At 40.7% G+C, this 112680-nt stretch overlaps 2 protein-coding genes, 1 long non-coding RNA gene and 3 other non-coding genes across 8 annotated transcripts; 1 reads left to right on the plus strand and 5 right to left on the minus strand.

The window, feature by feature from the left end:
• Positions 1 to 8840: 8840 nt before the first annotated feature.
• Positions 8841 to 16312, minus strand: LOC140495830 (uncharacterized). Its single transcript, XR_011964109.1, has 3 exons — positions 16198 to 16312; positions 11905 to 12031; positions 8841 to 9187 (listed from the first exon to the last, which is right to left on the minus strand). It is a non-coding gene; the product is annotated as an uncharacterized lncRNA (long non-coding RNA).
• A 33-nt stretch (positions 16313 to 16345) lies between these two features.
• mpp1 (MAGUK p55 scaffold protein 1) lies at positions 16346 to 86716 on the plus strand. Of its 2 annotated transcripts, XM_072594975.1 has the most exons (13): positions 16346 to 16660; positions 58988 to 59062; positions 68202 to 68357; positions 70629 to 70707; positions 71828 to 71913; positions 72954 to 73022; positions 75761 to 75954; positions 77946 to 78055; positions 79927 to 80007; positions 80355 to 80435; positions 81719 to 81924; positions 83611 to 83694; positions 85428 to 86716. In XM_072594975.1, exons 1-13 carry the CDS (start codon positions 16532 to 16534, stop codon positions 85602 to 85604), a joined length of 1527 nt encoding a protein of 508 aa, XP_072451076.1. In that variant the 5' UTR covers positions 16346 to 16531; the 3' UTR covers positions 85605 to 86716. The 2 variants fall into 2 exon arrangements, with proteins under 2 accessions (XP_072451076.1, XP_072451077.1); XM_072594976.1 differs by lacking the exon at positions 58988 to 59062.
• A 1441-nt stretch (positions 86717 to 88157) lies between these two features.
• dkc1 (dyskeratosis congenita 1, dyskerin) lies at positions 88158 to 107403 on the minus strand. Of its 2 annotated transcripts, none has more exons than XM_072594974.1 (16): positions 107314 to 107403; positions 106437 to 106489; positions 102460 to 102546; positions 101907 to 101998; positions 101528 to 101712; positions 101083 to 101147; positions 99992 to 100118; positions 99139 to 99269; positions 98644 to 98787; positions 97693 to 97813; positions 97328 to 97446; positions 95445 to 95548; positions 94464 to 94515; positions 90729 to 90872; positions 89892 to 89993; positions 88158 to 89192 (listed from the first exon to the last, which is right to left on the minus strand). In XM_072594974.1, the coding sequence occupies exons 1-16, from the start codon at positions 107327 to 107329 to the stop codon at positions 89133 to 89135; spliced, it is 1602 nt and encodes a 533-aa protein (XP_072451075.1). In that variant the 5' UTR covers positions 107330 to 107403; the 3' UTR covers positions 88158 to 89132. The 2 variants fall into 2 exon arrangements, with proteins under 2 accessions (XP_072451075.1, XP_072451074.1); XM_072594973.1 differs by having other exon boundaries at positions 107308 to 107344.
• Positions 98856 to 98989, minus strand: LOC140496133 (small nucleolar RNA SNORA36 family). The gene has a single exon (XR_011964178.1). It is a non-coding gene; the product is annotated as a small nucleolar RNA SNORA36 family (small nucleolar RNA).
• On the minus strand, positions 99411 to 99486 carry LOC140496131 (small nucleolar RNA SNORD83). Its single transcript, XR_011964176.1, has one exon. It is a non-coding gene; the product is annotated as a small nucleolar RNA SNORD83 (small nucleolar RNA).
• LOC140496134 (small nucleolar RNA SNORD17) lies at positions 100356 to 100596 on the minus strand. The gene has a single exon (XR_011964179.1). It is a non-coding gene; the product is annotated as a small nucleolar RNA SNORD17 (small nucleolar RNA).
• Positions 107404 to 112680: the final 5277 nt, after the last annotated feature.

A 112680-nucleotide genomic window follows, 5' to 3' on the forward strand; every position in this document is an offset into this window, starting at 1 on the left:
TAAGGTATTGCACCATTGAACTTTGGCCAGTTCCTCCCTCATAGTTCCATAGTCTCCTTTATTCAACTGAAATATTGTCACTACCGATTGTACCCTCTCCCTTTCAAATTGCAGATTGAAGCTTATTGTATTATGGTCACCACCTCCTAATGGCTCCTTCACTTCGAGGTCCCTGATCAATTCTGGTTCGTTGCACAATACCAGATCCAGAATTGCCTTCTCCCTGGTAGGCTCCAGCACCAGCTGTTCTAAGAATCCATCTTGGAGGCACTCCACAAAGTCTCTTTCTTGAGGTCCAAAACCACCCTGATTCTCCCAGTCTACCTGCATGTTGAAATCCCCCATAACAACTGTAGTAACATCTTTGTGACAGGCCAATTTCAGCTCCTTATTCAACTTACACCCTACATCCATACTACTGTTTGGGGGCCTGTAGATAACTCCCAAAAGGGTCTTTCTACACTTAGAATTTCTCATTTCTATCCATACTGACTCTACATCCCCTGATTCTAGGTCTCCCCGCACAAGGGACTGAATATCATCCCTTACCAACAGGGCCATCCCACCCCCTCTGCCTGTCAGTCTGTCCTTACGATAGCACGTATAGCCTTGAATATTCATTTCCCAGGCCTGTCCTCTTGAAGCCACGTCTCAGTTATCCCCACAATGTCTTAGCTGCCAATTTCCAAAAGAGCCTCAAGCTCATCCATCTTATCTCTAATACTTCGTGCATTCATATATAGTATTTTTAATTTGTTACTGCCCTCACCCTTCCTATCAACCCCTATTTCACTCAACCTTATGGCATGATCCCTATTTGAGTTTTCTGCTTCATTGATACCGTTGTCTTTCTTGACTTCCCTTGTTCTAACTTTCCCTTCAATTTCCTTTTTAAACATTCAGTTTGTCCCCTCCCCCCATTACTTAGTTTAAACGTAGCTGTGTTGCAGTAGCAAACCTGCCTGCCAGAATGCTGCTCCCTAACCTATTAAGTTGCAAACCATCTCTCTTGTAGAATTTATACTTACCACAAAACATACCCCAGTGATCCAAGAATTTAAATCCTTGCTTCCTGCACCAGTTCCCCAACCACACATTCAAGTCCATTATCTCCCTGTTCCTGGCCTCACCAGCCCGAGGAACTGGAACCAAACTAGAGATAACCATACTGGACGTCCTGCTTTTCAGCCTTCTTCCTCGTTCTCCAAAGTCCCGCTGTAGTATGTTCCTCCTCTTCTTCCCGACATCATTTGTGCCGACATATACCACCACCTCTGGCTCTTCACCTTTGCCCTTGAGGATTTCCTGCACTCTGTCTGCGATGTCCTTAATCTTGTCACCAGGAAGGCAACACACCATCCTTAAATCCCACCTGTTGCCACAGAAACCCCGTTCAGTTCCTCTCACTATGGAGTCCCCTATCACCACGGCTCTGTGCAATGTCTGACTCCTCAGCTCTGTCTCCACACTAACGTTTGATTGACAGACCTGGCCGCCTCACGGACTGGCAGTGTCATCTGTCTCTACTGTTTCCAAAAGATTCAACTTGTTCCTGACAGGTACTTCCCCCGCGGTCTCTTGCATCTGTCTCCTCTCTGCTTTCCTCATTGTCTTCTCTCTTGTGCTCTCTTCTGGTATGGTCGGTGTAATAACCTCGCTGAAGGTCCTGTCCAGAAAGATCTTGTTCTCTCGGATGAGCCTAAGGTCCTCGAGTTCTTACTTCAGCGCTGCGATATGCTCTGTCAGTAGCTGAATGTGCACACACTTTCCACAGATATATGAGCCGTTGACCTCCCACATCATGCACGTAGCACACTGAACCAGCTGGGCAGTCATGTCTTCACCCTCTTCAACTGTGGTGTAATCACTTCACTCAATCTCCTTGTCGAAGACTCCTGAACTAAAGACTCTCTCTTCTCTTAACAGGAACTTCCCTGGACTCTCTTTTTGGGGCAAGTCTGTGGACTTTAAAGTTAGGTTAGAGGAGGAGGGTGGGAGGGAGACCCTAATTTGTAGGACCTGGGGTCTAGAACACAAAAATCCTGGGAACTCATCTATTAAAGCTATGGGTGGCCCTATATCCCTTGCAAAATGCAAGGGTTCAAGAAGGTAGTTCATTACCAACTTTTGAAGAGCAATTAGGGATCAACAATAAAGGCTGGCCTTGCCAGCTACGGTCACATCAACGAATAACAAAAAAGTACATAATGTTGAGGTCCTATTCATCAAGTTGACACTAAGCTACAACAGAATGCTACACTCAGCCACGGCCAGAGAGTTTTGCATGAGATCAAGAAAATTAAAATGAAAATCAACTGGATACTCAGATCATGGTTTTCGACTGAATGAAGGTATTCTGCAAAGTGGCCACACAGTCTCTGTGTGATGCCACAGTGTAAAGCAGATCATATTGTGAGAAGCAGATATAGTGTACTAACTTGAAAAAAGAAAACATAAATTGTTTTTGAATCTCCACAGTGGGTTTGGGGTTTTGGACGATGTGGAGAGAAATGATAAATGTGTTGAATTGCCTAAGTCTCTTTCAAAATGTGCTGTAAGAGTGTGACGGTGTTTTGGGGCTGACTCAGGAGTGAACCAGAGTGATAGCAAGGTCCCACTTTAAATCTGAAAGGGGAGGAAAGGGCAATGGGAATGGCAACCCATTGGAGATGATGGCAATGACAGATGATGACTTGTGAAATATAAAAACTGCTGGAGTGGATGGTGAGGGCAATATAAACCCTATTGTGGTTGGTTCTCAAAGAAAGTGAAATTGTTAAGAGCAGAAGTGAAGCCCTGGCAAACATGATGAGAGGAGATCATAGAGGTCTACCACATAGAAAAAAGTCTTTTGGTCTATCAAGTCTATATCAGTCAAAAACAACAACCTAACTATTCCATTCCCATTTTCCAGCACTTAGCCTTTAATGCTTTGGCATTGCAAGTGCATATCTAAAAACGTCTTAAATATTATGAAGGTTTCTGCCTTTACCACTCCTATAGGCAGTGAGTTCCAGATTCCTTTTACACTTTGTGAGAAAAAATGTTTCCACACATCCTATTTAAACCTCCTGCCCTTTACTGTAAATCTATGCCCCAAGTTATTGATCTCTCCCCCAAAGGCAAACTTTCCTTCCTGTCGACTCTGTCCATGGGCTTCGTAATTTTATATCTCAGTCATAACCTCTGCTCAAAGGAAAACAACCCCAGTTTGTCCAGTCTCTTTTCATAACTAAAACTCTCCAGCCCAGGCAACATCCTGGTAAATCTCCTCTGTACCCTCACTAATGCAATCACATCCCTCTTATATTGTGGATTCCAGAACTTCAAGCAATAACCTAGCTGTGGCCTAACCAACTTTTTATGCAATTCCAGTGTAACTCCCTGCTGATAATCTCAAATCTAACTCTCAGTTAGTAAGACATATTGGCTTTCTTAACCACTTTATCTACCTGTCCAGCTACTCTAAGGGATCATGGACATACACAGCAAGGTCCCTCTGATCCTCAGTGCTTCACAGGGTCCTACCTTTCAAGGTGTATTCCTTTGCCTTGTTTGTCCTGCCCAAATGCATCGCCTCAAACTTAACCAAACTGAATTCCATTTGTCACTGATCAGCCATCAGACCAGATCATCTATATACTCCTTTAATCTAAAGTTTTCCTTCTGTAACCTAAAGTTTACCATCTCATCAATTTTCATATCATCCACAAACTTACTGATCATCCCTCCTACATTTATACAACATAGAACAGGATAGCCCAGGAACAGGCCCTTAGACCAGTCATATCTGTGCCAAGCATCATGCTATTCTAAAGTAATCCTATCTGCCTGCACATGGTCCATATCCCTGTTCATGTCTCTGTCCAAGTGCCCCTTAAACATTGATATCAGATCTGTTTCTACCGCATCCCTTGGCAGTGCGTTCCAGGCACTTCTGCGTTAAAAAACTTGTTTGCACATCTTTAAACTTCCTTCCTCTTACGTTAAATCTATGTTCCCTGGTATTTGACATTTCCACCCTGGGAAATAAGATTCCCAATATCCACACAATCCACATCTGTCATAATTTTTTTACTTCTATTAGGTCACCCCTCAGCCTTGGCTGCTCTAATGAGAACAATTCAGGTTTGTCCAAGATCATCTTAGTGGGGTATAGAAAGTGCAGAAGGATTTCATAAAAGCAATTACAAGAGCAAAGAGGGGGCATTAAGAAATACCAGTGGGTAATGTTAGGTAGAATGATGATATTCCATAAAAAGATCAAGGGAAAGAGTATAAAGACGGAGATGATGGTCTAGTGGCATTATCACAAGACTACTAATCCAGAAATTCAGCTAATGTTCTATGGACTCGGGGTTTGAATCCCAAAATGTCAGATGGCGGAATTCGCCAATCAATAACAAAATTTGGGATTAAGAATCTACTGAGCATGAAACGATAGTCAATTGTGAGGAAAAAAACTCATCTGGTTCTTCAGGGCAGGAAATCTGTCATCTTGAGAGAAGTGAAGACCGCAGATGCTGGAGATCAGAGTCAAGAGTGTGGTGCTGGAAAAGCACAGCAGGTCAGGCAGCATCTGAGGAGCAGAAGAATCGACATTTTGGGCACATCCTGATGAAGGGCTTATGCCCGAAGCATCGATTCTTCTGCTCAGATGCTGCCTGACCAGCTGTGTTTTTCCAGCAACGTACTCTCGACATCTTCCTCACCTGGTCTGTCTTATATGTGACTCCAGACCCATGGCAACATTGCTGACTCTCAAGTGTTCTCTGAAATGGCTTAGCAAGCTTCCCTGTTGTATCAATCACTATGAAGTTTCAACAAAAAAAATGAAACTGGATGGACCACGTGGCATTGACGTAGGCATCAAAACGATGGCAGAAACAGGAATGTAAGACCCTGCAAAAGTTCTCCTTATTAACATCTGGGGACTACTTTATGTCACAGACTAGTCAAGCAACAACCTAACCAACCTTGCCCACCAATACAACCTCACCTATGTACCCAATATCACCCATCTATCCAACGTCACCTGTCCAGCCTTATTCACCTATCTAACCTTGCCACTTACTCCAAATCCAACTGATGATCATTGCCACTTTCTGGAGAGACTGGGATTTCTTTTCATATGTTGAGGATGTTGTTGAGTGTGAAGCTTTTCAGGGCTCTGTCAGATTTTGGTTTTAAACTATTGGGAACCTCCTGCTAGTTTTCAAGCATCTCACGTGTTGAATCCTACGTCCAGTGCTTGAAGGTCAGTCTGAACTCTGTGTTCAGGTGCAGGACTGAGTTTTGAACATTGGGTTCAGTGCTACCAATAGGCCAAACTGGAACTCACCAAATATGTTCATAAGTTTCAGTCTGGAGTGACTTGCACACTCTAATGTCAAATCGGGGTTAATTTTGTCTTGATGTTTGACAAAAGAAACTGTTGGCTGATTTATGCTGTGTTTCAGTGATGTAGTGACAGAAAGCCATGGCACAGTGTTAGATTAGCTGGGCATGCGCAGAGCTGTGTCAACTGCAGTAGAGGAAGGAGCCTGTTTATGAGAGAAGGGAGCAGTTTGCTGTATGTGAATCTTCAGCAGTTTTTAATCAGCTCAGAAAATGTATCCGTCCCCAACAATATCAACAGCTCCCACCCCCAACCCTGTTCCATTAGGTTATGCCATAGATCAGCTTGCTGATCGATGAGAGCGTTCAGAGATATTGAGAGGCTGTGTTGAAAACTCCTGGGAGAGGGGAACGGAGAGGTCATTCAGATACTGGATAAATAACATTGTCAAAGGAGATGCTGAATAGCTTGTGAGCTACACTTTACAGAACAGCTGTGGGCTACACTTTGTTCTCAATTATCCAAATTAAAATGTCTCATGTAAGTAGCTTTTTTAAAATACGTAAGTAATGTTTCCTACCTCATTCGTAGAAATTATTTTCCTTAATGTATCCACCCCTGCTCACTGACCTACATTGACTCCCGGTCCAGCAACACCACAATTCTGAATTAATTTTAGAATTGTTTTCAAATTCCTCCCTGGCCGCTACCTTCCCGATATCTGTCACTTCCTCCAATCTTACAATCCTCTTTAAGATCTTTGAAATTCTAATTTCTGGTGCAGCCCTGATTTTCTTATCTTTATCATTGGTGGCCAGTTGCCAACAGTGTATGTTTTGGAATTCTCTCACTCAGCCTCTCGGCTTTTCCTCTATCTCTCTCTCCTCCTTGTTTTTTTTAAACCCACCTCTTCAATCAAGCTTTTGACCATCTGTCGTAACATCTCCATATGGCTCAATGTTAAATTTTGTTTGCTACTTTATAGGGGGTATTTCAATGCAAGTCGTTGATTATGTAGGCATTTGTCTCACTCCTGGTAAGCCTTCATCATTGTACATTTCTGGTGCATGAGAGGTTGTTTCCCCCTAAGGGAGAGATGTGGACCAGAGGGCATAATCTCAAGATTAAGGGATCGCCCATTTCAAATTGAGATGAGGAGGAACTTCCTCTCTCAGAGGGTAGTAAATCTGTGGAATGCTTTACCACAGAGGGTCATAGAGGCTGAGTTGTTACATAAATTCGAGGCTGAGATAGACAGATTTTTAATCAGCAAGGGAATCAAAGATTATGGGGAAAAGGTAGGAAAGTAGAGTTGAGGATTATCAGATCAGCCATGATCTAATTAAATGGCAGAGCGGACTAAATGCATTGAATGGCCTACATCTTATGATCTCTCATGCCATAAATCACAGAATCACTGGTTTCTTTAATCTAGTGAAAGATTTTTAATGCTGCTCAATGTATCGTACAATATACTGCTCAGCAGATTCCATGGCCGTAAAAGGATAGAGAAGGAACCACACTGCATAGGTTGTGACAAAGCTGTGATTCACTAGTTCTGTTTTCTGCTTGTCAGATCCTTACTGGGGTATAGTTCAATGTGCTTGGACAGCAAAGTTGTGGGCTTAAATATTAAGATTATAAGGATACAAGACAGAAAAGAACTGCATTACCTCATTTACCCAACAGTACTGTAAGAGACTAGGCATTTCCTCCAATGGACTGCAGTGTATGTAAATACAACATAATGCTCCAAACTAAGAAAGAAACTTCTTGTTTCCTCGTCTTTCTTTTCCTCTCTATGGGTTTGACCACTGAGTCTTCCAATAATAGGCAGCCTTGTGACCAGGAGGCTTGCACTTGGGGAGAAATACGTGGTGTTTCAGCTTAAACATATTCCATTATAAGGAATGTCTCTGTTTATAATCACCTCTGTGGTACCATTTAAATATATCTTGGTTAGCTTGCATGGCTGGTTTGCAATGCAGAGTGATACTAAAAGTACAAGTTCAACACCCAAACTGGCTGTGGTTACCATGAAGGACTCTCCTTCACTATGTCAGTCCTCGCCTGAGGTATGATGACCCTCAGGTTAAACCACCATCAGACAACTCTTTCTAATTACAGAGCAGTTGTATGGTCCACTAGGACTATGGCATCTTTACTTCCAATTATTTCAAGTGGATGGAAGCACGGGGCTTCTTTGTATTCTGAGAACTTTCAATGGAGAAGATAATTTCAACCCAGGCCTAAAGTTCATAGCTCTTGAGGTTTTATTATGATCCTCCTGCTCTAACTGCCCTTCCCAGCCTAATATCCTTATCCTCCAATACTTTTACAATGAATAAATGAAGTATTTAAAGAAATAGAACAAAACATTCTTTTATTTTGCAACATTTGTGCCTACATTATTGCAGCAGAGTCCAGATCAATCTGATAATTTTTGGCAACTCCACATCATTCCAGGACTGTGAGCACAGGTCAGAGTTCACCGTAATTCACCCAACACAAAAGGTATTGCTGCATCACCATCCCAATGTCACGTTACCACTCCCCGCCTCCTTTGGCAAAATGCCAGGCTGGTTACAATTCAAGTGTGACAGGTTGAAAGTAACTCGGCGACTAATTCACTTAAGAGAGTGATTCATGATGGAAATGCATGTGTCACTTAACTGCCTGATATATTGCAGCTATTTACAGGATTAGATGCTCTAATTCCAGAGTGGAAAATAACCGTGGGTCTTGTGAGCTCAGTGCTTTGGTTTTATACAGGACGACGGGCAGGGATCGCGACAGTTGCTGTCCTCGACAGGAATGTGCCCTGTGTCAGGAACTGAATATCACTCCTTGGAGTCGAGAGAGTGTTGATGTCAGCAATATTGCTCCATGTTTGTTGGTTCTCAGGTCATTCTACTGTGTGATGCAGCGACTTGATTAATTAAATTAATGTAATCATTAACCAAATGGGTCTATTACGCAGGAGGATGATAGGAGAATGAACAAACACACAGCAAAACCGCTGACATTTACTTTACCTGAGGAGTGAATTGCTGTATTTCTCCTTATGTAGATATTTTTCAAAAATGGCTACTAAAAAAGGTTTTCCCTGGGCAGCTTACAACAACTTTGGCCTTCTGTCCTGTCCAATATGTTGCATTATCACCTCTAGGCATATTTCAGGAGATGCGCTCTCAGGCCATGGTCATTAGTTTATTGATTTGATCATAAGAGCTCTGACTGAGAGTAGCCATTTGGCCACGCAAACTCCCCTACTTAATAAAATCATGGCTGATCTGATGTCCACCTTCTCCCCTGCATCCACCTCCACCAGCTTCACCACCCTCAGCCTTTAACTGCCTTTTCAATCAAAAAGCTGTCTAACTCAGCTTTGAATACATTCAAAAACCTAGCCACCACTACTCACTGTGGGAGTGAATTATATCATCCCCTCCCCCACTCACCTATTGTACTCTATGCTACTTTCTCCCCACCCCACCCTCCTTTCACTTATCTCTCCACGCTTCAGGCTCTCTGCCCGTATTCCTGATGAAGGGCTTTTGCCTGAAACGTCGATTTTACTGCTCCTCAAATGCTGTCTGAACTGCTGTGCTCTTCCAGCACCACTAATCCAGAATCTGGTTTCCAGCATCTGCAGTCATTGTTTTTACCTCACTTGGCTAAGCATATTGAAGCTTATCCTTGATTGTATAACCATTGAGATCTTGCAGTTGGTAGGTCCATAGTTCCTTATTCACAATGATGAGAAATTCAGAAAGCTGATTGACCAGTCACCAGGGCATAGCCTGGCTCCACGTCGAAGGATGCAGGACATCCCAGTGAGTTTTAAGGCTGAAGGGGCAAGATTAGAAAATGATTATATCAGCTATGCCCTTATTAGATGTCAGAACTAGTTCAATCAGCCAAATATCCTTCTCAAATTTCTATTTCTTACAGTATTATTAAGAGAATCATTTAACAAATAAATATACAAACTGGAAAGTAGAATCTTTCTGCATGAATGAATGCAATTCTGGATTAGTGGCGCTGGAAGAGCCCAGCAGTTCAGGCAGGATCCAAGGAGCTTCTAAATCGACGTTTCTGGCAAAATCCCTTCTGCCCGAAACATCGATTTCGCTGCTGCTTGGATGCTGCCTGAACTGCTGTGCTCTTCCAGCACCACTAATCCAGAATCTGGGTTCCAGCATCTGCAGTCATTGTTTTTACCATGTCGGTTCATCCAGCCATGTTTTACAGACCTTGGTCTGTATAATACTGTTCCATCAATTAATGACTAACAAAACCTCCCACAATTATGGTTATGAGTTACTATTAATTAAACTCTTGGAACTGATTTTAAAACTGCACATGCCTGTATTCACTAAGAACCAGTTAATACAATTTTGGTACAAACTAAATTCATATAAATACAATGCATATAAATTTTTCACCTTTGTAGATTTTGAGAATTTCAGTGGCCGGATGATGTTTTTGAAAAAAATATGTGTTGTGAATATCAACTATTGAATTGTCTCCAGTTTTGGGCCTTTGAGGAGAGTCCAATCATGGGGCTGGAGTTTGCTGATCCCTGGACGAAGGTTCTTTCTGTGCCACTGGGGAACCAATTGTAGGCAGAGAAGCAAGTGAACATGTGGAGCCAGCATAAGGCAGTCCTGTGGCTCCAGCACATGCAGTGCTGAGAAGTTACTTACCTGCTTGACCCGACTGTTTTGGCCTTCCTCCAGTTTTTAGCTGTCCCAAGACCAGGGAAACTCAGCCAGGAGCACTTACGTTTAAACCTGTTAAAACTTTAAATTATAATCTCACCTCTGGACAGCAGGTTTGATGCCTAACCCCGTATTATTGCCACTAAAACTGGAAGTAACTGGAGGCAGGTTGGCATCAGATTTCCAATTGTGATATTTTAAAATCCCTGTCCCTCCCTTTGCCTTTTAATAGATTAAAATTGTCCCCCCATAATTCAAATAATCTTGTTATTTTGTTTTTAAAAATGTAGAAGATGTTAAATGCTATTGTCTGCCATTTATTTTTGCCCCTTATATATCTACTTTCAATAAAGTTTATTTCATTTTTTGCCTGAAATTTATATTGCAGCAGCTAATATTTTGAGATTATGAGTGGACATATGGACCACTACAAGTCTATATCCCAGGGATTCAGGGTAGATTGTTACCTTGAAGCACACTATTCCATATACATGGTTAATTTTTACTTCATCAAAGTGTGACTTGCGTTTGAAAGCAGTGAGGTGATTAGAGGGAAAACTGAATTTGAAACAATTGATTCTAGATCTATTTTAGATAATTTCCTTTATGAAAAATGCAGGAAGAAGTGAAATTTAAAGGCCCCTTCCTACTATCTACTGAATAATCCTAAAATCAGCCATTTGTAGAGTGACTAATAAGCCAATACAGTTTATGCTGTGACTTTACCTCAAATAAGAAAGTTTTCTCTCAGTCATAAGATTAAATTCCAAACACACATTTTTCAAAATAAACAATTTGCTATCATTTTAAACTGGTCATTGTCATCTGTTATTATTCAAAAGTTTTGCAATTAGTCGATGCTAGTCAATAGAAGACTCTGCTCAGGATAAGCCTTGTTCCTCTAATGGTAAGAAATCTTTCTGTGACTCATTAAAACCTGACTTGGGCAGTCTGTTTACGAAGTTTCATTTCTGCAAAAGCAATCACCAGCTGCACTGTTTTTACTTAACAAATTAACAGTGTTTTCTTCTCAAGACACAATCTTCTCTGAACATGTTGGAAGGAATTCTCACCCACGCTCCTAGAAACTGAAATAGTTGTATGAATTAGACCTACTGCATGTTCCCATTTAGTTCTTGCCTTCCTCTCTCTTAACTAAGTTATTGTTTTATGCATCTAGGATGCCTGTCTGATGCAGATGGGAGACTAATTAATACATATAGATTGGGGTTCTACCATGTTACAAACATAGGAACATACATATTGTTAAGTCTCGATGGCATCTTAACAACTTAATGACCATAGAAAGCATGACAGGTACAAATCAGACAAAGAGTAAAAGGAGACTCTCAAAGGGTAAGTCAAAATAAATCATCAAAGCACCCAGGAGAAGTAGGACTAACCCAAAAGAGGAGTCTGAGACTCGTGTGAACTTAAACTTCTATTTCATTCCCTCTGACATAAACAATCCTGATTCCCCAACTCTGAGTGCTGGCTGGCTGCCTCCAATCTTAAGAGTGCTCATATAGACCAAGACTCAAACTGATAATGTTGGACTCATTTCTCATCTGTCACAAACTCATGCCCATTTAAAATTATCACTGCCTTTTCCATGGATTACTAGAGGAATCCCAACTCCCAAGTGGATAGCCTGACCAGCTTATCTTATGTAACAACCATAAGGAAAAGGCCTAGAAGAAAATGCTCACTTGACCGACAAGAAGGGAATAAGAAAATCTTCAGAATTTTTAATATCTATTACTATATTAATTTAATTATCCATGCCAGAAATATAGGATAAACTGCAAAATGCTTTGTCAGAAGCTATGAATAAATATATACCATCCAAATGTTTGTCCAACCAGAGAAAGCTTCCATAGTTCTGAAGAGCTCACTGTGGGCTATGCAAAATGAAAGTGTCTTTAGAATAAAGACTTGGGAATAAGGATGACTGGAAGTATTTTGAAACCTGCAACAGAAAAGCAAAGATTATCTTTCTGAGTATCTTATACCATCTATTAATGAGAATCTTAAAAGATCTGGTCATTTGCAATTTTTGTGAAGATTTGTAGCTCAGGTTGTGGTTCTGGTTATAAGTTTGCTCGCTGAACTAGAAGGTTTGTTCTCTAGGCAACATCATCAGTGAGCCTCTATTGAAGCACTGCAAAAATGAATAAACGACATCTTACTGGTATAAAGTACACCAAAGAGGAAGAGAACACCAACAGACTCCTCTTCCTAGATGTCACAGTAGAATGAAAGGCCAGTGGAAAGCTGCAGATCAGCGTCTACAGGAAAGCGACACACGTAGACCAGATACTCAACAACAAGCAATTATCCCAACACCCACAAACAGAGCTGCACCAGGACATCATTTAAATGAACCACAACACACTGCAGCATCCAAGAACTATGAGTTGCCAAAGAAAAACACTACACAACGTATTCAAGAACAACAGATACCTGATAGGGACAGTCCATTGATTATTACACAACAAACCTAAACAAGAAACCACAACACGCCCAGTGACTGTAACCACATTACCATTCATTAAAGACATCTCGGAGATGACAACCAGACTATTCTGGCCATTGGCATCATGGTAGCCCACAAACCTAACAACTGAACCTGAAACCTAACCTGAAAAAGCTCTGGATGAATCTAAAGGACCCTGTACCAACAACCAGCAGAACGAATGTCATAAACAAAATACTCTGCAAGGACTGCAACAAATACTACATTGGACAGACAGGCAGGAAACTAGCCACCAGGATACATGAGCCACCAAAAGACATGACCAACTATCACTGGCATCCTTACTCACAGGCAATGAGGAACACCAGTTCAACTGGGACAATACATCCATCCTGGGACCAGCTAAACAAAACACACATTGGAATTCCTAGAGGACTGGCATTCAAACCGGAACTCGACCAACAAACACATTGATTTAGACCCCATTTGCCAACCTCTCAAAAAAGAACTGGAAGTCATATCACCCACCACAACAGACCAAGACACATAAATAGCAAGCGGGACAGAACACCAGCACTTCACTGGAGACTTACTGATGATGTTATCTAACATGGTGACGAAACATCTGAGAATAAACCTTCCAGCTCAGCAAGCAAACTTACAACCAGTTCTGATCATTTATTTAAAAGCTAAAAAAAGGTGTTCAGATATCACAACTTACAAAGTTATATGTAATCTCAAGGTTACCTTAGATGCAGCAAGAGATCAATTTTCCAGTTTACTTACCAACACACAACCTCTGTTAAGATGGTTACCATATACCATGAATACTAAATCTCATCATAAGTAAACTGGTATTTGAAATTATTGCAAGGAATAAATCCAAATAAAACTCTATGTCCAGATACTTTAGTGGATTTCAACATTATCCGCCAGTCTATGGACTCCAATATTGGCCAAGTGATTTCAAGAATAAATCAACACCAGCTATTTGCCAGACAATGAAGACAAGCTAACACTGATGTCATATTCAAAAAAAGGGAACGTAAAATCTGGCAGAAAACTGTATTGTAGACCAATATCTGCAAATGCTCGAACATATATAACATTCTCATATCATGAAGCATCTTGAAGCTCACAATATCCTGGTAGATAGTCACCAGCTGAAGCATAAAGACTGTTCATGACCTAGTTTTCAAGTCCTAAATTACTCACATGAAATATTATTTCACAAAAACCTTTGACAAAGTTTCTCATGAAAAGCTCCTATTTAAACTTCACTACTGTGGAATCAGGGAATATTATTAAATTGCATTTAGCATTTCTTTTCCAACAGGAGACAAAGAGTGGTGTGTGATTGGGAATTATCCTCTCCTGGAGATAGCCTCTTCAGAGTCCCCTAGACAACTGTGTCAGGATGTTTACTCTTCTTTACACCCATAAATAGCCTTCTCAACAAGATATAAAAAATAAGGTATGTCTGTTTGCAGGTGACTGCATAGTTTGCAGATCAGTGAAAACTCAAGATCGAATTAATTTATGGCGAGATAATTTTCTGGAATTACAAGAATGACAATGCAATGTGAGATACAATGCTAGATCATGTGCATTACTGACAAAATGATCCACCAGCAGACAGATAGATTCACAAACTTCATTTCACTAACAGTCTTCAGCAGGGATTCCATATTCACAACATTCAAAAGCAGACAGAGGATTTCTTTTTTAGATTAGATTAGATTAGATTACTTACAGTGTGGAAACAGGCCCTTCGGCCCAACAAGTCCACACCGCCCCGCCGAAGCGCAACCCACCCATACCCCTACATTTACCCCTTACCTAACACTACGGGCAATTTAGCATGGCCAATTCACCTGACCTGCACATCTTTGGACTGTGGGAGGAAACCGGAGCACCCGGAGGAAACCCACGCAGACACAGGGAGAACGTGCAAACTCCACACAGTTAGTCGCCTGAGGCGGGAATTGAACCCAGATCTCTGGTGCTGTGAGGCAACAGTGCTAACCACTGTGCCACCGTGGCAAATCTCAGCATCATAGCTTACCATACATTTGCTCATCCTTTCATGAGTACGCAGCATGGACATGGGACCCTTATATAATATCCTTTGCAAGATTTATAAACAAGATTCGAGTGGTCCACAGACATGCAGTATGGGAGAAATGCCAATGTCACATCCTTAAAGATTTGGAATGGGATAGTGGGGAGTGGGGGGAAGCGTGTGGTGGAATAGCCTGATCATGTTTAAATGGTGGGGGGAAACAGGAATAATTACCTGGTGCCCTCCAATAAGGCAATCATCCAAACTGCAAAGATTCTGAGCATTTATTTCCAGCACGGTGTATCAACAATCTCTCTTCCCATGACAATCCCATAAAGGGACTAGCTGCCAATTACAGGAATCGGTCATGGCTCCATACTTAAAATCATCATGGCACACCTTTAGATCATTTACATGTACAGTATGGGTTTTCATTCCTGGTTTAGCAAGTGTTATCCAAGGAAATGTTAGGGGGACATGGATATTGTTGCGCTGACAGAACTAAAACAGAAACAGAATGCATGGGTTGTCTCTCTAGCTTTGCATAGGCCCACTACATCAGTTGACACTCATTCACATTGTACAATATAGCCGCTTGCTTTAAATGGCAATGCATGGACCCCTTCTCTGTGAAACTCTGGCAACCTAGAGCCAGGAGAGTGTGTTTTGTGTATGGGTGACGAGGAAGTCGATTGAAAGCAGTGATTTGAACTTTCTTTGTGTGTACTGGGGGAAGCCCTTCTACTTTGACTGAATAGATCAGCCATGAACACACCCTGAACACACCCATTAACATTGTCCTGGGATTCAAGCTAAAAGGTTAAGATTCTGACTTTCATGGTGATATGAGTCTGCTGCCTGAGGAAAATTGTCTGAGGCAGGAATCTAACAGAGTGCACAGCTTTAGTTTGAATTCACATTCCTTCATCCAGCTGATTGGAGGAAAGCAAAGCTTCCCCTGATCTGTACTCAGCACATGACCTCTTACCCTGGCTATTGATGCTATCACTGGCCTTGTTTACAACTGTCAGGAGTGAAATTCAGTGTGAGGGACAACAAAATCAGTGGTAGCACATTGCCCGTCCAATATTGGAATTTATGTTCCTATCACTTTATTGTCATAGTCATAGATTATTGTCTTTAAACATTACTGCTATCCTCTATCAGGGCACTGTCCTTTCTCTCAGGGCATGGCTGCAGTCTTTAACTGGGCTATTATTGCTCACTCTGGACATTGTTGGAGAATCTGTGAACTTTCAATTTTGTAAAAGCAATCGCTGTCCTCATTGGGGAGAATCATCAGCATTCATTTTTGGGATTGTCACTTGAAATGCTCACCATCCATTCGGTCACCTTCCTATTTCCTTACTATTTAGTAAGACCCTAGTGCCAGTGTTTGTACTCCTTATGAAAGCCCATTATTGTTGTTCCCTGTTCTGGTTTCAGCTGCATCTTGCTTTATATATAAAAAAAGTGACGTGATATTTCAAAGATGTCAGCTGTACTTTAAAGAATTTGGCTGATTCCACCATCTGACGCTGTCCAAAATAAGTTCTTGCAGGGGTGTATCACAATTTCCCTCAAATCAATTCCGTACCTGCTCTTGTTTTGAGAGAATGTTCCCCTGTTCGGGAGATTGGTGCAGTCCAGGCGCGCTGTGACTCTGTGACTGAGAGGAAACTGGAAAACCGCTCACTTATAACTGCATCAGGCGTGACTGAGGATTTGTTGTACCTATCACATTCCTTGCAATCTGTCATCTGAGCTGTACTTTAGACTCTTGTGTATCCAGGAAGGGATATATCTTCCAGTTCCGCACAGCCAGCTCTCTTTCTTGCTTCCAGTCTGTCAGAGTAACAGGCTGCATTGCTACTGCAGCCTTCCAGGGGGACTCTTGAAAACACTGCAGGAGAACTGACAGCTACTTCACCATGACTCTGAAGTCCAACAAGAGCGAGCCCCTTGGCCCTTTCGCTGCCTTCGAAAGTATCAATAGTTGCCGGACCCCGCTGTCTGATCTGTACTTGGAGCAGCTACTGCAGAGCAAAGGCAAGGCTGAGGTGAGTAGTCTTCGCGTTCAGGCCATTTCCCAACAGCTCCCTGTGCTACAAACTGTCTTCCTTTATTGTTTCCAGCCACCCAGAATCAATCCTTTTCCTGTCCTCATCTCCAGCCCGAGCCGCTGCTTGTGTTTGTGATGGTGGAAACAGAGCGTGTGTATCCAGCCAAGTGCTGCTGTGTGTTGCTCGCCTTTCCCAACCGGTTGGGTAATTCCCTGCTCAGCTGCTCCATTGGTCAGGGTTAAGAATAGCCTGCATCATTAAATTACTTTGCAAGCGTGCTGTTGTGGGCTGCTCAGTGGGAAGCTGTTAGTGTCTCGGTTGAGACCTGTAGGTAGGTGATTTGTCAGAACTGGCGTTCTTTCTGGTTGACAAACAGTAAATCTCTACCAACAGGAACCGGCAAATACAGTGGCCATCTCACTTTATTGTAGACTACAGAATATGGACATTCACTTCCCTAAGAATGGTGTCAATGCGTAGACTGAGAAATAATCAGGGCTTGCACCCCTCATCTTGAGCTGTCTGGATAAATCAGAACTGATTTGGCTGAACGCCTGTCCCGGACAGAAGTAACATTGTAATATTGCTTATAATTCAAAGGTCAGAAAGTTCTTGATCTTGGCTGAGTGGTCGCGCAGCCTCCTTTGTATCAAACAATGTGGTCCCTGTGTCCGATACTATAGGCAAGAAAAAAAGATTTACATGATAATTTATCTACTGCTTTTCACGAATCAGAAATCTCAAAGAGCTTCTCGGTTGTTGAATGCTTTGAATGTGGTCACTGTTTTATTTGGAGGAATAGCACATAATCTAGGGGCTTGAATCTTTAGTACAGTACCGGGTTCTCTTTTTTTTTCGGATGATTCGTGCTGATCACAGCCTCCACTCTCTCCAGTGGTTGTAAACAATCCCATGGCATTACGCAAGGAGAATTCTCCCAGTGTTCCAGTCAAAATTTGTGTCTGAACCAACATCACTGAAAAAACGGATTATTTAATGTTCTGCTGTTTGTGGAATACCAATGTGCACGAATTAGCAGCAACATTTTCACACATCACAATTGTAATTACATTTACAAAACCTTTCATTGGCAGTGAGGCACTTTGGGATATCCAAAGGTTATGAAGGATGCTCTACAAATGGAGGATCTTGGAATGCTTCAAACTGAAGTTATCATGGTCACAGAAGTAACAAAGAATATTTATAAGTGGTGAATTTATGCAAATATAAGCCTAGTTGAAATGGAATATTGTCATCAAAATGATAGCAGAAACAACTGAGCAGGGTATAAAAATAATAGAGAAGCTGGTGAGTAAGAATAGTTTTGGGATTATGTACATCATGGAGTTGCACTGAGGAACTTGCAGCAAACTCTATTTGAGGACTACTCATCCTTTGATTGTGGTCTGTCCCAGGGTTTTTGCAAATTAAGGCCAAATTGCTAGGAAACATTAAGATTTATGGAAATTTAGGGTTCAGAATCTTAATCTTAAAGAATTGAGGATATACATCTGAATTATAAATGAACAGTGCGAAAAGTAAGAAAATATCAGGAATGATATGAATTTTCATGAAGAAGGATCTCTATGAGGGATATTCAGAATCCAATGATTTAATAGTTCAATGTGATCCTGGATAAAAGCTGACCAGGAGGGGCTCAGGTTTGATCCTTGGAAGTACTTATTAAGTTGTCATAGCCACAGTTGGCCTTGTATCATTGGACTAAGTTTTGGGGAGAGCAGGTTTGAAAATCAATTAGAATTCTTGCTTTGGGTCAGCTAAATGGCTGAAAAGTCTGCTGTGTGGATGCCAGGTGAGAGAAAGGGTGATCGGAATGGGATGATATCCAAGGAAAATGGCCCACTGACACCAAGTTGACCCCACAAGAACATTTAGATGTGAAAAATAAGGGTTGGGTAAACAAAAAGCAACAGACATCAAAATGGGTCTCATTGTAAAAATAATGTGATCACTCCTTATTGGTGTTAGTGGCCAGATTTGTTTAGTGTCTCTATCATGTATTGTAGTAGATCAAAGCATTACGATATTATGTAATAGTACAGCTAAATTGTACAAGATGCTGTATTTTTCGTACTTTAATTTTAAATGGAAGAAACATCAGCAGTGTTCTAATACAGTTATGTGTTTCTCCTCATCCAAGGACTGGTTGATATTTAAAGCTGAAGATCTATCCACAATTGTTCTCCTGTGTAGTTGGAAAGTGCCAGGAATGAATTGAAGTTGCTATTTCTTTAAATTTGTTTTGCCCTAGACACAAACATAAATCTGATATAACTTGCACAAAAGAATTAGGATGAGAAATTGGGAACATTGGGAACCATTTTAGGGTACTGCAATTGACCTTCATGTTTCAAATTGTAGATGCTGCTCATCATAAAATCATAGAAATGTTGTGGTGCAGAAGGAGGCCATTCAGCCCTTTGTGTTTGCACCAGCTCTCTCAGTATGCATTATGACTTAGTGCCATTTCCTCCCTTTTCCCTATACTTTTTCACATTTTCTCTGTTAAAATAATCATTTAACGCCCTCCTGAATATCTTAATTGAAGCTGTCTCCATCGTGTTTCCTGGTACTGCAGTCCAGTCTGAAAACACTCACTCAAAATATTTTTCTCACATTTTTTCATAATACTTCACTAATGGGAGTAATCTATCACAATCTAATTTATTAAATTTTTCCTGATTTTGAAAACTCCTACATGGAGATTTACAAGGATGTCGTCAGGGTTGCAGGATTTGAGGTATAGGGTTAGGCTAAATAGGTTGGGGCTGTTTTCCCTGGAGCATCAGAGGCTGAGGAGTGACCTTATAAAAGTTTATAAAATCATGAGGGAAATGGATTAGGTAAATAGACATGGTCTTTTCTCTGGGGTGGGGGATTCCAGAACTGGACGGCATAGGTTTTATGGTGAGAGGGAAAAAATTTAAATGTGACCTAAGGAGCAACTCTTTTACTCAGAGGGTGGTGCATGTATGGAATGAGCTGCCAGAGGAAGTGGTGAAGGCTGGTACATTTACAATATTTAAAAGGCATCTGGATGGGTATATGAATAGGAAGAGTTTAGAGCAATATGGGCCAAGTACTGGTAAATGAAACTAGATTAGGTTAGGATATCTGGTCGGCATGGACGCGTTGGATGAAAGGGTCTACTTCCGTGCTGTACATCTCTATAATTCTGTAACTACACTGTCTCCAAGGAGGACAGTCCCAACTGCTCCAATCTATTCACATAACAGAAGTTGCTAATTCCTGGAAACTTTTGTTGTAAACCTCTTCTGCACTTTGACCTCTTATGCTCACATAATACTCCAACTGAGGTTTAACCAGAGTTTTGTATGAGATCAGCATAATTTCCTAACTCTTGTATCCACACTCCTAGTAATAAAGTCCAGGATACTATATACTTTACAAACTTCCCTATCTACCTGCCCTGCCACCTTCAAAGATCCATGGACATATGCACCCAGAGCCCTCTGTTCTGCACTTCCTTAAGACTTGTACTCTTATTTTGTATTGTTTGTCCACTTTGTTCCTACCAAAATGCATCACGTCACACTTTATTACATTAAATGTCATCTACCACCTATCTGCCCACTTCACCAAATTTTCTATGTTCTTCTGCAACTCTCTATTCTACTCTTCACAGTTTACAATGCTTCCGCAGTTCACATCATCTGCAAATTTGGAATTTTCCACAAGCATATCAAGATCTAGATAATTAATAAAAGTAAAGTCATCAAATTCTTGCCAGACCATTGGGCCCCCTTTCATTAGACAGAGAGGGAAAGATAATAGGTGATGATTTACCCAGAGGGTCACCACATCTCAGGTGAGAGAAGTTGAGAAAGAAAGTCTTTCATGGTAACCTTAGCCAGTATAGGAATTGAACCTATGCTGTTGGGAGCACTCTTGATTCTACAAGCGTTTGCTTCATGTGGTTGATAAAAATTGGGAACATCTACAGGGAGTTGTGTGTCAGATGCTGAAGAGTATTTTGCTGACTGCAAGGCTCCTAGGCAAACTAGATGCTCCACAACATTGCAGTATTAAGTAGCCATTCCTCTTGGAATAGAGCACGACTTAGAGAATGAACAGAGGTATAAAGTGCAAGATAACTGGAAGAGGACAGAACATGGAGAAGATGTCTCAATAGGAGGGTCATATCTATCAAATCATTAGGAGAGCAATTTGCCTTCCTGAATCACAGCCACTAACATCAAATACATTGTTTTCACTTCAGGAAGAGAAATCTCATTAAAATCTACACCAAGGACTCCAACCTCAGCGTAGGTCAAGGACCGCTTTACCAATGACTGTGAAGGAGACCACAATTAACTTTTATATGCCTAGCTCCATGCAGGCTGAAGCTGGAAATATTTTGGTTGTGGATTCTCTTGCCAGAGAGAAACAGGCAGAGTCAGCACGCAGCTTTGCTGAGATTGTTAATTCACCCACAGTGCAATGTACCTTTGAACTGCACATTGCTTTGTGGACACCATTGTCAACACTCACACTGTACAAGAACCAATAGGGATTCCACTCTGTCAGTGGCTGGTTGGTTTTATGACCATTGGCAGTGAATGATGCAGGTCAATGACTGGGATAGTTCATTCTCATACTGTGCCAATTGCATTTGAGTCACCATGACAAACAAGATGGTGGCAACTGGCAACACAATGTTAAGTTCCTTTCCCGATGTTTCACACACAAGATGCAATTCGCACAGACCAGCTCCTGCAACCAGTTAAAGTTTATTAAACCCTGTACAAGCTAGGTGACCCCCTTTTACCCTCTTTGCAAGTGTGTGAAGCCGAGTCAAAGTGAGGCCCTGAACAAAGAAAACACATCCCCTTTATACAGGTCAGTTGGTCATGCTCACGGATATTCTGGCCACTTTCCCATAGTCACATGCCACTCAAAACTACCCCCAGCCTTACAGTCGTATGTTACCCCAGATACAACGGTAGGATGACGTTATCCTCGGAGATAATGCAAATGCTAATGCCCTAATCCTGCGGACTCGTTATGCAGATGATTTCCTGACTCAGTTTTCACCAAGACAATGCAAGTATGACATACCTAGCTTCAGGGGATGGCTAGAAAGCATTTCTGAATGGAAGATTGAATGATAATTTAATTTGATAATAGTAGGGGAGTAGTAGCAGATGACTGTCTAATTGGGGTGTAGGTGATTTGCGTTCCTGCATGACTGTCATCCCCAACAACTTCCAGTATGTTCAGTCATTGCTGTTTAACACTTTAATATTACATCAATGTCCAGAGAGATATTCCAATTTAATCTTTTAACATTACACAATCACATTGCTGATGTCTCCAGTGTGCTACCTGTGCAGACATGTGCCATGTGCATTCAAAGTAAAACTGTGGTCATGCAGCCCATAACCATGTTGGAAATCTGCTTCTGCTGTCTGGACCAAGCTGGATAAGCCCTGGGTTACTGAGCAAATGGCTTGTCAAGACCCATGGTGGTCTGTTGCATGCCTTGTCACCAACTATACGCTAGACTGAGAAGCTCAAGGACCGTGAAAGCCCCTTTCTGGCCAGGTCTTCCCATGGAGAATTCATCTGAATCAACCAATACACACAACTCCAATTCCAGTTCTCCAACAGCCTCATACCTTACCTTCTTTCTGTCACTGACCATCACAGTATTTATTGACAACAATGTAAAACCAAAACCCACCACAAAATAAGCATTCCAAATTAGATTTATAAATAAAACCATGCACATTGCATCTCAAAATGAATGATTTAATTTTATGCATTTTCTTGCCTGATGGTCTGATGCAGTACCGCACTGGTGTCTATTAGCAGGACTGGTAGAAAGCTGCTGATTCTCAGTGGGAGAGCCTGTAGAAAGGCTTACAGGATAATCTTGAGTAGCTGTAGACCAAGAACGCTCAGCTTTAGACAGGGACAACAAAGTGGCAGTAGCGGGGATTACAAATGCTGTTTGCCTGAGAGGGGAGCAGGTGTGAGCTGGATGGAGCCACTGCCACTTTCCTGGGGCAATTGCCTCAATCAGCAATGTGCTGGAGTACAGACTGCTGGCTCTGCTGTGAGACCCTGCACACCCTATGGGCAGCATAATCTCTGGCCCTAATGACAGCTATTGGAACTTGTACAGCAAAAAGCTGAGCTTCCACTGCAGCAATTGGACATTGGAGGCTGCTGTTTCTGCTGTAATAAAAGCAGAGATATCTGTCATCAGATGCTGCTTTGTAGTTGGATCCACATGTGTGTGAATGTAGTGGACCACCACTTCCACAATGGAAAGGATAGATTCCAACTCCCCTCAAAGCTCTGTGTAAAGTTAGTGCCAGACACATTGTGGTCATTGACATTAAGCACAGTATTTCAGGTAAGTTTCCTTATGCATCAAATACTTCACTATGAATACACATCACACCTATTCTGTGTGAAGTCAACTGACTGTTATCTTCAGCCTCTCCGTCATCTTCCCGTCCACCCGATGCCTGGCTAGGTTGCAGTTCTTAGGCATCCGAAATGAGAAAGATGCAAGTTAAAATTGTTGTGCAGAAGAGGAGGAGGAGGGAAGGAAGAAGTGAGCTCTTATATTATCTGCAATTCATAAATCAGAAGAGTCTGTGGAATGAGGGTGAAGTGGAATGGGAGGAATTGGGTATGAGGATTCTGTCATCTTTGATAGTTCCAGTCCTGCCACTGGCCACAATTATGAGTAGTCAAGCAAGAGGCTGGAAGAACACAGCAAACCAGGCAGCATCAGGAGGTGGAGAAGTCAACATTTTGGATATAACCCTTCTTCAGGCCTGGGGGTGGGTGTGGGCAGAGCTGTAGCGAAAGAGGGGGAAGGGGGGAAGGTTATGGATAGGGAGGGGGCGGAGTGGTGAGTGGTGAATACAGGTGATGGGTACAACTTGGTTGGTCGATGGGAAGGATGAATCTGCATGGTAGCTGCAAGGAAGGGTCGGTCAGAGGAATGGAAGGGAGGGGGAGGGGCTGGAAAGGGAATCGGGGAATGGGTGGGAAGGTTATTTGAAATTAGAGAATTCACTGTTGAGCCCTCCAGGCTATAGGCTGCCGAGGAGGAAGATAAGGTGTTGTTCCTCCAACTTGTGGTCTGATTCACTATGGCAATGGAAGAGGCTGAGGATAGTCATGTCAGAGAGGGAGTGGGAAGGGGAATTGAAATGGGCGGTGACTGGCCGGTCAGGCTGGCCCTTATGGGCCCAGCTGATATGCTCAGCGAAATATGCCCTTAATTGACATTTGGTCTCCCCAGTGTAGAGAAGACCACATCGGGAGCACCAGGTGCAGTAAACAAGGTTGGAGGAGAGGCAGGTGATCTTCTGTCTGGAGGTGAGGGAGTTGGTGTACCGGCAAGTTTTGCATTTTTTATAGTTGCAGGGGAAGGTTCCTGGGTGGGGTGGGGGGGGAGCGGGGGGTGATGTTTGGAGGGGTTCCTTGGGAGAGTGGTATGAACTAAAGAGTGATGAAGGGAATGGTCCTTGCGGAAGGCAGAGAGGGATGGGAAGGGTAAGATGTTCTTGGTAGTGGGATCTGGGTGGAGTTGGCGGAAGTGTTTGAGGATGATCTGTTGGATGGGAGAGACTAGTGGGGTGGCAAGTGAGGACAAGGGAGACCCTGTCTTTGTTATGTTTGGAAGGGGTGGGGTTTAGAGCAGTGGAGCGGGTAATGGAGGTGGTATGGTGGAGGGCTGTCTGGATGATAGAGGAGAGAAAAGCACATTGTTCAAAACAGGTGGACATCTGGGATGCTTGGGAGTGGAATGTCCCCTCGTCAGGCGCAGTCGGAGGAATTGGGAAAACGGAGTGGAGTTTTTGCAGGATACAGGGTGGAGGAGGTGTAATCTAGGAAGTTATGGGAGTCTGTGGGTTTATATGTGGACTGCCATTTACTGTCGCTGGAGGTGGAAATAGATGATCACAGCAGTGGGTGTCTGATATTGGCCTGCATGGTTTGTCCATGGGAGTTAGGAGATGTCACCTTCTGGTTACCTCTTGTACCTTCAATTGTGTGCCACTTTGTCCTACATAAGAGGGAGAGATGGTGCCACGCAAACTGTTTGGTTGGTGTACTTGTCACACTTGAGTAGCTGGACGCATATGCTATTTATGAGGTGAGTGTGAACTTTATAGCAGTGTTAACTGAAGGTGAGGTGAGGCGTATGAATGCCCAGTATGCAACCTGAATAGTAGAAACTGCTGGCGTATGAGTGAGGAATGCACGGTGAATACAGCAGTATGTGAAGCTAGTGGTCTCGTGAGCAGCGTATGGGTTTTGAAGATGCATTCATTAACCTAGACCACTCCTACAAGGTTATTGAGATCCCTTTCAGGGCTTATATCCTGGCATTTTCCCTGAGGGAGAACCCCTGTGTGGACATTCAGCCATTTGTCTGAAAGCTATTGGAGGCTAAAGTTAATATTGGGACTAAATTTTGATAGAACCCAAAAATGGTCTCTATCGCTAGTACGTCAAACATTTAGACCCAGGTCACTTTAGGCTGTGTGTTTAGTTTGAGTTCTCAAACTACTCTGAACTATGGTATCAAAATAGTCAGTATGAAGAAGCCAAAGCTTTGTGGATACTGGAAAAAAAATTAAGTGTAGTTGTGAAATGCTGATGTATGTGGATTTGATGCAGGAACTACCATGCAACCCTCCCTTCCTGCATTGGCTCCAACTGCAACATAAACATCACTTTCACACTTGCCACTTTTTTTAACTTGGGCTGGCCCCTAGTATTGCAAAAATTGACTTCCTTGTGCTGAAAATGTTTGCCAGCAGGATGAGGAATGAATTCTGTAGACATTACCAGCGGCAGATAAACCTTAGTCTTCTATGTCCTGAACTAATAGAACATTACAGGTAAATCTTCTTTAAATTTTGGTATGGTGGCTGCTTTCCATTTCTCAATTTCTGCTTGTTATAAGACATTGAGGTTTGAGATTGAGTTCAGACGATATCCCTAATGTGCTCCACAATTTATGGAAATTCAATATCATATTTGGCACCATAAGCTCCTTGATTTAGATTCTGTTTCAGAATCTAAATTTAGATTACTGTAAATTAGCCAGATAGATCTCATACATGTGTCAACTTAGAAAGAAATGGGGGATGGTTTGGTACTGGTGGCATTCTTAGCTGTAGTATTTTTCACGCATGTTGTGCATTTGTGTTTCTAGATGGTTCCACGTGACTCAGGTGTCAATGACTTGAGAATAGTCCTGATATCTTCTTAAGAAGCATGGTCTAAGATCCACATCCTGATTTGTAATGTTTTGTTCTGATTTCTTAGTGTTTTCTCCAGATCCACTTGTTCAATGCAATGAAAACTAGGAATCAGAAAATCAAACACTTTATGCTGTTAGTAATAATCATAAGTAATTATAATTAATCATTACTCAAGTCATAGAATCATAGAATAGTGTAAGACAAAAGTTCATCACTGAACCCATCAAATTTGCAATGGTTCTTTTACAGAACAATCCAGTTAGCCCATTTCTGCATACATGTAATGGTTTCTCCTTTTAAATATTTATCCAATTCCATTTGAAAGGCTATTATTGAACTTGTAGCTTTCTAAGCTGTAATTTCCAAATTATAACTGCTTGCTGCCTGACAAAGGTTTGTCCTTATATCACCTCTGATTTAGTTGTGTTTCACTTTTAATCTATGCCCTTCAACCATTGGAAATAGTTCCTCTTAATTTCCTCTGTCTGAACCTTTGATGACTTGAAACACCTTTACCAAGTCTCATTTTAATCTTATCTGCAAGTAACCTCAGTTTCTTCAGTCCATCACAAACCTGTAATGTGATACCCTTATACCCTCACAAAAGACTTCATAACCATGTCAAGATGAAGAGCCCAGGTTTATAAATAGTTGGAGATTTTCCAATGCACTTATTACGTATTACATATTCTATCTTTTGATATCAGCTAACAAGAACAATGGGTCACATTGAATAAAGTTTAGATTGTTGGAAATGCCTTAATTTATGCAACCCAGGAAGCTAGGTTCTTTCTCAAAATATATTTTTGCATTTTCCTCACCCACGTGCATATAGAATGACTGTTGGTAGGTTGAATTAAACGTGCCACAAACGTCTGAGGTTACGCTGACAGTGCATGCTATGAGTCAATTTAATCATAGAGTTATATTTGATTATATTATTTGTAATTATACCTTCTGCAGGCCCATGTAACAGACAAGCAAAAGGAGCAGTAGTTAAGTTTGTTTTCAGGTTATCCCTGCAAAGAATGGGCATGCTAGAGTTGCAATGTCTCGTGAATTTATCAAGTGAGTCTTTAAACGATACAGTTCAGAGTTAGGTTATTTTCATTGTGATAATGGTACCCTATGTGCTCGAGAAGAGATTGTAGTACATGTTCCAGTGATACTTACCCAACGAATGTGTATGTGGATAGCAGGTAGGGAGAATCAGACATGTTTCTGATGTAAGAGTGTGTTGCTGGAAAAGCACAGCAGGTCAGGCAGCATACGAGGAGCAGGAAAATTGATGTTTCGGCCGGAGCCCTTCATCAAGAATTCCTGATGAAGGGCTCGAGCCCGAAATGTCGATTTTCCTGCTCCTCGGATGTTGCCTGACCTGCTGTGCTTTTCCAGCAACAAACTGTCAACTCTGATCTCCAGCATCTGCAGACCTCACTGTCTCCATGTTTCTGATGTAGATAGTGAGAACTGCAGATACTGAGAGTCAGAGTGGGGCTGGAAAAAACAAAAGTCAAATAGCATCAGAGGAGAAAGGAGTTGACATTTCAGGTTGGAGCGTCCTGATGAGCTTATCTCCAGATGGAGAACAAGAGAGTTTCTAAAACAAATCCTTGGGATGCGTCATTATTTATATCAAGGCAATCCACTAAATGTACTTTTACTCCTAGTGATTTATTTTTAAGGTTTCAGCAACACTGCCAGGTTACTTTTAAGACCATCTTTACAAGCATCTGGAATAGTGCCCTGTTGGGAGGACTGTTTACAGCTGATTAATCATTCCTTGTGAAGAATCAACCCAAGGAAAGGAAACATATTCACAAGAGAAGCACCTCAAACCATAAAAAAAAGAAACACGCCCAATTTGATATGTATTCGCGCATTGTTAATTTTATTACAGCAGATAGATTTTCATGTAAAGTATCCACCCCTTTATTATCTTCGAAATCAGCATTCTTTTGGTGGAGAGGTAATATCACGAGACCAGAAATCCAGAGGCTCAGGCTAAACTTTGGGGAAATGGGATCAAATCCCGCTATGGAAGCTGATGAAATTTAAATTCATTTAATAAATCTGGAATTGCAAGCTGATCTCAGTAATGATTACCATGAAATTATTATTGTTTGTCATAAAATTCCATCTGCCTCACTAATCTGCCATTCTTACCTGGTCTGGCTGGCATGTGACATCAGATCCACATTAATGTGTTTGATGGGGCGGCATGGTGGCTCAGTGGTTAGCACTGCTGCCTCACAGTGTCAGGGTCCCAGGTTCGATTCCAGCCTCAGACGACTGTCGGTGTGGAGTTTGCACATTTTCCCCGTGTCTGCATGGGTTTCCTCCGGGTGCTCCGGTTTCCTCCCACAGTCACAAAGATGTGCAGCTCAGGTGAATTGGCCATGCTAAATTGCCCATAGTGTTATGTGCATTAGTCAGAGGAAAATGGATCTGGGTGGGTTGCTCTTCAGAGGATCGGTGTGGACTGGTTGGGCCGAAGGGCCTGTTTCCACACTGTAGGGAATCTAATCCAATCTAATCTAATTTGGTAGATCACGTGGGATTCAGGAACAGCTAGCCAATTGGATACAAAATTGGCCAAACAGAGGGTGATGGTAGAGGGTTGCTATTCAGACTAGAGGAGGATTTGTGCTGGGTCCACTGTTGTTTATCATTTATATAAACAATTTCGATGGGACTATAGGAGGCATAGTTAGAATGTTTGTAGATGACATCAAAATTCATGGTATAGTGGACAGTGAAGAAGCTTATCTGAGAGTACAATAGGATATTGATCAACTGGGCCATTGGGCTGGGGACTGGTAGATATAGTTTAATTTAGATAAATGAAAAGGGTTGCATTTTGGTAAGACGAATCAGAATAAGACTTACACAGTCAATGGTAGTGCCTTGGGGAGTCTTGTCAAACAGAGAGACTTAGGGGTGTGGGTACATAGTTCCTTGAAAGTGGTGTCACAGGTAGCCAAGGTGGTGAAGAAGGCTTATCTTCATCAGTCAGAGCATTGAATATAGGAGTTGGGACGTCTTGTTACAGCTGTACAAGACATTGGTAAGGCCAAATTGGGAGTTCTATGTACAATCCGGTTGCCCTGCCATAGGAAGGATGTTGTTAAACAGGAAAGGGTGCAAAAAAAGATTTACAAGGATGTTAGCACAACTGGAGGGTTTGAGTTAAAGGAGAGGCTTGGATAGGCTGGGATGTTTATCCCTGTCATGTAAGATGCCGAGAGGTGACTTTGTAAAGGTTTATAAAATTGTGAGGGGCATGGATAAGGTGAACAGCCGAGATTCTTCCCCCGGGTAGGGGAGTCTAAACCAAGAGGCCATACGTTTAAAGTGAGAGGGGCAATTTTTTCCACGCAGAGAGTGGTGTTTAAATGGAATGAGCTGCCAGAAGAAATAGTCAAGGTGAATACAATTACAACATTTTAAAAATATTTGGGCAGGCATGGTTTAGAGGGATACAGGCCAAATGCAAACAAATGGGATTAGTTCACCTGGTCGACGTGGGCGAGTTGGGCTGAAGGGTCTGCTTCCGAACTGTTAAGACTCTCTGACTTTTAACTGCTATCTGAAAGCCTAGCCAGCCATTCATTTCGAGGGCAATTAGAGTGGACAAAATATACTGGCTCAGAGAACCCCACAGTGAAATGGAGACAGGAGCTATTAACTACAAAAAGGTAAGAGCATTTTAAGTGTTCCTCCCACTTCCTCAAGTTAATATTCAGCTTGTGTTTCTATTCTGATCACTGGCTTTTTCTTCCCTCATCCTCAATTAGCAATCTCCGCCAACAGCTCAAGTTTATATCTGCCTCATAATCTCCCAGCTATCCCATGATGGTCTTAGTTGGGGACCCTCTCAAAGGGAGCTTGCCTGTGGTATCTTGCTAGGAGAAAGTGAGGACTGCAGATGCTGGAGATCAGAGTTGGCGGTGTGATGCTGGAAAAGCACAGCAGTTCAGGCAGCATCTGAGGAGCAGGAGAATCATCAGGAATGATGCTTGTGGGCCAGGGGGGGCTGAGGGATAAATGGGAGGGGTTGGGGCTGGGAGGAAGGTAGCTGAGAGTATGATAGGTAGATGAAGGTCATTGGTCGAGAGGAGAGTTCACCAGATAAGTGGGAAGGAAGATGGACAGGTAATAGCTTGCTGCCAGTCTTCCAACTCACCATTGGCTGGCTGTTCATTTGGCCAGAAAGCAGATGAACACATCTGTATCCCGTATCTTTTTGAGCTTCCTCACATCTTCCGTGCAACCACATATTTCTAAGTTTAATATTGTGGCCAATATATTCAGCCTTGATGGGTGTGCTGATATTGCTAAAATGTATGTATTTTATGGTGTCTATTGCAGTTATACAGTTGCTGATTACATGGGATTTACAAGTACAATGGAATGGTATTGTTGGGCAGGCAATACTTTATTGAGTTGTATCCTTATGTGCCAGAGCAATAACTCCAGATATTTTCATGAATGTGTGCACTGTGCCTTATGTAGAAAGTAGTGAAGGACCTTCAGACACCAGTTATATTTTTAGTTTAGGAGGAGCAAAGTCGGAAATGGAATTTCAAGTTCACATTCCTGCCTCTAAGGTCTAAGATTCCTAAGATCTCCCTGGGTTACATAAATAAGTATCACACTAAGCAGATACAGTTGGCTGGATTTTCCATGGATTTAGGGATATTGAATTCAGGACCAAATGATAGGTCAAACTCACACTTGCCAGTAGTGTCATTGGCCCATCGATGTTCTGGGAGGTGACCTCCTAATTGCTCACTTCCTTGCTCTTCAGCCAATTAAAGACAACAGGAAGATTCTTAATGCTTTAGTCCCAGTCAGAAGGCTGGCAGTACTGGACCCTCAGGAACCCCAACAGAAGAGGTGACCACTACTGAGTAGGTTAGGACTGCAAAGAGTACCTCAATTTATAGGCACCCTTTTTAGTCTGCACAATAATCATAGAAACCCACAGCGTGGAAGCAGGCCATTCAGCCCATGGAATCTGCACTGACCCTCCAAAGGGCATTCTACCCAGACTCACCCCATCCTGTAACCCTGCGTTTCCCATGGCCAATCCACCCAAACTGCACATCTTTGGACTGTGGGAGGAAATCTGAGCACCCAGAGGAAAGCTAAGCAGACACTGGGAGAGTTTGCAAACTCCACACAGACAGTCACCTGGGGCTGGAATCAAACCCAGGTGCTTGGTGCTGTGAGACAGCAGTGCTAACCCCTGAGCCACTGCACCGCCCAGCTGAATGATGAAATTGTTACAACTCCTGTGGGAGATCCAGAAACCAAAGTAAACCAGGTTTACTGACTGAATCCCAAATGAAGAACTTGACAACAAGTATTTTCTTTTTGTACCCTTTTACTTAATTAAGAACTCTTTACTGTAATATTAATGTAAATTAAATATCAATTAACATCAAGTGGTCTTTTAAAAACGGTAAACCTCATTTAAATTTCACTACAACAAAGATATATGTTGCACAACCTCAAACATTCCACACTATCCCTGTGCAAATGCAGCACAATTTAGCTCTGCAGCTCTGTTCTTCATTCATGTAGGACTGGTCTTGAGACCTTTCTAACAGCAGTTTTGCTTGTACTATTCAAAGGTGATTACCATCAACCAGGCACTCTTCTACAAACCCTCCCGACGTTTGGCTCACAACAATTTAATGATGTAGCTTTGCAGAATTCCTTTTCAACTGATGACTCAAAAATGCCCTGGTTCATAGTTTGCCCACTTCTAGGAAAGCAACTAACTGTTTAACATCATTGAGCTATTCGTACAGATTTCCAGATTTTGATCATTTTTAGCTAGCTCACACAATCCCGGCAAGAATTCCTGTCTCTTTTTTAACAAACAAAAAAATTCACTACTTCCTGATTTGCTCCTTTTACTTATAAATATTGTGCATTTCTCTTACTGCCTCAGTCTGCTTCTTCTTTGTTTGCATTTGTATGTTGATCACCTTCGCCCTCCAGGTCCTCTGTGTGCACCTCTCCTTTGTGTCTACAGGACACCATATCTTAACATTTCCTTTTAATGGTATTGTATCCAGGCCAAATGGTGCTAGCTCACAAGCACCAAGAAATTGATCTCTTTTAAAATTAATGTAAACGCTTGCACATCCTTTTCAAACATCCTTAAAAGCTAAAGGTTCATAGCAAAATTAATGAAAAAAACTAGGCTGATAAGATTATTTTGGGTGAAGGGGAAACCCCTCCTTTTGGATAAGGATTAGTTGCAATTAATGACTTTATGCCCATGGCCTTTTCGTTGGGACATAAGACCCTTGGCGACCTCCATTGTGCTAGAAATCTCACAAGCAGTGTGCTGGTTGCCAAATGTGAGTGAAGACACAAAATCACCTCTAATTGGTACCTTAACTATTTTAATTGACTGCTCGTTTCAGTGAAGACAGTAGCCAGTTAGATTCCCAAGCTGCTCCTGGAAAACATCCCAATGATGGGGAATGCATTGGATGGCCCTCTCAACATGGCTCCTCCATAATTTTTCCAACTCTCCCACCACTAAGCCTACTTCAGGGCCAGGAAAATTATGCATATTGTTCCTGGGTTCAGTCCTGCTGAATAGAGCTTGTATAATCAATTGATGAAGAAGAAAGGATGTGATATAAGACAATATACACTGATCAACCTATCTCTTAATTTGCTTTTTATGCAAGGTCAATCTTTTAAGCTTGTGGGCACATTAAGATTTTCTTTCTAAGTGTATACAATCAATCAACATACAGGGTTGCACGTTTCACATTCCAGTTGATTCTTTAATTTGACTGACACAAGAAGTTATCATTCTGGTGAAGGGCTGAAAGGCATTTGATGCCTTTTGAAACTATAAACACAGTACAAGTTATGACATTCAGGACTTTGGGAGTGGTAGGGAGAGAGGGTGAGTAATAGCGTTGTATTGCCCCTAGAAGAAAACAAAATGGGGTTTGTCTAAGTTTTGGTTCCCTTAACTGTCCTGCCCTGTATAGACCTTAAGCCAAGTTGCCTTTCTCCTATGTTCGATAAATAGCAATAATCAACTGCTCCCTGACCGGCTGTGCTTTTCCAGCACCACATTTTTTGACTCTAGTTTCTGATTCACCAGCAGGTTGATTAATTCAGGCTGTGAATACATGACAATGATAACAAAAGTAATTTAAGATTTTAATGTCACCACAGATTAGAAGGAACCACAGTTGGAATGTCATAGAGATGTACAGCATGGAAACAGATCCTTCCATCCAACTCGTCCATGCCGCCCAGATATCCCAATCCAATCTAGAGCCACCTGCTAGCAACTGGCCCATATCCCTCCAAATCTTTCCTATTCATATACCTATCCAGATGCCTTTTAAATATTGCAATTGTACTAGCCTCCACCACTTCCTCTGGCAGCTCATTCCATACATTTACCACCCTCTGAGTGAAAACTTTGCCCGTAAGATCTCTTTTATATCTTTCCTCTCTCACCCTAAACCTATGCTCTCTAGTTCTGGACTCCTCCATACCAGGGAAAGACTTTGTCTATTTACCTATCCATGCTCCTCATGATTTTATAAACCTCTATAAGGTCACCCCTCAGCTTCCGACGGTCCAGGGAAAACAGCCTTAGCCTATTCAAACTCTGCCAGTATATTAGTCCCCTTCCAATTTAGGTGCAATCCTTCCTTCTTGTACTAGTCACTTCTACCCCGAAACAGCTTCCAGTGATCCAAGAATATGAGTCCTTCTCCCATACACCAGCTCCTCAGCCGTGCATTCATCTGCTCTATCCTCCTATTCCTGCCCTCACATAGCACCGGTAATAATCCAGACATTACTATTCTTGAGGACTTCCTTTTTAAATTCCTGCCTAACTCTATGTAATCTCGCTTCAGAATCTCGACCTTTTCCCTTCCTATGTCATTGGTTCCAATGTGTACGTTGACCTCCTGCTGGTCCCTCTCCCTGTTGAGAACATCCTGCACCCTCTCTGAGACATCCTTGATCCTGGCACCAGGGAAGCAATACACCATTCTGATTTTTCCTGCTGGCCACAGCAACGTCTGTCTGTATCTTGGACTAGAGAGTCCCCTAATACAATCGATCGCTTGGAACTTGGCGTACCTCTCATTACATTACAGCCAGTCTTAATATCAAAAACTTGGCTGTTCGTGCTACGTTTCCCTGAGAATCCATCACTCCCTACATTTCCAAAACAGCATAATTGTTTGAAATGGGGATAGCCACAGAAGACTTCTGCACTACCTGCCTACCTCTCTTACCTTTCCTGTAGTTAATCCATCTATGTGACTGTATGTGAGATACCCCCCCTCCTTTCTATAACTGCCATCCATCACAATACCTTGCTCTTGTGTTGATAGATGCTTAAAAACTTTAGTTATTTGAATTGACTACCAGAAATAACTCAACACATCTCAGCAGAGGGGTCTTATGGCACAGTTTTAGTATCTGTACTGTGAGCCAAAGGGTTTTGTTTCAGGTCCCACCTTCTCTAGAGTTGTGCCAGAGTATGTTCAAACAAGTTGATTAAAATAACTGCACACCAATTGTCTGTGTTTGAAGTAGGCACAAATGGTTTAATTGTGCATGGTGCAGAATCAATGAGGACCATTTGGAAAGCACCAACCTGGTGCTTATTGGTGTTGCACTTAATTGGATCTGGCTGGATAATAGTGGGAATTCCTATAACATCAGAATTCCCAAGTACATTGTACAGCAGCATTCATCGCTTGGAACTCAGCGTACCTCTCATTACATTACAGCCAGTCTTAATATCAAAAACTTGGCTGTTCATGCTCTGTTTTCCTGAGAATCCATCACTCCCTACATTTCCAAAACAGCATACTTGTTTGAAATGGGGATAGCCACAGAAGACTCCTGCACTACCTGCCTACCTCTCTTACCTTTCCTGTAGTTATCTATGTGACTATCTGAGACTTCAGTTTGATGATGGATTCTCACATAATTTTCACAGCTGAGTGCTCAATAGAAAAATAAACACTGATTCGCAGTCTAAGTTAATGTTGTTTCATGTGTGATTTGAGGCTGTCTCAATTTGCATAATTGTTTGCACATTCCACATATAAAGTCATTTGCCCTGAAAGCACTTGACTCTGTTCTCCTTAAATGTTGCAGACCCTTGATCACAGAGATTTCTCAATGTGGGTCTGTCCAAAGTTGGTTTTTTTTTCCATTTTTGGGATTCAAACTCTGAGATTGGTTTTCAGATAGTCTTCGGTTTGCTCTGGTTTAGTTTTCAGATTGGTGCTATTCCATACTGCTGCAAACTGCAGCAATCAGAGTGAATTCTGAAGTTCAACTTAATTTGTGAAGCTGAATCAATTTGCAGAGATTTCTAATCTTCAAGAATTCACATATGGCTATTTGCATGTTTTGTTTTGCGTATCTCTTTAATATCGTGCAATCCTGCAACAGCCCAAGAATTGTGCTTTTTTAACCATATCCTCTGGGGAATCCTCCAATTCTTTTCCTCCATCACTGGAGATCATAACTTTGACTACAAAGGCCTTGAGCTCAGGATTTCCCTTCCTAAATTTAGTCTCTTCACTCTCTCCTCCTTTAAACCTATGCCTCCAGTCAAACTTTAGGTCACTTGTTCTTCTCTCCCTTTCTTTGCCTCTGTCTTAATTTTTTAACTGATTACATTTCTGTTAAGTGCCATAAGATGAATTACTCTATGTTAAAGGTGCTGTAAAAATACAAGTTGTTTTTGTTGTATAAATCGAAGATTATCTGGGAAGTAACAACAAGTTATGCAGAGCCTGTTGGCTGAATTGAGGTTGATGCAAAAAGCCCTTCTTGACTTGTTGTTATGAAAAGGCCAGTTGTACTGTCTGGTATGAATGGTGATCAGTCAGCTCATTTGTAAGTGATTGGTTAGCCTTTGTGTGAAAATATATCTCATTGCATTTCTCTTTTACTTCTGATTGGTACCGTGAAAAAGCTCAGTTTTTTTTTCTATGTACTGAATTTTGCTCAATTATTTCAAATTCCTACATACACAATTTTATCCAATATATGATTACTGATTCCATGACCTGAAAGATCTACTAACTCCTCTTTTCACTCATTTATGGATAGAATACAATAAAAAGCTTATCACCCGTAAACTGCTTTCTGTTTCAAGCTTTATTCTCTGTTTAATGATATTATTTGGGTCTGTGTTGCTCTCTCCCCTCCTTTCAAGTCAGAAACAATTCATCCTGTACATTTTTTGCTTTTGTTTGGAGGTTATGAATCTTATTTATTGCCTGCGCTGGTGTCATGACTGGGTTGACACAGCACTCAAGGGACATTTTAAGACTTTAAAGGCAATTGCTAAATTGGCTATAAATAGCATGCTCCCTTCATTGAAGAACGTGAATGAGTATGTTTATGATGATTTCGTGACTTCCACAGTTACCATTTTACAGCCAACCCCAAAATTATAAGATCTGTTGAAGTAACCACAGTTGACCATAGTGGGATTGCTAACCTTAGCTTCACATGTCTAGACACCATCATCACCAGCAGTCTGGAAAACCAACAAGTAAATCACAAAAGCTGCAGCTGTTAAGTACAGGCTGAGAAAGAGTGTGTGAAGTATCAGCAAAGCTAACTGTGAATACCACATACACTAAGCTTACATTATCTGTACATTCCTTTCTACAATGCTGAGACCTGGGCAACATATATTTTGCAGGAGAAAAAGCTGAATAATTTTCACCTCTGCTGTTTCAGGCCTGTGCTTGCTATGTCTTGACAGAACAAACATAAAAATCACACAACACCAGGTTGGACTATAACCTGGTGTTGTGATTTTTAACTTGGTCCACCCCAGTCCAACACTGCACATCTTGACAAGGATAAGCTCACCATTTTAGTGATCCTGGTGTATCTTAATTCCATCAGCATACATTCATCAAAATGATGACATTTGCATGCAGAGTCATGCTCTATAATGGATGACCACTTTATACCAAACAACTTCTGTACAGTACTGGATTATAACCTCCTGGGTGTTGTTCTCTCTGTTCAAGAATGCCTGCAGGCAAGTTATGGTGAACCTTGATACAGCCAACTAGGAAACACAAACTAATGAAAGGTTGACTAAAAGGGCTTTGGGAATGGTCAGGAGGAATGAACAGTTCAACTGGCTGTGAAGAGGGCCCAGAGAAAACAGAGGTCAGTTAATCCTGGGCCTTCTCAGCCTAATGACTTGATCTGTGTCAAGTGCAGCAGGAGACTGCCATGGTATTCCTGAGCCACACAAGGAACGTTCAGCATGAAGTTAGACTACCCCATGGTGATTATCATCTCACATGATGAAAGGCTGCCAAAAAATGACTCCACTGCAAGTCCAACACTAGACTACTAAATGCAGCTCTTCCTCTTTGCATCCCAACTGAATATTCTTTATCTAGTTTTCTACTCTTAATTTATTTTCCTCAGTACTTCAAAACAGTGGATTTCCTCATCTCTCTGCCTTTCCCATAAACTTTTAAATCTCAAGTTTAGTGACATTTAATCACTACATTCTGATTTATCTTTTTTTCTTTCTTGCATTTTTTTCCAGCTTAGTGTCATGGCTTGCATATTCCCTTTAGTTCGTCAATAAGAGAAATTTTTCACCTTTGCACATTTCTTCATTTGTTATGCCAGTCAGCTGATCTACAATCCATCAGCTCATGCATTACTCAATCCCAATCATTAAATGATCCAGTCATTTGTCTATGTGATCTTCCACTACTTTGACATGGCTAGCGATGAACGTCTTATGATTCTTTTCAGAAAAGCTGTTTTCCACATAGTTATTGATGATCAAGGAAGATGGTCTGTCTAGTTCTGGATTAATCACAGTTTACAAATAATGGATCAATAGCTTTCAAAAAGCCGTATATATCTTCAAGTGAGGGTAGCTTTAAAATTGCTGGGGACTGTTGTGTATTTCTTTTGGCAATATTTCAAAATGCAATGAGCCTTGTCAGGATTGAATAGCTGAGCCACCTGTTTACTGGGACAACTAACATTAGAAGTTATGTAACTCCTGCTATGGCCTTTTGTTGTGTTGCGAATACAGAAATGTCGAGTGTAGTAAAGAACTTGCAAGAGCAAAGACAAGGCTGGAAATTGTAATATGTGCATTTGAGGTAGAGGAAGATGCCATGGGAAAGAGGTAAGGGCACTACAGGTGCTGGGGCCACTTTGTTGACGAGTAATCACTTGGATGAGGAAATTGAATCTAAATGAACCACATGTGTGGATGGCACAAAAATAGGTGGAAAGGCAAGTGGTGCTGATGACACAGGGTTTGCAGAGGGATATAGACAGGTTAAGCCATTGGATACAAAAATTGCAGATGTAATATAACATCAGAAAATGTGATATTATGCACTTTGAGATGGAGAATAGTGGAGCTGATTATTATTTAAGTGGACTAATTCTACAGAACAGAGGGATTTGGGAATTCTCATGCATGAATTACAAAAATCTTGTATTCAACTGCAGTAGGTCATAGGGAAGGCAAATGGAATGTTGGCTTTTATGTCACAGGGAATGGAGTAAAACAGGGAAATTTTGCTTAAACTATACAAGGGTACTAGTCAGACCTAAAATGGTTTTGGGCCTCTTATCGAAGGAAAGCCAAATTAACATTGGAGGGAGACCATAGACTAAATGGATCCTTGGTATGGAGGTATTTTCTTATGGAATTTAGAAGAATGAGAGGTGACATTATTGAAACATACACAATCCTTAGCAGACTTGGCAGGATGTTTTCCCCTTTGTGGGGGAAAGGCTTGAACCAAAGGGGAAAATGTCAGATTGAGGGGTTGCCCACTTAGCACAGCAATGAGGAGGAACAACTTCTCTGACGGTAGAGAATCTGTGGAATTCTTTCCCACCGAGGGCTGTCAAGGCTGGGTCATTAACTATGTTCAATGCAGAGACAGACATTTTTAAATTGTTAATGGAGTCAAGGGTTGTAGTGTTCAGGCAGGAAAGGGGGGTTGATTATCAGATTAATCATGGTCTCAATGAATGGCGAAGCAGACTTGATGGGCTGATTATCCTACTTCTACATATTATTGGTTTGTTCTTTTATCAGTGATAGATCTTGTCTCTAAATGTTTCATGTGACATTGGGGATAACATAAGCACTGCTGCACCAGATAAACAGCATGTTGGAAGCAAAATCACATAATGGCTAAACGTCGTGGCCGAGCATAAAAATAATACAGCAATACTTACTGGTAGATATATGGAAAACCAATTGAAGAACAACGGGATAATATCAAAGACAGATGAGCAGGTCCCTAAACAGGGTACTAACCAGGATGAAAACAGTTTGATTAGAATATATATTATTACAAGATGCAATAAATTTTGAACAGTGTCTTATTTTAAAAATAAAAAGACAAAACAAATACAAGTATACTTATTACTACAGACCTGTATGGAAGCAGAGTATATGCTATACCTCTCTTTCTTAAAAAAGACTACTGACCCAATTTTTAAACAGGCAATTAAGTGGTCCTGAAATCAAGCTCCAAAGCTTTTGTAAAATTAAATGCAGCTTTAAAATGTGAGATTCTACACCAAGAATATTTACCTGTGATCAGACCTCAATCAGTTCTTCCATTTTTTTTTCCAAATTGGAATGAAAATGAAAAGAAACCCACTCATCATCCTCACTTGTTTTTTGGTGTGAATTCTGTTGACAAGCAGAAATCTGCAACTCTTAAAGTACAAGCCTACAGTTCTTTAAAAGAGCATTAATAGGGAAAAACACTCAGAAACAGAAGCAAAATAAATGGAAAAGTAAAAACAGACAAGCAAAAGGAATAAAAGAAATAAACTCTTCATTGCATTCTACTTTTTAAAAAAATGCAAAGACCAACAAAGAGAAATGGAAGACAAACACTTAATTATGGACTGGACATCCAGTAATACCCTTACTGAATTATAACTGTGCAAACAAGATGCATTGTTCTGTTTTCAGATCTTATGACAGATAATCTTAAGAAAAGAGGTCTGGAAGTTCTGTGTGCCATTTGTATGGAGGTGTTTCACTGAATCAAGACATCGGAGTTCAGCTTCACAAAATCCAGAATAAACCCAAAAGTTCTCCAAGAGCAGCTGAAGATCAGACTCCACTTCAGGATTAAGTGTTGCATCTTAAGGATGATCCATTCCCATTTACTGACCCTTCAAAGAAGTGTATGGAACACTTACTCAGGTGAAATTTCAAGCAGAACTGAAGCACTGAAGTAAAGTGGTATGATTTGGAAGATCAACCACTACACAGATTGATGTAGCTCCATCAACTACACTTTAAAAAAAGATGGCATCATAAGAGTATGCTTAGATCAAAGATACCCCAATCCTTCAATTTAGTGTCCACATAAAGTACCAATGCTGGAAGAATTAAATCCTAAATTTTCTGGAGAAAAGTATTTTTCCAATCTACATGCAAAGCACAACAGCTCCTAGTTTGTTCATTTAGTAGCAGAATCCCAATTACTCATAACATTAGGATGTGATTTGAACCAAACTGTACCTAATGTTTACCATTGGCATTTTTAGTTATCCAAGACTACATTCCAGCAGCACATGGATAGGATTGTTGAGAATTTACTTAATTATACTTGCGTTATTGATGATATTGCAGTCATGGATAAGAACAAAGGCAGCATTTGGCTACGACCTTCATCTGCTCATGAAAGCAGGGCAATAATAAGTACTGGCCTTTAACAACATGAAGTTCCAAGTCAATGTTAGCCAGATAAACCACCTTTCATACATTTACTCTATCTGTAGAACTGATCTTAATCCAGTTGAGATAGAGGGTTCCTAATGAAGGGCTTATGTCCGAAACGTCAATTTTCCTGCTCCTTGGATACTGCCTGACCTGCTGTGCTTTTCCAGTGCCATACTTTTTGATTCGGTCTTAGATAATTGCCAACCCATCTGGACAATTTGCAACATTGCTTTGGATTTTCAAATTTCTTCCTGAAATATGTTCCCAGCTTTTGTGGACAAAGTGCAGGTCCCTAGACAGGACATTAATCAGCATGAAAATGGTTTGATTAGAATATAAATTATTATAAGATGCAAGAAATATTGAACAGTGTCTTATTTTAAATACAAAAGGTTAAAACAAGTACAAGCATACTTGAGAGATTTGCTCAAGGTGGACATCCCCTAAATATGGCAAAACAGTCACCAAAACAAGTCTATTTCTCTCAGGTTCGATCAGCAAAATATTGGTTACTACAACACCACCATCCCAGGACAGTAATAATTGTTGAAATGGATGCATCACAGAAAGGTGCAGGTGGGTCTTGTTAAGACAATACCCTATTGATTTCATTTTGAAATCCCTGTCATCTGCACAAGCCAACTATTCCAATATAAAGCATGAGGCATTATTACTTTGGCATTGTGGTTTCACAATGCTTATTTGGCAAGAAGTTCACTGTTGAAATAGATCATAAGCTACTGGGAATGCATTGGAACAAACCATTAATTCATACACTGCCGCGTTTGCAGCATATACTTGTCAAGGCACAAGGATTTGACATCGAAGGGAGATGTAAACCAATTACCAGGAAGATTTTGTCTGACACTCTGAGCAAATTACCCAACCTACACTATGATCAAGTCATTCCTCTGGATCTCTCTCGATGCTGATGCTCTCAACTAAGAAATTGAAGATGTTCTCAAGTTCAATCTGTTATGATTTGTCCAAAACCACTGAACGGTTGCAATCAGCAACTGCCAAAGATCAGTAACTAAGAGTTGTCAAAGATCCTAATCCAGTAAAGCTGACCGTATGGAAGAAGTACTGAAGAAGATTGGTTCCCTTTAGCAATACTGAGATGAATTCATTGTCGCACAACAAACCATTTCAAAGGCAAACAAGTTCAAATATCAAAATCATTATGGTAAGACATCAAGTCCATGTTACACCACAGACATAGAGATTTTAGACTCTCAAGAGGGCTAGCACATGAATTTGTGTACTGGCCAGGGATTAATTGGGATGTTCAGTGATTCATGAATCACATTAGTCTCAACAGTGGAAGGAACCTCCACAAACTGTTCCATCCACTCCTTGGACAAAAGCGGTAACAGCCCTATTCACAGAACACAGGGAAGTTTACATCATTGTGAAATTGTCAAATGTACATTTGTAGATTTTACATATTTTGATGTAGCAATACAATGGGCATGACCTTAGGGCATAAAGATCTCATGCCCATTTAACTGAGATCACTTGAAACATGACACACCACTTGAGGCCTGTTGCTCTTTGTCACTCCTAATGGTAGCCCAGAAACCTTTTCTATACAAACATTACATTCATAAGTATATAATAGCTGGCTGTAATAAATAGAGTCACAGATGTACAGTATGGAAACAGACCCTTCAGACCAACTCATCCATGCCAACCAGATATCTTAAACTAATTTAGTACCATTTGCAAGCACTTGGCCCATATTCCTCTAAACCCTTTCTATTCATACACCCATCCAGATATCTTTTAAATGTTGTAATTGTACCAGTCTCCACCTCTGGCAGCTCAGCCCAAAAACGCACCACCCTCTCTATGAAAAGGTTGGCCCTTAGATCCCTCTTAACTTTCTTCCCTCTCACCCTAAACCTATGCCCTTTAGTTCTGGAGTCCCCCACACCAGGAAAAAGACTTTGTCTATTTATCCTATCCATGCCCCTCATGATTTCATAAACCCCTATAAGGTCATCCCTCAGCCTCTGACCCTTCAGGGAAAATGGTCCCAGCCTATTCAATCTCTCCCTACAGCTCAAATCCTCCAACCCTGGCAACATCCTAAATACCTGTTGAATTCTTCACTATCATGATATCCACATTCCGCTTTGTAAATTATAAGGGATAACGTAAGCATTGCCACTTCAGTAAAAACACTCTGCTGGAGGTGAAAGCACATTGACCAAGCTGTTCAAGACAGATGTTTCTTTAAGATATAACTTTATAATTTTGTATAGTGTACTAAAACTGTGAGCCAAAGAATTACAATGACTCAGTCAATAAATGTAAAATGTGAGCCAGTGTTTAAATAAGGAACAAAATCAGACACTTACAGTTCATTAAATAACCAATACTTCAGGTTCCATTATTGCACTGTGATTGAACCTGGCCTTTTTGCATGCCTAATTAAAATGTTTGTTCATTGTTATCATAAACTGTAATCAATTCTGGGGTGAGCTTTGGGACATGTTCTGACCATTTTGATATCTGAACTGTGTTGTGTAAGATTAACATGTTTGCAGGAGTTGCCCTCACTGACCCTGTCTTTTAAGGAAGGAAGCTTGGTTAGAACTCTTGTTATTTGTTGTTTCCAGTGACCTTCCGTAGCAAAAGCTTTTGTGTGGACAAAGAATGAAGAAACCATTGAACTCCGCTACGATGTGATGCCTCTCAATTAATCATTCTGTCTTTACATAAAGACGGACATCTAGGTATTTTCTAAATCAACCTGTTCAGGGATATTATTACACACTGTTGGGGAAGGTGGAACTTGAACCTGGGCCTCCTGGCTCAGAGAGAAAGATGCTACCGCTGCGTCACAAGAACTTTTAAAGTCTGTCACTTAATTGTTAACGTTTTTTTTAAAAATTTTCGATTTTTTTTTTTCTCTCTCTGTTTAGAAATGTTATACTAAAGCAGGTGGGATTTCAACTTGGGTGTCTCAGTCCAGGGGTAGGAATATTACCACTGCAACTCTAGAGGACCAAATAGTGGACTGTTAGACAAAGTAATAGAATAACCTATGCCTGCAGACCAGTCATTTTTAGTTGTTATCTTCACAAAAGGAAAGATTACCTGAATAATGCGTGAGTTTAACAAAACGACAGAGATGTCACTATGATGAAAATTCCTATTGTTTGAGGAACTAAGGGATATTTATCTGGTTAATAGCATGCAATCACACTTTCTGCAGCTCTAAAGATTCTTTACCCCAAATCCTGCCAGTTTGCTGCACACTGGGTTGCAGTTCATTTAGTGCGTAGTTCAGATAGTGTATGTCCTTGCACTGTGATTGCATCTCGCCTTTTTGCCTAATTAAAATGTTTGTTCGTTTTAATCAGGTAACACAATCAAGTCTAAGGCGAACTTTGTTATTTGGAGTTAAAATGTACTGACCTTTGACATCTAAGAATAATTCAAATAGGCTGGGTCCTCTGAACTTTACACTGCTGTGAAGTACCTTCCTAACTGTCTGCCAATTTCTCAGAAGTAATCTTGTCGTCAGCAGCTACTAGGTATTTACAACAGTGAGATAAGGGCCTAATGTGGAGTCAGCAACTGAATGTGTACTTAACATTGTTCCAGCTCAATAACACTCAACGCACAAGACTTCAGCAGGTCTGAGCAGTTTCATATTTGAGTGGAAGCACAACTATCAATATTGCAAGGCAGACAAAGCACTGCAGAAACCTATTTCATGTACAGGGTGGGTTACTTACTGTTCAGTCTACGTTATAAAGTGTCAGTTTCATTCCGTTCAATTGATTGGTATTGTTATGGAGGGGGCTGTTGTATTTACAACAAACTGAAAATCATTCCAGAATAAATGCCTTAGGGCAATGTTTAAGGGCAATTGAAGAAGATTAAATTGTTTTTCATTTTAGCATTGGATTTTAATAGCTTTTTGGGAACACATTCTACAATTGAGTTTGTTTTCTGTGAAATATAGCTTTTCCTCCACCATTCTGTGTCAATATTACTTGCTATGTAAATTTGGATAGACGGTGAGTTGAATTTGAATCCCAGAGGACAAGGGAGAGTGACTATTCTTGACATTAAGGCAATATTCAGCTTATACTGAGCCCTAGCAAAACACTGATGTCATTGCTGGTACACAGCAAGGTGGAGTGGCTGGCAAAGTTCTATCATGTAGCCCCAAAATGATTCTAAGGGCTATATTTATGCTAACCATCTATATTAAGGGCTAACCATCTTCAGTTATTTTATCTTAATGGCAGGTTTGGGTTGCTTGGTCATAGTTCCATAGTGTAACAAAGCAGCTACAAAAGCTTAATCTGATCTGGGTTTTGATTGATTTTGATTTATTGTCATGTGTACAGCATTACCTGGATGAGAGGGGTCTTTGATGTTATAATTTGGTGGTGCTGGTGTTGGACTGGGGTGTACAAAGTAAAAATCACACAGCTCTAGGTTATAGTCAAACAGGTTTATTTGGAAGCACAAGCTTTCGAAGCGCTGCTCCTTCACAGGTTAGCTAGTGGAGCAGGATTATAGGACACAGAATTTATAATAAAAGTCTAGGTTATATGTTTGCTCACTGAGCTGGCAAGTTTGTTTTCAGATTTTTTGTCACCATGCTAGGCAACATCATCAGTGAGCCTCTGGTGAAGCACCTGTGTTCTGTCCTGCTCTCCACCTATGTGCCTTGGTCCCTCAAGGTGATTGACATCCTCTCTGGTTCCTCCTCTCAGAGGCTGGCAAATGGGGTCCAAATCAATGTGTTCACCAATGGAGATCCACCCTGAATGCCGTGCTCCCAGGTATTCCCATGTGTGTCTCCACCCAGCCTGTTCCAGGATGGATGTGTCACACCCATCGAAATGGCAACCCCCTTCATCCTCATGCAAGGACACCAGTGATAATGGGTCATCTCCCCCGGTGGCCAGCTGGTGCCTGTGCATCCTGATGGCTACCCCTTGCCTGTCTGTCCGATGTAGCGTTTGCTACAGGCAGAAAACTAGCCACCAGAATACACAAACACCAACCAGCCACCAAACGAAATGACCCACTATCACCAGCATCTGCACACACAGACAATGAAGAACACTCATCCATCCCAGGACATGCCAAATGGAGACACACACGGGATGATGTCACCCACCTTGAGGGACCAAGACACACAAGTGGAGGGTGGGACTGAGCACCGGCACTTCACAGGAGGCTCACTGGTGATGTTTCCTAGCATGGTGATGAAACATCTGAAAACAAACCTGCCAGCTCGGAGAGCAAACGTTTTTACAACCTGATCTTTTATTATAAATTCTGTGTCCTATGATCCTGCCCCACTAGCTACCTGATGAAGGAGCAGTGCTCTGAAAGCTTGTCTTAATGTTGGCAGCCTTTCCACAGCAACGAGATTTATGAATTCACTCCATGGATAGGAGTTAGACTTCAGTGGTGATCTGGACTGTGCATACCACCTACTGTAGTTTCTTACAGTCCTGGGCAGAGCAGAGCAGTTACCATACCAGGCTGTTATGCACCTGGACAGTATGCTTTCTATGAAGATTTCTGAAGATACTGGGTATAAAAGCTTATCCTAAACAATTATAAAACACTAGTTTGACCCCAGCTGGAGCACTGTAGCACCATGGTGTGGGAAAGACAAGAACTTGACTTATTGTTCCTGATTTTAGATAGAGAGTCATACAGCACAAACCAGACCCTTTGGTCCAATTTGTCCAGGCCAACCAATCTTCTCAAACTAACTTGGTCCTATTTACTTGTGTTTGGAGCGTATCCCTCAAACCTTTTCCAATTCATTGATCTTTCAATTGTCTTTTAAATATTGCGACAATGCACTACATCTACCACTTCCTCTGGCAATTCGTTCCACATACAAACCACCTTCTGTGTGGAAAAGGTTGCCCTTCAGGTCCCTTTTAAATCTTTCTCATCTTAAAATTAAGCCCTCTAGTTTTGAACTCCCCAACCCTAGGGAAAAAATCTTTACTATTCACCTTATCTATGCCTCTCAAGATTTTATAAACCTCTATAAGGTCACCAATCCCTTCTGCTCCAGTGAACAAAGTCCCAGCTTATTCAACCGATTTTACCTCAAATCCTCCAATCCCCAGTAGCATCCTGGTAAGTCTTTTCTGCACCCTCTCTGAAATAACTCCGCAGGACAAGGTCTTTTCTCTGGAGTGGAGGAGGCCAAAACTAGAGGGCATAGGTTTAAGGTGAGAAGGGAAAGATTTAAAGGGGACCTAAGGGACAACTCTTTCATGCAGTCGGTGGTGAATGTATGGAATCAGCTGCCAGGGGAAGTGGTGGAGGCTGGGACAATTACAACATTTAAAAGTATCTAGATGGGTACATGAATAGGAACAGTTTAGAAGGATATGGGGCCAAATGCTAGCAAATGGGACTAGATATATTTAGGATACCTAGTCAGCATAGACAAGTAGGGCTGAAGGGTCTGTTTCCATGCTGTGTATCTCTATGACTCTAGATATACAGCACTGAAATAGATCCTTTGGTCCAACTCATCCATGCTGGCCAGATATCCTAACCTAGTCCCATTTGCCAGCATTTGACCCATATCCCTACAAACCCTTCCTACTCATATACCCATCCAAATGCCTTTTAAATGCTGTAATTGTACCAGCCTGCACCACTTCCTCTGACAGCTCATTCCATACACGCATAGCAGTATGGCTCTATGATTGATTGATTTTCCTCTCTTTTTGTTGTAAATTGACTTTCTATTTAAAACTTGGACTTCCACTTTCAGCTTTGGCATTCATTTCCTCATGTCTTCGTATGACAAATTCATCTTCAGTTGCATGAAATAACCTAACTATAGTTAAATGCAGAAAAGCAGTGAAGTAAGGCAAGGAGAGTATTGTTTCTTTCGTTCCAGAATAATGTGTTCTGAAAGCATCAGTCTGTAATGTTACCTAATGTCAAAATGCAGTTATACTGAATTCTGAGAACCAGACAGGCTGCAACTAGAGAGATTGGATAGCTTCGGAGCATTCACAGAAGAGATCTGTGAAAATGCTTCTAGAGATGATGGATTACAGTAATGTGGAGAAGCTGGTGTTGTTCCCAGCAGTGAAAGCAAAAGGACTTTTTTTATAGAAGTGTTTAAACAATGAAGGATTTAGAGAGAGCAAGTAGAGAACCTTTTCCAATGGTGGCATACCACAGAACACACTTGAAATGATTAGCAAAATAACAAAAGGGATTGTGACAGAAAAAGCTACCTTTATGCAATCGTTGATAGTATTAGAAATGCTTTCCCTGATAAGGGGTTGAATACAAATTAGCAGAAACCCTCAAAATAGTGTTGGATAAAAATTTAAATTAAACAAATACAGGGCAGTGGAATCCGAGTCAGTGAGTGAGACTAATTGGATTACTCTTCAAAACAGCCAGCACAGATTCCATGGGTTGGGTGGCCCCCTTCTGTGCTCTACCTTTTAATCAATCTATGATGTGCATCATCTCCCATCATGAAGTACCCAGTCTGGTGCCTTGAGCAATATTTTGCATTAGGTTAACAACTAGCATGCAATGTTTTCTTCGGTTAAATATCAGGTAATGACCATCTTCAAAAAAGAGACTAATCATTTTCCCCCCACTCACCGATTTTAATGAGATTTTCCCTATTGTCATCCTGCAATGACTAACTCATATCCTGATTTCTCAAAGCCTTTTAAACCACTTACAGGGATCATATCAGGAGGCTGATGGAGGATTCACTATTTGTCTCTTGTTTGGATAAGTGCAGCCATAAAGACATTCAAGAAGATCAATGCTACCGCAAAGTGTTTTTTTAGTTGGTGTCGTGATCAAAGGACTCTATAACATTTCACTTCACCATCACCTCACTCTCTAGTTGTAATATCCTTCATCTACAGGAATCATTGTAGCTCATTTTCACAATACATAATGTTATACATTGGTATTTTCAGACCACATTATTCTATAATGACATGAATGATATGCTCCTTGTCTGTTGCCACTGTCTTTCTGCTATTAACTGTAGTTAAATGGGTTATTTCATGCAACTGAAAATGGATTCATTGTTTGAACATGCATGAGGTAAATGAGTGCCAAGGGTGAAACTGAAATCCACTGAAAGTTCATTGACAACAAAGGAGGAAGGAAGAATACTGTTGTAATGTATCTAAATCTAGAAGTAAATCTATATTAAACTAATAATTTCATGCATTAACCTAATGTAAATTCAGTCTATTCTTCCAATACACACTAAGAAATTGATTGGAAGAATTCTTTTTTTATGTTTATATAATAGTCCAACATGCTCAGCCTTAAAACACTAAAAAGTTCCTAATTTATCTGGATATCATGTTTCTATCCACTGAATATTGGCTGCCAAGTTATTAATTAATATAATACATGAAAAAGACAATGCTGAAAAAAAACCATGCTTTGAACAGAACTTTTGTCAAATAATTCTGAAGTGAAGCTTCAATTTAACATTTCAAACCTAAAGTCGCAGGCTTTTATTGTGTTGAATGCTATTGGAATTAGGGATGGTTTGAGATCTTTGTTTACTGAAGCAAGTTGTATAATTTTGAGCTTTAATTGTAGCAAACAATTCCTTAAGAGTGAAAGGTGAAAACGTACAAATACTCAATAGGTCTAACAGCATCTGTGGAGAAAGAGGAGAGAGTTAAGGTTTTGAAGAAAAGCCTGGATGACTAAAGAAACTGAGGGTTTGGATAAGGAACAGAAGGAAGCATATGTAAGACATACACAGGATAGATCGAGTGAATCCTTAGAAAAGTATAAAGGAAATAGGAGTATACTTAACAGGGAAATCAGGAGGGCAAAAAGGAGACATGAGATAGCTTTGCAAATAGAATTAAGGAGAATCCAAAGAGTTTTTAGAAATACATAAAGGACAAAAGGATAACTAGGGAGAGAATACGGCCCTTTAAAGATCAGCAAGGCAGCCTTTGTGTGGAGCCGCTGAAAATGGGGGAGATACTAAATGAGTATTTTCCATCAGTATTCATTGTAGAAAAAGCTATGGGAGATATAGATGGTAGGAAAATAGATGGTGATATCTTGCAAAATGTCCATATTGCAGAAGAGGAAGTGCTGGACGCCTTGAAATGGGTAAAGGTGGATAAATCCCCAGGACCTGATCAGGTGTACCCTAGGACTCTGTGGGAAGCTAGAGAAGTGATTGCTGGGCCTCTTGCTGAGATTTTTGTATCATCAATAGTCACAGTTGAGGTGCTGGAAGACTGGAAGTTGGCTAACGTGGTGACACTGTTTAAGAAGGGTGGTAAGGACAAGCTAGGGAACTATAGACCAGTGAGCCTGATGTCAGTTGTTGGAGGGAATCCTGAGGGACAGGATGTACATGTATTTGGAAGGCGAGGACTTATTAGGGATAATCAACATGGCTTTTGTGCATGAGAAATCATGTCTCACAAACTTGATTGAGTTTTGTGAGGAAGTAACAAAGAGGATTGATGAGGGCAGAGCGGTAATTGTGATCTATATGGACTTCAGTAAGGCGTTTGACAAGGTTCCCCATGGGAGACTGATTAGCAAGGTTCGATCTCACAGAATACAGGGAGAACTAGCCATTCAGATACAGAACTGGCTCAAAGATAGAAGACAGAGGGTGGTGGTGGAGGGTTGTTTTTCAGACTGGAGGCCTGTGACCAATGGAGTGCCACCAGGATCGGGGCTGGGTCCACTGCTTTTTGTCATTTACATAAATGATTTGGATGCGAGCATAAGAGGTACAGTTAGTAAATTTGCAGATGGCACCAAAATTGGAGGTGTAGTGGACAGCTAAGAGGATTACCTCAGATTACAACAGGACCTGGACCAGATGGGCCAATGGGCTGATAAGTGGCAGATGGTGTTGAATTCAGATAAATGCGAGGGGCTGCATTTTGGGAAAGCAAATCTTAGCAGGACGTATACACTTAATGATAAGGTCCTAGGGAGTGTTGCTGAACAAAGAGACCTTGGAGTGCAGGTTCATAGCTCCTTGAAAGTGAAGTCGCAGGTAGATAGGATAGTGAAGAAGGCGTTTGGTATGCTTTCCTTTATTGGTCAGAGTGTTGAGTACAGGAATTGGGAGGTCATATTGCGGCTGTACAGGACATTGGTTCGGCCACTGTTGGAATATTGCGTGCAATTCTGGTCTCCTTCCTACCAGAAAGATGTTGTGAAACTTGAAAGGGTTCAGAAAAGATTTACAAGGATGTTGCCAGGGTTGGAGGATTTGAGCTACAGGGAGAGGCTGAACAGGCTGGGGCTGTTTTCCCTGGATCGTTGAAGAGGTGGCCTTCTAGAGGTTTACAAAATGATGAGGGGCATGGTTAGGATAAATAGACAAAGTCTTTTCCCTTGGGTGGGGAAAGATATAAAAGAGACCGAAGAGTAACTTTTTCACGCAGAGGGTGGTATGTGTATGGAATGAGCAGCTAGAAGAAGTGGTGGAGACTGGTACAATTGCAACATTTAAGAGACATTTGGATGGGTATATGAATAGGCAGGGTTTGGAGGGATATAGGCCGGGTGCTGGCAGGTGGGACTAGATTGGGTTCGTATATCTGGTTGGCATAGACGGGTTGGACCGAACGGTCTGTTTCCATGCTGTACATTTCTATGACTCTGTGACCCTTGACGAAAATGTTAACTGTTAGCTCTTTTTTTTAAATTTAGGATTTCAAGCATCTGCCATATTTTGCTTGCATTTTATTGTACAACCCTGAAGTGAGTGACTGACTGTAAAATTAAATAGTTTAGATTTATTTGAATGGGAAGTGAGCTTTGTACTGAATTGTAGTCTTTCACTACTGGTGCCTGAATTCTAGTCGACCCTGACAGAACCCTTCCTCTCAGTGTACTCCAAAGTCAAGAAGGGGGAACAGTTATATTGAACATAACACAATCTATGTAAAACAAGGTTTAAAAATCTCCAACTTTCTCTGTCAGGATCAGTTTTACCCAGTGTCCAAGTATACATGGTCCAGGAGGAGTCACTGGATCATTGTTCGTGGGAAATTAATCTGACTGTCCTCTGATACTCAAGGTTAAGGAAGGTTGTTGATAATGCTAAGTACAGTTTTAGCAGTTACTTGAGATTGTTTGAAGTTGTGTTTCTAGGGTTTATACTATTAATTATCTTTAGTAAATGACCTGTCTAGTTGCCTTGAAAGGTAAATAAGTTGCTCTGGGCTCGGCCTGTCTCAGCGGAGGTTTTCCTTCCTCCCTCTGACAAAGTGCTGACTATTTTGGTTGCTCTGTAATACTGCAGTAAACCTTTAAACCATGTGTCATATGAGATCGTTAGACCAGATTATTGCATAACGCAGTCATGGTTATGGGGATGAGTGCTGACAGATTGCGGTCAGCAATGTTGTTACGTAACAAAACTTCTGGCTAATGTTCCCTCTGTTCATAGGACAAGTTTGCAGTATTCAAACTGATTGAGTTTGACAAATGTTTTGAAGGAGGGGAATTTGACTTATCTTGCCCTACAAGTGCCATCTGTTCAATATCACTCCAACTAGTTTGACAATTTAAACTGCACCAAAAGCACATGATATGTCCAAGCTCTCGGTGCAACAATTAAAGGCTGGTTTCTGTCTTAGCTGAGCTCCTTGCTCTGTTAGCAATTACATGGCACAATTGTTCGGACTGATTTTTCTCACCATCTCTGGCACCAGGTTTTTTTCCACTCTCGCTTTTAAAGGCTTTACCTCATTAAAACATAGGAACGGATATATACAACGCAGCTCCTTAGAATCTTCTGCCTTCTTGTGAGTCTTGTGGTGTGCAGGGTATTTAATTAGATGGGATGATTGGACATCTGATACCTTAACTGGAATTAAGCCAGACTTCCTTCCCTGCCACCAGTTGAGGACTTTAAATGACCAATTAATGACACATCAATTGGCCAGACGGTTGATTTGTGATGCAGAGTAATGCTGGCAGCATAGGCTCAATTCCCACACCAGCTAAGAACTCTCCTTCTCAACATCTTTCCCTCGCCTGAAGCACGGTGACCTTCAAGTTAAACTACCACCAGTCATCTCTTTGTAATGAGAGAGCAGCCCTATGGTGTGTAGGGTAACTTTACATTTTTGTTGAGGATGTGAGTGCCTTATCCCATCACCAGTAGGATCAACCCAACTGCAGATGGGCTAGTCGCTAAGTGACATGAACAAGAGGTAAAATAGTCTGTGCTTGACTGAGAAATTCAAAGTCAGGAAAAGGAGGACCAGTTGAGCGCCACCACCTTGTCAACCCTGTAGGGCCCCTGCAGCTCCCTCTCTCTATCACCAGCTTGTGGAACCCCTCCTGACATTTGCCTGTCTGTGGCCTGTGTCACTAGTCAATCCTGGATGTCCTATGCCTGTTGTTCTAAAAACCTGACTGCTGCCAGATATAATAATCAGCAGCAAGGCACGTCTTGAAATATCAAGACTGTTGTGATTTGAAGATGCTGAATTTCAGAGATTCCCATATGTAACTCCTTGTTTTGAAATGGTTTAGTTTTGTGTAGTAAAATTTATTCCCTTACCCATCAGAGTTTCACTTCTTCTGCTCCCCTTCATTTCCTGCAACAAAGAGAAGACCCGTCCCTTAGAGACTTCTAATCTCTTCTTCCTGGATCACAGCAGCAGCTCTTTTTTCCCTAGTGTTATGTGAGCTCCTGTGAGAGGTACTAGGAACTGCAGTCTCTCCATGGGTTTCTATTTGACTTTGTCTGTTCTCAACTGTCAACTCCACAGTGACTTGAAGTCACATGGGTGTTTTGGAACTGAGATGTTTACCAAAAATCCACCCACACCCTTTCAGAACTGTTTGTTTCACTCTGAGCTGAAGGGATCTTTGAAAAGATAATCATCTTTCAAAAGTTCAGTGTTAATTACAGGAGTGAGATAAACGCGTTACAGTTCAAAGTACAGGCCATTCTGTTATAACGTGCATTTTGTTAACGCAAATTCACTGTAATGCGATTGACGAATTGGGAATGCTGTTTCTATAGCTCAAACACTTAAAATGTGTGTTGTCTATAATGTGATTACAGCGCCAATATTTTAAGCACCGTTTCTAAAGCATGATTTTTCCATAACTCCGGGGTTGCACAAGAGCGTAACCATCGCGTTATAGAAGAATGACTGTTTTTTATATCGGAATGTCAGGGAGTGTTATAGAGAACACTTTGAATTTATCAGAGGGTGTTACAGTGAGAGATGCAAGTATATCAGTAAGGTACGAGAGGTCATTTGGACAGCTGATGAATATGCTCCAATAAAAATTTTGCAGATTACTTTGTATCCATGTAATATCTCACTCAAGTAAAGAGGTCAAAGACTTTCTTTGTCAGTTCTGAAACGAAACACATTTCCTTTAAACCTGCATCGAAAATCCAGACTTTCTGATTACCTATGAAACAATGGGGTATTCCTATTAAACACTACCCGTTTGCCTGTCAGTGATTATTACACTATAAATCGATGTCAAGGCAGTTCCAGATCCTACCATCTTAGGAAATTGACTAACAATCCACTCAGCATGGGTAGGTAAGGCAATAGAATGGCAAGTGTGCTGTGTAGGGATAGAGAGACAAGTAGTGGATGAGAGGGTAGGGGGGGTTAGGAGTGTCTGGTGCTGGGTTTTGGTGAGGGAAGGAGGTGGGTCACCTGTCCTGAGAGAGGTATTCTTTAGCTGACGATCACGATCACGATCACGTCTCTGTGGTGGTGAGTTGGTGTGAACGATTGGTTGATCAGTTTCAAAGTCAACCAGGAGTTGGAGCAGGTTTTAGTCCCTTTTTATTGGCCAACAATAAAGGTAAGTAACTATAATTCTGAATTGCAGATTTTTCCAAAGTATTTCAGATGTTCAGCAATTGCCCAATGGAAGTTTAAGCTTTCCAGTGTTATAATCGTAGCTGACATTATTACTGGACAACTCATGAAATCTGGCTTGATAGATCATTTAAAAAATATATTTAATGAGGTTGCCTTTATAGAGTCATACAGCACAGAAACAGACCCTTCAGTCCCACCATCCCATGACCACCATAATCCCAAACTAAACTAGTCCCACCAGGCCGCACTTGGCCCATATCCCTCCAAATATTTCTTATTCATGTACTTATCCAAATGTCTTTGAAATGTTGTAACTGTACCCGCATCCATCACTTCCTCTGGAAGTTCATTCCACAAACTGTCTTAAAAAAAGCTGCCCCTTTTATGTCTTTTTAAAATCTTTCTCCTCTCATATGCCTTCTAGTCTTGAAATCCCCAACCCTAAGGAAAAGACACCTGCCATTCACCTTACCTGTATCCCTCATGATTTTATAAACCTCAATAAGATCATCCCTCCACTTTCTGTGCTGCAGTGAAGAAAGTCCCACCTCCTTATAACTCAAGTCATCAATTCCTAGCAACATTCTGGTAAATCTTTTCTGACCCCTCCCTAGCTTTAATAACACCCTTCCTATAACAGGGTGATCAGACTGGACTCAGTACTCCAGAAGAGGCCACACCAATGTCCTGTACAACCTTAACATGACATTCCAACCCCTATACTCAAAAAAGTCTGAACAATGAAGGTAAGCATGTTAAATGCCTTCTTAGCTACCCTGTCTATAAGTGATGCAACCTTCAAAGAATTATGTTCCTGAACCCCTAGGTTTCTCTGTTCTATAACACTACCCAAGGCCTTACTTTTAATGGTGTAAGTCCTGCCTTTGCTTGTTTTACCTAAATGCAATACCCTGTATTTAACCAAATCTGCCACTCCTCAGCCCATTGATCCATTTGATCGAGATCTCTTTGTAATCTTAGATAACCTTCTTCACTGTCCACTATACCACCAAATTTGGTGTCATCCACAAACTTACCAACCATGCCTTCTGTATTCTCATCTAAATCACTTATATAAATGACAGACAAAAGTGGACGAGCATAACTCCCTGTGGAACACTGTTGGTAACAGGCCTTCAGTCCAACAACCCTCCACTGCCACTCTGTCTCCTACCATTGAGCCAATTTTGTATCCAATTCGCAAACTCGCCCTGAATCCCATCTGATCTAATTTTACTAATTAGCTACTATGAGGAACCATGCCAAAGGCTTTAGTGAAGTCCAAGTAAACAACATAAACCACTCTGCCCTCATCAATCTTCTTGTTTACTTCTTCAAAGAAAACTCAATCAAGGTTGTGAGACACTATTTCCCTCACACAAAACCATGCTGACTATCGCTAATCATTCCTTACCTCTCCAAATATATATATAAATCCTGTCTTTCAGAATCACTACCGATGTCAGACTCGTATGTCTATAGTTCTCAGGCTTCTCCTTACATCCCTCCTTCTTCAAAGGTACAACATTAGCCACTCTCCAGTCATCCAACAATTCATCGATAGTTTTAGGTAACATAAATATTTCTGCAATAGGCATTTCAATTTCCTCCCTAACTTCCTTCAATGGGCAGCACAGTGGCACAGTGGTTAGCATTGCTGCCTCACAGTGCCAGAGACCCGGGTTCAATTCCTGCCTCAGGCAACTGTCTGTGTGGAGTTTGCACATTCTCCCCATGTCTGCGTGGGTTTCCTCTGGGTGCTCCGGTTTCCTCCCACTGTCCAAAAAGGTGAAGTAGCCAGGCTAAATTACCCGTAGTGTTAGGTGAAGGGGTAAATGTAGGGGAATGGGTCTGGGTGGGTTGCTCTTCGGAGGGTCGGTGTGGACTTGTTGGGCCGAAGGGTCTGTTTCCACACTGTAAGTAAGTAATCTAATCTAATCAATGTCCTGGGATACACTTGATCAGATCCTGGAGATTTATTCACCTTTCACTGATAGACAAACAGACAATGCTGTAGATTTAGTTTAAAACATAAGCTTATTATGAAAAAGCCATGAAGATAAAGTAGAAAAAGCTGAGTTATTTACATGTAATACAATTTTAAAATTTTCAAAACACTGAAAACAAATCCCAAGATCACCACTTTATAGTACTCAAACACCAGAGAGATTTCAGCTCTCTGTCACATCCAAAGGTTTAACTTAACCTTCTTTCTATCAGTTCCTGGTCTTGAGAGTTTAGTAGCCTGTTCTAAGCAAACACTTCTGGATTGGAGTCATAGTCAAAGGAATGTACAGCATGGAAACAGATTCCTTTGTCAAATAATTCTGAAGTGAAGCTTCAATTTAACATTTCAAGCCTAAAGTAGCTTGCTTTTATTGTGTTGAATGCTATCGGAATTAGGGATGGTTTAAGATCTTTGTTTACTGAAGCAAGTTGTATAATTTTGAGCTTTTCCATGTTGTATGTGACTGTATATATGACTGTAGATATACAGCACAGAAACAGATCCTTCAGTCCAATTCGTCCATGATGGCCAGATGTCCTAACATAATCTAGTCCCATTTGCCAGCACTTGGCCCATATCCCTCTAAGCCCTTCCTAATGATGTACCCATCCAGATGCCTTTTAAATGTCTATTTGTACCAGCCTCCACCATTTCCTCTGGCAATTCATTCCATACATGTACCACCCTCTGCATGAAAACATTGCTATTTCGGTTCATTTTAAATCTTTTCCCCTCTCATCCTAAACCTTTGCCCTTTAGATCTGGACTTCCCCCACTCCAGGGAAAAGACTTGTCTATTACCCTATCCAGGCCCCTCATGATTTTATAAATCCCTATAACATCACCCCTCAGCCTCTGTTGCTCCAAGGAAAACAGCCCTAGCCTATTCAGCCTCTCCTGATAGCTCAAATCCTCCAACCCTAGCAACATTCTTGTAAATCTTTTCTGAACCCGTTCAAGTTTCATAACATCCTTCTGATAGGAGGGGGACAGGAATTGGACACAATATTCCAAAGTGGCCTAACCAATGTCCTGTACAGCCACAACATGACCTCCGAACTCCTATATTCAATGCTCTGACCAATAAAGGAAAGTGTACCAAACACCACCTTCACTATCCTATCTAACTGCGACTTTGCTTTCAAGGAGCTATGAAGCTGCACTCTAAGGTCTCTTTGTTCAGCAACACTCCCCAGGACCTTACCATTAAGTGTATAAGTCCTGCTCTGAAATGTCTTTCCAAAATGCAGCACCTCGCATTTATCTAAATTAAACTCCATCTGCCACTCCTCAGCCCAACTTTCAACTAAAACCCTTGCACTAATGTAATCTATTTCTTAACAGTTCTAATCTGTTTCTTTTTTTTCAGGAGAGACTGTGCCATACATCTGACTTCCACCAAGACCTCTGCACACTAAAACCTAATGCTCCCCAGTCTATAGGTTTTCCCTCTGAGCAAATTAAAAAATCCTGATCCTTCTAAACTGAAGCCAAGATAATGCTGTTCAGTGTTTACTCTGCCCATGAGTAAAACTCTCCCAAAGCAAACAAATTCTTATTATTAACCTGGGGACTCCCACTCTCATACTGGTTTATAAAAATCATGGCTCAAGAAATACTGATGAGTTAATCATTAAACCCCCTTAAACACACTGATCAAAATCTCAATGCCACTCATTCAAAATCCAAACCCTAAAGTAAATAATATTAACTATAAATGCAAATCACATACCTAATCTCACCTGGCCGTTGCTGCATGGTCAATGCTTTGGGACATCTCAGGACTTCTGAGAGTTCCCAATGCTTATCTTTCAGGCTATGGCCCTGTCTCTGACTATCTATAGACTAGAAGATCTGGACCTAAGTAGTGTTGGCTGCAAAGCATGTGTGCATTGGTGTATAGAATGGGCTCCACACAAGCCATTGGTTTGAAACCACAGTCATATAATGAGTGTCATGAATGTTCATTCTCTGAAACAAAACAATGCTACACTAAAACTTGCATGCTGCTTTATTTGCATAGTGGCAGTTCTCCAAAACTTCAATCTTCTAATTTTTCTGTTTGAAATATTAATGTTCTGTTGATTTTATTGCACTCTTGGGCTGACTCATAACAGACACCAATGACAGGCTCAGATTCCAACTGATGAGTCGCCATGGTTTATCTATTGCCTGGTGTCCCACTGTAGAGATCAGTGGATTGGTGCCTAGATACTAAAGTTACGACCTATTTTCAGTCTGTGTCAGAGACGCACAACTACTGGACAATCAATGTGGGATGTAAGGATCATGTGTGTGTTAAAGCTACATAGTTATGTTTCTTTAATAAATGACTTCTTTTTGGTTGCTTTTCAGTTATTTGAGAAGATCAACATAACAATGGCCTCAAACACCAGCCCCTTGCTCACTAATGGAGTACACAATGAAGAGGTTTTTATGTTTCGCTGAAGTTGTTTTACAAATGTGGTTTACATGACAGTGCCTGACATTATGAAATAGTGTTTCACTCTGCTTTAGTACACAGGCTCTTGAGAACTACACCAATCACAAATCCATCAGGTCACGGTTTATGTAGTTACAAGGAAAGTAATTAGATTTGTGTGAAAGATCTAACGTAAGGAAAAAGAATCCTGCAGAGGATTGGCAGTAAAAGCACGGCTTGATATTGAACAGTATTAGTTTAAATCAGACGTTGAAATGATATCATTGACTTTGGTGCCTATAAGTTAGGAAGAAGGAAATCATCCAGGTGGGTCATGTTTAACCTGACCCTCCCAGCAGAAAACTGACCAGAGCAGTCCCAGCCACTTGTTTTACAGCCTGTCTGATTCTACTAAAATGAGAGGTGAACTCTACTGGGTTGCTAATCTCCTTTGAGGCAGGTTAGTTTAAAATTATCCCTGTGGTTCCTACTCCGGTCATTATCCAATGGCTGTTCCTGAAAGGCATGTGTATATGTCGAGTAAGGGTAAGATTAGAGGCAACTGTAATGCCATGCAAGGGGAATAATTATCTTCTGGCACTTACAATCCATGGTTGTATATAAAGAATTGACATTTGTGCTCTACTAGAGGACAGATTGAGTTTGTGTTGTATCCTACCCTATGTTAGTCTAGATGAAAGAAAGAAGGAAAGAAAATCCACCATTCACCATGGTTATAGATGACACTGAACAAATGAAAATCACACCTGGCAGATTTGTATGAAGGGATTCCTGTTGATTTTGATGGCCAAACTTTGGAAACAAGGTACACAGTAACACCTCTTTAAAGAGTGTCTTCAAGTAGCGAGTAGCAATTTATTGGAAGCAAGCATAAGTGAGATTTTCCTGCTAAAAGTCATTTCCAACTCCATGTGATGACTCCTTCACTGGTCAGCTGACACAGACTGTCAAACTGTCATGTAAACCAGAGGCTGCTAATATCTCACTATCGATTTCAAATCAGAAATATCCCACACTCGAATGAAATTTGATTGTGATCGGTTTACAATGTCGTTGATATTTCAACATAAATTCAGAAAAATAAGTTTGAATCAGAGTTTACAGTGGTGGCTTGATAATCAGACCTTGTTTGATGCCCAAGAAGCATAATCCCAGCTCCATCATAAACACTATCTCTAAAATATACATAATTTTATTGGGAATATTTTGCCAAATCATTTCCACTAATACCTAATGTAGGCATCTTTCTGCATTCCTATTTAAATACCCACTGATTTATTGGGAGCAAGCATACCTAAGTATGGAACTGCATCATAAACTAGCCTCAGTTCAAAATAGTATAATCTCAGCTGAGGCAACAGCAAGACTGCCACAATTGACCTCAGTGCATTTGTGATGTAGAGGAAGAGCAGGTATAATCAGTGATTCAATAATTCCTGTTGGCAGGTTATCTATTAGAGATGAGGATAGTTTGTGTTCAGCTACATTTCTCAAGATGAAAAAGCCTCTGACAGAGCATCTAGGATGATGCATGAAACATGGCTGTCACGAAATGGTCTTTATCCAAACATGTATTCCAGTAAGAGTCAAGAAAAATATAAGCAGAGGCAAAGGAGGGAAAATACTTCCTTTTCCACATTTGATAGCTGTGGGATTTCAGAGTAGCTTCATCAGAATATTCAATTTAAATCTTAGGACTTATTCGGGTTCCCTACAAGCGGTTAAACTGGCTGTATTAGATCACCTTCAGTTAGTGATGGTCAGAATAACAAGCCACCCTGTCATATTAACATGTTAATGATCTGATTTGCATGGGACTGCATGAGTTCTGATTTTGGTCACTACACTTTTAGATGGCTGGCCAAGAGACTAGGTTGTAATGGTGCCCTTCCACCTATGGGATACCTTGATGGAGCAATTTGACAAACCCTTGCAAATTGAGTTCCAGAAGTCTACTTCAACTAATCCTAAACAGTATTATTTCTACTTCCTGAAGATGGAGTGATGCCTGAGCAATAAACCTGATTGAAGCCCCTTTGACTCTGAAATACTGTTTTGATAACTCAATGTGCTGTGTAGTTGGCACTTGAGAAGGTATTTTGTACAATGATACTGTGTGCAGTATTCTGAGAGTTGTTTTCAATATAAGCCTGTACAATGTTACTTAAGTGAACAGGCAGATGCTTAACATGCCATTGACATTCTGTTCTGGGTAATCCAAGATGCAGGATGGGAAAAGTTTCTGGCTGTAACAGGGCTGCTCCTTTTTTGAGGTAATTAGGTGTTGGAGGTGATTTCCTCGAATTCCAGGAGCAGCAATTACTGTTTTATATGCTGTTGCATAGTTTTGGAACTTTGGAGAAAAAAAGTCAAAACAACAGCACTTTTAAATGGGAGAAACACAAAAGCAGCACATGGTGAGGTCAGTGCAAGAGAAAGAGAGAGAGAGAGAGAGAGAGAAAGAAACCCACACTGTTCCCTAACAGAGCAGTGAACCTGCACAGTTACTGCCTTTGCTGTTTGAATTCATGTATCGCTGGACATCGGAGTGCATCTGGGAAAATTAACAAACAGTAAAATTCACAACTAATCTTGGAGGAACCTGGTTGGGAAAGGTCACAGCACAGAAACAGATAAGTGAGTAGTTTAAGTGTGGCCTTACAGTCAGTCTGCAGTTGTGAGTAGAGTGGGTTCTTTCTTGATTATATATTTTATTGAGATATGTCTCTTGATTAAACTTAAAAATGTAAGACATAAGTATTAAGTTAGCCTGGAGAAGTGTTTTGTAGAGGAATAAGAGAGTACTATTTTCCGGGTCTGTAGATTGTGAAGGAGCAAAAATGGCCTTTAGTAGAGTGATATGCTCTCCTTGTCAGATGTGGGAGTTTAAGGAGAGTTTATGGGTTACTGTGGACTATATCTAGAAGAAATGCTGTTGGTTGCGAATCCTATCAGATCGAATGGATTGGTTGGAGAGATAGTAAGAGACAATGAGAAATTTACAAGAGCAAGGGTATGTGATGGATGACAGTTATAGGAAGGGAGAAAAGTCGCAGATACAGTCACATAGATGGGTTAACTCCAGGAAAGGTAAGAGAGGTAGGCAGGTAGTGCAGGAGTCTTCTGTGGCTATCCCCATTTCAAATAAGTATGATGTTTTGGAAAATGCAGGGAATGATGGATTCTCAGGGGAACGTAGCACGAAAAGCCAAGTTTCTGGTATTGAGACAGGTTCTAATGCAATGAAGGGTACATCGGGTTCCAAGAGATCAATTGTGTGAAAGGACCCTGTATTCCGAGGGACAGATGTTTCTGCGGCCAGCAGCGAAAGGTCAGAATGGTGTGTTGCCTCCCTGGTGCCAGGATCAAGGAAATTTCAGAGAGGGTGCAGGATGTTCTCAAGGGGGAAAGGGACCAGCAGGAGGTCATTGTACACATTGGAACCAATGACAGGAAGGGAAAAAGGATGAGATTCTGAAGGGAAACACAGAGTTAGACAGGAATCTAAAAAAGAGATACTCGTGAGTAGTAGTATCTGGTTTACTGCAAGCTACTGAGGGCAGGAATAGGAGGATAGAGCAGATGAATGCATGGCTGAGGAGCAGGTGTATGGGAGAAGGATTCACATTTTTGGATCATTGGAATCTCTTCTGGGGTAGAAGTTACCTGTACAAGAAGGACAGTTTGCACCTAAATTGGAAGGGGACTAATATACTGGCAGGGAGATTTGCTAGAACTGCTTAGGAGGATTTAAACTAGTAGGGGGGTGGGGGAGAGGGTGTATGGTACCCAGGGCAATAGTGAGGAAAGAGATAAATCTGAGACTAGTACAGTTGAGAAAAGAAGTGAGCCAAACATTCAGCTCAGGCAGGGACAAAGCAAAGAACAAGGTAGGACTGATAAATTAAACTGCATTTATTTCGATGCAAGAGGCCTAACAGGGAAGGCAGATGAACTCAGGACATGGTTAGGACTGGGATATCATAGCAATTACAGAAATGTGGCTCAGGGATGGACAGGACTGGCAGCTTAATGTTTCAGGATACAAATGCTTCAGGAAAGACAAAGGGAGGCAAGAGAGGGACAGTGGCATTTTTGATAAGGGATATCATAACAGCTGTACTGAGGGAGGATATTGATTAGATTTTTTTGATTAGATTCCCTACGGTGTGGAAACAGGCCCTTCGGCCCAACAAGTTCACACCGCCCCTCAGAGCAACCCACCCAGACCCATTTCCCTCTGATCAATGTACCTAACACTGGGCAAGTTAGCATGGCCAATTCGCCTGACCTGCACATCTTTGGGCTGTGGGAGGAAACTGGAGCACCCGGAGGAAATCCACGCAGACACAGGGAGAATGTGCAAACTCCACACAGACAGTCGCTTGAGGCTGGAATCAAACCTGGGACCCTGGTGCTGTGAGGCAGCACTGTGCTACCGTACCGCCCCATTCCTGGAATTACATGCAGGGTATTTATTTGGGTGGAACTGAGAAATAAGAAAGGGATGATCACCTTATTGGGATTGTATTACAGGCCCCCTAATAGTCAGAGGGAAATTGAGAAACAAATTTGTAAGGAGATCTCAGTTATCTGTAAGAGAAGGTGCAAAACTTGACCTATTCTTGGGAAATAAGGCAGGGCAGGTGACTTAAGTGTCAGTGGGGAAGCACTTTGGGGCCAGCGACCATAATTCTATTAGATTTAACATAGTGATGGAAAAGGATAGACCAGATTTAAAAGTTGAAGCTCTAAATTGGAGCAAGGCTGACTTTGACGAAATCAGCTGGTGCGTGTGTTCAGGCTTCTGTACCTTCTCTTGATGTTAGAGGTTGTAAAAACATTGCCAAGGTGGGATGGATCTTTGAGAATGCTGGCAGCCTTTCCTTGACAGCGGGTCTGGTAGATGGATTCTGTAGATGTGAGGTGAGGTTGGTCTTTGTTCTTGTCTGGGCTGAGTTCACCACTCTCTGTAACCGGCTCCAATCTTGAATGTTACAGTTGCCATTCCAGGTAGTGATATATCTAGACCGAATGCTCTCGATGGCGCATCTATAGTTGGCAAGAGTATTTGCCGTCATGCCAAATTTCCTCAGCTGCCTGAGGAAGAGGAGACACTGTTGGGCCTTTGTAACCAGTGCGTCCACATGAAGAGTCCTAGAAAGCTTGTTGTGGATGACCACACCCAGGAGCTTGACACTCCACTTGTTCCACCTCTGTACTGTTAATGTGTAGGGGGGCATGAGTAACACCCTACTGAAAGTCAATAATGAGTTCTTTGGTTTTGCGGGCTTTGAGAGCTAAGTTGTTCTCAGTACACCATTTTTCCAGGTCTTACACCTCCTGTCTGTTCATCACCATCTGAGCTTCGAGCGCTACGTAACAAAGAGGATTGATGAGGGCAGAGTGATGCACGTGATCTATGTGGACTTCAGTAAGGCATTCAACAAGGTTCCCCATGGGAGACTGATTAGCAAGATTAGATCCTCAAAGTTTGTGAGAAGATTTGAAGCTCGGGTGCTCGTTGTTGTGGTTCTGTTTGCCGAGCTGGGAATTTGTGTTGCAGATGTTTCATCCCCTCTCTATAGATCCCATAGAATACAGGGAGAACTAGCCATGTGGATACAGAACTGGCTCAAAGGTAGAAGACAGAGGGTGGTAGTGGAGGGTTGTTTTTCAGACTGGAGGCCTGTGACCAGTGGAGTGCCATAAGGATGCTGGGCCCATTACTTTTCGTCATAACAGGCATAGTTCGTAAGTTTGCAGATGACACCAAAATTGGAGGTGTCGTGGACAGTGACAAAGATTACCTCAGATTAAAACGGGTTCGTGATCAGATGGGCCAGTGGGCTGAGAAGTGGCAGATCGAGCTTAATTTAGATAAATGCAAGGTGCTGCATTTTGGGAAAGCAAATCTTAGCAGGACTTATACACTTAATGGTAAGGTCCTAGGGGGTGTTGCTGAACAAAGAGACCTTGGAGTGCAGGTTCATAACTCCTTGAAAGTGGAGTCACAGGTAGATAGGATAGTGAAGAAGGCATTTGGTATGCTTTCCTTTATTGGTCAGAGTATTGAGTACAGGAGTTGGGAGGTCATGTTGTGGCTGTAGAGGACATTGGTGAGGCCACTTTTGGAATACAGAGGAACCTCGATTATCCAAATATCAATTATCCGAACTTTGGATTATCCGAAGGGGATCTCAAGGTCCCGATAGAAATATTACGTCAAAGAGCTGTTTCAACCCTGATCACATCTTATGTTTACAGGTACGATGATTAAAAATGAACTTGGCTCACTGCTGCTGAGAACAGTCCCGGACAGTGCAAGCACCGTCTCTAAATGACTGACTTCCCACCCTCTCTCCCCTCACACTTTTTCCCTGGAATTCTATATAGGGGTGAACCCTAAACCACCCCCCCCACTTCCCTAGATAATCTCTCCAACATTGCCCTGTACAGGGCAAAGGTGGAATCTGTCAAAAAGTTGTGTGTGTGTGCGCGTGTGTGTGTGCTATTTGTAGACTTACCCCACAAAGGCAGCAGCAGTCTTACTGTTGATGTACAGTCTGGCTGCCCAGGGGTGGGGAGGGAGGAGGTGAGGGTGGCTGGGTGAGGGGGGGGGGGGGCGTGGATAGGGGTCAGACGTTGGTTGGGGGTGGAGTGGGGGCAGATGGCATTTTGGAGGCAGGGCTCATGCATGGTGTGCTGCTGCCTAGTCTCTTGAATAGGGACCAGACTTCACAGAAAACTCCAAGCCCCAGAGGAAATCAATGAACTGAATAATTGATTATCTGAACAAAATAGTGCCTGCCCATCTCATTTGGATAATTGAGGTTCCTCTGTATTGTATGCAATTCTGATCTCCTTCCTATTAGAAAGATGTTGTGAAACTTGAAAGGGTTCAGAAAACATTTACAAGGATGTTGCCAGGGTCGGAGGATTTGGTTTACAGGGAGAGGCTGAACAGGTTGGAGCTGCTTTCTCTGGAGTGTCGGAGACTGAGACTGAGATCTAATAGAGGTTTATAAAATCATGAGAGGCATGGATAGGATAAATAGGCAAGGTCTTTTCTTTGGGGTGGGATAGTCCAGAACTAGAGGGCATAGGTTTAGGGTGAGAGAGGAAAGATATAAAAGAGATCTAAGGGGCAACTTTTTCACACAGAGAGTGGTATGTGTTTGGAATGAGGAAGTGGTGGAGGCTAGTTCAATTGCAACATTTAAGAAGACACCTGGATGGGTATATGAATAGGAAGGGTTTGGAGGGACATGGGCTGGGTGTTGGCAGATGGGACTAGATTGGGTTGAGATATCTGGTCAGCATGGACCAGTTGGACCGAAGAGTCTGTTTCTGTGCTGTACATCTCTATGACTCTATTTTAAAACCGCTGCTTACTTAGTTAAAATAAATGGCTTTAAATAAAGGAAACATTTAAGCTTTGTCTTCTACTATCTTCAAGCTATGATTTATCCCAAATGGATCTTTTTGTTATCTGTTGTGCTGTCAAGCAGCAACACTCCAAATTATCAGGCCTAGGCTTACTTCACCGGAGTGACTATTTGGGGGGGGTGTGGTGGAGAGCAAAAGTGAGAGAATTGCTTCAGCTCTAGCTGACTGTGTTTATCCAAAGGATTATCCAGAATAGAATCAAATTCTTACCTCATGGAGTCATAGAGTAATACAGCATTGAAATAGGCCCTTAGGCCCAAACTGGTCCATGTTCACCATGGTCCCCTCTCATCTAGTTACAATCACCTGCATTTGATCCATATTCCTCTAAATCCATCCCATCCATGTACCTATCCAAATGTTTTTACAATTTTGCTATTGTATCTGCCTCAACCACTTTCTCTGGCAGCCCATTCCATATACATTCTACTATCTGCATGAAGAAGTTGCCCCTCAGGTCCTCCTCAAATCTTTCCCCTCTCACTTTAAACCTATGTCCTTTAGTTTTCAATTCCCCATTCCTGGGAAAAAAACTATATGCGTTCATTTTATCTATGTCCCTCAATTTTATACACCTCAAAAAGGTCACCCCTCGTTCTCCTATGTTCCAAGGAATAAAGTCCTATCCTAGCCAACCTCTCCCTATAATTCAGGCCTAATAGTCCTGGCAACATCCTTGTAAATCCTCTTTGCAATCTTTCTAGTTTAACTATGCCTTTTCTTTAACAGGGTGACCAAAACTGTACACAATACTCCAAGTGAGGACTTATACATCTGTAACATAATGTCCCAACTCCTATACTCAGTGCCTCAACCAATGAAAGCCAGCATGCCAAATGCCGCCTTCACCACGCTGTCTACTTCTAACACTGCTTTCAAAAAACTATGTACCTGTACTCCGAGATCTCTCTGTTCCATAATATTCCTCAGGACCTTACAATGTACTGAGTCCTACCTTGGTACCTAAGTCTTAACCAATTTTGGCTCTGTTTACTGATGACCTCTGAAATTTTGTCCCAGGATCGTAACAAATGGGGAAACTTCCAATGATTTGTTGCTGAATGGGAATGTAGCCATGCCTAATGATGTGGGAATGGCTGGTGTAGATCAAAACTCAACATTTTTGAATGGTTTTTACAATGTAGTCAGAATCAGTAGGAGCTTCTGTTCTATTTTTGAAACTAATTACAGTGTTTAAGAATGGAAAGGTTTCAATTATATTTCATGGCAACAGAACTATTAAATAAAGATAACAGGCGGAAATGCTGCATGGTGCAATATTCAGAGATTTTACACTGTGAAATGAGGCCTTGCATACAAAACAATCTGATGAGATATGATTGCCTTTGACCTGTTAGTAAACTTGTTGTGTCATTGCATGAACCTACTGACAGCTCCATTCAAAATGTAACTATTCTTATTTTATGTATAGATTAATGGAAGGACCAATGTATTTGGGTAACAATCTGAATTGTCATACAATTATCTTCTCTTTCTAATAATCTAGACAAAAAATACCCAAACATATTGTGGGAATGGAGGCTGGTACATCATGGAAAATTGTGGAGAAAAATCCTCTTATATAAATAGGCAATGGGGTTCCTATTATAAGCCTTTGCACGTGGGAAATTTTATTTTCTGTGTTGCATATACTTAAAGTTATTTTTATTTTCTTAGGGTTATATGTTGACGTGCAATACTGCCCAGGAAGTCTACAGTAATGGCAGTGCTAACTCCTCTCCTTACATGAATGGTAATAGTAAAGAGCACGAGGCACAGAATGTCAAGAAAATCCAATTGGTTACATTCCAGAAAAGTACAACTGAACCCATGGTATGTCAGCTTTCTTGGAATGATGTTAATCTATTTTCCCTTTTAAACTTCAAATATACAGCTTAACTTTAATGCAGCTAAACACTTTGCATTTTAGCAAGACACTAGGCTAGTTCAGCACCCACCAGATACTTAAGCTTTAGTATCTGACCGTATTCCCTTCCTGCATTTCCTGGCAAGACACCTCCAGCATCTTGCTTAACCAAGTACTGCTGGTGCTCTTCTCTCCAGATTCCTCCATAGACTTCCATCTCCCTCTTTTTTTTAAAAATTGATTTTCCTGCAGCTTTGCATTCTCCCTTTCACCATCTACTCTTTCAGCATTAGCCTCTTGGGCAGTTCTTCCTCCTTCTACTTCCCACCAAATTTCCAGAGTCTTCAGGCATTTTCCATACTGGGGAATTTCATCCTTTCTTTTCCATCTTGAATGTTGTATCTCTGTGACATTGCATTCAGACCCCTTCCTTAATCTCTACCTGGTCGTGTTCAATTATGGCTACCAATTGTAAAGTGCTTTGGAATGATAAAGATGTTCTATAAATGCCATTTTGTTATCATTCACACACTGATTCTCCCAGTGGGGAGGTAATGGAATAGCAGTATAAAACTTCACCAGTAACCCAGAGGCTTAGGCTAACGCCTTGGGGATCGAAGTTCAAATTCCATGGCAGATGGTGGAATTTAAATTCAATTAGTAAATCTGGAACATCAGGATAATTTCAGGAATGACAAACATGAAACTATCATTGTTGTAAAAATTCCATCTGGTTCACAACCGTCCTTTAGGTAAGAAACCCTGCTGTCCTTTGCTATTCTGGCCTAGCTGTGACTCCAGACTCCTAGCAATGTGGTTGACTTTTATTTGGCCTCTGAAACAGGCTAACAAGCCACACTGTTCAATGGTAAATAGGGATGGGCAACAAATAGTGGACTTTGCAATGATGGAATAAAGTGGCCTTGCTTCATTTGAAAGCAATGGCAGTAATAGATGGACAAGTGACCCTGGGTACAATTCAGCCTGATTGTGTTATCAAATCATACACCTACCTGTAAGAATCCTAGACAGTGGTCCACTTTGTTAACCCTGTATGATTCTCACTGTTTTTTGGTGAAAAGGGCACTGAGGTCCCATCTCTTAGAATGGCAAATTTCAGATTGGGAACTTTGATTGTGTGGTTATAAGGACTGCTTTCACCAACTGATGCATCAGGAGACCCTGTTCAGCTCCTCCAGTAATGAAACTGAAACTGACTGTATGTAACTGTTGTGGGAGGCTTGATTCAACTGGCTAAAAGGCAGAGCTGCCTATCACAATACCCCCCCCCCCTGCCCCCGGTTCTTCAATTCATTGTAATTTCAGACTATCCATGAAAGATTATGCTTCAGTTCATAATTTTAGGGATTGCTCATGAGAGTTTTCTAAGAATTTAATTGTAAAATATTAGCTTTGAGGTGCAGTGCGATAGGGGCATTTAAGCTTGGGTGGTTTGAGTTGATCGGGGTGGGAGGAGGCAGGACTTTGAGTTGGGAGACAAAGCGTGAGCTTTGTGGATGACGAGTCAATTGAGGGGGTTGGAGGGGTCAATTGGGTGAGCTATCAGACATTGGAGGGAGCCTGTGTAATAGGATCAGAAGCTTGAAGGGAAGGCTTGCAGTCCTTAGAGAAGGGGGAATTGGTGTTTGGAGGCTGGAACATGGAACAGATGGCAAATAGTTGGGGAAATTGTAGTGGAGAAAGGTCATGGGGTGGGTGGGCGGGGTGGGGGGGGAGGTGGAGGAGGAAGGTTCCAAAACCACAGGCTACTCGCACAGAAAGGCAACATTAGCCAAGAGATAGATGCAAAGGTACTCTTGTCCTGAGTCCACCTAATCCTCAGCTGGATAAAGCTGCCATGTTTCCTTAAATTTGCAAAATCTAACTGATCAGAGCTAAGGTTGAAAACCTGAACACCAATGAGACTAACAGCCCCGTGATCATATTTAAAATTGTAACTGTGCCATCCACTTACCTTGCTACCTCAGTTATAGCCAGAAATGGGTGAGATAGAGGTGGGTTTTGGTCAGATAAAAAATGTTTGAGGATTTAACTCTTCACCTGACGCACAGCCACCTGTTTTTTAAGGTACAAATTCAGTCTCTTCAAAAAAAGGCAAGGGCATGTATTCCTTAATGTGGTACATGAATAAATATTGTCTATATTTTTCGGTCAGTTTACAAATTCACACACTGGCGACTTGAAAAGACATTTAATTTCACTTCTTATATCTGCAGGGAATTACTCTGAAACTGAATGACAAGGGACGCTGTGTTATTGGAAGAATCCTGCATGGAGGGATGATTCATAGGCAAGGTGTGAAGGCAATACGGATGATTCCCTTTCTCCCCAAGACTGGTTCCATCTCCATCATATTAAAAATTCAGACCAGATTTTATATATTAACATTTCATGGTTTTCTCCTCCTCTTGTCTCTTTTTGCTGTGTTAGAGTGCTCTGAGCACTGGAGCAGTCTGCATTACCTTGTTTTAGTGATGTAGCTTCATATCCCAACAGTGCGGCAGGCAGTTCCACAGCTGTGCCTGTCATTCACTTACTGAGGTTAGGATTCAAAACCCTGGTTGATTTTCCTTTTTGTCTTAAACTGGGTTTATTATGATTTTTAATTTTTTTTTTGAAAACTCACCTACTGTCGACCTGAGGTGGCAAAGCTCGCCTCAGCAACAACTTTCTCTCGCGGTGGCACCACTGACCCTTCTGAGAGGCTCCACAGCATGAGGAGCTCAACGCTATCTTTAATTGCACTGTGGGACCACTAGATGCCAGTCAGAGGCTGCATCTGGGCGGGTTGCAAATGCAGCCCCCACCCTGTCTCGACCCCAGGCACCCAGATATGGTTCTGACTCTGGGATCACTTTTCTGTCCAATTAAAATTCCATTCATTAACTTCTCCATGGATCATGCCAGACATCCCCTGTATATCCAGCATTTTCTCTTTTCATTTCACACTTACAGCATCCACTGTACCATCCTTTTGTACTACTTTGAAACGTGATGATGTTTGTTCTCACATACCTTTTTTTTTTGTACATCCTAAGCCAATGGTAGACAAATACAACATGTGTACCTCACTGAAAAGTGCATTTAACTTGCATGCATCTCAGAGTCAAGAAATTCACTGTTGGGTGGCACTGGCTACAAGCCAATTGCTGCATGTAGGTTGGTAAAATGCAGCCCTCCTGCCTAAGTGAAAGCAGCTTTCAGCACAGTATCTACTGTAGTGGCAGGAATGCATAATCTATCTTGGTTAAAAGCAGTTTTCAGCTCTGCATCTTTTGAAGTGAGTGGGATAGTGTCTCACTGAAAACTATCATATGTGGTAACAGACAACAGCCCTGCGTCATGAGTCTTTGTGGTCCTCAAGTGTTTTATTTCCCAATGATAGTGAAAATGTATTTATTACTTACACCAACAGGCTCACTCCATGTTGGTGATGAAATTCTGGAAATAAATGGCAAGAGTGCAGCAAATCAGACAGTGGAGCAGCTGCAGTCAGCCCTGGTAGGTTATAAGCTCTATAGAGTCCACTTCAAAACAAACTCTCAAACATCTGCAATAATTAAGCACAACAATAGTGTAACAGAGTTATCAAACTGACAGGGTAAATGTTTCCTCTGCCTTTTTAATATATTTAGTGATGAATTGAATTTGGTCAGACTGAAGTAAAATTGTTGGTGGGGGGGAGGGTTTCAGAATTTTGTTACATTCATTTTCTACCAGGTACCATCAGATAGTGAACAGCATCCGAACTTTGATGATCCTTTCTCTTCTTCCTCATCCAAACCATTGCACTAACTAGGTCATTTTCCTGAGATCATCTCAACAAGATTCCCAGGGTATCAGTAGAAATATAATTAGTAGAAGTGGGCAGCACAGTGGCTCAGTGGTTAGCACTACTGCCTCTCAGTGCCAGGGACCCAGGTTCAATTCCCACCTTGGGTGACTATCCGTGTGGAGTTTGCACATTCTCCCCACTGTCTGTGTGGGTTTCCTCCCACAATCCAAAATGTGCAGGTCAAGAGAATTGGCTATGCTAAAATCTACTACAGTGTTAGGTGCATCATGAGGGGGAATGGGTCTGGGTGGGTTACTCTTTGGAGGGTTGGTGTGGATGTGTTGGCCCGAAGGGCCTGCTTCCATGCTGTAAGAAATCTATTCTAATCTAACACCCCTGCTGTTGTAAAACTGAACATAAAGGTAAATTCTTGATGGGAAACAAAATAAAATTGATTCTATTATTATAAATCACAACAGATTGGACACCAACGATAAAGGACATTAGGATAGGTGCATGATAATGTGTTGAGGAACAGGCATTGAGCAATTCTGCATAGGAATATATGAAAATATAATTCAGTGACAAATGGACACCAATGTATTACAGTATGATATACAGTAATTGCAGTTAGCACTTTGTAATGAATGCACTTTGAATTTATATACAAGCAAGCTGATAAGCAGTGAGTGTAAGTAAATCAATTTGTCTCACCTTGTTTGAGTACAACTGATCATTCGGGTAAACTTCTTTATTTGTTTTACAGAAAGAAATTATGGGGACCGTCACCTTACAGGTTCAGTCTAACTACCACTGCAACCCTCCGTCCTTTGAGGTGAGCAAGTTCACTATATTGCAAATCATGAGTGGTATGTTGTTGGAGGAATGTTGACATATTGTACTAGGTACAAATCCTTTTGCAATACTGGACTTAAAGAAGAAATAATGGATAAATGTAACACTGGTTCACAACAAAATGATTTGGATGTAAATATAGGAGATATGGTTAGCAAGTTTGCAGATGACACCTAAGTTGGTGCTGTAGTGGACAGTGAAGAAGGTGTCAGAGTACAGTGGGACCTTGAACAGATGGGTCAATGGACCTAAGAATGGCAGATGGAGTTTAATTTAGATAAATGTGAGGTGTTACATTTTGGTAAGGCAAATCAGGGCAGGATGTACACAGTTAATGGTAGAATCCTAAAAAGTGTTGCCAAACAACAAGACTTAGGGGTGCAGATACATAGTTTCTTAAGTGGGGTTGCAGGTAAATAGGGTGAGGAAGAGGGCATTTGGCATGCTTGCCTTCATTAGAGAATTGAGTATAAGATTTGGGATGTCATGTTGCAGCTGTACAGGAATTAGAGAGGCCACTTTAAGAATACGGCATACAATTCTGGTCATCCTTGTATAGCAAAGGTGTTAAACTTGAAAGGATGCAGAGAAGATGTACAAGGACTTTACCAGGGTTGGAGAGTTTGTGTTATAGGGAGAGGCTGAATAGGCTTGGATTGTTTTCCCTGGAGCATTGGAAGTTGACAGGTGACTGTATAGAGATTTATAAAATCATAAGGGGCATGAATATGGTGAATAGCAAGGTTCTTTTCCAAGGGTGGTGAGTCCAAAACTAGGAGGCATGGTGGACTGTGAAGAAAATTATCTAAGATTACAAAGACATTTTGATCAATTGGATCAATGGGCTGAGTAGCAGCAGATGGAATTTAATTTGGATAAATGTGAGGTATTGAATTTTCGTAATTCAACCAAGGACAGAGCCATGGGTCATTGCTCAGACTATTGAGTCTATTATAGGCAGAATATTATTAAACTGAAGAAGGTTCAGAAAAGATTGAAGAGGAAGTTGTTGGGAATGGAGTTTTGAGATATAAAAATTGACTGGAACATTTTTCACTGGAGCATAGGTGTTTGAGGGATGACCTTTTATTGAGGTATATAAAATTTAGGCATACAGATAAGTGAATGATGAAGGTATTTTCCCTAGGTTGGGAGAGCTCAAAACAAGGAGACATATTTTTAAGGTGAGGGGAGAAAGATTTAAAAAGGACATATGGGGTAATTTTTGTTTTTACACAGTGGTTCATGTGTGATATGAACTGCCAAAGGACATGGTATAGTTATAACATTTAAGAGAAACTTGGATAAGTTCTTGAATAGGTATGGTTTGGAGGGATATGGGTCAAGGGTTTTCCATGCTACATGATTCTATGGCTCACTATCACACCAATTCAATGGACATAATAACTGAACTTAACCAAAGTTGTGGATAGGTTTATCACTGTGGTAGATATGAGACTTTGTTTGAATTGAGTGTTTCTTACTGGTTTTTGCTTCACAGGCTATATGTTCTAATCAATCAACATTATGAAAGGTGAATATTGCCTCAAAATTCTCATCTACTAGATGCTGTCATTCCTTCCATTTCATCCCGTCGGTCCCAGAACTGTAGTGTCATTGTTGCATATCACAAATCACTTTAACCATTGCTTCTAGCTTTTTTTAAAAAAGAGGCTATTTTAGTATTAACAGAACCCTTTCAGTTAGTAACATACATTGCCTCAAGCAACCCCTTTATTATTATAACTAAGTTGATTGTTCCTGTCAGGATTAACTAATCGATGTGCACCATTTTGTGGATTCTGCTGATTAATATTGATGAGGATGTCGTAAATTTTTAAGGTTTAACTGAAATCTGCAGTTAAATGCAGGAATCCAGAAATGGCTGTCAGAGGTATTATGTTCTTCCACAATAGGAACATGGTATGTTATGGCATGAACTTGGTGTCAAAACCCTTAAGGTCCACACTAAATATGACTAAAAAAGTTGGAGATTTAAAAAATGCAACATGGGAATTACTTCTGAACAGCCTCTGGGCCTGAACAGATCGTTTTACAAAGGTGAATTGCATTTCCTCAGAAGAAAATGTCTCACTTTGCATGGCTTAGCAGGAGCTTGCTTGCTTGAAGAACCTTGCTGTTGCTTGCCCTGTCCAAGCCATTAGATATTCCCCAAACCAGAAACTGCACTGGAACAGAAGGCAGTTGAGAAGAAAATGCTGGTCTGTGAGAATTAGACCCAGGAAAAATTATACAGCAGCAAAAGCTGGGATCTAAGCAAAGGATGCTGCGGTCACTTACACTAACTCTTCTGCTGAGAACAGTTAAGCTAGCACAGATCAGAAAGATTAAGCCTATACTCTATTGACCAGCATTGATCAACATTGATCAACATACTGAAAATATTAAGGACTCTAACTCCTCTCAAAATGTTGTAAGTTAATGAATCAAGAACATTTAATTAGTATTTAATGAATGAATAAATTAGAACACTTAAGTAGCAATGTGTTGTCAAAATGTAGACAGCAGACAGAAAAATGAAGTTGAGGCAAAGATGAGATCAGCCATAATCATATTGAATGGTGGAGCAGGCTCAAGGGATTGGATTTACCTACTCCTGCTTCTACTAGTTACATTCATATGCCCAAGGACAGCTTGGTTGTGCAGTGATGAAATATTACCTATTACAAAATTACATATTTTCCTTTTCTTTTCCAGATGTACATGCGAGCTCAGTTTGATTATGACCCAAAGAAGGATGATCTGATCCCCTGCAAGGAGGCTGGCTTGAAGTTTGAGACTGGTGACATTATTAAGATAATCAGCAAGGACGATCCCAACTGGTGGCAGGGTACTGTGGAGAACTCGAGCAAAGTAACTGGATTAATTCCTTCCCCTGAACTGCAGGAATGGTATGCACTAACCTTACCAAAACAGAAAGAACCATCTGTTGGAAACCGATGGGTGGTGTAATACAATGATAGAATTAGAGATAATGACTTTAAAGCAGTGCCATCTATCCTGTTTGAGCAGTATGCCAAGGTGAATGAGTGGGCCATGTTTGTTTAAAATGTTTTTGAGTTGGACAAACATCACAGCCCAGAAACTAACTTGTTAATTGGAATCACTTAGTTATATTAGTTTCACCTTTCCTTCTAGTCTCTTGCTTCACTTATCATTCTATTGCACTCTCTTCCCTCTTGGATGTGTCTCTCTCTCTCTTTTTTGATTATTTCTTGGTTTCTGTACTTGTGCACTTTTTCTGACTTTCTAGTTTTCCACTGTCTCATAGGGCGAGACAACCGCTAAGTAAGTGTCTCTTGCTTTCTAATGCTACTTCTTGTACTCCTATCTTTTTGACTCATTCTCACTTCTGTGCCTTGTTGTCACTGTCACACTAGGTTTCAATATTGGCAGTATATCCATTTATAAGATGAACTGTTGGGTAAATTGACCGCTGTAATAATGCTATTAGCTACAAGCTTTTTTTAAACAATTGCACGTACTGCACTGCATACCTTTGTTTCCAATGGTATCACGTGCCTCACAATGATACAATTACATTTAGAGGAAGAGTGAAGTAGTTATCACCTCAATGCTGCAGTAAAAGCCTGTTTCATTCCCATAGACAGATCACTTTTGTTTCTGAAGTTTTTTTCAAACACCTCTTTTAAATTAGCAGTTCTTCATAACACTTGTGTTTGAGAATGGGTTTGACTTTGAGAAAAAAAAAATTGGGCTGAACTCCTTGCCTATAAAGAATAGTTGTACTTTTATAGCAATTGAAAAGGCTAATGGAATGTTGGCATTTAATTTGTGCTTTTAAAGTCATCATCAGGCTCTTACAACAAAGCGAACACAGTATGTGGAGTCTTTTAACACGGGAAGGCTGCTGCATTGCAGCCAAAACACAGTTCTAGCTGACCAGGAGAATCTTGTCTTAAGTGCCTGCCATAGCCATAATGAAGGGATTTGCACATTGACAATCAACCAGTTTGGCTGATGTTTGAAACACACCTTCCTTGGGTACCTCCTGTACCACAATATTTGAGATGCTGGATACAAATAGAAGGAACTGATTGTACACTTGTACAAAGCCTTGCTCTGGCCTAACCTGGAGAACTGCACTAGATTTAAATACTACACCTTAGGAAGATTATGCTGGCCCTGGAGATACAATACAGTTGATTACATTGCCAGGATTTTTTAAGGATTGAAATAGAATTATAGCATGTATTTCTTAGTTTATAAAGTCAAGAGCTAGACTAATGTCAAAAATGACAACAGAATTTTGATATCTTAAATTCATAGAGGGTTTTTCAGCTGGTGGAATCTTAAACAAGTGGTCACAATTATCAGAATTAAATCTAGACCATGCAATGAAACCAAGTAGTACATTCACACACGGTGAAGGTAGTGGAAATCTAGAATTCAGTACCCAGAAGGCAGTTTAAATGATAGCAGTTAACTTTATCAGACTGAAATTGAGATTTTTAAAAACCAGGTAAGGACTTTAAACAGTTGGTTCAAAAGTCCAGAAATGGAGTTGAGGTAAAGGTCAGCCAGAATAATTAAAGCACTCTGTAAATTGAAACTCCATCAATGAATATTTTCTTTGTTCAGTTTATGGACCATTTGGTGGAAAATCAGTTTTTTGTTCATTACAATGGGAGTGTTTCATTCTCAAGCACATAATGTTGGTCTCATTATACTTCAATTATATACATTTTAAGTTTGTTACTATTTGTGAAATGATAGAGATATGAGAGCAACTGATAGGACTTTTGTAATGATTGCACAGTTTCTTAGACATGTACATTTGCCCCAGGAATTGAAATTGCTAAAATATAAATTGTGGCTTCACATTATTAATGCTGTTCCTTGTTTACTTATACCATTATAGGAGGGTGGCCAATAGGAATACAGCTAACCAAGATGTTACCTCAGGCTGTGGAATGTTTGGGAAGAAGAAAAAGCAGTGTAAAGACAAATATCTGGCCAAGCACAGTGCAAGTATGGCTCCATATCCCTCTTTATCTGACATTGTTGGTAAATGTTCAGTGTATACAGTACTGGGAAATCCCTTTTCACCCTTCTGATCAAGGAATGTAGTAGGCTGTGTGGGATCTAAAGAACAAAATAATGAACAAGTGAAAGTTGTACATTGAATTAATTTTTTTAAAGGAATTTTATTATTTATTTTACTGTTACTTTTATGTGGCCAGCTAACCTTGAATCAATGTGGATTTGGTTTTACTGCTTCAAAACTGGGCCTGACCACTGACCTGAGCTGAACCGTACTAGTTCTATCTATTATGATCTAAGCTTAGCCTCCTCTCAGTCTCTGCAATACTCCAGATTGCTAGTTGATTTCCAGAATATCACATGCTTATGCACCTGCTTCAGTTTATCTGCTGTGGAATTCCTCATCTGTTCCTATCTTACTTCCAGCCTAACTGTTCACTGCTCTTGACTGGACTTTTACCTCTGAACTCACCTGAAATTCTGCTGCCATACTTAAATCATACCAATCCCACACATCAATTAACCCTGTTCTTACTGATTTACTTTGGACTCTAATCCAACAGTGCCTCAATTTTAAAAATTCCACATCCTTAATCTCAATAACATAGTGGTTCACCCCTGGTCCCACATCTCTATAATCTCCTCCGGTCCCACAACCCTTCAAGATGTTTAAGTTCTTGAAATTCTGGCCTTTTGCAAATACCTAACTTGAATTGTGCCACATTAGTGACCATACCTTCAACTGAGTGAGCACAATGCTGTGATGTCCCTTTGTTTCTCTACCTCGCTACATCTTTCCTTTGGAAATCCTCATGTTTTATCTTTTGGACCAAGCTTTTACCCACTTGTCTTAACTTCTCCTTACATGGCTCAACAGATTTTGTTTGATAGCCCCTATAAACATCCTAGGAACATTTTACTGCATTGAAGACACATGGGATCAATTAGCTCAATGGGTTAGATGGCTACAGTATGGTGTTCATGGCATGAGTTAAATTCCTATATTTACTATAGGTAGTTTATGAAGATCTATCTCCTTGCTTTAGCCCCTCAGGTCATATAACCACCTATCAATCTCTGGTAGATATGCCTTTGGTCAATCACAGACTATGGCTAGTTACCAAAGATATCACATAATTAAAAGCTGCTATTTCTGCAACGTGCAATGGGATTCTATTATCCTGATCCGGGTTTCTTTTAAATCTGTCCATGCCTCATTCCTTCCTATGATCTGTTCTACCTTCAATAACCTCCAAGATATCAGAGGTGCTTTAATTTTAGCCTTTCAAAAATCCCTAATTTTAATCTCTCCACCATTGTTGGAGCCTTCAGCTATCAATATTCTAAGCTCTGGCATCCCTTTCCGAAATCTCTGTGCCTCCCTTTTAGAGTTTTTCAAATCCATCTTATTTAGTGTTTTTTTTAGTTATCTGACCTAGTAAATGCTAGGCTTATGTTGCCGAGTGTCAAATTGTGCTTTAACTGTTTGGATATTTTAGTACATCTAAAGTACTATGTAAATACAAACTATCTTTGAACATGTAAAAATGGTATTATCAAAGCAGTGATGCTACAATGTTCCGTATGAACACTAAGTACGTGCAGCTGTGCAACAATCTGTGGCATATCATGCAAGCAACAAACAGGCAGTGCACAAAGATCACTAAGAAACAGGAACGCATAGCTATGCAACAATCTTAAAGGGACCATGCACTACACAAATAGCCATTCGCAGTAAAGAAAAAGAAAAGCAAACAGTGGTCATTGATTTCTTGCTGTTCTTGTTGTTACAGCAGTGACAGCTGTCATTTAATTATAGTTCAAATTTACTACTGTTGTCTTCAAATGTTTCTCCATAGTCTTTGATCGACTGGATCTTGTCTCCTATGAAGAAGTTGTACAACTCCCTGCATTCAACCGAAAGACCCTGGTACTTCTTGGTAAGTATTGGTGGTTAGCACCAACTAAATTTTTACCATCACATCATAAATCGTAATAATAGTTGGAAAGCTTACAATGCCAAGAAAACTACAATGGTCTAGAAGAGTCTCATTAGTATATCTGATAGGAGATACACACATCCCCGGTCTTGTGTACAGTGGTACTTTCTCATATCAGATAGCATATTGGACCACGTGAGAGTATATGTCAACTGGCACACACCCATTTTGTTTCAATATTACTACAATAACCACTAGGATAAACACAAATGAGAGAACACACTTACCGAGCATCACATCTGCTAAGTTATCAGTGTACTAAAATTCATTGTTTCATTTATTTGCAGGGGCTAGTGGAGTGGGTCGGAGTCACATCAAAAATGTTCTAATTACTAAACATGCAGACAAGTTTGCTTATCCAATTCCTCGTAAGTGTTGTCTAGACAGCTTCAAGAAACATGATATTACTGCTGTTAGTGAACCAATTTCTTTCCAATGTCAAATCATATCTACCATTTATTGCATGTACTGTACACTTCTCGATCAACTAGCTCATGATTTAAGGCTTGTAGCTAATTTCTTTACCATCTGTTGCAATCTTTTGACTTTACAGAACTGTTTTTTTCTCTCAACAAATTGTAGCAACGTTTGTACATAAAAGTAAACATTACAACATATCTTTGAGCGAAGTTATTGAGAGAAATTGTAGAATTTTGTCATTGTATTTGTGGTATTTCAACAATCTTGACAAAATCAGTTAGTCATATTTTCATTCTAGGATTACTTTGATATTTGCTGAGAATTTACAACTTTGCTGTGATACAGTCCCTAGAACTGTTGTTCTTGCTATAGGACACCTAAAAATTGTGCCTCAAGATCTAACAGTAAATTAGAACTGATCCTGTATTCAGAGCATCAGTGAATTGCAATGGTCTGCCAGGTGCTCTACAAGGAGAGATGCTTCACCCCGTACATCCAATATACTACCAACCACAAAAGAAAGATACACAGACTACAATACTTACCTCTTAGGTTAAAACACAGAGGATGACTCTTCAGCTTCGATTTTTATTTCTTTATTGCAGAACACCTAAAAAAAACTCTATCTACATGACTAATCACTGAGGAGTTACTCAGTACTCTACTTGTAGTACTTTTCAATTCAAATTCCTTTACAGGCTTAAAGGGCACAAAGTAATACATCCCTAGAGACAGATGCACCTACCAGAGAGGGTCCAGCAAGACTGTACATCTACAAATTGCTGAGGGAGTCAATGAATACAGAATTCTTGCTGTATTGGAAACAATCCAGTGTGGTACCTGTTTTCAAAAAAATGATGATAAAATATACCCAGGTAACTACAAACTCACTATATGAATTGATGACCTCTCTCCCACTGCTAACTTTGTGATCTTTGAGGCTTCACCATGGGAAGAGGACATTTCACTTTATTCCCCATAACAACCCAAATGGCGTTGTCAAAAGGAACTCTTCATACAAAAGTTTTGCAACTTGATCCAGAGTCCAACACACAGTCATTTAAAATGCAAAATTATTGTCCTAATAGCAGTGCATCAAAAACAGATACTTTAAGAATCGGCTGATAACTTCAATCTGACCAATAAATACTAATGACAGCACTACTTCCTGTCCTTTCCCAGCCCACAAAACAATAAAGAAACCTAATATAATATGCTCTTCTTCTACTAGATACTTCCAGGTCACCAAAGGAAGATGAAGAAGATGGAAAGAATTACTACTTTATTTCCAATGAGGATATGGTGAAGAACATTACCTGTAATGAATTCCTAGAGTATGGAAGCTTCCAAGGGGCCATGTTTGGAACAAAGTTGGAGACAATCCGCAAGATCAACCAAAGCCAGGGCAAAATTGCAGTGGTGGACATTGAGCCCCAAGTATGTCCTAACTATGTGTTTGCTTCCTCAATATTATTGGGACTGATTGAGAGACTTCTCTCAAGAATAAATATACTGTCACCAACACATTCCCCACCTGACATATTAAACACAGCCTGTCTGTACATTATATAGATTCTATGAAAGTAGATAAGACTGCAAAGAGTTGTACAGTTATGTAGTCTGACAGTAGACTGTACAATCTGACATGAAAGTGATGGGAAAGCAGTTTCCTATTTGGTAAATACTTTTCCAGCTAACACTAGTATTTTGCAGATGTACCTGAATTTAAGTGTCTATTTTCCTTCAATGCCTTACTTAGTAAAGTCCTATGCAGGCATTAAAGCCATATTACATATTAGCAAATAGGAAGTCAAATGCCTCAGTGCAGAAATTTATATAATTCCCTTTCATATGCTGTCCACATTGAATGGAAAATAGAGTTGAGAAACATATTGGCCACGATAGAATTGCAGAGCACACTTGATGGGCTGAATGGCCTAAATCATTGTCATTTTATGGCGTGGACGTGTCATAAGCACTCAATTTTTCAGGCAACAGCAGCAAAAGATCCTCTACACAGTAGGCTTCATGTATTTTAGACTCATAAGTGCAATGACACCACAGGGGGGTACAGTTAATATGGAGGACTGTGATGAAACAAATACATAAACAAGCTTGAAGAATGGATCTATAATTAGAAAACGTCAGTTGCAATATAAGTTGTGATGGGGTACTTTGAGGAAGTGCGACAAAGGTGAACTATTTAGAATACCACCACAACAGCAAGATCATGCCTGTCTGAACTAGCTGAGGTTTTTGGTTTGGTAAAAGTAGTAGGACTGAGGGGTGAACTGAGAAATCTTTAAGATTTAGGAAAACACAGGATAAGATGACATTGAGCTGTTTGCAGAGGAAACAAGAACTCTATTGTAAATATAGAAGACTGTATCGAACAAACAGTGGAAAGTCATCTCAGAGGATAGTTAGGAAATGAATCTTCTTACAAGTAGTTAAGGTGACAATCAGAAACCTGTTCAAGGATAAGCCAAATAAGACATGAAGCAGAAAGGGTGTTTTGAAGGGATAGAGGAACGTTAAGTAGAGAATTAAAATTTGGAAGGATCTGTTGGGCTAAATGGAGTGCTGTAAATACTCTGCAACTTAATGTAACAGAAGGAAGGTTGAGGATTATCAGATAAGAAATCACTAAAAACAAACTAGACTACAGGCTTAAAAGGATGATATCAGTAATGTTTCTCACAAGGATGGTTGAGAGATAGATTCTCACCTGGACACTAGAGAATCCCCTATTCATTGTTATGGCAGCATGGGAGGGCAACAAGGTTTTAAGTTACACATCTCGTCAGAACGATGTTACTAATAAAATGTGCAGCGCACCCTCAATTGTGCTGAATTGTTAACCCAGCACTGTACTGGAAGGGCCTTGAATCCACAATTTTCTAATTGTGTGGTGATCTGACACTTACCTTGTATTCAGATTTTACAAAGTAATTTCAATTGACTTTTCTCCCCCAACATGCACACCTAATGACTCCATCTGTGCTCAGTTCCAATCATATTACATCACTCGACATGATTTTGCATAGCATTACATTCTAAACAGTCAGGTTTTGCAATATTAATGTACTGTACTAATAATACATGTATGCATTCTAATGACAGGCCCTAAAGGTTCTCAGAACAGCAGAATTTGCACCACTGGTGGTATTTATTGCTGCTCCATCTGCTGCTCAGCCAGGGAATCAGGTAAGGATTGTATTGAACTTAGCTGGCTAAAATAATAAAATCTGTTGGACATGGTAATGTCTCATTGAGCACGAAGAAAATCAAAAATCAAGTTTGTTCCAAAGATTTTTACATTCAGTCAGGTTGCGTGGATCTCAGTAGCAAAAATGGAATTTGTATTCCCATTGTAGAGAATGGGAAGTCACAGAAATATTATTTTAAAATACACAGCCATAAAAATACAAACATTGAAATAAGTTTTACCAATCTGTCCGAGTTAGTGCAGAGACCCCGCTAGTGACTGGCGTCCCAGCTGCATTCCACACCTCTAGTTCAGTGTTTTTAATATTTTTAAAAAATCAATATGGAGATGTGCAGAAGGAAAACCACAATGCACTAGAGGACACTGAGTGGGCTAACAGGCTGAGCAGACAACTCTGGCTGTAATGGAGTTCAGCACAAGAGGCCATAACAGACTTGATATAAAGTCTTGAATGCAAGCTAACAGTAGTTTGAGCCACTACAGAGCCAGCTTCCATAGCAAAAGTAGGAAAGGAAAACCTAAATGGAAAAAGTAATATTTATAAAGAAGAAAACAAAGCTCAATTTTAACCATGCAAAGCAAGAAACCCCAATGAGATAACATATGTCAAATGTTTGCTCTCACAACACAACCCAAAGGGATCACGAGCACCTTACAAGGGCAGTCAAGGTGTCACATAATGTCTGCTAACATGGAAAAATCCATGGGAGATTTCTGATTGGCATGGATTAAGTAGTAGACTAATCATGTAATATTTCATAAAAGCAGACTTATTCAATCTAACAGTACATAAGTGTTCCTGTTAAGTCCCATTCTAAAAAGCATAATACATACTCAACTCTCTCAAGGCAATAGTTCAGGCTGATGGCTAAATGTTTGTGCAGAGGTAGGCTTTTGGAACCGTAAGGGGAGAGCATCATTGCGTTTTGCTGGAGGGGGGAGATCAGGATCTAGGCAGCTGACACTGTAGACACTGCATGCAGCAATTCAAGGGTATTTAGATTAGATTCCATACAGTGTGGAAACAGGCCCTTTGGCCCAACAGGTTCACACTGACCCTCTGAAGAGTAACCCACACAAACCCATTTCCCTCTGACTAATGCACCTAACACTATGGGCAATTTAGCATGGCCAATCCACCTGACCTGCACATCTTTGGACTGTGGGAGGAAACCCACGCAGACATGGGGAGAATGTGCAGAATTCACACAGACAGACACCAGAGGCTGGAATCTAACCTGGGTCCCTGGTGCTGAGAGGCAGCAGTGCAAACCACTGAGCCGCCCCACAAATATAACAAAAGATGGTGAGACTGAAGTTACAGAGACGGGGAGTGGCTAAACTATTAAGGAACAGGCCAAAGTAGTAGCACATGGCTCATATAGTAAGGAACAGGACATGTTGATATTTAAAACAGACAGCATGTTGGATATCAAGTTTCCATGGAGTAGGATGTGGGCAGCAGCAAGGATTATGCTGAAATAGTTAAGTCTACAGGTAACAACGAAACGAGTGAGGCTTTTGGCTAAAGAGTAGAAGTGGGGTGGAATCCAGAAATGTAATGGATGGGGAAAGTAGGCAATTTCAGGTTAGGTGAAATTGAATATCTTTGGGACATCACAATTTATCACATCTTGAAACACGGATTTATTTCCATTAGTTTCAGTGCTAAATTGAGCACATCTTTAAAGCAATCTCTCTTTTCTTTTAGGTTGAATCTCTTAAGAAAATCCAAAAGGAATCAGAAATGCTACAGCACACCTATGGACATTGGTTTGACCTGACCCTAGTTAACAACGAAGTTGAAGACACAGTGCATAACCTGGTCGAGGCAATTGAAAGTGCATGCACTACAGCACAGTGGGTTCCAGTTTCATGGGTATACTAGTCAAGATAGATAGACACAGCAAATTGAATATTCATGTTCTTTCTAAGAAATCATTTAATCAGAGATCAGAAAGCAGTTTGAAGCCTGCCATTTTAAACCAAAACATGCACATTAGCTTATGAGAGTACATTTCACCTGCAAGTCATTCTCCATACTTTCACTTGTTTTATATTACAAAAAAAACAAGGACTGTTTATTAATGGGATATTTACAAAGTTCTTCAAAACTTTTGAAATAAAAATACAAAATGCTGGAAATACTCAACTTTCCAGCATCCATTGTACCTTGTTTTAATTTTCCTTAACCTTTCATTCTTCCTCGTTTAAAAGAATATTTGACCCCTCTCTATTTTTATCCCAGTAAACTAAACTACCTGCTATTTTAGTATATTTTCACATCTCCACCCAATGCAACAAGGCTTTGTTGAAGTGATCATTGTATGTAGTAAGCTTCTAAAACCATTTTAATGAACAAAAAGTACTATGTCTAGACATATATGCATGAATGATGAATCAAAACTCATGGAAATCTACAACTCCAACCAAGCAGCACAATTGTTCAAATCACCAATAATAGGAACTAATATTCCTGCACATGAGTGATTATACAATGTATTAACAGGGATCATAACCTTCATCCAGCTACACTATGAAGAGAACATCCTTGATACAGCAGTTCAAACTCTGATACAGTGTTTGTGGTCACATGAAAATTAATTCCAGAATATCGCCCCTGGAATTATTTCTACCGCATGAGCTACATCTCACTTCTCATGTCATGTCATTTAATTCCTTGAATTAAGTTGCTGTCATAGCAGCTTCACAGTTCCTGTAGCAACAGTAAATGGGTGAATAAATACCATATTTGAACTGTACCTGAGTAGATTGATGAGAGACATTTCTTCATTGTTTTGTCTAGCATTTGGATTCTCCATCCAGCAAACCAACGTTAATGTCTCAGAGAATAAATTATCAAATTCTCCAAATTCTGACGCAAAGTTTTAGGTGCTAAACATTTAACCACTGCAAGAGTGAAACATCTTGTAGTGTTATGTAGTTGTCTCATTCAAATGAAAATGTTATTCGAATAAAAACATTTACCTACTCAGTGAACTGCAGGAATAAATGATACATTGTGTTGAGTGGGGTGCAGCATCTCAAGTTTCTGGAATATTCACATTACTTCCGGATTGATTCATGATCATGGACTGAAACTAGCTCCATCTCCAAGCAACTGTGAAGGCCAAACCTTGTACACATCAACTCTGCAAGGTGGCTTATACTCTAGTGCAGTGACCTAAATGACAACATGGAGAATAATATCCAGTGATTACAATTAAGACTGGTGTTTATAGGGAGCAGAGTTTAAAAAGAAAAGCCTCCTATAACTGACAATAGGACCAACGATCTGCAATGCTTCAATGACATTCCTTCCTTGTCAGAAATGGAGCACAGTTCATGACCCCTTAGATACCGAAGCAGCCCATGATCAAATGCGACATCTGAACAATACCGAGGCTTAGATTCACAAGTGACATTTGTGCCACAGAAAGGACCATGTCCAATAGGAGACATTCTAACCACAGCTTGACATTCAATGGTGTTATTGTTACTGAAGCCTCACTATCAACATCCCTGGGGGAGCAGGGGTTAGCACCAACTAGGTACTCAACTGGACTTCCCATACAGTGGCTACAATAGCAGATGAGTCTGATGGAGTACTCCTCACTTGCCTCGATCAGTGCAGCTCCAACAACACTCAAAATGCCTGACACTGTCCAGGACAAAGCAGCCCACTTGATTAAGACCACATCTACAAACATGCATTCCCTCCACCAATGACACTCACCAGTAGCAGTATTTACTATCTACAAGATGCACTATAGAAAACTGCCTGATCCTGAATCTAGAAGGAAAAGACCACCATCACCTCACAAGTTCCCTTCTAAGCCACTTAGACTTGATTTGTATTATCTCACGTGATACAAAAACCCATAGCTGGCATCTACTGTTCCTTCACTATTGCTGGGTCAAAATCCTGAAATTCCCTCACTAAAGGTATTGAGAGTTTGCCCACAGTACATGGAGTACAGTGGCTTAAAAAGGCAGCTCACTACTGCTTTCAAGGGTAAGTAGCGACAGGAAATAAGTGTTGGCCAGCAAGTAATGTACATATCTGAGTAAATAGAAGAATAAGTTGTCAACACAACTAAGGCTTGTAGTGGAATCACAGACAGAATACATTAAAGATAGAAGAGATCATTGCACATGCAATTACAGAATATGAAAACAAACTGGTGAATCTGTTAAGGATGGTAGTCAAAATGGATGACATTTCGGAATCAACTCATGACTATTTGTGCAAACATTGTTGTGGACCAGCCTTTTGTAGGAAAATATGGCATAAACTATTTAATAAAACATCCTCAAATCTGTGTGAATGTAGCCAATATGCAGCACCACAAAGATTAAAGTCTTTACTGATATTCCACATCTATATTCCACTGCAAGAGAACAATGAAGCTTCACCTTTTACACAGACAAGAACAGCAAGTATAAAGAAGCCATTTATTTTTGTTTAAAAATAACAAAAATCTATAACAATTAACATACCTGTACAGTTAGATGTGCACTTGGCTCAAACTAGTCGAACTCAAACCACAGCACATCTAGTAAGGCAAAGTTTAATGGGCTTTAAAAATTGTCATTTACTTTCATTACAATGTACATAATGTGACAAATCAGTAATATAAAAATATTCAGAATATTCACATTGGAATAACCTCCAAATTCAGCCCATTTGAGGGAAATCTTGCATTATGGATGGATGCAAAAGTCTTAACTGTTCAGACTCTCCTGATTAAATAAACCAACTTTGGGAGGAGCAGCAACCTGCTACATTCTTCAACAAAAAGTTAAGATGTCATTAAAACTGAATGACAAACTAATGAGTCAGGAAAGCAACACAGGCTAAGTCAGAGCAATTGTAATGTCATCTTATATGACATATTTTGCCATCAAGTTTCCATCCAGGTACAAGTTTATAACTATAAGCCTAGTCAGTGAGGCAGGTTCCAAATCAATGTAGAGTTGCGTCACTACCTCAGTTTCCATTACCACCAATATTGTACATGCCCCTTGCAGAAACGAATCAACATCATATTCAATATTCGCAAAGTGGCAACACTAGCTTTATATTAATTGCTGACAACCTGCCAAAACAACTGTTTTTCTGCAATGAATACTTTAAAAACAGAATTGGAGCAATGCACCTTTGCTGGAGCCTAGCTATGAACATGATAAACAATTTGTGAATATGCCTTGAATAAAATCTTCACAACAGGATGGCGTGGGAGCAAACACCTGGTAATAAAGATTGAACAAGTATGGTTCAAACACAAATCAAATGTATCTGATCACTGGTTCGAAATGAGGTGGTGCTTTTGCATCAAAATCTGTCATGGTTGAACCTTCCTCCCTCTAGATGCCAATGAAAGGTTGTTGAACACAGATGTGGTGAGCGACTCCATCACTCGCCCGATTCAATTTTTTCCTTTTTCTTTTTCTTCTTTTTAGAGCTTTCAGTGTTCTATGGAAGATCAATTACATTAGTAAACAAATAAAATGGGTGCAAACATCAGTACACTATTTAGCAATATAACTGTTTGCAGATACTGGTGATGACTACCACCTACGCCAAATAAACAGCCAATTATTCAAAAGGATAACAAAAATTAGCAAAGTAAGACAGCAGTAACATTTAGATTTCAGGTAATGATCTTAATGTGACAAGACACATTTCAGAGAAGAAAGTTTGATATCCCCTACACAGAACAGAAATGGAACAATTTCAAAATACAGCTCAATGACAGCAAGAGCCATTTCTGCACCACAAAAGGCATACAACTTATGAAACAAAAATACACGCCAGGGACATTGCTGTACCTCAAGTCAGACAGCAAACTAAACACAGTTAAAGGTATGGTGCTGGAAAAGCACAACAGGTCAGGCAGTATCACAGAAGCAGGAAAATTGAGGTTTTGGGCAAAAGCCCCTCAATTAGCCTTTCCTGATAAAGGGGCTTGTGCCCGCAACATCAATGTTCCTGCTTTTCTGATGCTACCTGACTTGCTGAGCTTTTCCAGCACTATATTCTTGACTCTGATCTCCAGCATCTGCAGTACACACTTTTGCCTAGCAAACTAAACATATTCAGTTGCTTCACAATAACACAAGTTAAATAAACCTATGAGAATAATTCTTACTAAGGGCTACTGGCAGCACTTACCCCAGTCCCAGATTCTCCAATTTCTTCCTCTTTTTTCTTTTTCTTCTTCTCCTTCTTCGGTGTCAGCAAGGTAGGCTCTGGGTTATCACTTTCAGGTTTAACCTGTATCAAATAAAAGACTTGTACATGTAACCTGAAAGTACATATGAAGCATTCAGTGCAGTAAGTCGGTAGAGTTGCAGTTTAATGCATCCAAATTTAAGAATTTACTAGAACCAATGAGAATAGCAACTCCCTGTAATAAAATGGCAAGTACTGGACTGAAGATAACAAAGTCTTCATACATTATTTCTAAAATCACAGATCCAGAAAAACACTGCAAATAAAAACAAGCCTACTTATAATTACTTGAAGCTTTACCTAAGAATTACATAAAATTAATTTTCATATCTCTGAAGAAACATGAAGTGTCAATTATAATTGACCTTCTATAACTATGGGTTGCACAATGGCTAGGACTGCTGCTTTAGTACCAGGCACCAGGGTTCAATTCCAGACCTGTGTTGAGTTTATGCATTGTGTGTGTGTGTGTGTGTGTGGGGTTTCCTCTTGAGTGCTCTAGTTTCCTCCCTCAGTCCAAAAAGATATAATGCCCCATTGTATCCAGGGACGTGCAGGTTATATGGGCTAGCCATGGTTAAAAATCTCATGCAGGGTTACAGGGAATAATTCTATTTCATAATTTCTTGTTGGCAAATTATCTAAAACACTGCCATATGTGGCTACAAGGCTGTTGAGGTTTCTCCCAAACGGAGTCAAATTTATTAATTCAATCTGGGTCAGCAGAATACACAAGGAGTGATCTCCATCCCTTCAGCACATTATATGAACACTTACCTCGGTTTCTTCTAACAACTTTTGCTTCTTTTCTTTCTTCTTCTTCTTTTTGTCTTTCTTGCTCAGTTCAGGCGTCAATTGCTGTGTTGTGGGGGTGGAGGAAACTGCAGGTTCATCACTTTCACTTTCACTCTCTCTCTTTCTCTGGGAATGCATGCAAAATGACACCAATGAGTGAAACCAATTCTATGACATCAGACTGAGAATCAGGACATCAACTAATGTGCATGCATGCTCAAGTCTTCTACAGTCACAGGGTAAACCCACAATGTATGGTAAAGGTGGCCAAAGCCTTCAAAACAAACAGAAACATACACAGGTTACTGTGTAAGCCTTAAGCCCATCATCCTGCCTGGATTAAGAATTTCATTGAAGCATAGGAAATTCCGACAGGGTTGGACAGACGGTATGAAGGGCTGATATTCTTCCTGGCTGGTTAGAATAAAGGGCCACAATCTCAGGGTAAGGAGTTGGCTGTTTGGGATTGAAATGAGGAGAAACCTTTTAAATAACAGAATTCCACAGGTTTACTATCCTATCACATAAGATACTGAAGTCACAGAATATATTTAAGAATTAAATAGACAGATTTCTAGATACTGAAAGCATGAAGGGGGAAAAGCAGGAGTACCATGTTGAAATAGAATCAGCAGGATCATACTGAATGGTGGAGAAGGCTCAATCGGCCGAATGGCGAACTCTTCCTCAGATTGTGTGTTTCTATGTAAGAGACTTCCAGCAGTTTTGCCATTTAGATCATCCCCATCTACACAACTTTCAAATTTACCGACATAAACTTTGATAAGAAATGTCTTGCCCTTATTCTCCGACTGTTCTAATATACTCAGTCTGGGGTAATATAGTTTCTGCATTCATACAATCTAGTTATCAAGAATTTTGTAAGTTGCAATGAAATCTACTTGCATTCTTTTCAAATCTAGAAAATACAGATTGTCTCTCCAAAGTATCATCTCAGGAATTAGCCAGGAGAACCTCTTCTACACTCACCCCATAGCAAGTATATCCATCCTAAGGCAAGGGACCAAAACTGTACACAATGCTCCATTTGAGTGTCTCAAAGTTCTACGCAATTGAAGACTTTTTTCCTGCTGTTAATCAAATCTTCAGTGACAAGACAAACAACTTCCTAATTGTACACTAGTTTTCAATAAATAAGATACAAGGTCACCCAGGCTCCTGTGGGCAATGTTGATGTCCAAACTCTAACCTTTGAAAAAAATATTTTGATAGGAGGAATGGAAGTGCAACCTGGACAATCTCAAACTGATCTACATTATCTGTGTTCTTGCCCACTCACTCAGCCCACCCAACCCCTTCTGAAATTTCTTTGCCATGTCCAAAGTACTAATAATTGTCTCACTAGCAAACTTAGAAATATTAATTTGGTCCCCATAAGTCAGCATAGATATTGACTGCACGCACCTACCTCAAAGCCTACCAACCCAGAGAATTAACCTAATCTTTCTTGTGATACCATAAATTTCAGAACTTGTAACTGTTGGGGGATTGAAAGAATTAGCAATAACTCTTCCTGGAAAAACTGAGATGAAAGGAACAAGGAGAAAGGAATCAAAAACGACAGGTTAATTAAGCAATCCTGGAAAAAAGTCAAAGTCAAAGTAACATAAACAAGCTTATGATTTAGTTGCAAGCATAAGAGGTATAGTTAGTAAGTTTGCAGATGACACCAAAATTGGAGGTGTAGTGGACAGCAAAGAAGGTTACCCTAGATTACAACAAGATCTTGAACAGATGGGTGAATGGGTCGAGAAGTGGCAGATGGGAGTTTAATTCAGATAAATGCAAGGTGCTGCATTTTGGGAAAGCAAATTTTAGCAGGACTTATACACTTGAAGGTAAGGTCCTAGGTAAAGTTGCTGAACAAAAGAGACCTTGGAGCGCAGGTTCATAGCTCCTCGAAAGTGGAGTCGCAGGTAGATAGGATAGTGAAGTATTTACTGGTCAAAGTATTGAGTACAGGAGTTGGGAGATCATGTTGAGGCTGTACAGGACATTGGTTAGGCCACTGCTGGAATACTGCGTACAATTCTGGTCTCCTTCCTATCGGAAAGAGGTTGTGAAACTTGAAAGGGTTCAGAAAAGATTTACAAGGATGTTGCCAGGGTTGGAGGAGGAGAGCTATGGGGAAGAGGCCGAACAGGCTGGGGCTTTCCTCCCTGGAGCGTCGTAAGCAGAGAGGTGATCTTATAGAGGTTTACAAAATCATGAGGGGCATGGATAGGATAAATAGGCACAGTCTTTTCCCTGGGGTGGGGGAGTCCAGAACTGCAGGGCATAGGTTTAGGGTGAGAGGGGAAAGATATAAGAGAGACTGAAGGGGCAACGTTTTACGCAGAGGGTGGTATGTGTATGGAATGTGCTGCCTGAGGAAGTCTTGGAGGCTGGTATAATTGCAACATTTAAGAGGCATTTGGATGGGTATATGAATAGGAAGGGTTTGGACAGATGTGAGCCAGGAGCTGGCAGGTGGGACTAGATTCGGTTGGGATATCTGGTCGGCACGGACGGGTTGGACCGAAGGGTCTCTTTTCATGCTGTACATCTCTGACTCTAATAGCTAAGTTGAACTGTTGCTACATAGAGTAAAGTTATGTAATGTTGCTGTTTTTGATTAGGTCAGCTATTTATTAAGAAATCTCATAGAACATTAACTAATCTCCAGTGTTCCATTATTAAAATTCTTCAAAAATCCAAGTATTATTTGCTGATTAACATACCTAACCTGCTAGCACCATTCCCAGAAATTTCCAACAGGTTTATCAAGTTGATTCTATTTTCACAAATCCAATTTGACTGTCCAAACAGACCATTATTTAAGCATTCATTTATCACGTGCTTCAGAACAGATTCAGCAATTTCCCTTGAATTCATGTCAGGGTACCAGATCTGTAGTTTGCTATTTTCTCTTTCCACCCCTTCTTAAGTAGGGGTATTGGTTGCATAATTCTAACTTGCACCTGCTACCTCTTTCAACACTGATATATAAATTAGTAGAGGCAGTCTCTCAGGATTTATCAACTTGCAATTCCATGTCTGGTCATGCATTTTTTTGCTAATACTAATTTAGCTCAATTCCTCATTCTTAACAAGTCCCTTAGATTTCTTATTTCTGGACAAATTCTTACATTTATATCTGTGAAAATACAAGGCAAATAATCTATCCCAATGAGTTTCTAAATTGTGTGCGCAATTTCAGAGAATCTGGCCACTTTTCTACATGTCCAAAGTGAATCAAAGTAGATAAACTTGCAGATAGGAAATTAATCAAGTTCGTAACAGCCTGAGGGGTGAAAATAGTGAAATTATAAGAAGACAACATTTGATTAGACTGGACCACTGACTACCCCAATATATTTTAAAGGGGATGTTCAATATGCTAATGATAAAAGACTAAAAATAGAAATAAATATGACATTACTCATTTCTCTGTGACCACGAAGTATGTTGCACACCATTCGCAATATTTCCCTAAATTTGCATCACATATAATTTGCCTACTTCCACGCAACACTTGCCCAATAATCTAAACACGGAGACCAAATTGTAACACAGACTATATTTCCTTCAGAGGAAAACTGTAACACATTGGAACATAAATTAGTCACTGACTTTTATATATCATGATGAGGTTACAACAGTATCATGGAATGCTGTTGTTCAGCGTACCTAATTCCAAATCTCAATAGCACTTACCTTCACTGGTTGCGTTTGGATTGCATCATTAGGTGCTGTTGAACTTCCCCGACTAGAGAAAAATAATTCAGTCAGCATTACAAAGAGATGTCAGATACCTGCATCAAACACTCAAACAGATTTCTTTCCTTTACTCCCATTCACGTACAAGCTCGTGCAACCAGAAAAACTAAATAAAACTGCAATAATTAGTTTGAATGTGTTAGGAAGTGCTGAATCCAACACAGTGTTAAAGTGGGTTGGAATGAAAATGCAATTCCATTTCCTCTTGCAGACTAACTCCTTCTAAAGCCACAACAGACTGAAAAAGGATAACCATCTGCTATTACACAGCTCAGTAGAATTTTTAAAAGAAATCCTAACCCAGCTAACAATGAACATTGACTTTGGATGTCAGTCATGAAGGCACTGGTAGCACACTTGTGCCTCAGGCAAACAATAGTGGATTTAATTCCCAATGCAAAAAACAAATCAGGCATCAGTCAATACTGAAGGGTCTTTCCAATTATTGGAAAGGACACCTTTTACAGAAAATGTTCAACCAAAGCCTCATCTGATCCCTTGGGCTGATGTAAAAAATACACAACCTGGCAAATATTATCCCTCAAGCAGCACCATTAAACAGATCACACCATTTTCAAATCATCATTTGTGGGAGGCTGCTGAGCACAAATTTACTTTTGCATTTCCTACTTTACAATGGCTATGCTTGAAAGGTACATTTTATTGGCTGTAAAGCACCTCTAAAAATGCAAAATTATTTTAAAACTATTTAACCCACATTAGATAAACAATATATCAGTCTTGACAACAGGCATAACACACAGCTCACGCAGTCTGTACCATCCAAGATCAAAAATAGCTCATATTAATGTGCCACCTACTGGTAAAGCTAATATATTTCGTCTGCATGACGGCATAGAATGATTTCTGACCGAACGCCCCAATAGAAAGCTCTCAATTAGAAAACAAAGTCCTTACGTATAATCTATATAGTCCTTCTTCCACGACTCTGGAGTACTTCCATTTGGTTTGCCATGTTTATCTAACAAACCCTGCTTAATCATCATTTTCTTCTGGCTTGCCTTTAAAATAAAAAAAAAGTAGCTACAATTTTTGTTTTACATCCAGCATTAGTTGAACAGAAAGCCGACACAAATTTTAATATGGCCAAAATCTTACCATTTAAATCAAACACTCAGAAGTGATTGCAATAATTTCCACTGGACTTCAGGAACACGAACATGGTCTCTTACAATTTATTTTCTATAACTTACACTTTGACAAAATTCAATAACTCAACAGTCAGGGTAATTAGGAAGAGAATAGGACCAGTCAAAGACCAGCAAGGCTGACTATGTTTAGAACCACAGGAGATGGGGGAGATACTAAACAAGTATGTTGGATCCATGTTTACTGTGGAAAAGAACATGGAAGCTATGTAGGGAAACGGATGGTGACATCTTGAAAAATTTCGATATCACAGAGGAAGTGGTGTTGGATGCCTTGAAACGTCGTGAGCGTAAGAGGTATAGTTAGTAAGCTTGCAGATGACACTAAAATTGGGAGGTGAAAGGAATTGCTGGAGGACAGCGAAGGTTACCTCAGATAACAGAATCTTGATCAGATGTGCCAACGGGCTGAGAAGTGGCAGGTGGAGTTTAGTTTAGATAAATGCGAGATGTTGCATTTTGGGAAAAGCAAATCTTAGCAGGACTTATACACTTAATGGTAAGGTTCTAGGGAGTGTTGCTGAAGAGAGAGAGCTTGGAGTGCAGGTTCATAGCTCCTTGAAAGTGGAGTCACAGGATAGTGAAGGCGGTGTTTGGTATGCTTTCCTTTATTGGTCAGAGTATTGAGTACAAGAGTTGGGAGATCATGTTGTGGCTGTACAGGAAATTGGTTAGGCCACTGTTTGGAATATTGCGTGCAATTCTAGTCTCCTTCCTATCGGAAAGATGTTGTGAAACTTGAAAGGGTGCACAAAAGATTTACAAGGATGTTGCCAGGGTTGGAGGATTTCAGCTATAGGGAGCGGTCTAATAAGCTAGGGCTGTTTTCCCTGGTGTGTTGGTAGCTGAGTGGTGACCTTTAGAGGTTTATAAAATCATAAGGGGCATGGATAGGATAAATAGACAAAGTCTTTACCCTGGGTCGGGGAGTCCAGAACAAGAGAGCATAGGTTTAGGGTGACAGGGGAAAGATATAAACGAAACCTACAGGGCAACATTTTGTCGCAGAGAGTGGTGGTGTGTATGGAATGAGCTGCCAGAGGAAGTGGTGGAGGCTGGTATAATTGCAACATTTAAAAGGAATCTGAATGGGTATATGAATAGGAAGGATTTGGAGGGATATGGGCCGGGTGCTGGCAGGTGGGACTAGATTGGTTTGGGAGGTCTGGTTGGCATGGACGAGTTGGACTGAAGGGAGTATTTCCATCCTGTACTTCTCTATGACCTGCCTGGCCTTATTTCCCAGAGATAGGTCAAGTTTTGAACCTTCTCTAGTAGGTACATTCGCATAGTGAATCACAAAATTGTCTTGTATACCAATTCCTCGCCATTAAACCCTTAACACTATGGCAGTCCCCAGTCTTTTAAAGTTAAATCCCCCACTACAATCACTCTATTGCTTTTAGAGATAAGAGAGACCTCCTTACAAATGTGTTTCTCAATTTACTGCTCCATGTACCTACTGCTGCCTGAGCCTGCAATCTCAAACTATTATTTTTCAAAAATATTGAGTATGGCCAATGGTTGTTCACACTTGGTCACAGTTCCATGCAACTACTTCTGTTTGCAACCCCACTGGGTTTGGAAAGCTTTGCTCTAGATCCTATGCAAATAGAAACAAATTTGGCTTACCTTTGGTCCCAGACCCCACTTACGTGGGTATGTATCCCGTTCCATGATCACTCGTTTAATCTTTGCTACAACACCGTGGTCACATGTTGATATTACTGCTGTTGTCATTAATGCAATTGCTGCCATATAAAATAGACAGAAACAAAGTGTATCATATTGAGCTTCTGAGCATCACTTTTAAAACTCATTGAATTTATACAACACAATTACGCTGCCCACCACCATAGAGATTTGCATTCAGAAACAACGTAGCTCACAACAGATAACAAGGCAGTTCATCAAACTTGGATTTTAAATAATGATTGGACAACAAGCAATTTCCAAATTATCGCAAAAAACGTAATTTTAATTTTAAGTTCTATTACCAATACAAATGGCTTCGCCCTTTGTTGTCACAACAACGATCTCCTGGTTCACCTCAATTCCATCTTCATAACGCAGCAGACCTGGAAGCATGATCTTGGCACCATAACAAATAGCATTTACCTAGCAAAAGGACAAATCATTTAAAGATAAAGATAAAGTCTAGAACAAAAGTAAGTGGCTAACCAAGTTTCAAATTTTGGAGACAGCATCACAATGGTTAAATAGTTCTATTAAATGAATCAAAAGATTTTCTTTAAGCTCAATGCACACAAATGAATTCCATATTGAAAATAAACAGGTTCAGCACCCTAACTTCACATCAACTAGCAACAGCTCAATAAGAATTATTGGCCTTGGAGAATGTTATGAACCAGCGTAGAGTTTCACAGCCATTTACAATCCCAACCATAAAATTACAAACTGCAATTGTAAACCAACATGTTCCATTCTACCCTCAGGAGTTTTAGTGAAGTTACATTTATTATGGACATATACATAGACAATGTTTGGCTGGAAGCATACAGGATCAAAAGAAAGAAAAAAAGTTAACACTTTTTGTATAAAGTCTTCACCTTGATCTTTAAAAAAAAAATTTATTCACTCCTGAGATGTGGGTGTCACTAGGTGGCCAGTATTTACTGCCCATTACAAGCCACCCTCCCGAACTACTGCAATTCCTGTGCTCTAGACTTACCCATAATGTTCTTAGGGAGAGAAGTCCAGAATTTTTGACCCAGCAGTGAAGGAACAGCACTACGTTTCCAAGTCCAGGTAGTGAATGGACGTGCAGGTAGCAGTGTTCCTATTTATCTGCTGCCCCTGATTCCCATTGATTCCAGTTCTGCTAGGTCTCATTTGTTCAATTATGCAGTTTCAACTGACTAAATTGTTAATAACTGCTAGGTAAGCAAAGTATTTCCAAACATCGCGCTTTATGCTTCTGTACTTACTGCACTATCCTTCATAACAAGCCTTTTGTGAGTCACCAACAGCTTTTCAAGGGGATAGATGACACGACGCAGATAGGTCTCGTCCTTGTTGTGATCATACTGCCACTGGGCATCCAAAACATCATGCATCGTTACCATGTTATCCTGAAGTTTTAAAGCAAAACGTAGCACTCAAGTTACCGACACAAACGTAAAAGGATTTCCAAACAAAACTGTCAAGCCAAGAGTGCCCCTATGAGGGCACATATTGCCATCAAGTGTAACAACCCCAAGGCTTTTCACTTTTCCAAAGTTAAATTACCAGTGCAGGAGCAAAGTAACCTGTACTGAACTCAACACTTTGGGATCAGCCAGAATTAAAGACAATAGAAACATTAGGCATTGCATTACACGTTTATTAAAAGATGCTAGCACTGTTGTGGTAACCAAACGAGAACCAAAAGACCACTTCAGGCAATTCAAATGTTCCCTAGTGTAATAAAGTGGCATTCCTACCATTTCACTGTTTACACCAGATCGTACTCTTCTCAGTTCCTGCATTTGACCTCCAACTCCAAGCAACAGGCCAAGATGTACACACAGTGTTCTGATATAGGTCCCTGCTTCACAGCTCACCCAAAAAATTCCTAGAAACAGACATGAAAGCAATAGAGGCTATATACAAATACTACTATATTCAGCAAGGCAATTTTAAATTTGATTAAATGAAGAAATTGCCACACTTGCACCACACAGCATACAACACCTAATAATACGCCAAGGTGCATAGCCATCAGTCAAGGGTGATAGATAAAAGTCATCTTTGCACAGTGTGCTAATGTCATTTCTGTAGCATCATGTGGCTAGAAAGCAACTTGGCAAGCATGAGCTTCCATTATAAACCAACTGCTTTGGACTGGATCTTTTGAACTATACATCACTTTTCTGGTGACAGTCACATAAATAGTGTGAAATTTCCCATCTTATTAATTGCTAAATGTCCTGAAACATTACCTGCCTAAACGCATTTGCTGCTGTACAAGTGTCTCCGGATAATATCTTAAGAGGCTAGAAGCATGAGCATGTCCCAAGCTTGTGCTCACCAGTTTAAATTCCCAATTTACATTCACCCATTACCAGTGTTCTCTAATCTATTTTAGCCCTAGTCTAGCAATGTCACAACATGAAAATTCTCACATAGGACTTGTAAACCTCCACAGGCTTAACTCTTGGTTACTCCAACCTTATTCAACATGGGATATCAATAATCTTCTGAGGCATAGAACTCCCACAATTCACAAACCTGTGAAAATTTTCTACTAAGTATGCCATATAGCTGTAAATGGTTTAGATTATCGCAAACACTCACCTAACCGCCTCTCTGAATCATACTCAACTAGTTTACTACTGTAGACAGTCCGGACTCTTAATTGTCTCTTGACAGCAGCAATTAGAGGTGGACGTTGGAATAAGGCTCCAGTCAGCATCTCCAAGCCCTAAATGATAAATGCACGAAGGTTTACATAACAGTGCTGAGCAAGTCAAGTATAAATCGACAGATATGATCACTCCATTAAAATTAGTTATTAATGAAATTGAAATTAACCTTGAATTTTTGTAATACAACACTGAACTACACGCTAAAATCATAATACATTCATAACTTGAAATTTTAACCACATTACCTCTAACACATAGCCAGGTGTTAAGACTAATTAGAACTATTTATGTACGTGATCAGATCGCATCATTCATCTTAGTAGAATTAGATCCCAAAAGGATTCAAATCCTGCCAAACCATCTCACATCCACATACACCCAATCAGGGACCAGTAACTTCTCAGCAGAACGCCAAAAAAATTACATGGCACAAGATAAATGTATTTCACCCAGAGGCTTAAACAAGACTCAGTGTGCTGCGAAGCAAGTGGTTAGCATCACTCGGCGAATGGATAAACTTATTCATCATTTCACGTACACAATGAAGCACTTAACAGATAAAACAAGAGACAGAATAAGCCAGTCTTGGAATAGGGATGAACAACAAACATGATCTTCAACAGCACAACTTTGGGATTAGCACAGATCAAGTAATTTATTCATGTCACTTGAAATATGTTTGCATCCCTACCTCCATGTCAATTGTCAGCTTGGGCAACCTGAGAATACTATAATAAGAAACCCACACTGCTCCTACAACTCCCATATATCATTCAATTTTGAAAGTTAATTTACACATTGTGGGTAACACTGCCTTATGCCAGTATTTATTACCCATCCTTAATTGCCCAGAGGGCAGCAAAGAGTCAACCACATTACTACAGATCTAGAGTCACATGTAGACTAGGTAAGGATAGCAGTTTCCTTCCCTTTCCTCAAAAGTCCTGCAGAATCTTTAATGAAGTAACTTGAAATTTTAAGTTTGGAAGAACCCTAATAAGACAATGCAGGCCTACTTACCCGGCTAAGTTGATGTTCATTTTCAATAGCATTGTGCAGCCGGACAATTCCCACGTACTCTTTGCCTACAATTAATAGCACAAGAGTCGTCAGGACAGGCCACGTCAGTTACTGTATCACAAACTGTGATATCAATGAGCCTCAAACAGAAGCGGTCCCTTATAAAAATTGCATTGACCTGATAGTAATTCTTTAGTGGGATTAAGACATCCTAAATTCTTCATAAATAACAAATTCAAGCGAAGCCACATACAAGAATTTTGCTGCACTGTGGCGGAAAGCAATGAAAACAGCATTGGTTTCAGATCAATTTGAGATTTCAACATCAGAGATGAAAATGAAAAAAATCAGATTAGCGATCAAACTTAATGCAACATATGTGATTTTCCAAAAAGGCAGAAGTATTATGCTGCAACCAGACAGGTTAGTAAAGGAAGCCACTTACCAGCACTCTGCTGGGATTTGACTAGCCGTGTTGCTCGTTCTATACAAACAATTAGACACCCTGTCACTTTGGGATCCAACGTTCCACTGTGACCAGTCTTTTCCACCCGCAGAATCCTGCGTATCCACGCCACAACTTCATGCGAAGATGGGTTTGCTGGTTTATCAAGGTTAATAAATCCTGACCTGCCAAAATGTAACTTGTATCAATGTGCCTTTTAGTAGCCATGAATGATCAATTATTTTCAGTTCTTTAATTCCTTCTAAAAATGTCACTTTTCTTGCCCCCACCCCACTATCAACAGCAACATTTCATAAACAGACAAGGCAGCTACAACACAGTAGCTTCAGTAATGCCTCACCTTGGATTGTAAACATACCTTACGTATTCAGAAATTTCCCTTTTAAGTGGTGAGCAGCCATTTGGAATAGGAGTGTAATGCGTTGTCCGTACATTAAGCTTGTCAAAATTCTGTCAGACAAAAGATTGGGCTCAATAAAGAATTTGCTCTCATGTAGCTTCAGGCTTCAATCTGTTGAACACTGCACTAATATAGATGTAGCAAGACCTTGCAACTCACGCGATCTTTCAGTGACATAGATGAAAACTAAACATTGACTCTAACATATGGAGAAGTGCTAGGGAACATTGGAACTGGCAAATTTAGTCTAATTTCACAAATGCAATGTGGTATTCTTTTAGTGTCTTTTAACTAGACTGGATTACTTAACTGCTTGAAGTAAGTTGGAACCCAATGACCTCCTGCAGGTCAGATAAGATATAACATTTCCTCAAATCAGGGTAAGGAATTCTATTTCACGTGCAAACAAAATGAACGTAAACGGACATAAACATGACCATAACACATTCACAAACTGTCTTTAGATTAATACCTAATTCATAATCAGAATTGCACATTTAAATGAGATTACCTTTAGCAACAAAGGCCAATGAGATGTGTCTAGTTTCACTGTTTTTGTCTGTGGTTCGATTAGAAAGTCTGTCTCCTGTTGGATGCTCTGGAAACATAAGAAAGAGTGCTGACTTTCAAGTCCCATTAGCATAACATACTCCCTCCACCACCAGCAGTACAACAAAACACCTTGCCTAACACAAGAGGTGCCATCTACATCAGGTCCAATATGTTACACATATTCTGGTATTATGATATAAAAACAGAAAATGATGGAAACACATGGCAGTTCCAAGTTGAGGAACAGGAACTCATCTTCTAACTTGAGACTTTAGCATCTTCTCTGTTCATTATAGAATTCAACCATTTCAGATTATATCTTTTTCCTCAATTTTGTTTCTGTTCTTTTGTTGGTTTTGGCTTTCTTTATTCGTCTCATGCATTTGGACAGAAGTAACGGAGGAATTCACACCTCATCTGGACCCATGCTCCTTTACTATATTCAACCTCTTAGCTTTTACATCATTAAATTTTGATTTACAATCTTTCCTGCCTCTAGCTCATCCTTCTCCCTGCTTTACACTTCTACATTTAGCAATTCACACCTCTCCCTCTCAAATCTGCTTAAGCTTTCAACCAATAAAGCTAAACCCATCAATGACAGTTTTACATGCTGTTTCTCACAATGCAAAGTTAAAATTATAGGAAAAAAAAATCTAATATTAGCATCTGTTATTTATTGTTAATGAAAAGCTTTCCTGAAACAACTATAATTTTCAAAAAATACCTTTTTAAAGGTTCAATGACTGGAAATATTGCAAATGCAACAACTCCAAGAATGGAGGGAGGCTGAAATCTAGAAACAAGTCTAGCATCCATCATTTAGGACGTAGCAGCGATGTCTGGAAGTTTTGAGTTATAAAGAAAGGCTGGAATGCTAGGACATTTTTCTCTGGAACACAGGAGGTTGAGGGGTGATCTTAAAGTTTATAAAATCATGGGGCGCATAGATAAGATTAATAGCAATGTATTTTCCCTAGGATGGAGGATTTCAAGACGAGGGACATTTTTAAGGTGAGGGGAGAACGATTTTTTTAAAAGAAAAAATGTATTTCTAAAAGAGTATGGTTCGCACTTGCAATGAATTTTCTGTGGAAGTGATGGTTGTGGGCCCAATTACAACCTTTAGACAAGTACATGAATAGAAAAGGCTTGGAGGGATATGGCCAGGAGCAGACAGGTAGGAATAGTTTAGTTTGGGATTATGTTTGGTATAGACTGAATGGATTGAAGGGCCTGTTTCCGTGCTGTACGACTCTAAGACAGTCCTGCCTTTTCCAAACTCTTGAGAATTCCCTCATTAATTATATTCAAAGTTAAAAATCACACAACACCAGGTTATAGTCCAACAGGTCAACTTGGAAGTACTAGCTTTCAGAGTTGCTCCCTCATCAGGTAACTAGTGGGGCAAGATCATTAGATATAGAATTTATAGCAAAAGATCAGTGTCATGCAATTAAAACAATGTACTGAACAAACTTAAATTACTGTTAAGTCTTTCAACTTTTAGAATGGGTTTTAGTGTTTGGTTCATTAATATGTAAATCCCAGAACTTATTTTAAGTCACACTCTCCAGATAACTTAAGGTTTTATTTTAAAAAAGTGACATCTCAGCTCAGACAATATATTAAAAGTGTGAGGTTAGATTCTGCCTGTATCCCAAGCTTGAGTTCGACTGGTTCTATTCCCAAAGTAGGAATTGATAAAATGTTATGTGCTTTTTCAGCAAACACAAATTCAGCCCACAGAGGGTACATATGTATATGAGGGAGTTGGGGTGGGGGGAGGAGAAGTGTGTGTGTGCGTGTGTGTGCATGAGTGTGAAGGAGTATAAGCCTGTGAGAGGGTGTGTGCATGGGTGAGAGCATAGGTGTATGTATCTGAGAGAGGGTCTGTGTGTGGTTGTACAAGTGTGTGTGTATGAAAGTATATTTTTTTAGATTACTTTAGTGTGGAAACAGGCTCTTCGGCCCAACAAGTTCACACCGACCCGCCAAAGCGCAACCCACCCATAACCCTACATTTACCCCTTAACTAACACTACGGACAATTTAGCATGGCCAATTCACCTGACCTGCACATCTTTGGACTGTGGGACGAAACCGGAGCACCCAGAGGAAACCCACGGGGAGAATGTGCAAACTCCACACAGCCAGTCACCTGAGGCGGGAATTGAACCCGGGTCTCTGGCGCTGTGAGGCAGCAGTGCTAACCACTGTGCCACCCTGCAGTCACTGTAGTGTACTGCATAGTATAGAGTACAGCAGTCACCTGTGGTGTGAGATGAACCCAAGGTATAATTCTGTGTCATGATCCTACCCCACTAATTACCTGATGAAGGAACAGTGCTCTGAAAGCCAGTATTTCCAAATAAACTAGTTGGGATGTTAACCTGTTATATGATTTTTGACTGTCCTCCCCAGTCCAACAGCAGCTATTCAAGGCCACGAAAGACATTTTTAATGGCTCAGCCGGCCATAGTGAAAAATACCAGTTTCACCACCATCAATGAAACAACCCCTTTACACCTACTCTGCCAAGAAACATATATGATCCAGAGGTCGCCACCCATTTTCAAATTATGAATCTACTGAACCTTGCCCCATAAGAAAATGCCCCCATACTCATGATGCCAAGCTAGTGACCCTTTCCTGAAGAGTAGTCAACACCAATACATCTTTTCCTTAGATAACAGGGTTCAAACTGGATCCCAATAGCTTGCTTAGTTTTACCAAATGTCTCTATATTTATACTCCAATCTCTTTGATACAAAGACCAAAATTACATTTGCCCTCACTTTTACCTGTTGAACTTTTTGTGATTAAGTCATGATGAGATTCAAATCCCTGTTCTGCAGATCCCTGCAGTATTCTTCCACTGAAAAATTTTTAATCCTTGTGTTTCTTTGCAAAATATATAACCTAATTTCCTACCATCTGCAAGTTTCTGCACACATTTAGTTTGTCTACATTGCTCTCCAGACTTTGTCATCAAAGTCATTTATAGATCGTAAACTGTGGACCCAGCACTGATCCCTATGGGACACAGTAGTCATAGCTTGATTTGGCGATGCCGGTGTTGGACTGGGGTGTACAAAGTTAAAAATCACATAACACCAGTTATAGTCCAATAGGTTTAATTGGAAGCACACTAGCTTTCAGAGCGACGCTCCTTCATCAATTGATTGCCCTGAAGGAGCGTCGCTCCGAAAGCTAGTGTGCTTCCAATTAAACCTGTCGGACTATAACCTGGTGTTGTGTGATTTTTAACCTAGTTATAGCTTGAGAGCCTGAAAATTCTTATCTCATCACTGTCTTATATTAGTTAGCCAATTCTTTCCTCATGCTAACGCATGACGCACAATACTGTCGCCCCTTATCCTATTAAGTAGCCTTATGCACAATACCCTATTGATTAGGTTTGGAAAATCCAAATATCAGTGTGTCTACTGGCTCACAACTGTACCTCCACAAAGAATTTAAATCAATGCCAGTCCCGAATATCCCTTCATGATCTCATGTCAAATCAATTTGAATTTAACATGCATTACTAAAGACCTTTGCTTTAGAATCAGCTTTTTCCAATTCCAGATGTTAACCCAAATACGTAGGTATCAGTGTTTTGTCTCCATCACCCTTTGAAAAAAAGGTGTTATATTGGCATTTATCCAGTCTCACCCAAGACACTTCCATGGTCTAAGCACTCTTGGAACACGGCTGCCAGTGTCTCCAACATCTCCTTCCTTTAATACCTTACGATGCTACCCATCATATCCAAGGGATTTATCAGCTTTTAGTACCACGAGCTTCTTTACAGAGACTGCATTTATGTCACCCCCATCCCTCCCAAGTTTTGCTCCTTGCTTCATTTCCTGCACAATTTCAGACAGTAACACAAATTCAATTTTGCACTCCACGAAAGGGTTAAATACCTACCCCAATTCCTTCCCCGCTTTTCTTCCTTTGCTTCTTCTCTTTTTTATAAGCTGCTGCAACCGACAAACAGACCCGGTTAGAATTTTTCTACAAAACTGAAGATTCTCATGTCACTGGATGTCCAGTAAAGTTTGTCAAAATGCATGCGCTTATTAACGGCCTTTAACATTTTGAGACATACAATCAAAAGAAAGTTACTATTGGTTGCCACGTGTTTATTCTCAGTTATATCGTGTGGGGTGACCACTAAGCCAGCGAAAACAAGGCCGCTGGTCAGTCATCCAGGTCGGAGTTTACATGAAGTGAATTCCGGACTCTTTGTATAAGTCACCCTCGTGTAGAATGATGACATGAATTCAACGCGAGCGTGAAAATCATAAAGACATTACAATGCACACGTTGGTTGGAATCGCATGTCACATCCACTACAGCATTCAGTCTCAGGAGGCAGCTTGCCAACCACGCACTGCACAGCAGTGCATGAGCCCGCACTCGGAAACTCGTGGCGATGGCAAACAGCAAAGCGAGCTGCCAGGCCCGGTGCTCGGCGCCATGCGGTGCGGCCCAGCCACGTGTCCAGCACCCAACATCGCCCGTTACCTATTTCCCAGCCAGAGCCCAGGGAAACGCTGGCGACACCCCCCCCCGAGTGACCGCCGACCGCGAGCACAGATCGCGGGGAATTGGGGTCAGCTGCAGGGGCGCGAGGAATCCCCCAACTACCAGGCCACGGCGGCTACCTCCCTCCCTCCACCCCCCCCCTTGCCGGTGAGATGCAATGCCCTCAAGCCACCGCGATCTTCATTCCTCCCTTTAAACGAGCCTGCAAATGCAGATCGTTCTCTGCTGCCCTATTAAACCCGATACGGGCCTTTACCATCGCCATCCGCCATCTTCTCGCGCTGATCACCAAATGAAGGAGCGCGCTCCACTCCGCGCGTGTCAATTAACGTCCCACCCCAGAATGCACCGCAATGCGCATGTCAATTACACGAGGGGGCCCTTGGGCGGGTTGGCGCATGCCCAGTGTTGGTACTGAGACGATGCTGTTAATGTTGCTGTACACGTATTATTACCCACCCCCGACAAAAAAAGTACAGAAAAAAATGTCAGCAGGCCAAGATTTTGACTTATTGTCAGACATCCAAATTTTTAAACACAAAGTCACGGCAAAGGAAAAAGAAAAGATTTTTCGAAGTTTGGAACGCAGGAGAAATTAGATGCTGACTGATTATGGTGCATGGCAAAGGTGAACATGAGACGGAGAAACATGGTCAGTGTGGTGGAGATGTAAAAACCATGATTGCTAGCAAATGCGCTTGGATAAAATACGGGTAATATTTATAAAATCGTACAATTCCTAACAGCGTGGAAGCAGACCATTCGGCCCTTCAGTCCACACCGACTCTCCTAAGACTAACCCAGACCCCAATCCTATCCTTATTTTCCATGGTCAATCCAACTAAACCGCACATTTTAGGACTGCAGGAGGAAACCCGTGCAGACACGGAGAATGTGCAAAGTCTGCACAGGCAGTCACCCCAAGCTGGAGTCAAACCTGCGTCCCTACTGTGAGACAGCATTGCTCGCCACTGAACCACTGCTGCCCATTATTCTCTTTACGTGCTGAACTCGAGGCCAGAAGTTGTAAACTGTCTCAATATTTGAGTTTGAACTTCTTAAACTCATTTTAAGCTCCATTAATTGTCTAAGAGGCACAGTTCAGAGAGATCAGAGTGGAATAGGGCAAGGAAATTAGTTCTGTCCTCACTTTACAAAAGATTTCCAAGAACGCTCCATTTGGTTCCATAATTCCTCTATGGATAGTTTAAATCAATTTATTGCTAATCTACCTACAACATGAGGAAGGGTGCTTGTAGTGCAGTGGCAGTGTCCCCACCTCTGAGCCAGAGACCTAGGTTCAAGTCTCATCAGTTCCAGAGATGTGTTACGCCATTTCTGAATAGGTTGGTGATAAATATCTATCTAGGATATGCTGATTACCTTCTAATTCAGAGGCACCAACTCTTGGCAGTGTACCATACCTTTATTCTTTGGCCTAACAAAGGACATGGAGTCAGAATTCACCATTTGAATTCAGATTGTCAAAACAGCATCCGAACTCAGCACATAAACTGCACTCTGCTTGCTAACAAGACAGGAGACTGCCAACCAACAGGGCAGCATGGTGGCTCAGTGCTTAGCACTGCTGCCTCACAGCAGCAGGGTGCCAGCCTCAGATGACTATCTGTGTGGAGTTTGTACATTCTCCCCGTGTCTGCGTGAGTTTCCTCTGGGTGCTCTGGTTTCCTCCCACAGTCCAAAAGTGTGCAGGTTAGGTGAATTGGCCATGCTAAATTGCCCATAGTGTTAGGTGCATTAGTCAGAGGGAAATGGGTCTGGATGGGTAACTCTTCGGAGGGTCGGTGTGGACTGGTTAGGCCAAAGGGCCTGTTTCCACACTGTAGGGAATCTAATGCAAGAAGCAGGAACCGATAGTGCTGCTAACATCATTCTCATCATCATTGGTCTCAGTTTTTCAGCATGGAAAGGGACACTTCAGCCAATTGTGTCAATGCCAGTATTGACAACTTTGGTACAAATTAGTAAGAGAAACATTTATAATGTTAGTTACTTATTCATAGAATACGTAGAAAAATAAAGAAATAAGATAATTTACATTTAAAAACTTTAATGTTAACTAGAAAATAAGGTATGAAGTTAAAAGTTATTATAAACTCAAGTCACAATTTATTAACCTTAGTGACTGCCAACCAACTTTGGCAAGCATCTCAGTTTTTGTTCACTTTTGCTGAAGTTAACAATGAACATTTGCAATAGATACTCATGCAACTCAACAGAATCAGTACTCAACACCAGCACAAGTTTCACATTAAAGTATAAAAGAAAAACATGTTCAATTGAAATGGCCGAAGGGCTTTTACATAGAGAAAAAATAACTGTGCTATATTATGGGAGTGCCATAGAAGCAAAGAGGTTGAGAACACTACAAAATACCAAATTGAAAATGTTTTGAGGTTTTATCCTGTAGTAGTATTTGGGTCCTTGGGGATCTGTGGGGCTACACAGCACAATTTCCTGCTCTTGCCTGAATGAAAAAAATATTAAAAACTTTGTCTTCAATTTCTACCTCTCCTTTTCCTTCTTAAGGTTCATCTTCACCTCTTCCCTTTCTCAACTTCTGAATGCCTATTTTCTCAAATGAATTACTGACCAACATTCACTACTTTGCCACTGGTCTCATACAGGTATCTGAAGTACCTTTGCTCCCACCCCAGTCTAAGAGCTGTTATTCCCTTTTTGAATTCTTTGTGCTATCATTACATCAGTTTTAGAATTTAGACACGAGCAGCAGGAAGCCACTCAATCTTTTGATCCTGCATGGTTAGCCAGGAACATCATGCCTGATCTATTTCATGTCCATCAGCAATGTTGAATGTATTTAAATTCACCATTCATACATTGCTGAGTGTAGAAAATTCCAGAAGATTCATAACACTTCATATAGTGAAGAAATTTCTCCATCCTAACTGGTGGTCCCTTCACATAAGATCGTGAACACCTCTTTCTAGATTCCCCAAGCAGGGGTAAAATGTCCTCCAAACAGTTACACTATCCAAGTTTCGTAAGAATGTTAAACATTCATTGTTACATACAATCAAAGGGGTAGACCATTCAACTCAAGCCATTTCAAAAGATTATGACTGATCTCATTGTCATCTCAAATCCACATCCCTTTCTATCCATGATTATTTTTCATGCCTTTAGTTTGCAAGAATCTATTCATCTATGCCTTAAAAATAAAGACACTGCTTTCATCTTCTTAAACTGGTAATTCTAAAGACTTGTGACTTTTTTAAAAAAATTGCCTCCTCTTTGTTTTAAATGGGAAATAACTTACTTTTAAACAGTGACCCCTAGTTCTAGAGCAACTCATTCTTCTAAACTGTAGGGTATCTAGTCTCTTCATTCTCTGCTCATTCCAACAGACTCTGGTGTGTCTGTTTTGTTCAGTATAGAAAATAGGAGCAGGAATAGTTCATTTGGCCTTTCAAGTCTACTCCACCTTTCAAGTCTGTTCCACCATTCAGTATTATCAAAGCTGATCACTCAAATCAATAGCTGTATGTTTGCCCCCCAATCTCCTTTGATTCCTCTAGTCTAAGTGCAAAATGCAATTCTTTTTTGAAATCATACAATGTTTTCACCTCAACTTTCTATGGTAACAAATTCTACAGGCTTTTCACTCTCTACAGCAAAGCAAGATACACCAAGCCAAACAGATACGACAGGTACAATGAACAAGGCGAATGAGTAGCCAACCAAGGAATGTTTGACTAGAGAAAAGGGATTATTTTGTGAAAAACTGGTGATTTGTCCTCTGCCTCTTGCATGTAGTGGAGGAAGACTGTTATCAGGAGGTTTACCCCATGTCGTGGAAGTTCTGAGTGTAATTCTCATGAAAACGTCCTTGGTTCCCCTGTGTCTCTAGGGCAATTAGAGATCCAAAAGGAGGGGACTGCTGCAAGTAAGGCAGTTCGAGTCAGGCAGTCACGAGCCCAGTGATATAGGCTGTTGCACTTAAAACAGGCTGGACGGATGCCTAGAGCAAGTCCCTCTGCCATATTCATGACCGTGACCTCGAACAGGTGCAGAGCCACTACTATGATGCATGGGTAGTTGTTGAGGTGCCTCGTCTTGGATACAAATTCTGATTTTACACGGATTGGTGATCTGTCTTCAATCTGCTGTTTCCACAAGGCCTTAATACAATGATGGAGTTGGTTAGGGGTGGTTTCAACCCAGTCTAGATTGTTGGTTTTGACTGCTGTGACTACAGAGGGTGGCAGGCAGCTTAATAGCATAGAATTATACTGAGCATAATAGCATTTAAATTCCAAGCCCGATCGCTGGAATAGGACTCATAACATTCTCTAAAACTTTCAAGGAAGCCTTCAGCAGACTCCTTATTTTTGGGGCGAAGTTCAAGGATGCGAGTAAAATCAATAGGTTTTGCTAGTATGGCAGATGCAGCAGCAAGGATATCATCTTGTCATTGCTGATCTTGGGCTACAGCATTAGAGGGCAGTAAAATTATTGTGACCAATATGTTCAGTAAAACGGCCATATTCAGGGCGGGTCAGGACTTGTTAAAGAAAGGCGCAAAGATCCTGGGCATTGCCATCATAAACTTTAATTGTGGTGTTTTTTTAAAGAAAAACAACAAACTGCTGAGGAGTCTTGTGGCAGTTTGGTGCATTACGGAGGATGGACATAATTTCATGTGGTTTCCAGGGACAGTAAATACGGCGTTTTGACCAGGAGCGCCAGCCTGTGTGTTCAGTAGTTCTCTCATAGGGAACATACCTACTGTGGGTACTTCATCTTCCACATCCTCAGAAGAGGATTTTAAAAGGGTTTCTAATTGCTGCACGAGTTGCTTCTTAGAGGATCGGTGCTGTTTCAATTTTCACTGACTGCAAGTGTTGTAAGCAACAGCGTCAGTGAACTAGGGAGGGAGGGAACAGGAGTGGCTACAGCAGTAGGGTCGGTCTTAGGTCGAGCTATCAGTCTCTGTTTGCTTACCAGCCACTAGTGACTTTTCCTTGTGCTTCTGTTGGCGTTTTGCTCGAGCACATTCATTTTTGGAGGACCTCAATAGATTCCATGGCACCATCAGCAGTTAATTCAATTCCCAATTTAGTGGCATTATCCTGCCATGTGCACAAAATTGATTCTTTGAGTTTCATCACAATATTGTCTCCATAGTCTAATTAGTTCCTTGATCTTGGAATTCATGTTCCTTTGCCAAATCATTTGTTGGGCTGATTTGATCAACTGAATACTTTTAGGGCCACCTAGTGGCCACTGCTGATCACCCAATGCTATATTTAAGGTGCCAGAAAGTATCCAAACGGCTTCAGATTTTTCCAGAAACTTCTCTCACATTTTTACTAACAGTGAAGACGGATCTTCTTGTCTTATGTATGTGATTACCCATCTTTAAACACACTTCTTTTTATAGTTCCGACTCAAAAATCTTTATTATCCAACAGTCATTCGACACACAACAATTTACCGATTTCCACAGATCCTCCTCGGCCTTGTTTTTGGATCCATTCCTCAAGTCTGTCCTTAGATGTCACTCTCCCCCTTTTTTGTGTATATAATCTCTCGCTGTCCTTTTTTGTGGAGTTCTCAACTCTGTAAAGGTCCTCGACCC

Source organism: Chiloscyllium punctatum, chromosome 25 (assembly GCF_047496795.1).
Source record: "Chiloscyllium punctatum isolate Juve2018m chromosome 25, sChiPun1.3, whole genome shotgun sequence".
Taxonomy (NCBI): domain Eukaryota; kingdom Metazoa; phylum Chordata; class Chondrichthyes; order Orectolobiformes; family Hemiscylliidae; genus Chiloscyllium; species Chiloscyllium punctatum.

Excerpts from the sequence above, each read along its gene's own strand:
- mpp1 (XM_072594975.1), top strand. The coding sequence starts at position 16,532 with ATGACTCTGAAGTCCAACAAGAGCGAGCCCCTTGGCCCTTTCGCTGCC. Across the intron at positions 75,955-77,945 it reads TCCCCTGAACTGCAGGAATG|GAGGGTGGCCAATAGGAATA; the intron begins GTATGCACTAAC and ends ATACCATTATAG. Across the intron at positions 80,436-81,718 it reads GTTTGCTTATCCAATTCCTC|ATACTTCCAGGTCACCAAAG; the intron begins GTAAGTGTTGTC and ends TTCTTCTACTAG.
- dkc1 (XM_072594973.1), bottom strand. The coding sequence starts at position 107,329 with ATGGCGGATGGCGATGGTAAAG. Across the intron at positions 94,516-95,444 it reads AAGGACTATATAGATTATAC|TCGGGGAAGTTCAACAGCAC; the intron begins GTAAGGACTTTG and ends ATTTTTCTCTAG. Across the intron at positions 89,193-89,891 it reads TTGGAGAATCTGGGACTGGG|AACACTGAAAGCTCTAAAAA; the intron begins GTAAGTGCTGCC and ends GATCTTCCATAG.